This window comes from Ciconia boyciana, chromosome 2 (genome assembly GCF_034638445.1).
Source record: "Ciconia boyciana chromosome 2, ASM3463844v1, whole genome shotgun sequence".
Classification (NCBI taxonomy): domain Eukaryota; kingdom Metazoa; phylum Chordata; class Aves; order Ciconiiformes; family Ciconiidae; genus Ciconia; species Ciconia boyciana.
This window is the reverse complement of record NC_132935.1, coordinates 163,483,288-163,601,181: the sequence shown is the minus strand read 5'-3', so window position 1 is coordinate 163,601,181 and position 117,894 is coordinate 163,483,288. Positions and strand designations below refer to the sequence as shown.

At 46.1% G+C, this 117,894-nt stretch overlaps 2 protein-coding genes across 5 annotated transcripts; one reads left to right on the top strand and one right to left on the bottom strand.

Moving 5' to 3' along the window:
• Window positions 1-18,687: 18,687 nt before the first annotated feature.
• VILL (villin like) lies at window positions 18,688-42,608 on the top strand. Of its 2 annotated transcripts, XM_072851552.1 has the most exons (20): window positions 18,688-18,756; window positions 20,275-20,349; window positions 22,453-22,649; window positions 24,552-24,660; window positions 24,989-25,099; window positions 26,315-26,514; window positions 26,602-26,680; window positions 28,069-28,167; window positions 30,488-30,641; window positions 31,696-31,796; window positions 32,470-32,607; window positions 33,169-33,327; window positions 34,224-34,403; window positions 35,149-35,294; window positions 36,016-36,160; window positions 36,836-37,024; window positions 39,686-39,751; window positions 40,035-40,049; window positions 40,656-40,913; window positions 42,186-42,608. In XM_072851552.1, exons 1-20 carry the CDS (start codon window positions 18,688-18,690, stop codon window positions 42,297-42,299), a joined length of 2,604 nt encoding a protein of 867 aa, XP_072707653.1. In that variant the 3' UTR covers window positions 42,300-42,608. The 2 variants fall into 2 exon arrangements, with proteins under 2 accessions (XP_072707653.1, XP_072707652.1); XM_072851551.1 differs by lacking the exon at window positions 40,035-40,049 and having other exon boundaries at window positions 39,686-39,754.
• Window positions 42,609-45,529: 2,921 nt separating this feature from the next.
• PLCD1 (phospholipase C delta 1) lies at window positions 45,530-102,319 on the bottom strand. 3 transcript variants are annotated; one of them, XM_072854799.1, is made up of 15 exons: window positions 102,014-102,319; window positions 87,800-87,964; window positions 76,499-76,727; window positions 71,432-71,561; window positions 66,826-67,129; window positions 65,500-65,701; window positions 63,566-63,710; window positions 62,359-62,508; window positions 55,033-55,200; window positions 53,074-53,230; window positions 52,643-52,759; window positions 50,594-50,772; window positions 49,926-50,058; window positions 47,459-47,608; window positions 45,530-47,084 (listed from the first exon to the last, which is right to left on the bottom strand). In XM_072854799.1, the coding sequence occupies exons 1-15, from the start codon at window positions 102,045-102,047 to the stop codon at window positions 46,993-46,995; spliced, it is 2,355 nt and encodes a 784-aa protein (XP_072710900.1). In that variant the 5' UTR covers window positions 102,048-102,319; the 3' UTR covers window positions 45,530-46,992. The 3 variants fall into 3 exon arrangements, with proteins under 3 accessions (XP_072710900.1, XP_072710899.1, XP_072710901.1); XM_072854798.1 differs by lacking the exon at window positions 102,014-102,319 and adding an exon at window positions 92,834-93,521; XM_072854800.1 differs by lacking the exon at window positions 102,014-102,319 and adding an exon at window positions 92,834-93,517 and having other exon boundaries at window positions 66,826-67,054.
• Window positions 102,320-117,894: the final 15,575 nt, after the last annotated feature.

Genomic DNA, 117,894 nt, shown 5'->3' with positions numbered 1-117,894 from the left:
GTTCCTGCAGTGATACTGGTTGGGAAACCTTATCCATCTCCCTGGTATCATCCCTGTAACAGCAGCTGATAATCCCTGCTACCATCTTAAGACAGACATGAGACAGGTAACCATCTCGGTCCAAGGCTCCCACAATGCCTTACCCTGAGATTAAGTCTGTAAGTCATCTACATTTGCTTTGCAAAGGGCTGAATCAGGATTTAAGATCTGTAGAAGACTGTAATTTAATAACAGTAATCAGCAGCTGATAGTCTGGATCCTCAGCTCAGCTGGTTGTGGTTTATGTAACAATGAGAAAAACACTCAGGAACAGAAACACAATAGTTTTGTTTTCCTGCATGTCGTTCCCCCATGGTTAGACTCTGTGAAGTCCACCACGTTGCCTTAAAGCTCACCCCATCAGACTCCCCATCTCTTTACCTAAAGGGCCAAGTCCTGCTGAGTCTTCATCGCCACCAAGTACTTCCCTAAAGCTTTTTGGCATCCTGGAAAAGCAGGCTGATTTTCTGAAGTAGCAGCAAATCTAAGCTTTTCTAGCACAAACCTCATTCATCCTAGCAGATAGTCAGCCAATAATCCGAAGAACAACAGGTGCCCAAACTCTGGCATCAGCGTTACCAGTAGGGTTTGATGGTGACCTTGGGGTGATGGGTCTGGAGGACTCGGGTCCTTCTGGAAGTCTCCCCAGATAACACAACGGTCTGAATACATGTGGATCCGAACTGGGGCCCCTGTGCTGCATTCCTCCTCTGTCTGGAAGGCAGCCAGGGCTGCTGTTTGCCCATGCCACGTCATGGTCCCACCTCTGCTATCCTGTTTTCTCAGTGCACCTGCTAATTCTTGGCAGCGGGGCACGACAGCAAACGGAGAGAAGTGCAGCGGTACCCACGCCCGCAGTGCACACAGGCACGGCCAGCCTCCCCCAGAGATTGCCACCTCCCCAGCTGACCTTGTGCCTGGGAGAGTTGCAGATTAACCTCCTGAAAGGTGATGGTAGCTCTTAGCTCTTTTGCTCCGAGGCAGGAGTCGTTCACCAGCGGGAGTCTGGAAGAAACACCCTCCCCAAGGGTTTTCCTCTGCATTCCCCCAAATGTAATTTTGGAAAAGAAAACACGCTGCAGTACGTCACTCTGCAAAGCCTTCAGCAGCAGTCAGAGCTCATGCAGAAAGACCAAGGGAGGTCTGGCACGGAATGGCCATTTCCATCACTGTTGTTATATCCCATCATTATCACCAGTGCAGTTACATTCACTGAGGTATTTCTCCTTGCTAGTAGAGAGTGAGAGTTGTGCCTCCCACCTTCAAGGATGAGTTATAGACATTTTAGGACGTACAAGAGGGGTTGAAGACTGACCAGAAGCCCTGGAAGACTTTGCTGTCATTCTACAAGATGTTATCATCTCTGGCCCTCTCTCCTTTTCTTTTGCAGGGGGGTACTTTTTCCCATAAGCCTGAGGAACATGAGCCACATATCCCCAATTCACAGCCCAGCACAGCTGGCTTAAAATGGCTTTTGCACTAAGATTGCCAAACAATAAGTTGGAGCAACAGGTACAGATTTCTTCTGCCTCATTGTTGTAACCCCTGTGCCATAGAGATTGCTCCTGTCTTAACCTGCTGCAAGCTGTTGGCTCCAGGAAGGCGAACTGCATCGCTACAGCTCTTGCCAAAGCTAGTCCTGCCCGAAATCAGCATTTACCCTTGTGTCCTTGGCTTGCCAAGGCCACTCTTGTCTTCTGAATCCGGAGAAGAGGATTTGGCCCGTCCTACTCCTGCCTGCACGGGATCTGCCGTTCGCACAGCTCCATGCCCAGCGTTGCCCAAGAGCTGTGCTGAAAGGGCTCATTTGCAGGATCAAGGCTTCTCTGTATGCTGAGAGCCACTGACTGACATGAGCTGACCAGAGGAGGATGCAACGACTCCCTACAGCTCAAGGCGATTGTGTCTCCATCGGTGCAGCACAACCTTGCACCGTGGCACTGCAGAGCAGGAGCACTCCTCACCCCGGTGCCCGGGCACCTTCCCCTGTCCCAAGGCATTTCCATTTGCAGCCGTTAACCATTAACCAGCACACTGTTACCTGTCTGTGCTGCCCAGTCAGCTGGTGCTCACAGAGCACTGCCCTGCGAAACTGCATCCACGCGAAGCCCCGACCTCCACGGGTCTGAGCCCGCCCGGCCAAAGAGCAATGCTGTGTTCACTTTCCTGCATCAAAACTCCCCTTGCAGGCAGCTGGGCCAAATCCTGAGGCTGGTGCTCAGTCCTTCACGGCTGCCAGTCGTTCCTGCCTTGCTCATGGCTTAGATGCCATGGCTGGCTGAGATGTAATTCTTAGGAGTTCTTTTGCTTCAGCAAGTTGTAAGCCCCAACAAGTGAGGTCCTTGCATGTATTGTGGTCAATATATATGCATATGTATTGCTTTCTCATCTTTTTCCTCATACCCAGGAGCACAGCAGATGGGGGAGCAGTAAATTATAGCCTAATCCTCCTTTATCAGATTTGTAGGCACCTGCCTATTGGAGGTACTATGTAGATTTTCATTTGGACATGATGATTTTGTAGGGCAGAGAAGTGCCTGCCCAAGGTTGTGCGAGGAATGTGTAGTAAAATGTCACATGCTTTGGTTGTGGGTCAAGGAAAGCTCTCCTGAAATGTTCTCAGAAATTCATGCAATGCTTTGGCTGCTACAAGTCAGGACATTTAACCTCACATAAGTAGTAACGGGTCTTCACACTGGTGTCTTGAGCAGCTTGTGGGGTTTTTTCGCCTCCTTCCCTTGCTTTTCCAAACCATGAGGCCCCTGCTGTGTTATCCCATCTGCAGGGTTTGGCCCTTCCCTCTTCCTCCCAGAGCTCCGTACTCGAAAGCAGGGTGGAAATACCTTTGCAACGTGTCATTTTGCAAATACATCCTTGGCAGAGCCTGTTTCCCCATGCACAATGTTAACCTTGTCCACAGGCATGTGGGATGGCCAAGGCTGAGGCAGCTGTGGGCCATTACACTGCTAAACCTTGCTTTTGCAATTCAGCAGAGTCTTCCTCCCAGTAGTTTCTGAGGTACCCCAGCATCAGCCTGTGACAATGTCTTCAGTGTCTTAGCCTTGCACTGGGACACTGAAAACAGCCTCATCTGCCATCTGTATGCTTGAAAAAAAATTAAACCACAAGGTCTTTGAGCTCTGGGAATACCAAGTCAAGGCTTAGGACCAGAATAGGAGTGCATCAGGTCGCGCACATGAGAAAAGTAGCTGGAACAGGAACATCTCAGATCATGTTTCAGTTATGAAAGTTAGGCTATTCTGTTTTCCACCAGTACTGAGTTAAACTGCTTGGAAATAATGTTTTCTGCTCTATAACCCCATGGCATGACCAGAATTAGCAGGAAGCAAAAGCGCCTACACCTCAGCACTAAATGAGCCCATGTTTTATGACAAACATTTTCTTCTCCCTCGGCATTGACTGTTCTAAACTGTTTTACATATATTTCTACAGATTTGGACTCCTTAAAAGCTCACCACGATTATTTACTACTTTTTCACTGTGGTGATGGAAAGGAGCGGGGACAGGCAGCTCAAACATCACCTGCGCATGAGCCTGATGTGCATTACCAGAGCTGTGGGTATAGGAATGACATCCTTCATCCCAGAGCTCAAATTCATGTAGCCGCAGCCATGGAGACGGGTTGGTTTACATCAGCATATATCAGCACTGAAAAGGACCCAGACACACAGCAGCTATTAATTAAACCCTTGGTGCTGGGGATAATGACTTCATGTGGCAAAAGGGGAAGCGGAGCATGATGGAGTTTGGTGCCGATCCTCTGAGGTCTCCAGGTGTCCTTGCCCCAGCTTCTAATGCCTCCCACCACAGCTGCTGGTGTATGCCTGGGCCAGCAGCGGGATTGGGGTTGATGCCAAAGATAAAAGCAGGTCCTGCCACTGGTCCCCGTCTCCTGTGGGCTGGAGGAAGACACAAAACATGGTTCCTCTGTTCCCTGCAACAGAGGAAGACACTCAGTATGATTTTTCAGAAATTAAAAGAATGAAAAATGAAAGGTGAAGGCTGTTACGGGTTTTATGAGCTGTAGCCTGCTGGCATTAAGGAATAAATTGCTTGCTAAGAGTCAGTTTAACATCTTTAACCATGAAACTAAGATCTCTGACATGTTCTTCTCGGATATGGGCACACCCAGCCTGAATGAGCAGGTTCAACCCACGCCCTGATTTGCAGCTATTTGTGATTAGTGGTATACTGGTCTGTAGCTAATGCCATGGATATTTTGGGTGCTCTTCCCATTACAGGTCCCTTGGGGTCAGTGGACTAGACCTGTGGAAACTGTGTTGGTTTAAACCTACTCTGATACCTGGTTTAGCTGATGAGCTGATCCATATCTATTTTCAAGTTTTGTTTGATTAATCTAAGAAATTAGGGTTAATCTAAGAATAAGGGTTAATCTAAGAAATTAAGGGAATGGCAAGAGAAGCTTAATGTATCGAAAGGGAAGGACTTGGACGGTTCTCAGTCCAGAGAGGTCATGGAGTGTCCATCCTCGGAGATATTCAAAACCCGGCTGGACACTGTCCTGGGTCCCCCGAAGGCAGAGCTGCCTGGTGACGACAGGGTGAGAAGCGGTGCCTCCACCCCTCTCCAGCGAGGGATGTCCCCTCCACCAGCAGCGAGCAGCACCATGCAGATGCCGTGCAGAAGCAGCTGGCACTGAGAGGAGATGGTTTGTCACCCACAGCCAGTGGCATCGGGGCAGCTTTCAGAGGGGGTAGCTGCATATTACAGCCGAGCTTATATTTTTTTCTTAATGATAAGCTATGATATGGCAATGAGTATCCACATACACAGCTTTCTGTTGCAGAAGGTGGCTACAGCAAACACCGCAGGTTCACGGGAGTTTTCTGGTTTATCATTATATTTCTCCTGGGAGGGCAGCCCGGTTGCACGCTCCAATGCTCCATTACGTCCCCGCTTCAGCTGGTAATCCTGACGGCAATCCTCACCCCTGCTCCCCATCGCCCTGGGCTGCACAGACAGCCAGGGCTCCAGCCTGCCAGCACAGGGAGACCCAGCTCGGCCTCGCAGGGAGCGCAGGAGCAGGCTATCTGCCCCGAGCACCTCTCCCCTTGGACCGATTGTGCCAAAATTCGGGACAGTCAGAGCCAGGGACTAGAGCTGGGACTCTTGGGCCCAAGTGTTAACATGGCACTGAGCAGCACCGCGCCTCGCTTTGTCCACCAGAGACAGAGAAAAGGGGAAAAAAACCCAACCCTCCCATGCCCTTTTAAATCTGGACAAAACAGGTTTCTAATTAAAGCAGCACTTAATCATTATTGCTCTGTGAATGCAGGGCTGGCGGATATTTGATGCAAACAGCGAGCTGGTTGAAACTCTCTCACACCGGCTCCCTCTTTGTCCCTCCGTGAGCCTGGGAATGGGTGTGATCTCCAAGTAGGAGTGTCTCTGCAGTTAAGTAGAGGATTGAATTACCGAACACTGCTGTTCCCGAGCTGACAAGGTAGCAGAACAGCAAACAAAAGTGCCTTGAAACTAGCTCGCCAAAGAGGAGAGAAAGTGCTGGGCTCGGCAGAGAAGGGAGACCTGCGAGGACACCGTGCACCTTCCAGCAAGGTAAGCAGCTTCCCTGCACCCCTCAGTTTTATGTCTAAAGGCCAGAAATGTTTGATGACTTTTCTTCTGTGGGATAGTAAGAAACAAACAAAAAAAATTAATAGATTTCCTATTTTTTAAAAAATTGCTCACCTGGTGTAAGCCAGGATGCCTTTACTGAAAGCAATGAGCCCATCCTGAGTAGCACCATTTGGGGTTGGAACAAGCACCTATCTCAGCTCCCCGAGAACCCGGCCAGGCTATGGATCAGCTCCGAGGATACATGCTTTTCGTTTAGCTCTCTGCACAGCCTGGCTTTGATTTCACGCAACAAGCAATTAACGGTGTTTTGTTTTGGCCTGGTTTGTTTTCTGCTTTGCTGCTGTGGGGTTTTGCTTAAAGCTCGCCTGCCTTTGCAACGCGGTTATGGGTCCTGTCAGCGACAAAAAGTCGTTGTAAGTTCTCATCAATAGGTCTTGTTGTCATCTAATCGATAGATCTGCTAATGGCTGAACTGCTGGGCTGTTTTGCTCTCTAAGTACAGGGTGTTTTCTCATCCTGTTCGTTTGAGGTGCAAATTGCACTGAGATAAAATTGAGTTGTAATGGAGTTGATCTGCAGGCTTACTTGCCAGTATTTGTCTTAGGCATGCATATTAAGAACATAAATATTTAACATAAAGGAGAACCAATATGAATTAGCATCTGTGGGAGGTTCGCACTTACTCAAGGCTACCCTAGCACAGATGTAAACAAGTGTTACAACAGCTAAAGCAAACTGGCCCCACAAGAGCAGCACTTAGGCAGTGAATCATCCAGGTGCTCTTTACACACTGCTGCTAAATGAGCAGATTAGAGCCTGCAAAATAGAGATTAGACAATGAGAGAGCATCAGCCTTCCTTTTCGGCAGGGTTTTACCATTCCCTGCTGCGCAGGCTGAGATGCTGGGTGGAAGCAAATGCAAGGACGGGCACTAGCCAGCATGGTACAGATCAGGAAAGCCCTGACCATCTTCCCTCGCCTTCCTCCTAGCAGAGCCAGGTAAGCCTGCCCTCCTCCTCCTCCCTGCTTGAACAGGCTGCCTCCGGGTCCCTTCCCACCGGCGGACACGTAGGTCTCATGACGTTATTTCCTAGGCAGGACTTTGTGGCAACAGTTGTTAAGGGCTCCCAGCTGGGAGCAAAGGTTTCATGCTATGGCCACAGACAGTATCACCCTGGTCTCCTGCCCTTCCCTGTATCTTGAGGCTGTGGTTAGGCTGAGACAATAAATCCCTGCTCTTGCCTGGCCAAGGATGCTGAAGGTCTTCATGGTGTCTCCTGATCTTTTCCATGGAGCTGCACAAGTTTTTCTGGACTTTAAGCATGGAGGTTGTTACCTTTTCTGCTCTGGACCCCCTGGGGAGCTGTGGGACACGTGATGTGCAAAGATGCACCATGGACTCTGTGACTTCAGGCTGGATCTGTCCTGCAGCTTGGTCCTCCAGCACCGCCCATGCTGCGGTTGTTCATCCCAAGGAGGAGACTGGCTCAGACACCTGCCCTGTGCTTGGAAGATGCTGGGGCTCTGCTCTGTGCCAGGCACATCCTGCTGGACCAAAAGCCTTCCGTCAATTTTAAATAATGCTAAATACATGATAGCCCACTTGGAAGCAGAGCCCTGAAATGCCCTGTGCAATGAAGGGGAGCTCGGGGCACAGTGAAAGCCTTTGCACTACCTTTGTGCTACTTGGCCCAGCTCCATTTGAGCCACCCCTGGGGAACGCATGTGCCACCACCCCTCCTCCAGGTCCCTCCTTCGTCACAGGGAATGGGCTCTTTTGCAGCCTTCTGAAATTTGCTCTGGGACTAACACAAATCCACAGGTTGGGCTTTCTATATATGAAATGTCCAACTGCACAAGGAAGGACTCCAATGTGGACACCGCACACACGAAATATCTCTGCTCCAGCTCTTTGTTTTTCACATATATTCTTCAGCTTCTGTTGGCCCCTCAGGTAAACAAATCGTGCAGTCACAAGGGGATACACGCTCCTATGACTCATTAAAACCTCTCTTCTCATGCTCTCCCTTTCCACATAATGCAGCCCTGGACATGGGCCTAATTATGATTTATCCTGGATGATTATACATTTCCACTGTATTTCCACCCATTCTGGGTGTAAAAGGAATGGAAAAAGGGGTGAATATTGTCACTAAGTCTTTGGCATCCTTCAGTCTGAAAAGTCCTCTGAGATGTAATGTTAATTTCCAACATCGGATGATGTGCATTTGCTTCAGTTGCCTTGATTTTCAAGGACCTCTGCTTGAAAAAGAAATCCTACCATTTGTTATCCATCTTAATCTGAGCCTATTCATGCTTATCTGAGGCGGTGCTGGTTAGAGTAACAGTGAAACTTGTTATTACCTTATATCCACGTCAAAGACACGAGACATAGGGGATGCTAAATTGCATGGTTGAGCTCCATCCTGGGCAGTTCCTGTGGAATGAGCTATTCAGAGCAGCCGACCTCTCCCACCTAAAAATGTCCTGTTGCCATGCCCTGGGATGAAAGAATAGGTTTCTGGATGGCCCTTTATTTAAAACTGCTCTTACAAAAACAGCTGAACAGGGTAAGAAACAGGCAGCGCTAGAAATCATATTCTTTTATGGGTGATAGAGACTATCTAGATACCCACCTTCGCTTGGGGAGGGTGCTAGAGCCTTAATTGCTGTACTTTGTTGCTTTCTATGAAATAGCTGTCTGGGTCTGAGCAAATGCTGTCCATCCCAGTCTGTCAGATGCCTGGTGCCCTTCCCTGTGCTCAGACAAAACTCCCGTTGGCAGCTCTGGGTGCAAAAGGCGGTCCCGGATGAATGACTCTTTCTAAAGCTGTTCGCAGTATTTGCAGGGATGTTTTATTCATTTGGCTTTGTGCAGTTGACGTGCTACTCTCTCAAAGCTGGCCTTCATTTCTGCCAAGAGGGGATTGCACACTCTTCCTGTGTGCTGCGGTCCTTCATGGACTGGGTTTCCCGTTTTAAGCCAAGCGAGTGCCAGACGCACAGCCCCATGGGCTGGGGCTTTGCTCCTTGCTGTGCTGTGTTGGCAGAGAGCTGTGCTCAGGCGTGCAGGAGCCCCAGGCTGGGCAGCACAGGGTTTAACTCACAAAATCGTGATGCACCAACAGCATCCGTCATACAGCACAGGGGCAGTTATGCCTGCTTATTGCCCCTCATTCCCAGTAATCCACCCCATCTCCATTTGCCCCGTTGTCTCCCTGGACACCTTTCCTACCACAACAGAGAACAGCCAGCGAAAGCCATCTCGGGAAGGAGACACAACCACGGGGTCTCTCGAGGGTGGGATGGTGCTCCTCAAGGAGCAATCACTTAAAGTGAGGAGATGCAGATGGAGACTGAGTGGCACCCACAACGTCACAGGATGACCAAGAGTGACCTTGCAGCCCACCCTGGGTTGGAAGGGCTGGAGGAAACAGTGATAAACACACCACGTATGTGGTGCTGAACACAAGCCTAGAGGATAACACTAGTATGGGTGACTGCGACCAAAAAGGCGTGTGTTGCTGCTGTTCCCTTGAGAGAAGATCCTGTGAAAGTCTGGCTCCATTTCAAAGACCTTAAAGCTCATATAAGGCAACTCATACCTTGGCTCAGCACCCCGTCCCAGTGGAAGCCTGGGTTGGGTTGGTTGGTACCTACTTGTTTTGACACAATGTAGGTGTGTTCCAGCAGAGGTGTGGCAGCCAACATACACAAAGGGTGAGCTTTCCTTTGCAGCTCGAGAAACAAACCTCCCCCTTGAATAAATCCATTGCATCTCGTTGGGCCAGCGATGGAAATACAGTCACCTACAGAACACCACACTTATGTCCAGGTCATTTCATTTGCAATCCAAAATGTAAACCTGTTTTTTTCCAGAAGTCCTGGGTTTCTCTTCCCAAGTTTGATGTGATGCTTGCAGGTCTGAACTGGAGCAAAACTGGAACAGTCCTTTCCTTTTGATAGTTAATATTAATCCCATTTTCCACTGGAAAGCCAATGCTCTGGGAACCAGTTCTCCAGCTGGTCTGAGTGGACCTAGATGTGCTGGTTTTGGCTGGGATAGAGTTAATTTTCTTCATAGTCACTAGTAGGGGCTATGTTTTGGATTTGTGCTGGAAACAGTGTTGATAACACAGGGATGTTTTGGTTACTGCTGAGCAGTGCTTACACACAGTCAAGGCCTTTTCTGCTCCTCACCCCACCCCACCAGCGAGTAGGCTGGGGGGGCACAAGAAGCTGGGAGGGGACACGGCTGGGACAGCTGACCCCAACTGACCAAAGGGCTATTCCATACCATATGGCGACATGCTCAGCATAGAAAGCTGGGGGAAGGAGAAGGAAGGGGGGATGTTCGAAGTGATGGTGTTTGTCTTCACAATAACTGTTACGCGTGATGGAGCCCTGCTTTCCTGGAGATGGCTGAACACCTCCCTGCCCATGGGAAGCAGTGAATGAATTCCTTGTTTTGCTTCGCTTGTGTGCGCGGCTTTTCCTTTCCCTATTAAACTGTCTTTATCTCAACCCACGAGTTTTCTCACTTTTACCCTTCTGATTCTCTCCCCCATCCCACCAGGGGGGAGTGAGGGAGCGGCTGGGTGGGGCTTAGTTGCCGGCTGGGGTTAAACCACAACACCAGACCAGCACCCCTGTTCCATCACCATCAAACAAAGGTCCTGATAGCAAGGGCTTATTCAACTGCACTAGTGAAACAGTGGACCGGGGAAAACCTGCTCTTTTTCTTGTACTCATACATGTATGCACATATATGCATGTGCACACTCTTCCAATAAATATAAAACTGTTATATGCAGTAGCAAAAATCATAACTCTTAGACTTGTTTTTTGAGAAGGATGGGCCAGGTGGGCACTGGTGCTTGGGTTTAACTGTGGTTGGTTTGTGCTATTTGGCTCGGTTCATGCTGACAGATCTGACAAGCAGGGTCTCGGGGCACAGTGGATGGGACTGAGCCCCCACGCTCCAAGAGAGGTGAAGGGCAGCGTGGCAAGCTGGGCTCTCCTCCCGGGGGTTTGCCCCATAGGCCAAGGGGACAGTAAGTCCCTCCTGACTGAGAGTCACCAGATCTGCCCTAGACCCAACGTCAGGATGGCAGGAACCACCCAGGGAGAGTCCTCCTCAGACTTAAGCACCTAAAACTAAGACATCCGAGTGAGGGTGGATGAATCCCAGCCTCTAACCCCCTCTCCTAGCCTTCCTCCAGGTTCTTTTAACCCTGCATAGGAAGCAGTGGGATTTCCTCAGTTTCAGCTGGGAAAATGCCTTCTTCTGAGGGTTTCTCCTCAATTTCCAGCTGTCACACCCTTCCCATAAGCTTTTGAAGTGCAGGTGCTCCCCAGGGCTCAGGAAGGTCTTGTACCTGTGACCAAACACACACGCTCTCCTCCCTGATGTCTCAGCTCTGGTTTTACTTACCTGCAGTCATTAGGTTAAATAATGCTCCGTTAAAATGCTGATGTGGGAGAGGATCATAACTTTTTTCCTGGAGGTGGTGAGTAATTAGAAGTTAATTCTGATAACGTTTCTAACCTGAACCACTTCTCTGGAAACCAGGAAGAGGAAGTAAAATGGCTTCAGCTTTGTTTTCCTTCTGGGCGCATCTCCTGTGGCATGAAGCCTTGCCTTCGGATGCAGTGCTGGTCCTGAGCCAGTGGTCTCTCCCTTTCACCAGGGGAGAAAGAGCTGAAAGAAAGGAGAGATTTGTTCACCATGAATTGGCAAGCCTCATGCTTGCCTTTCCCTTGGGATGGCTCTGTACCGTTACTGACTCAATAAACTCACAAAGAGGAGGCGGAGGTCGAATGGATACCTCTGAAGCAGGCATGTGCCAAGCTGCATTTTATTATTTGAAAATAACGCACCTGGCATCATACCAGGGGCAATGCTGTTGCAAGGCATTTGCACGCAGAAGGCTTTTAACAGCTTCTTGTGCTACTGGTTTTTTCTCACAGATCCTGAGAGAGAGGTGGGTTTGTGCCGAAAGTTTGTTATCGGTCACTGGGACTGATCTCAGGGGGAAGTTACTGCAGCTCAGACTCTGCTGCTGCTTCTGAAAGCTTTGAGTCTAATCGGGCTGCCCTCACCCTTCAGAGATGCTGCCTGCCTGGGAGAGCCTGCTGCTTTGAAAGACATCCCAGGGAAGCAGGACTCCACGGGAAAACAGTCAGTCAAGAGCTGCGTAGGTGCTCTGACCTTCTCTGTAGGACACCAAGGCAAGGACTGCCAGCCTCCACGTTCAGCCAATTTACTCTCCCTTTTCCAGCGCCAGTCGCTGCTGAGCACTGGGCTCTGCATCCAGCATGATGAATGTGGAAACTCAGACTGCATGACTTGGGAGTTGTGGCTGGTGTTAAGGCTTTCTGATTTAATTGTCAGTACATTGTTCTTACATTGTTGAGAAGTTTGCTGGGACAATACAGCTCTACTGTTCCCAGGAAAAATAGTCAGTTAAAATTTTAGAGGGAGGATTCAGAAATAGCAGCAGTTTGGGAAAAATCTGCTCCTACAAATCAGTTTCCCAAGACCATCTGCTTGAAGATCAGACTGCGGGAAAGCTACCAGCAATGAGATAAATAGAGAGGACAAAGGAGGTCATAAAGAGAGGTGTGGAGAGATGAGCAAGATTTTCTGGACGGAGCGAGGTGTTGAGCTAGAATTTACGGCAGGTGGAAATGAGGCAGCTGCAGGGACTAGTCAAAGTCAGAGGAGATAAATCGTGAGTTGCCTGCCCTACTAAATCAGATGTCCTCTGAGGAATTTGAAGAGACAGATGAGATACAGATTGAGGGCTGTTGCAACTGGAAAGGTGGTTATTTCCCAGTAACCCAGTGTTTCCTTGTGCTCCTTCCTTTTAAGTAAGGAGCAATGGTAGGTTTGGAGAATTAATGCAAAGCCCATCTGCATGTGGCTCACAAGGGGCTGAAAGGTAAAGGCTCACAGCACCAGTGGGTTTCTCGGAAAGACTGTGTGTAAGCTACTAAGTAAGTCAGAGATGCCAGAAATGGTCAGGGGGTGAAGGCACTGGTTATAGGAAGACACACTAAGCTGAAGGTCTGCTTCTTGATAATGCTTGGGACAGTGGTTGGAGATGGAGTAAATCTGCAGGGTTCAAGAGATACAGCAACTGGGTCCTGGGGAGACTGGTCAGCTTTTGTCAGACAGGGCAAACTGGTTATTGCTCACACAGAACCTGAGAAATTACTTGGCTAGGTGGATCCAGGTTTGTGCATCCTTTAAATTTATTGAACAGGGAATTCAAACCTCTCCTGGAGTATAGAGCACTTCCAGTTTGAGAGGCCATCAAGAACATAAAATCATCTCAGTGATTCTCCTCTTCATCCCAGGCCCTTAAGTCTTCACTCACATTAATGCTGAACAGACTTCAGCATCTCAGTCCTCAGCATCCCAGCTCTCGCCCCATGAACAAAGAACAGAAGAGATCAGCTGCCTGTGATGGCAGGTAGCTGCTTGGACGAGACATGATCTGATGATCCCTGGCAGCCATTTGTGGAGAAAGGGAAAACCTGCCCATCTGAACCCAGTGAAGTCTCTTCTTAGCTCCAGAGCCATTGACCCTGAGAAGGCGAGCAAGAAGCTTCTTCACAATCTTAGTTCATCCTGTCCAATGCCCCATCTCAAGTTTTGATCCATCTCTACTTAACAGAAGACTAAAAAAGCCCTTCAACCCCTTTCACGATCCACCCAGATGATTTGGTAGCACAGATCTTTTCTGACCTGTGGAGGTGGCTGGGTGAAGCCCTGAAGCATTAGGATCAATCCATGTTATTGCCTTAACGCCAAACCGACGGGAAGGCACAGCTTGCTCTAAGTGCAGCACCTGAACGGGGGCTTATGGTCACAGGCCCCAGGGAGCCGAGCCCAGGGAGCACACCCTGGCCATTTAGCCATCTCATTTCAAAGACATTAAGTAAAGGCGAGCCTGCCAGCTTCCCTAATAAGCTGTTCCAATATGTAATTGCCCACCATGATCAGAAATAGCATCTTATTTCAAGGCCTTGTTTTACGTAATCTTAGCTGCCAGGCAACAGCTCTTTCCATGAAGGCTGAAGTGCTATCTGTGGTCAGCCTGTGCAGAGCCCTCTCCTTGGCACGCTGGCCACACCGAGCTCCTGAACCTGGACCTCACGGGACCTAGAGGAGGAGGGTGAGCCGAGCTGTACTTCTTCCTCTTTTGTCACCCCCCAAAGCACATATCCCATTCCCTGCCTCATCACCACATCCCAGCACATCCAACACGGGTAATGCGATTCAGCTTCTCTGATTGCAACCCTTCCTGTGATTGTGCAAGAGGACAGGAGCTGTCACCGACACACTCATGTATGGGTATGCATGTCGCAGGTGCTCTCACCTATGCAAACTTTGCCTTCCTGCCAAAAAATTGGAGGAGGATATTATGTGACGGAGTGTGTGACAACATGAGAGAAAAGACAAGCCCCATTGCTGGACCTCCCTACCAATCATTTCCACATGAGATAAAAGCCACTTTTTCTCCTCTTACAACAGGAATAAAAGACAGCTTACATTGGTTGAGTGCTGTACTTCTGGGCAGTTACTCTATAGGGACAGTCACTGTTCAAAGCAATGGTCCCAAGCAGTAGCTGATGAGCCACGCAAGGTAACTCAACATTGAATTTCATTCCTCTCGGCAAAACAAGAGTTAACTGCTGTCCTTTATGCAAACAAAAAAATGGCACCTACTTGGGCCCAGATGCCCAACTATAATGGAGACAATGAAAGCAATTCAACAGCCCTGGTTTACCTCATCTAATGCGAGTCCAAGTATTCCCAATAATTAGGCCTTTCAGCCTGGAAAGGCTGGAGCCACAGCTGCTTCCTATTTTCCTGAAACTGTACAAAGCATTAGTCATTTCACTGGGGTTTTTTATTACCGTGACTACAGCCCAGTAAGTGTGCCGCCAAAACCCAGACAAGCCAAATCAGGCTTAATTCAGAATGTACTTCGGGAGTTTGCAATGATCTCCTATCCCCCTTCTGAGTCCTTATTTTCCGTCCCCACCCAAACAGCCCACATCTGCCTGAAGAAATGTCCTGCTAGGTTTGCTTTCTCAACACTTACCAGGTTGACCAAAATGAAGTAGCGATTGCTGGCACTTCCACCCCAACTGTTACTCATTAACCAATCTTGGGAGTGACCTTGACACTTAATTAGTCATCTAGTCCTTCCTAAAGGCAAAGCTTTTCCCCACACTGTGCTGGTTGGAGTGGGGATGGGGATCATATTTAGCAAGCAGGAGCCTTGCTGCGACATTGGCAGCACGTGAAGGGGAGCGGGTGTAACAGAGACCCATCTGCCCTCATCCACCAGCTTTGTTACCTAGATTGCATTAGGGAAGGCTTCGCTTTTAGCTCTGGAGGCTCCAGGTTGTCCCCACTGTGACATCCAGCCAAGATACCAGCCACTGACATTGCTTTCCAGGTCCTCTGCCCTCACCCAACAACAGCATTTGCTCTTTGCAGTTTAATTTATAGCATCTTAACGAAGTGGTGATGACCCAGCAGAGCAGCTCCAAGCCAGCAGTTGTCTTTGCTACGCAGTGGCCACCTCTCAGCCCTCGCTCATGGTGTGAACTCATCTTCTCTTTCCATGGTTGCTAGAGTCCCTGGAAATGGTGGAAATGGGGTAGCTGGCCCTGGAGGTGGAAATGGGTAGTTGCATGTTACTAATGTGGAGGCGAAGAGGTGAGCTACAGCTACTTTAGTGCCTCTCTTCCCCCTTCACAGGTAAAGCTGTGTCTTTGTACAAGGAAGCAAATGTCCATCCCCATAACCAGGTTTTTTTCTGGTGAATTCCTGCCCCAGAGGCAGTTGATTCATGCTTCTTGCCGATTTGCATTTCACCTAGCACTGGGCAAAACTGGTTTGATTGGGATAGGAACTGACCCAGACACTGCTGTTGAAACCCTACAGTGAACTCAAGCCTCTAAACATCCCTTTTTTTTTTCTTTTTAAGTTAGAAAAGTTTCTGCCCTTCCTGGTTTCAGCACAGATGTGAAGTTTTCACTCCATAAATACTAGATTTTGTGTCTGGGCAGGAGTTGAATTATGGGATCATCTGATTAAAAACCCACATTAAATCATTAATGAAATGAGCTGTCTGATTATGTAAGTCATATTCCTATTATTTCTAACTTGGCCACCAGCTGAAAGAAGCTGGAAAGTCCAAAGAAACAGCCAACCTTGTCTGTGCTTCACACTCCCCCCCAGCTTAATGACTAAGGAGGAAGGGAGGGACAGCATTTCCCAGGAAAGTGGGGACCAGCACTAGTGGGAAGGTGTCAGATGGAGAAAGGAGCCCCAGGAGCGGAGGAGATCCAAGATCCCCATTTTGAGTCAAAGAGGTTTGGGTGGGAATCGGTAGAGCATTGCTGGCTTCCAGAGGGTTTTGTCCAACACGGCTGTCTGTGCTCAGAGGAATCTCAGCGTCCTTTGGGTTAACTTTTCTGACGGGAGAGGTTGGGATGCTGGGAGAAGCAGGGAGCCAGCTGTGCCTCACAGCTGGCCAGCTGCCGGTTTCCTGTGCTGTTAGCAGGCAAGCAAGACGCCTGCTGCCTTCCACAGGGAGCTGTGTCAGTTTTGCTAAAAAACCTCAGCCCCCCGAATTCTCCCTCACATATAAACGTCTTTACTGGCTTTGTTTTCAGGTTGTTCCTATTTTGATGCTGGAAGGAAAAACCCTAAAAAAATTAAAAAGATAGCTGAGGGAAGGAGGCTTCACTTGGGTTTTTCTTTGATAGGGCCCTTTTGAATGCCATATTAAAAGAAAGGAAAGGACTTTTGGTTAAAGATCTGAACTTGGATCATATTTTTGGCTTCAGTTCCTGATAGCCCTGGACTTCACAGTAGGTGAGTCAGGACCCCATTCAGAAAAGTGTCTACCTCGTCTGTAGACACTGAAATATCTTCCTGGATCTGGCTTTTAATCTCTGTGGGTCTCAATCACCTTTCTGGGAATTGAGATGAAAAATGTCTTTTTTAATCCTTGCTGTTTGTCTTCTTGCCTGGAAGCTATCTGGAGGACCTGAGAGGGAGAAGAAGGTTGCTGAATGTGCTCCTGGTAGATACATGAGGCCACAGGGACTCAGTCTTCCGCAGTCCTTCAGATATGTCTGTGTTCAGGAAGGAGTGAGCATGTCTGACTCCTGCTACTGAGTGCTGCCAGACTGTGGGTGCCTGCTCAGTTAGCAGAGAGGTGTTGGGGCTATGCTCAAAACACTCCTGGAGGTCCCTGCATCTCTCTACTGCCTGTGCAAGGACCCAAGGTCTGGCAGCTCTGGACTGTGGGAGATCTGGATGGACCCATGTTCCTGCCTAGAACAGCAATTTTTGTGCTCTTACTTAGAGTGCAAACTCTTCAGGAGAAGGACCATCGCTTCTTATGACTTTATGGTGCCAAGTGTAGCATGTCTCTCCATGCTCTTGTAACACGAGCAACAAACACGCCTTCTGGCAGGGGATCATCTGTCTTTGTTCTTTTCCTCCTTCAGAAGAAGCTTCTTCCATGGCTTTGTGCAATAGCTTCTTTTATTTTTCATCTTATCGTGGCTCAGTTGTTGTGCTGAGTTGAGGCAGCCATGGCACCGTTCCTTCTCGTAGGCGGTTTCCTACAGCTGAGCAGAGGAGCGCAGGAGAGGCCATGGCCTACAATCAGTGCAGCTTTTTCATCCAGAGACAGAGAAGAAAAAGCAGTCAATCAAGTTGCTGTTGTTTTTAACGTAGTACAATTGTTCAGTTTGTCATGAGCAAATGCAAATCAGGGGAGCGCACTGGCGAAGCAAATGAATGCAAAACACAGAAATCAGTGAGACGTGTTTTCTCTCAAAGCTGGGCTTTGATTCGTGAGCAGGATTGACTCATACAGGAATGGCTGATATGGGTCTTGCCCCTGCACAAACACAATCTGTCCCGTGGCTGCTCCATCGGAGCCGAGCTGCCCAGGAGGCACCTGCCATGCCCCACGGGCCAGCCAGCTCTGCTTAGGATATAACCCAGTGTTTTCATATACATTGGTTTTGGGTTTGATTTGCTTCAGGAGGTTGCCCTGTAAACAAGCTGGGTTCAGAAGTTGCTTCTTGAGCAAAACCTCAGCTATCCAAGCAGTAGGAACGGGGAGCATAGCTAAGGGTAGTCCTTTTTTCTTTTCACAGCTGGTATATACGATAGAGGATGGATGGGAGACCTTCACCCATCAGAGGGGCAGCTGGAGATACCAAAAACATCTCAAATGTCCCCAGACACCTTTGTGTGGGCAACTGAAACCTACCTCTTCCCCATTCAGGCAGCAGAGCCTGGGGAGCTGCTCGGCTATGTGTAAAGTAGACATCTGGGTCATCAGTTGGATCACTCCGTATGCTCTGCTGACTGCACTGGCTATGTCTCCATTGACCTTTATGGAGCTGAGGGCCTGGTGCCCTGCCCTGAGATAGCTTGCAAGTGTCTTAATTTAGACCTGAATCTCCTCCTGAAGTGGAAGCTCTTCATTCCTTAGGCTCCCAGTGCCCCAGTACCTGACCTGACCTCCAGTGGCTGCTTCAGGAGGGCATGGGTCTCCTGGAGGTCTACCATTGCCTCTGCCACCCCTTGTGCCATGGTGGGAACAAAGCAGTACTGATGTCAGGTCCAACACCCCGGCGAGTCCTCTCCACCTATTCAAATAGGGGAAAAATAATCCCACACCAGAACAACGGTATCCTACCCAGTCTTTGCTGGGCTGTGATCCCACACTTTGCTTGGACCCCATGAGCATGGATATCCTGGGAATGGGGGTTCATCCCACCTAACTGTTGATAACTAGAGCTGTGCTCTCTTCATAGTCAGCAGAGAGATAGAGACACTTCAAGGTGTGGATTATCTGTGTTAAACCTCCACTGACAGTAAGAGGAACCCAGCTGACTGGCACACTTACTGTTGTATCCAATTATACAGTTATTTTGTTTTTTCTTCTTCCTTTTCCTTCTAGCTCAGACAGCAGGATGACAGACGGTGACACAAATCTCCCAACTATCGAGAGAAAGCTGGGACTGCAGATATGGGGCATAGAGGTACGACAAGAGGCAATGATGGCATATGTCCTCTGCATATGTGTGTGTGTATATCTTTCTAGAAAGAGATATTCTTGAAGTAATCTGGGTAGGAAAAGAGGATGTTACAGATAAGATACAATGGGAAACAGGACACCCAACTTCTCCCTATGCAACTTTCAACATATTATTGCTTTGGTTTCCTGCTCTGTAAAACACGGATAATACTGACTACGAAATACGAATGTGGTGGGACTGAAGCTGTTCCTCCAGCACTGGAGGCTTTCTCACCCCCTTTGGGAACCAATGCAAGGCTGCATTAGCACACCAGAAATGAATTACCTGTTTCACCAAGAATAGGCATTGTGCATAGGTAACCTTAGTCTATACCGACAGCTGCCATGGGGAAGGCATCCATTTTTGCAGCAAAGGCATCCCATGGAGTCTATTTGCACTTCATCCTTATCTTTCTCACTCTGATCAATGGGTTGCTGCAGGGAGAGATACTGCAGCTTGCGAGGCCACCTTCTGCTTGCGGTGGTCTTTGCTTTTGGTTTGGCGCCAGGCTGTGCTCAGTTCTGCCTTTTTCTGGCCCAATTCACCAAGAACATTCCCCTGCAATGAGAGGGATCTTAGAATGAGGTCCAGAGTCCACTCAGGGGAGCAGTGGGAAGGGACTCCAACACGTGTCTCTAAGTGGTGGTGGCCCTCTGCAGGTCCCAGCTATGTTCCAAATATCACAGGGTCTTTGCCTTTCCATTTCTCTCCAAAGCACTGTACTAAGCTTCTTTCCAGAGGATCTGTAATTAGAGACGTGTTGGTTCACAAGGGTCAGGCTGGTATGCTGAGAAACAAGTCAGGCCACCAGAAGAATGTATGTCTCTAATGCCAGGGAACCACAGAGCCAGTTCAAGCCCAGGAACTGCTTGTGTACTGGTGGGTGGCACATCCAGGCACCCACGCTGGGCAGGCATGGCTGGTTAATTACGCACTTGTACCAGATGAAGTGTGCAATTAGAGTCTGGAGGGATGAGGAACACATCAGTGTCCTCAAGTCTGTCTTTTCTCAGCACTGCTAGTTGCTATGAATCCCTGGCAAAGTGGTTATCCTAGCAAAGCTCTGAAAGTTAACCTTGAACTTATGGGTACTGAGTAAAAACCATGCCCCAAAACTAAACTTAGGATGGGATGTGCTCAGTCCCCTGGGAAGTTCCCTACAAAGGCAAGCTCTGGAGCACTTCAGCCTGACGACTAAGCCGTCTTGCTCTAGACCTACAGGATTGCAGAGGGGCAAGGAGAGTGAAAAATACTTGTCAGTCTGGCCAAGCAGCATTAGCATTTGCCCCTTCTTATCCCTTAGTACCTTAGGGATTTCCCCAGAAGTGTCTTTTCCCAGCCTATGAGCACAGCCCTGGTTCTTCCTTCTCCAAACGCTAATTGTCACCTTAGTGTTTTGTGTACCCCAGCTGTCCTGTTTCACACCTGCCAACTTCTGGCTCTGAAGTTCTAGCAATGACCCAAACGCTCATTTTCTTACAGAATATGAAGATGGTTCCTGTACCTGAAAAGGCTTATGGGACTTTTTTTGAAGGGGACTGTTACATAGTTCTGCACGTAAGTAAGGCTAACAAGCATTGGTCTCTTTGGAAGGCAACTGGTTCAACCCTTGTTGTTTAGCTCTGACTTGGATGCTGGGTATCCTCACTGGTGAGAGCAGCACTGTGGGTAAAAGTGGTTGTGCATGTGCGTTCACCATCTAATCATGCACCTGAATTAAATGTGGCTGTTGCAACAACACCGTATGTTTAGTAAATCAGAAGTCCAGAGGAACCATTAACTTAGTAATTCATTAAAATTATTTATCTTCTAATCAACTGAGTCATGTCCAGACAAAGCAAAATGGCCGATACATTCCTGGCAAACTAAATCAAGGCCCACATTTGCATGACTTACTGGAGTCTTTTGGGGATGTGGCCAGCTGGAGGGTCTCATTTTCAGCAGATGATGTGGGTTATGGAGGTGTGCCACCTACTCTGTGTCACGCAAGCAGCAGAGAGGCTCTGCAGCCCTTCTCATGTCCCAATTAGGGCACTTCATCTGTCCCACCCAAATTTTGGTCCAGACCCTACTTGCAACCAGCTGAACCCAGGCTAGCCAGAAGCATGGGGAACTTCTGAGAACCAGCTCTACTCTATGGGCCATGCAAACTGCCTTGTGTTCCCAAAGCTCTGTGGAAGGATGATGTGTTGCACTCAACTCCTAGAATTCCTTCCAAATCTCTTCATCTGCATAGGGCGATCCCGGCCCCATTGTATGAAAAAAAGTCTATGTGGTGTAAACCAGAAGCATTTTCCACTTCCTGGGTCTTAGTGTCCCTCCTGCAAACATCTCCGTCAGTCAAGAGACAGCAAAGCCTCCACTATCCCACAATAAACAAGTGCACATCCACTATACGTCAAGCTGGGAAAGCAGGCTGGGATAGTGACGCAGAATGAGTCTCCTGCTCTAATTCACCATGCACACGCCTTTATGCTACCTTTCGAGTGCTGAATAGATTTGGTAGCAGCTACTCAAAGACATGCTTAGAGCAGAATATGAGTGTCCTTGCAAGGAGCTGCCTATAGATATCAGTATAGATTTTGATGGTCACAGGCTCAGCTTATGTTGCAGTAGCTTCCTCAGGTAGAAGAGCCCTTAATCAGCCCACTACTCTCCTTTGCCCCTGCAGACGGGAAGGTAAAAATTTGCATTCTTTGCATTCTGCATCTTCACTGGAGGCTCTCCAAACAAAGATTGTCTGCAGGACAATGGGACTTTGATCGTCTTCAATAGCAATGTGTTAAATTGAGCGATTTTGCAACAAATTAATTATCTGTGCCTAGAGGAACTGAGCTGTATTTTATTCAAGTTCTTCTACTGTGTTTCGCTGTGGTATCACTGCACAAAGCAAATAAACAGAGTTTAGTGTCAAATCCAGTTTATAAAATGAGCTTTTATTACGTTTCCCAGGTGTCCATGATAGGGTTTAACACAGTAGGTGCTGAAAAATAACTGGCACAACTCAGATAACAATAAGCACACCTGTCCTCAGATCGCTTGCCTCCTCTTTCTAGGCTATTGGGTTTTTCTGTAATAAGATGAATCACAGCATGCACACACAGGCTCAGCTTCATTTGGAGTTATGTCTGTTTTGCAAGTCAGCAGGAATTCAGAGGCAGTTTGTGTTACTATGTAGTGTGATCTGAGAAAGAGAACAGGAAAGAAAGGATAGTATCTCCAGGCAAATAAATAGCAGTGTACATTACATTTAAAAAGGTGATCTATGAGAAGAATCTCCTTTAAGTTTTAATATCAAACTCTACAAAAGTAGGACAGGTTGAATGCATTATTTTTTGTAATTGCACAGGTGCTCAGTTTTGCTTGATAACAAGAGTTATAAAAGAATATCAGACAGAAACATCCCTCAGTTCAATGTGTACATAAAACCCATAAATGCTCTCCTGAATAAGGTCCCTGGCTCCAGGCTGAGCTCCCAGAGAGCATCCTAAGGCTCCGTCCTGTCTCCCTTTGCCCAGGAGAAAGGCAAAACTGGGAAAGGCCCAGGGAAAGGGCTCCATGGCCACTTGGTTTTGCCAGGTCTCCCTGGCCAGTGATGTTATTTGAAACACACTTATGGGCTGTGTCTTCATCCTGACTCATCTTTCCCACCTCTTCCAGACCAAAAGAACCTCTCGCGGCTCCGCTGTGGATTTGCATTACTGGATTGGCAAGGATTCATCTCAGGATGAGCAAGGTGCCGCGGCCCTGTACGTCACCCAGCTGGACAATGCGCTCAGGGGGAACCCCGTGCAGCACCGGGAAGTGCAGGGACATGAGTCCGAGACCTTCCAAAGCTATTTCCGCAATGGCATTATGTGAGTAGCGTAAAATACCCTGCAATGAGGTGGGTCATGGTCCCTGGGGTTCCCTCTGCTTCTCTACATCTCAGAGCCATCAACTTTTCAAAAATCTGAAAAATATGGATCAGCACTGAAGTTGGTCAAAATTCAGAAGACAAATTTCCCATTTTGAAAGAATTATTTATAAGCATTGAGTCTGGAACCGTGTCATTGTGTTCTACTGGTCATTTCCCCAGATATTAGCAGTAATTGCATCTTAACCTCCCTTCTGTTCACCCTAGGGTCTTCCTTCCTCTCCTCCACACACTTTAGATTAATATGCCCACATGCACTTCAGACTAATATCCACCTTGAAGAGAAGTGCTGATTTGTCTCATGCTGGGAGTAATATTCCTGTAGTGGAAGGAAAGTTTGACTCTGAACTTCTGCCATCTAAAAGATACTGTTGAATCCAATCCTGTGGTCTTTGCTCACTTCGGGGTCTTTGGAAGGTGACTCCAATAGCCGTCCTCCAGAAGGACCTTCACTGGCAATAAACAGCCCAAGTGCCTTGCTTTTAAACAGCTGAAGAAAACTCAGATGAAAACCCATCCTTGGTCAATACCCTATATCCCAGTCTGGCTTTTGATACCTCTGTATTGTGCATCTCTACAACCTCTCATGAGTTTCCTCGGGACTTTTGTGAGACAGAAGACTGCTTTTACCCTTGTCTTAAACATGGGTAAGGGACAATGAAGGACTAAAATTCAGACCTTCAAAAACATGTAGGTTTAGAAGTCTGTTTGGAAACCTATCTGCCTCTGAAATCAGTATGAGTTAGACTTTATCTTGATCTAAAGCACATCCCTAAGGTCAATCAGGAAGTCTGAGGCAGAATGAGGAATTAAAGCAGGCTCTTTCCACACCTTGACAGGTGGACTAATCACCAGAGCATCCTTCTGTGGCTATGTTAAACTGGGCCAAACAAGTCTAAAGTACTGTGAATCACTCACATGCCTGACCACATTTGCCAGTCTCTTCCAAGCTATGATAAAATAAAATACGTATATTACCCACATGGCAAAAACTATAAGACTCTCAGCAATTGTCTCTTTTTCCCATAAATGGCAATTACCTTGTGTCAATTATTACTGTAGTATGAACATTGGATCTGTTTTCTAAAATGGTCTAGGATATGTGGAAGTGGGTTAGACTTGCCCAAAAACCATTTAAAAGGCTCTGGGCCTTCCTTGGGGGACTGTGTCCTCTCATGATGTGATTGTGTCTTCCTTGCAAAGTTGCACAGAAAGGAGGGGATGGCATTGTGCAGTGAGGCAATGCAGTGCTAACAGCGGCTATTGCAAAGTGTGTGTTCAAGGATGGAAGAACAAAATTGGTAGATTAAATCTGAGAGAAAGACAGTGTCCTGTACCTGTTTACAATAGCATTTTGTTCTGCTTATGGCAACAATTTCTTATCTAAGCTACTTTTAATAGAATAACTATTTTGATGAAAACAAAATCTTAGCAAAAAGTCTGTTTTCTGTAAAATCTATTTCATTTTTTAATTGAATGTTTATGGAATATTTCAATTCTGAGATTCCACTGCCATAGTTAATGGGATTTTCAGTTTGGTTGTGTTATGTTTCCATTGCCATCCCTGACCTGCCTGTTCACCTACACACCTTCTCCCAAGATGCACAACAGCAACACAACACCCGTAACAGGCAGATGGACACCATGAGGAATCATGGTCTGGCCAGGCACCAGGAACAGTAGAGTGAGGCAACACAGCGTTTGACATTTCATTTTTAGGACTTTGAGATTATATTGGCTCTATATTTTTTAGTTGTCACCAAAAGCTTGAGATGTTCTCAGAGGATAGAGGGGAAGGTATTTTCTAACCAGCTCTAACTCTTTATTCCCTGCTACACAACAGCTACAAGAAGGGAGGAGTGGCTTCAGGATTTAAGCATGTGGAGACCAATATGTACAACATCAAGCGTCTTCTTCATGTCAAGGGGAAGAAACATGTGTCGGCCACAGAGGTAAGAAAAAGAGCCCTCTCTCCTTAGGGATCATTTCTCCTTGCTTCTCCTCCTACACCCATTTTCAACCAGGTTTGCCTGCTGGATAGCTCGTCTCTGCTCAAGGACCCCTACTACAGGATAGTTTTCAAGACCTCACTTGGGAGTTTGTTATTATCATGAGAGAAGCCATTGGGCTCAGTGAATAGCTGAGTGCTAGAAAAATGAGCATGTCATTGCAGACCAGTTGTTACATCCCCAAGGGCAAGCTCTCAGTGGCTGTGACTTGTCTCCTGCAGCTCTTGTTGTCCTCCTCGGTTTGCCAAACACTTTCATTTCCTCATGACAGGTAGCGCTTTCCTGGGACAGTTTCAATAAGGGTGATGTTTTCTTGCTGGACCTTGGGAAAGTGCTGATTCAGTGGAACGGACCCAACTGCAGCATTGCTGAGAAATCCAGGGTGAGTACAGGCAAAAGCCACGTAGTTTACTAGCGGTATTTTTTGATGCCTGGGAAAAAAAAATAGTGAAACAGCGCTCAATGTTTGCACAGTGAAAATCTCAGTAAAACCAGCAGCCCAGAGACGAACAGAGAAAATCATGGTAAATCTTCTACTTGCCCATCTGCTGGTATCAGAGGCCCAGGGAAGTGCTTTGCTCCAGTTCAGACCTGGCCTCAGCTTGGGTTTCACGGGCAGCTGTGGGCACATCACTAGCTCCAGCTCCAGAAGGGCATCCAGCTCCATATGGGGAGGTCCATCTCCATCCCTCTGTGCCCTGTAGTTTGCATGACATAGGACTAAAAAGTCAGCAACACCAGTAGGTTTAGCTGAGTTACTACCCCAGGGGTAGATAAATTTTAATGGTTTTTTTACGGCATCACAGAGAATTCCAGCTTGGTCAGTAAGAGACAAGTAGGAATACATAACTCAGGTGTTGATAGGTCAGATCCATAGCTCTTAAGGCACTTTGCAAAGGGGTCATTATCCTTATTTTACTGATAGAGGAACCGAGATAGAGAGATGTAATAAAGCAAGATATATCGATGGGTCATCAACAAAGCTGGTGGCCAAACTTGTAGCCAGTCATTGTACACAAAGAGGGCTCCCTAACAAAGAGGGGTCCCTTTCAAACCTATTACGGTAAGAGTCATAGAAAAAAATAATTCAGTGGAAAATGGAGATTTCAGCCTAATTAGTTGCTTGGCATTTCACGCTGCTTTTTTCACAGGAAACATCCATGTTTTTTGAATACTTGAAACATTTAAATGTAAAATGTCACCGCGGGGCACTCAGAGTCCTGCAGCTCTGCAGCATCCAGTCTCGTTGTCCTCAGCATGTGTGCATCTCTCTCCCAGACCATCTCACAAGACCATTGGACCTGCTTATGTACAGTCACACATAGGCAACGCCTGTTGTGGCTACCGCGCGCCTGTGCCCTGTGGGAGCAAGCACCAGTAACAACTATAATAAGCAATATTTTCCTGAGAGATAGCTAATAAGCAGGCATTATAGACACATCCCCTTTTTTAACAGCTAAATTTGGAGGGCACTAGAAGTTTCAGAGAGCTGTGGTAATCTGGCTTGGACTATTGGTGCTCAGTCATTGCTCTAGGTCTGAGGCTCGCTGAATTTGTTGTCTGCATCAGGACTTACCCCCTGCTGATCCTTGTGCAGGGTCTCGCGCTGGCTCGCAGCATCAGGGACAGCGAAAGAGGTGGCCGTGCTCAAATCGGCATCATTGACAACGAGAAAGACTCCCCGGACCTCATGCAGATCATGAAAATGGTGCTGGGTGAGAGGCGCGGGGAGCTCCGAGACGCCATCCCGGATGCGAAAGCAGATGAGCTGCAGAAAGCAAATGTCCGGCTCTACCAGTAAGTCCGGGGATGGGCTCCAAACGCTATCCTTTCTCACGGTGAGCACTGTAAAGCCTGACTCTGCTCGGTGACTCTGTCTTTCAGTGTCTATGAGAAGGACAACGACCTGGTGGTACAGGAGATAGCCACGCGGCCCCTGACGCAAGATCTGCTCCAGCACGAGGTGAGAGAAAGCCATCAGGCCTTACAGCAAGAAAAAGATGCTGTGGCTTGCTTTATTTTCAGCTGAGCGTCTGTTTCAATGGGATACCCCGTTTCCTGAAAATTATCAGTCCTTCCATCATTCAGGTTTATCAGGTGTCCTCTGAAAACAGGACAGCTTAGCGCTACTACAACCTTAGTGGCCAGAGGTAGGTGGTGCGTTGAAGCTGCTTTAATGAGAGATGGCAAATTGACTGTCTCAGCCAAGGATGAGATTAGCTTGGCAATCAGAGTCAAGGAGAGCTGCAGGCTAGGAATAAATTCCAGATGGAAATAAGGCTTCTTAATACCTGATGTTCAGGGATAGCCCTCCATCTGCAGAATTCAGAGCAAATAAATACTCTGCTCACAAAATCATGAAGATATGTTTTCCTGCTGTAGCAAGTGGCTGGTCTCAGTGACCCATCCTGGAAGGAGATTCCTTACAGACCCTCTGTCCAAAGGCTTTCAGAAAACAGAGGCTTTCCTAATATCCTTCTGGCTAAAATTTGGCAGAGAATTGCTCATCCTTAATTCTCTGCAGTGCAAACCAGCCTATCCCAAAACAGTGTTGTGCTGCAAGGCTCCAGCTCCTTTATTCACCCTGGTGTCAGCCTTGTTAAATCCGTCTCCTTTTACAGGCGAATGAAGCTTTTGCTTTTCTTGTCAAGCTCAGTTTGAAAAACGAGAAGCCTTTGGTCACACAGTGGGTTGTCAGTTTGGAGCACCAGCTCTCTGCAGCGGAGACAGGCTGCCAGGCAGCCATCTCATCCCCTTTGGGTTCGGGATCCTGCTGCGTTCACAACGATGCAACACTTTTAGCTCCAGATCAGGGACACAAAACAGTCCTGCAGAAGAGGTTTAACTTGAACTTTTCCTGCTCCTTTAGTAGCAGACTTGGCATAAATGAGCACCACCATCAGCAGTGCTGAAGCACAGCAGGCTGAGGATGATATTTCAGCACGCACTTCTCCTGGAGCCCTTTGGAGCTGGTGTTTCTGTTGGTTTAGGAGCATCTCTCATGAGATGGTAGTGGCCAGTTTTGAGCAATGCCTAAGAAAAATACTTATTTTAACTCGTTACAGTTAAAGGGCAGCTGCCTGGGCCAGGTGTGCTCGCAAAGTCAGCATACCCCTGAACCCTGCACTGTAGGGTTGATGGTAGTTGTAGTCCATTTATGAACCACAACAAATCCATCCTCTGTTGCCTCTGCTAATGGTTGCACCAGGGTTAGAGCTCTGCAAAGCAAGGAAATGAGCTAGATCTACATCTAATCTAAATCTTCAAGAAGGATCCAACCTGAGTAGGCTACAAATGAGGACCTTTGCCTGCGCAGAGCTTTTTACGTCTGTTTTTTCTGTTTCACCTCAGGACTGCTACATTTTAGACCAAGGTGGTTTTAAGATTTACGTCTGGAGAGGAAAAGCCTCCAGCCTGGAAGAGAAAAAAGCAGCCTTCACTCGAGCTGTGGTGAGTTGTAATATAGTGCAAACAATGTCGTGGGAGGTTAACTAAGTGCTAATCTAGATCTGACCACTAATTACAATTAAGTGTAGGTCTTGAGGAGCTGGCCTGTGTAATAACAGAGAGAAGTTAAACGTCTAAGGGAGGCGTGATGACGTAAACACAAAATTGTTAGTCACCAAATTGCACTAGAACTAAGACCTGCCACTAAAACTAGGAAGAAATTAATTAAATAAAGGAAAGTATGAAAGAAAATACTTTGTTACACAGTAAATGGTGGACTTCTGGAATTTGTTGATTCAAGAGACGGTGGAGGCAGAGAGTATCAGCAGGGTGGAGATGGGATTAGGCAAATTCATGGTCAACAGGAAACATAAACAGATATTAAAGGGGCTCTTATATCCTCCCTAACATCCATGACCCAATATTGTGGATGCTGGGCAGAGTGAAGGGATCACACCGAAGACAGCCACCAAGCTCATGTGTGCTCACTAAACAGCATCTCTTAATGCCACTGTCCCGGGCAGCACGGACCACTGCTCTGACCCTGAAAGGCATTTCTTGTGTTCCCAACCAAGAGTAACACCTTGGGCAAGTCAGTGGGGAACTTGATTACGTGGGCCCTCTGGAAAGGCCAGACCTTTTACGTAGGTGCTACAGGCCTCAACCACAAGTCCATTACAGGCAACAGGTCCTTTTCACACCACCAGTGGGTCTGGGCCCAGGTTCTGCGTGTGAATTTGAAGATGATACAGGGCTCTTTTGCTGGGTAGAAAGAGATCTGTTATTAACTGCTATTAATTCAGATTGGCCAACCTGAGGCAAGACCAGGGGTCATGTGAAGGTAGAGCACACCAGCATAGTGCCCTGGCACCTATGCCGCTCCTCCAGATGAGCTGCCGTGCAGTTATTTTCTGGCAGAGCATGCCTCAGCACTTCCTTTCAGAAAAAGTTAGCCTCAAGGGAGCCTCAGCAAGTAAGGCACTTGGTAGTTTTTTTACAAGTTGGCATGCTGAAGTGAAGGCTACAAGGGAACTTAGCTTTTAATTCATCTGTTCACTTATGTGAAGACCATAAACGACCTCACCTTCAATAAGATCTTAGGAGTTCAGTATCTAGGAGATATTGAACTTCAGTGGCGTCACCTTTAATAAGGTCTTACCTGGAAACACCCAGCTTCAATACCGATTGCACCTATTGTCTTGGAGAAGAAAAGCTTAGAAAAACTTTGCCTTAAAACTTATCATCTCGCAGTCCTCTATGCTCCTTCCAAAAGCTTAGTTCAGATGCTTTTTAGTAGGCAATCAGCTCTGCAAATTCTGGCCCTGAGCTACACATGTAGAACAAAAGATATCTCTTTCTTTCAGTGTGGCAGGTGGGAGGGATGGGAAGACCATCTGCTCTGCTTTTCCCTGGGGGTAGTGTGTGGCTGCAGTATTTACTGCAGAAGATGAATGCTCAGAAGCCCACAATCAGGCTCCTTCCCTGAACCAAGGCTGTCAGCAGTGTACCTCCAGGTCATCCTGGAGCCTGCTGAGATAAATACAAGAGCAGTTCCCAAAACTGAACAATGACTTTGGCATTGTGGCAGAACACAGATGATTTTCTTCCCTCTTATATTGTATCAAGCACCTCTGTTGAAGTAGTCTTTTAACTCCATAGTAGCTCTATTGCAAAGAAATAACTTGTTTTTAGGGGGGGAAAAAGAAAAAAACCCAGAGATTTGTGAGAGTTTAGTCCCTTCAGAACACACATCATGCTCTGGGGCACTTAGCTGCCACTGTCCCTTCACTACCTTGGCATGTATGCTCTCTATCATGCTACAGGGAGGACAGTCTTCCTGTTTTAGAGAAGGACAAAAAGTTTGAAGAAAAGCAAAGAACTGAACTAAGCTCTTGGGTCACAGGCACACCCCATCACTGCTCTCTTCCCTCCACTCTTAGGTCCATCACCAGAAGCCATCTGTGGAGCTGTCTGAGAGAGAGGAGGAGGCTTTTCATTAGACCCATTGAGTGAGATAGATTGTCTTCAAGACTAAGGTGCCATGTAGAGATTAAGTTTAGGATGTGATCCAGGTGACCAGCCTCTAGTGGTAGGGTTCAGTCCCCTAAACACAGAAATAAACATGGATACTACAGTGAGAGCTTGTAGATACCGCCATTTATAAGTCTGAATGCAAGTCTTGGGGTGAATCCTGCCCTTGGTCATGGCACTGTGTTCAGTGGGGGATGTTCACTCTTTGGGCTGGTTCAGGTCCACATCCCTCTTCTCATGTCTGTAAAAAGCTCAGTGTGTCCCCACTGATGTCCTTTTTCAACCCCACTAGGGTTTTATCCAAGCCAAAGGCTATCCTTCATCCACCAACGTTGAAGTAATCAATGATGGAGCAGAGTCAGCTATGTTTAAACAGCTCTTCCAGAGGTGGACAGAAAAGGATGAAACGCAAGGACTGGGCAAAGTCTACACTACTGGCAAAATTGGTGAGCAAGCACGTTTGTCCTGGATTTGGCTTTCCTACCTGTGCTAAGCAACAGCTGAGGGAACATCATTCACATTAACTGTCTCCTGCCTTCAGTATCTTGAAAACCTAGTGCACATTCTTCTCATGCCTTGTATTTTCCACATTCTTCAGTAGATGCAAAGGATTCAGGAACTGACCAACATTCAGACATTCAGAACTGCTGAGGCTTCTTATATGAACCAAACTGCCACTTATTCCAAATGTAAATGTTGGCAGAAGATCACTCGCATCTGAAAAACTGTATGCAAAATTTCACACTTGCAGAACTGCCTAATTTTCTTTATAAAGGGCTAATGCTGAACCTGATAAGGAAGTGTTGAACAACATTCTGCTTTCATTTACACTGGCATCCACCCAAGACCCTCTTGACGTCAATGGAATTATTCTGTATTTACACCAGGTGTAAATGGTACCTCAATTTATCATGCTGCTGAAGTGAATATTACGATGCATTAACCCCAAAGAGTAAACAATACTGAAGAGAGAGGACTTGTTGATGAATGATGGGATGGTGACAGAGATGCTGAATGTCTCCAGCAGTAATAGCATGAGAGCTGCAAATCTCTTTCCCTTGCAAGTTCTCTCTTTTCTGTCCACCTCTGTCTCTCTCTCCGTGCTGTCCATAAATACTCTCTCTTTATCATGAGCCGGAGAAATGTAGCTATTTTATTTCTGAAAGCAACATTTTAAAAGGAGGGAAATATGTGTAGATTTGGAAAACAATTATGAATTTTCAGTCAGGAGACAACTAATATTTTTACCAGCCAGTCATCACTGGAATGTGCTATATGGCCAGTTGCCAGCCTGTAACAGATCAACACTGGAGTGTGTGAGCTCTTGGATATTCTAAAATCAACATTGGCTTACGGGTGGCAAGACTGGTTTCTTGCAACTGTGGACCCGTTTTTTCTCGCGTGTATAACGATTGTGTGTGTGCGTGAGGGTGATGCAGAGGGTTTGTATGTCATTGTGCATTCACTGGGTTCTTGTTTTTATTCTGCCGGTGCATGCAGCAAAGGTGGAGCAGGTGAAGTTTGACACCACTCAGCTCCACGCCAGACCGGAGCTAGCTGCTGAGCAGAGAATGGTAGATGATGCCTCCGGGGAGATAGAGGTGAGATGATAGTTCCTTTTGCTGACAGAGGATGCAATAATCAGCATGTTTCCAAACATCTCTGCCTTTTCACACACAGCAGCTGTATGGAGCTGTGAAGGTGTGCCCACCTAACTTCCCCAAGGAAGCATGGCTGCAGCCAGAGCAAAGTGCTTGTGAACTCTAACTAATGCAGCAGTTACAGTAGCTCAGGGGCATTTCTCCTCCAACCCATGGCCAGTGGAGCAAAGTAGTCACCAAGATGACTCCTCTCCTGCCATGTGTGTGGGTCATGAGCCTGATACAGTCAACCCCTTTCTCACACTGTCTCCCAGTTAGGTCCATATCAACCAAACTTGTGCAGAGCAGAGGCTCCTCTCCCATTCTTGTGGCTTCCCATGGAAGATGGAGCTGGTTGAGAGAGGGTCTATGGGGCTGAGAAGGACCTGGAGGCTGCTCCCCACCAACTGCTGAAAGTCCGTTACTGGCACATGTATTGTGACAGTCACTGGAGAGACCTGACTGCCAACACGCACTTAATCAAGCTGGGGAAACACAGGCTGGCATCCAGGAGAGAGAGGAAGGGTTATCTTTCCAACTGAAGACCTGAACTTCAGTGGTCTGCTAGCAAAGGGGCTGTGCTGTGTCTTCACATTGACTCCACTGCTGCTCACCAAGATATTTCTTTCACTAGGTGTGGAGGATTGAGGACTTGCAAATGCAGCCAGTGAATCCCAAGACATATGGGCAGTTCTATGGGGGTGATTGCTACCTGGTCCTGTACACCTACCTGAGATCAGGCAGGCCTCACTATGTCCTCTACATGTGGCAGGTAGGTCAAACCAAAGCAGAAGGGATCGTTCTGTGTCTGCTGGAAGCCTGAAAATGAAGGAAGCAATTATTACATGCAAAAATCCCAAGCGTCCAGAAGAACTCACATGCTCTTTGCTTATCAGTTGTCTGTTGCAAATATCCCAAGTTGTGCGTTGTAGGCAGCATGGACACTCTGAGCCCAGTCTGGCGTCAGACTGAGAGCCAGCAATGTCAGACAGAAATAGTGAAGGATTATGGGGCTTACAGTGCTGAGGTCAAACTTCGTAGTCTTTCAGATCGTCCCTTAAAGCCTCAGCTCCTGGAGTCATGTGAGTATATTAATATCTCTGCTTTCCTTTTGAAATTGTATTTTCCTCCCGTGGAATGCAGAGAAAAGCTTTGAAAATGGGATGCTAGAGGCTCCAAAACCAGAATAAAAATGAAATTCAAACATCTTGTAGTTTTAACTCTGATCTCATGATATTGTATGCAGGGCTTGGGATTGGCAAGATGTTACATTGTGCAGAGCTTTATACCCTTCACCTCATCACGTTGCGTGTGGCATCTCTCTCTTCCCCAGGGTCGCCATGCCTCTGCGGACGAAATCACTGCCTGTGCCCTCAATGCCATTGAGCTGGACAAGAAGCATGGGGACGAGGCTGTGCAGGTGCGCGTGACAATGGGCAAGGAGCCCACACACTTCCTGGCGATCTTCAAGGGCAAGCTGGTCATTTACGAGGTAACGTGGCTTTGTGCACGTGGGCAATGGAAGGTGCGAAGACCAACGATGGCTTGGCAGTTGCAATGGAAATAGTCCAGAAAAATGGGCTGATATTCAGGAAAGGAGCCTGCCAGGTCTGCATGGGCTGGCAGATGGAAGTGGTGGAACATTTCTACTACTTCCCAAGTGGTCTGAATACCATCTATGTAAACACAGTCCTGGACTGACCTAGACTCAGCTGCCCACCCCTGAGCTCCAGCATTAATGTGTGATGTTCTTTCCAACTCTATCCCAAAATATTTTGCAGAATTACAATAAGACAATCGTGCTGTAAATTACAGATAGCACAATCCAGAGAGGGTCCTCCAAAATACTCTACAAACAGTTACATGATTTGAATTGTCCCTGCCTGAATTATATCACGTTAACTACTAACCCACTTCACTTGCTGCTTTGGCTGCCGACATCTGTGGTGGAGACATTGCAAATGGCTGGGGAAGAGGAGGATTGCCCTCAGCTCTTGGTGTTGGTCCCACCATACAGCTTCTATGCAGATGTTCAGCTAAGCCAAGCGCAGCTGGAAATCCAAGTCCAGCTGCCTTGCCCAGATTACATGGCAAATGCTTTGCAGACGCTAAGATCTGCTCATATTGAACTTGAGCATCTTGACAGGAGCTGGTCAAGACTCAGAGTAATCAGGGGGAAATGTGGAAGTTATGACATGTGGGTTTTATTCTGACCTGGAACCAGGAGGTATTTGGATTTCCTCACCTGCTCTGTGCAGGACCATGGTCCGTTGTTGCAGCAGCATAGAGGTAGAGAGCCCAAAAGCCTTCTTCCTCAAACCAGTCACACCCTGGATTTGCGTGTCGTCCTCACCTCCCCACACCATCCTTCCCTCTGTTTCCTTGCAGGGTGGCACAAGCCGGTCTCAGAAAAGCACACCCGAGCCGGCAGTCCGCCTCTTCCAGGTGAGGGGCACAGACGAGATGAACACAAAGGCCACGGAGGTGCCGGCCCGGGCCTCCTCGCTCAACTCCAATGATGTCTTCCTGCTGACGACCAGCCAAATCTGCTACCTGTGGTGCGGGAAGGTGAGACCGCAGAGTCCAGGGGAAGCAGCCAAAGGAAGCCTAAATTGCTGATGTGGGGCTTGAGTCTCCTACCTCCACTGAGCTGTGGAGATGTATCCTTGGGTAGGTAGCCCATTAATTTCAATGGAGGAAGGTGCAGCTGGGAGAAGGCTCCATCTGTGGAGGATCAGCAGTAACACAGCCCTCTCTCTACAGAAGTAACCCATCTTGGGGTTCATCTCACCTCATTTTAGATGTTCGTACAGCTTTCAGCTGAATAAAGCACCCCAGGTTCTCCAGCTGTAAGATATTAGCCAGGATTAGAGCATATTCATTTATCCTGTTTTAGTTGTGTTTCAGGATGAGGTGGTAGATCAAACCAAAGCAGAAGGGTTTCCCAGAGAAGTTGCAGATGCCCCATCATTTCAAGTGTTCAAGGTCAAGTTGGATGGGACTTTGAGCAACCTGATCTAGTGAAAGATGTCCCCATGGCAGGGAGGTTGGACTAGATGATCTTTAGAGGTCCATTCCAACCCAAACCATTCTATGATTATATGAGTTTTGCTCTAGATGCCATTGGCTGCATTGAATGTCCCTTCAAGGACTAGAAATGGATTCTGAGTGACCAGCTCAGATGAGACCGTCAAAAACATTCAAGCTGGTCTAAAACTCTCCAGAGGAGAGTAGGACCAAGCCAGTTTTTCCCCACAGATAAGTTTTGCCAGTCTGTCCCTAACTCCACCTCAATCTTATGTCCTGAATACAGGGATGCAGTGGAGATGAGAGGGAGATGGCAAAAATGGTAGCTGATATCGTTTCCAAAGGGGACAAGCACACCATTTTGGAAGGACAAGAGCCAGCAGAGTTCTGGGAAGCCTTGGGAGGCAAAGCACCTTACGCCAGTGAAAAGAGGTAATAGTGACCTGCTTGTTCCTCTGGGCTTGGCCAGGCAACGTTAATCAAGGGATCAAAACTTTGCTGGAAAGTGAGTAAGCACTCTGATACCATGTCCTCACCAAAGGGAGCACCAGGTCAGAATATCACCAAAAGCTTGGTCAGAAACCACGCCGAGATGTCTCTTTCCTAGTTTTTGGGTCAGGCCTTCTGTGAAGTAGGAGCTCCAGATCCAAACGCTGCAGATAAGGGTATGCTACACTCTCCTTTCCCCACAGTAAATCCATCCCATATCTTGTCATAAGGGCTATATGAACCACATGCTCCATTTCCAGCCATTATTAGCTTTATGGGCAGCCCCAGAAGATTCATGAAACTAAACCTGCTTTTGAACAACCTGGATTTCTCCAGCCCTCTGGGCAGGTGACGTATTCTTTTGCAACCAAGTGATCTGATGTGGCTTTCACCTGGCAGCACGCTCATCTCCACAAAGAGAGAAGGGTTCTGCTTTTGCCCTCTTTGGGTGGAGAAAAAGTTACCTTTAAAAATTGTTAAAATGGTCCGAGAATCCCCTGAGACCCAACATCATTGCCTGACTTTCAGGCCCTCAGATGAGCGTTGCCATGTTCCCACCTCTTCCATCAAGGTCATGACAAGTAGTGGCAGGGCCCCGTGGTAAACCACGAGGGACAGGTTTCCATCTCTCTTGCTTTTTCTTTCCCTGCCATGCATGAGGAAGGTTTCAAGAGCAAATCACACACTACCAGCCTCGCCTCTTCGAGTGCTCAAACCAGACGGGTCGATTCATCATGACCGAGGTGGTGGGTTTCTGCCAGGAAGACTTGGATGAAGATGATGTCATGCTGCTAGACACGTGGGAAGAGGTCAGCAATGACTCCCCCTCCCCTTCTCCCCAGATACATTTTCAAACAGGTTATGGTCTAATTTGTTTGAATCCATCATTCAGTGTGAAACTGAGGGCAATATGCCTTCTGTCCCATCTCCAAACCCTTCATGATGCTCGGTCAGACAAGCAGGCATATGGCCAGTCCTCACCCAGGTACAAAACGCATGAGTGAGGAAGTATTGCTAGCCCTGTTTCAGAAAGGAAGAAACAGAGACACTTGGTCCATGCCTTGCTCCAAGGCAAGATGAGCTAGACCTGCTCCAGTCTTTGCCAGCTCATACAAGGGGGTGGCAGCCAGAAACGCTCCCCCTCATTTCCCAGCACCCATGGTGAGGACTTGCTTTAGACTATTGGAAACTGACTCCGAGGGGTTTGCTTTCTGAGGCCATTTGATTTTTTTGGCCGTGCAAGGACTGCGTTTAGCTACCTTGAAGCATGTGAGAGCTGTTTTCTGAAATATTTATGCTTTGGGCCTGTCTCAAAAGCAAAATCCATCTTGGCTGGGAGGAAATCTGGGATCAAAATCCCAGAGGACTATTGGGAAACAACAATTCCTGTCTTATCTCTGTTTCAGTTGGCAGGGGTGAACAAACAGCTGTGTCTGCACAGATCCTAACTACTTACTGATCTTCAACACTTTCTCTCCTTGCAGATTTTCCTTTGGATTGGCAAAGCCTCCAACACGTATGAGAGGAACGAGGCACTTGCCTCAGCTAAGGAGTATCTCAAGACCCATCCAGCAGGGAGAGACTTGGCAACTCCAATAATACTGGTGAAGCAGGGCTATGAACCCCTCAACTTCACAGGATGGTTCAACGCTTGGGACCCCTACAAATGGAGTGTAAGTTGCTGGAAAAGCCCTGTGGTGTGCATACGTGCTCAGCGGTGCTTAAAGGGTGTTACTGAACATATCCTCCATGGTGCCTGGACCGAAACCTTGCTATGCCATGTCCTGAGCTTCACGGCTTCCTGGTGCTACCTGAGCAGCTTCTACTCCTCCACCAGCAAAAAGTACCTATTTGGTGAAACTGAGGCTTTTGCAAATATAAGTAAATGTGCTTGAATTCACAATATTCACATTTTTATTTTTAAAAAGATTAGGTTCCAAATCAGGTTTGTGATTTCAGCCAAAAATGGGTTGGGGCTGCTAGTAGTAAAATCAAGTTCAGAGTGAAAACAGAAGCACCCCACATCATAAAGAAAATTGAAAAAAATGTCAATTTTTCAAAATGCAGCCACAGAGAAAAATTTATGACCCAGCTTTAAGGGCAAACTCTGGTGAAATGAAAGATGCAAGCAGACAGTTCTCATGTTTAGGTTTGCAGACTGCCCATCAGAGCCCAGGAGCTCCTGAGAAGGTCACCCTTGGTCCCTACAAAAAAGCCTTCTTCTCAAAAGGTGATTTACAAATACCAGCTCTGCTATACAGAAATGGAAACCTGCCCCATGAGTTGCCTGGTAAAGAGAGAGGTCCTTTCTCTCCTCTTTCACAAAATCACAGAATCACAGAATCGTATAGGTTGGAAAAGACCTTTAAGATCATCGAGTCCAACCATAAACTTAACACTACCAAGGCCACCACTACACCATGTCCCTAAGCACCTCATCCAAACGTCTTTTAAATACTTCCAGGGATGGCGACTCAACCACTTCCCTGGGCAGCCTGTTCCAATGGTGGACAACCCTTTCAGTGAAGTAAAATTTCCTAATATCCAGTCTAAACCTCCCCTGGCGCAACTTGAGGCCATTTCCTCTCGTCCTATCGCTTGTTACTTGGGAGAAGAGACCGACCCCCACCTCGCTACAACCTGGTTATAGAGAGCGATAAGGTCTCCCCTCAGCCTCCTTTTCTCCAGGCTAAACAACCCCAGACAGGCTTTCTGGGATCAGGCTTTCAAACACACAGGCTTCAAATCATCTCAGGAGTATAATGCAGAGCAGAGTTTTGCTCATGTAGCCAGTGCACGGGGCCCCACCACGTGTCGTCAGGACCCAACCCTGGTTGTGCACAGCATGGTCGGCTGGAAGAAGGAGCAATGCACTAACCCCGTGCAGACCATGGACCCGGCGGTCCAGGCAGCCTCGGGGCTCGGTGCTGCAGCACAGAGTGTATTGGGAATAAAGGACAATCCTGGAGGGGCTTAGGTGGTTAATGGAGCCAGGGTATCGGTTCATAGCAAACAGAAAAGTGGAAGCAATGCTGCCAGGCTTTGCACCTAAATTCCTGCCACCCGATGGCACTGGTGTGCACGGCTGAAGAAAGAAAAAAAGAAAAAAAAAAAAAAGAAAGATGATAGGCAGCTGGGAAAAGCTCAGCTCCCAGGGGGTGTTTTACCAGACCCTTCCCCAGTGAGATTGTCCCTTCTCGCCCCTGTTTTATTCTATAAACATCAGTGTTCAGCCAGTTCACAAGCAATCCCATCTTCTGGTTGCCCAAAGGGCTGTGAGTGAAGTCCCATGCTGGAGCCTGCAGGTGGGACAGCCAGGGCAATGGGGTGAAGGTCCCCAGGGGACTTTACACTGCAGGAAATCTCATACAGAGATATTTTTTTCCTGTAGCTGGGTTTGCATCGTCTTTCTTTGCAACCGGTATGGTGGTGGAAAGCCTGTCTTGACAGCCGGATTTGGACAGAGAAGACAGCAACTCCCAGAGCGCTGACCCTTAAAACACTGTTGATGCTTAGAACAAAGGTCAAAACTTGATTTTTTTCTGAGGAACTGCTGAAAAACAAGGATACAGCTCATAAAATATGTGCCTCTAAAAATATCCCCTGTAGGCAGCTTTAGCAACTACAGACAAGCAATCCAAACTGTTGACATCCCAGAAACATCTGGTGTGTGTGTTCATTGCTCAGTTTTGGGTCTAAATCTGTTTGCTCTGCAGTCCATGTGTTTATGTTGTTTGTTGTTGGGGAACTTTGTTGGATGATTCTGTTAAGAACTGACATCTCCTGGCTGCTTAGGAAAACACAGTCATCAGCTTTGCCAATATATCTATCTATCTAGTATATTCCTTTTTCAGGAAATAAGAGGTAGCTGGTAATACATGGCACTAAATTACAAGAAGTCAGGGATTGAGGCTTTGAAAAATCTGTTGCTTTAGCTAAATGACTCAGGGAAGGGGGAAAAAGGCATATTATTTTATCCCAAATTTTCATGCATTGCAAGATTCATTTAAAATTTAAAAGATTTAAATCCAGCAGTAAATATGATTTCTCTTTATTTGCCTTCTGCTCTCTGAAGTCTTTAAATTTCCTGTTTCACCTTTTATTGTACAACTGCAAAGGCTAAAGTCCATTTGTTTCTTTGTTTTCACGTGAAAGCTCAGATTCTGGCAGAGTCTCCTGATTCCAGGAGCTGGGGTGTGCAGGAGGCACCAGCTGCCACCTCAATGGGCACCACTGGGCTTCAAAATTCATATGATCTCCTGACCCCGTTAGAGAACAGGAGCATGTGCTAATTAAAGGCAGCCTGCGCTTCTCACAACTCTCTTTACCTTTAGGATGGCAAGTCCTATGAGGAGATGAAGAACAGCTTAGGAGACGTGTCGGCTATAGCCGAGATCAAAGTGGTGAGTTGCTTCTCGACCATATGGGTGGGTAATACCTGGGTTTAAACACCGCCGCCTGTTCACACAAAGGAGAGGACATAATGATCAGAGCAGGCATGGGGACCTCAGGCTGTCAGGAACAGAGCTGTGCTCCTCTGTGGAAGGGGAGGGAGACATGATTAATAACCCATAAATATACCCAGATCTCCTGGGCCCTTTCCAGTCCTGTGCAGAGGCATCTGTGGGCAGGAGACAGGCCAGCTGCTTTCTAAACTACACATGTAAATAAAAGTGTGTGCAGCTAAATGAGTGTGCAGTTAAGCATTGTATGAGTAGGTTGCAGTGCTGTGGGCCCTGAGACCCCAGACAAGGGGCCCCTGGTCAAGAAGGGCACAGCCCAAAGGGAGATCCTACAAAACACAGAGGAAACAAGGTCCCAACAGTTCCAAATGTGATTGTCACATGGGATCGGTTCTGCCCTGGACAGGGGCAGGAGGAGGGCTGGAAGAAAGTGTCAGAGGCTTTGAACCAGGAGAGATGACAAGCCAGGGAGGGGTACATAGGTAATTTAGATGTTTTAGATATGGCAGATATCTAATCTCACCTTCTGTCCTCCCACACACACCTTCCCCTGCTATTATCTTGAGAAAAATGAGACTACTGTAAGTATCTTCAGTTATTTCTAAGGGCTCTCATCAGTGTTGTGCTTTTAGCAGTCCTAACATCAAGATGTAACATTGATGGAGGTGCTGGACTAATGTTTTAGTTTGAACTTTCTCCTTGCCGCTTTGGAGCAACAGACCAACAGATAGTCCGTGCCAGAAACACTCTGCCCACCCCAACAGAGAGAAAGATCCTGGGATAACCCCCAAGTTGCTCTGTCAGAGCTTCTTGTCTTGACATGTTTTCCTCCATTTGGCAGGACCTTAACAACATCAGCCTGAACAAGAGAACACTCAGCATGACCAACTTGGCTGGTTCAAGTACGGCAAGTGCTTCCCCAGAGTATAAATCACACTTCAACCACAGTGACAGCAACAGCTACAGCAATAGCAGCAACTACAACAGCAACAGCAGCCCTTCCCTGGTGCCTAACGGCGAAGGAATTTACTCCCGAGAGGTGCTGGTGAACAAGACGGTGGATGAACTTCCAGAAGGCGTGGATCCCACTAAAAAAGAGGTGACAGCATTACTGGTTTGATGCCTTTGTAGCTTAACGTGGAACTTAGTCATTGGCTAAGTGTGCTAGTACTGTAGGCTATTAAGTCCTGCTTCAGGCTCGAGGAGATGCTAGCTGGACACATAGGTCTCATCAAAAAGTGGGAGCTTCATGTGAGAGGAAATTGTGGTAGTTTTACCCTAGTTGAAGGTTGTTTTGTTTTGTTTTGTTTTTTAAGAAAAATGAATTTTAAATAGTTAATTTTCAAACTATTTTTTTCTGGTAGAGTTGTTTAATTCTGACACCCAACTTCTGTCCTTGGAGGGACAGAAACTCAAAAGTATAGCTCCTGCGAGACGAGGTGACGCTGCTGAAAATGAAGCCAGGAGTTGCATTTTGCTCTGTTTGTTTTAATTTGAAACTCCTTCCAGAAGGGATCTCTTTTTTTTGTCAGAAAGCTTGCATTTCAGCAAAGCCCATCCAGGGCAGGAAAGGATGTCACATCTCCAATTTCTGATCAGCCCAAGGAATTTGGCAACATCTGTAGCTGAGTCCAAGCAAGCCAGTGGAGGGGACAACAGGGGGCCGATTCCCTCTACTCTTTACAACCCATGTTTGACCAATATCTTGCCCCAACAGATCTCCTGGCAAAGGCCAACACCCACAGCCAGAAAGCTAATCCACAGCTGGGCCAGCAGCTCTGCCTCATGGCAATGCCCACGTGCTAACGGTTGTATTTCAGCTGGGCTGTACATGAGTGCTTTCTTCTACCCAAAATGTCAGGGAAAACTCAACCTCCATTTCCCACAGGGTTTTTCTCAGTATCACTGATGAGCCTGCTATCTACAAAACTTTCTGTCTTTCCAGCAATGGGAGTGAACATTTCCAGTGGAATATTTAAGGGGAGGAACTAAGCGAGGGGGAGATGCTTTCGCCGTGAATCACTATGTAAGAAACTACCCAAAACTTTGGCCAGCAGAACTTCTCCAACACACGATTAATTGTTCTGGCCTCAGAATGATTAGCAGGGATGAAATTCCAGCCAGAGCTTGCTAACCTCTCAAAACCAGGGCATCTCTTTGGGCTGGTGGGCTGTTATTCCCCTGGTGCTTTGAGAAGCGGGATGAGGAACAGTTGCTGGAACGTTCCATGTCCCACCAGGAGGACAGGCGCTCTTGGCCTGGAGTCATGGGTCAGCACGGGTACAGTGAGGAAGGGATGAAGCCCATGGAGGTGTCCCAGCCTCTGCAAAAGCCAAAGCTGACCTCTCCTTGCTCTCTCCTCCCACTGCAGTACTATCTCTCTGATGCCGATTTCCACGATATCTTTGGGAAGTCCAAGGATGAGTTCTACCAGATGCCCAAATGGAAGCAGCAGAACGAGAAGAAGCAATGTGGACTCTTCTGAGACCGCAGAGGCCATCCAGCATCCAGTGACTCTGGGACCAACCCTCACTCTCTTAGGAGCTGCAGGGAAAAAGTAGAGACATTTGCTCAACAAACCCAACCCAACATCTGAATCAGGCCAAGCTCCAATGCAGTTATTCCAGCAGCCACTGTTAGGGGGATGGCTCCTTTCTGCCTGCAAACCCTGAACCTAAGGAGGCAAAACTTTTTGCAGGAATGACTTTGCAGGATGTTTTTGCCTCTTTTTGCCACTTTATTGCTGATAGCCATGAAGACAAGTGTGTGTCACACAACTGTATTGTAGCATCTTCTTTCCTCTCCCTTTTTGCAAATTGCCATGTGCACAAGGTCATGATCTTCCTTCATTTGTAGAAGATTAAAATTAGGCAAAACAAGGACCACTTGCAGCTGCTATGTAAATTCTGGGTGGGGAGAGGAGGGGGAAGCCCTAGGTGGACAGAGGGGGAGCCTTGAGGTCAGGAAAAAGGTAATGGAGTAGCCAGATGTGTGATGGGGTAGCCCATGGAGTGACACCAGCCAGTTCTGCCCTTTCTCACCTTGCAGAAAAACTGCTTGCCAAAGAACAGCAAGAAACAGTTGTAGACTAACATGCATAGCCCACTGCAGGTAAAACAAATGAGAACTTGGGTTGGAAAAAACCCACCTATTAAGAACATATTTATTAGCTGATCCATTTCAAGAGGATGATGAGACTAAGGGCTAGACACAGCTGTTGATTTTGACTGCCAGACAAGACTCAGACTATTTTTTTCTCGGTCAGACAGCATCTCCAATCTCTCTTGGCCCCCCTGAGCATGACCAGGTGCAGGTGATCGTGAGAGTCCACCTCCCTGCAGACCAGAGGCTTGAGGAAGCCAGGAGGGGTTTGGGTATGACCTGAGGCAGAGTGTGTCCCACTGAAGGTTTTACCAGGGCTCCATCCCTGTGATGTCCATGGGGCTGAGAGTGCCCATTCCACACTGCGAGCTCAGTCTGATTGGGGAGGGCAGGGGGAAATGTGAGTGATCAGTGATTAAGGGATACAGCTGTAAATGAAAGGAAGAAACACATATGTTTATAAACCCAGAAGATGTGGTTTTGCAGCTTTACCCCATTTCCAACCTGATTGGTGATTTCAAATAAACAGCCAGCAGCATCACTGTAAGTGTCCTTGATCAGTGTGTGGGGTAGAATAGCAGTAGAGAAAAGCTCTGCAGGGCCACAGATCCTTCAAACATCTGGTCCTTAATGGGATTTGGGATTTTTTTGAAAAGAAAAGAACAAACTGAGGAGTTGAGGCCCCCTCTGTTCCCCAGCACTGCATAGCCAGGGCCATTTGTCTCCCCATGCCCATGTACCCTGCTCCTGAAGCCCCCTTGTTGCCCATGAACAAGGGTAGTTGGCTGTTCAGCAGTTGGCCTGACTGCCCACCCCTGCTGCAGGGATGTGGGGATGGAGCTGAGGAGCTGCAGGCGGCTGTTGGTTGAGGAGCAAAGAGCTTTCACGCGGCACCCAGGACCACGCAGTAGTGGTGAAGTGTCACCATCTGGCTGGGCTGGAGGCAGGGACCTCCAGGCGATGGGGTCTTCTGGACAGATCTTTGTGTTTAAGAATCGGTAGTTACTTCAAATAAGCAACAACCCCATCATTACCTCCATGCTCCTGCCACTACTTCGTCCCATTTCTGCGTAAGGGTCCAGCCCAAAACCCACTGAACCCCCTGCTCTCCATGCAGAATAAGGTAAGAGTCAAGCAGAGACACAAATCAGCCCAATTACCTGCGTGATTGCTCCTGTTGTGTTCACACTAGATACAGTCAGTGCACATTATCCCTGTTTCAGCCTCTATTGCCACTGCTGGAAGCAACAATATTTGCATCGCCCCGCTGCGGCATGCTCCTGCCAGCTCCCAAATTAACAAATTGCATGTGCTACTCAGTAAAACACAGCTATTCCACCTATCAGCCGTGACTGTAGGTCTAACGAGCATCATGCAATCAAATGGAGAGTGGTGGAGATACAGTCGGATTAGGGAGATTAGGTTGGTTCTTTACAAGTTGCTTTCATTCCTGCTACTGCGATGGGTACCAGCACACATGAACGGAGCGCTCTTGCCAGGACTCAGAAACCAGCATGGGATTTTACAGATAATAGATCCTTCTGATATTTGGGCCTGTTGGAAGCTGCTGCTGCTCTCCTCTTCTCATGGGGAGAGTTGGTTTTACTCTCTGCCTCTGATTTCTAAAGGAAAGCTTCTCACCCACATCCTCCCTTTTGTGCCGCTTGTCGCTTTTGCTGTGGTGTCTGGTGGGCCATGTCCTGTTTCTGCTGCTCTTTTCACCAGAGCTCTTCCCTAGAGTGGGGCTCCTAATCTGCTCAGAGATGAGGTCTCTCGATAATGGCATGGACCATGTCCCCTCCTTTGGGGAGAGAGGAGACCTTGCAGCATTGTCCATCATGCTCTGGCCATCCTACTGCCATCTCAGCTGCTTTCCCACCTGGCTCCAGTAGATTTCCCCCAACTGTACCCACCTAATGAGGGATGTTCTCTCTTCCCATGGAGCTTGCCCACCTTTATTTAAGTGTACAACAGGCAGAAGAAACCTTGGCTTCTCTGTGTAGTCCACGTAAGCCCACTCTGACCCTGGATAGTCTGGTTCTGCCCCCACATCTCTCCCTGCTCCCTGTCCCCCACTTCTCTAGTGCTGGCCACAGCAGGCAGGTGAGAGCCGGTTTGGCTCAATGATCCAACTGAAATCTAATCCTGCAATACCAAAAATGCAAATAATTTGTTCTCAGCCAACTCAGCGGGCTGATCCAACTCACCCCACAAGAGTTGGTGCTGACACAAGGGAGGGGGCAGGAATGCCTCTGGCCATGCCTGCTCTCGGGCCGCAGGGTGGAAGCTCCCGGCGTGGTACAGGGCAGTCCTGGGTATCCTTCGTTCATGCTTTTTATCCCATGGCTCCTTAAAACAAAATGCTCAGAGCATCCTGGGAGCAGGGACCGAACTCAGGCTGTCCCTGAGTTGGAGTCAAAGGTGCTCCAGCTTTGGCCTTCAAATGCGTCTCCTGATACAACATGCCCCATCCCAGAGGAGAGCTGAGAGAGAGCCCGTGTCACTGCAGGGCAGCCCGTTCTGCCTTGGTGGCCTCTGCCACTCTTGAACTCTTTCAACCACTGGTTATTAATTCAATAGGAGCCTTTGAGTTGTGGATATAATTCACATTTAATCTGGCAATGGTTTACAACATCACACAATACTGTAGCGAAGAGGAAAAATCAATGTGTCCAGCAATGGTTACTGCAGCATAACAAACTCCAGGTAGGACTACATGAAACCCAGTTTTGCAGTGGGCCCAAGGATCACTAAATCCAGGCTATTTTGGACACAAAAATAGCTGGGGGAGTGAGTGGACTGGAATTTGTTTAAAAGGACATTAACCTCTTTGGTAGCAGCCCATCCTCTCCACCACCAGGCATGAAAAATCCCAGAAAGACTGACAGCGTTAAGAAATTGCGCATGTCTATCTCAAACTTCATGTGTGTTGCATTCAAGTAAGACAAAGAGGCAAATAGTGACAAGTAATTGGTCTTTTCCAGATTTTTTTTACTTTTAATAGTTTAACATATTGTTAGTAACACAGCTGGCACTTCAAAATATATATTATTTTATTTCAACAATATTCCCTTAACTCTGTAGTTGTACTTGAAGAAAAAAAATTCACCTTTTGCCATAAATACTGGGTTGCTGTTCAAAATGCTCTTCTCTGTTTGTGCTAGCTTACCTCTACAGTGCCACTGGGACCAGGCTAACATTTACAATGGTTTCTACTGCCACTTCCTCTGTGTTAAAAAATGACATTTTTTTCTATAAAAACACAAACAAACAAAGTTTTACTGCATTAAAAAAAAAGCCCTACTGTCAGTTGAGCGTATTTCCACTGTCATCGGCAAAAGACATTCTCTGAGGTCCCTTTGAGTGGGTTTCACTTTGGGTTAGAGGGAAATCTGCCATTCGGCAGCTTCTTTCTCCTTCACAGGATGAGAGCCAGTCTTTGAATGCAAAGCAACCTGGCTGAAAGCCAGGCACACAGGCAGAGTAGTGTTCATGTATTTTTTATTATAATACAAAAGGAAAGTCGAATTATATAACATGGGTCTTTGTAGTGCAGCTTTCTTTTTTTATCTGTTTCAGATAAGAGGAGAATTGTGTTCCCATTTAAGACTTCATATGGTGAAAGATGGCTGACATCTGAAGTTGCAAGAAGTCACCTGACATTTGGCCACTCATTTCAGTGGTGGGGTGGATTTTTTCTTGCACAGATGTTGGGTGTTTTGTCCAGGTGTCTGACCAAACCCAACTCAACAGCTGTACTTTGCTAAAAAGGAGTCCCTATCCTCTCTCTAAAAGCAGAATTAAAAAATCACACTAAATAAAGTGAACTAAAAACACAGCTGGATTGGTCGAACAGGTACAAAAGGATTAATCTCAACAGCAGCATTAGGATGTTTCCACCACACAGAAGGGAGAAGGTCAATGGCTATTTCACATTAGGGGTCCTATGGGGCACCGTGTGCTGCTCCAGAGAAGGCACTGGGGATTTGACAGGACCCTGACATTGGCCGACTTTGCACGCTGAATTCCTTCTAGGTCTGTAACGAGGTTCACTGTGCCCTGAAAGAGCTGAGCTGCTAATCACAGTCCTGGATATCGATGTACACAAAGAGGGTGGAGGAGGAGTACGGGTCTCCGTTCTTGGTCAGAAGATGGATGTGGCGGTAACCTGGAAGCAGAGACACAGATGGAAAGTGGCCTTTAGTCCAGTTGGAAAAACATTTGCTAACATTTGCCAAGACCCTGCAAAAACATCTCCCTGTCTCTGAGTGTTTTGCTCCTGGTACCCCACAGAACAGGTAGGTCTGAGAGGCATGGCTTTGAGCATTGGTAGCATAACGTGCCCAAGGCCACTGGTGACAAGGGGCTCCCTTCCCCAGAGACAGTGTTAACAGCTGCCTAATAAACCATTTATCATCTTGCCCATACCCCAGAGAGATGACCTGTTCTGACCCAAGGTGTGATGGGTCTGGACCTCTCATCTACGACACTGGAGCTTCCCAGAGGGCTCAGTCATGTGGGGAATAGGGAGCAGGGCCTTACCTTGCTTCAGACTAGTGAAGGGAAGGGTGTACTGCCCGATGAAGTCGTTCTTGGTCGACATGTCAAAGTCTTCCACCACAAACCGGACCAGGGCAAGTGCAGGGATCTCTATGTCAAATGTAAACTCTTCATCCCATTTCGGGTTAAAGCCTGGGCAACATAGACAAGGATGGAGGTCAGAGCTGCTCACAAACAAGGAAGGAGGTGAGAGATGCTCACAAGCAAGGATGGAGGTCAGAGATGCTTGCAAATAGATGGAGACTTTGCCTGACTGCCAACCTAATCTGACAAGGACAGCAAAATGTCAGCTCAAGCCTGCTGGTCATGGAGGGTCTGTGGATGATTCGGCAGGAGGCAGGGATCTTTCAGCTGGCCCTGAAGGTGCTGAGATGGGCCTGTGGACAGTGCCATAGCAAAATACCTGTGCTGGGTTGGTGCACTTTATTTGGACTTTCATGGGATTAAATCCACTGGACTGTTCAGATGACACACATCTGCTTCTGACCCCCTTCATCCTTGGGAAAAAAACAGTGTTGCTGATCCCATGGGAGCAGAAATCATGACAGTTAAGGGAAAGTCATCGGCCCTGGGACACTAGGTTTCATTGTACTGACATCTATGGGGGATTTTCAAACCCTCTCAGAGCCATAGTGAGATGCTTAGAGCTGCTGAGCCAGCAGGTTCCCACAGCCTCTCGAACTCCACAGCTGCACCACTGGGGCCTGATCTGTGCCCACAGACCATGCCTCAGTCCCACCAACATCAAACCAGGTGAACTGCTGAAGCATGGTCACATATCTGAAACCTCAGCCCATGAAATGTAGTCCCCTCTCTGCAGCCGTCCCTTTCCAACATTGATGTTTGATTCAGTTTCCATTGGGCAACACTCCCTCCAGCATCCCTCCAGCATCCCTCCAGCCAGCCAAGGGCTGGCCATGGGGCCGGGTGTGCTGAGCAGCCCTGAGGAACAGGCCGGGCAGGTCCCTACACAGCTTTCACTTAAGACATTATAAAAATCATTGTAGGTGACAGAAATGGCCATGAGCTTTAGGAGCCGGGCCAGATTTACTCAAACAGGAAAGAGGAAAAGGGAAACATTGTTAGCAGGGAGGAAAATATGCATTGGCTTTCTAGCACTTGGCTCTTACTCCATGCAGAAAAGCAGTGTGTGTGTGTGTGTGTGTACATGTAGATGTGTGTTTGTCAGCAGGAGGGTGAGGGCCGATTTTTCAGACTCCTACTGCCTCATTACTCCCACAGGAGAGAGGGCTGAACTTCCCATCTGCAGTCTCTGAAGGCCACAGTATTCAGACCCTCACTGCACGGAGGGAAATCACAGCCATGTTTGACTGATGAGAAATGGTCCATGGAGAGGTGAAATGTCTGTGAGATCTCTGAGGTCAGTACTGAGTAAGGCTTGATCCTGGCTCTTTGGAGACGGCGGCTTATGGCTTTCACCCCTCACCTGTAACATTGCTGTGATGTGCATTAATTTAGCACCAGTGCCACTTTGGCCGAGAAGACAAGCAGATGCAGGATCCCTGCCTTGTGAGGAGGCTCTGAGCTACAGGAAATGTTCTCCTTTTGCACAGATTATGTTACATATGAGAAGAGGCTGAGAGAGGTCGAGTTATTCAACCTGGAGAAGGCTAAGGGGGTTATTATTGCCATCCTCCACTACCTCCTTATAGAGAAGATAGAGCCAGGCTCTTCTTACACGTGCACAGCAAAAGCTTGATGCATAATGGGCACAAACTGCAACAGGGGAATTTCTGGTTAAGAATAAGGATATCTTATTTTATCATGAGGTCAGTCAAAGACTGGATCACTTGAGAGAGACCAGAGAGTCTGGGGAATCTCCACCTTTTGAGATATTCAAAATTCATCTAGGCAATACCCTGAGCAACTTGAGTTAACTTTGAGGATGGTCCTGCTTTGGGCAGGGGCTGGAACAGACACCTCCGAAGTCCCTCAGAACCTCAATCTTTCGTGAGTTTGTGACACTTTCAGGATAAAATCAGCCTTACAAGAAGCCTTCTCTGGGAAGATCTTGGTGGGGACCTGTGCATCCCAGGTCAAGTCCAACTGCATGGAGGTAAAGAGTATTTCCAAAGCTCTAGCTCTACAAATTTGGCAGCCAGCCTGAAAACAACTCATATGGCGGATGTTTGTAGGGAATTTCTGTCTCCAAACACCTTAGAGAGAGAAGAGAGGAAAGAATCCCTGAAAGTAATTCTCCATAGGGACATCAGTCCATGGGGCTAGTTCATGCCACCAGCAGTCTACACCCAGGCTCCCTGCACTGAAGTAGGCCAACAGCATCTCATGTATCTGCTTAGTGTGGCAGGCTTGGGTGCACCTGGGCAGGTCTGGCTACAGGGTAGCAGTCTTGGCAAGGAACTCTCTGCTACATGAAACCACAGGGTTACTGCCCCAGGGGAGCACAGTGTGGAAGAAAATCTCTTACCATTGTTTTCAATGACTTTGGTCTGCTTCTTGTTGTTATCCTGTTGGACGCCGTGGATCTCTACCGTTACCTTAGGATCAACGATGGAGTTTTTGCTTTTGTTCACCTTGGGCAGCTGCTGACCAGAGATGATCTGTGGAGGAAACAGAGGAAGACGTCAGGACATGATTAGGAGGGGGGACTCCCTGGCAAACTTCCCTCTCCTTCTCCAGGAGTGCAGGACCTGTTGTGACAAGCTGGTGCTGGTCTTTCAGAGCCAGTGTTGTGACATCCTTCAGAGGAAGTTGCCATGAGCCAAAGCACCTAATGAACGTTGCTCCAGCCCAGCCAGCTGGCTAGGGGGTAGGCAACTTTTCTAACTGTCCCCACAGTGATCAGATGATACTTGGAAACAACAGTGGTGACTGTTGACTGCATGTCTGCCTGTACGTCTCTGTAATGACAGTGAATATTGTCATTAACCTCTCCTATTGCCGAACATTAAACGTATGAGTAAGTCCTTGGAGGATGAGAGCCCATGCAGGACTGAAGCAGAGACCCCAGTGGTGGGAAATGAGTAGGGTTGGGATAACATTGTCCAGGTGGCACTAGGAGAAGGAGAAGGTACAACCTACACACCCCCCCTGAAGGTGGATGCTACTGAGACATTTTACGACTTCTATCCTTACTTTAAGCAGAAGCTTCTTCTTTTTCCCCCATGTTCCTTCTGTGATGGATTTTGGATTGAATTTGGTTCGCTCATCCCGGAGGAATTCCGGCTTTAAGACATACCCAGAAAACCCATTGTCCTGGAACCGACCCTGGTAGACATCCATTTCTGTGCCTGCTGTCTGGAAATTTAGGGCAACTGCAACATAAATAAATAAATTCAGTCACTTTCAGATAAATCAATGGGAGTCTTTTTATACTAATTCTGTTCACATGAAATTGCACTTCATGGATATAAACATTGGCTTTTCCATGCTTCAAAGAGCAATGATAAACTCTGACCCTCACAGTCTGCTACCCCTGAGGATTTCCTGCATTCCGAGATGTTAGAGACAGGAGAAGCCACTACAGCCATCTCAGTTGTCCTCCTGCCTGCCACAGGGTTAAAAAGTGTGCCGCATTGAATTTCTGTCACCTGGTTGGGCAACTGCATCTTTTAGATAAACCTATTCATTTCTATGCTGAAGGAGTTCTCTCCTGCAGTGAAGCCAGCAAGTCCTTCTCAGATTGTTTCTCTGGCTACTTAGCCTCATTATAAAACCTCCTTTCCAGCCCAGATATGCCTATTTCCATTTGCCATCCTGAGGGGCATTGATGCCTCTGTTGGTTAGACTAGAGAGCTGCTCACTGCCTGAACTCATGCAGGAGTACAGAAGCTGTGATCAAATCATCTCTTTATTGTCCCCTGCCCAAAATAGATCAAGCCTCACTGGTGTCCTAATACCAGGCAGATTTCTTGTATTCTTTCCAATTTGCCACTGTCTTTTTCAAGGCATTGATGTCGAATCTGGAAGCAGTCTCAGTGAACAGTCTCACTAATACCACATAGGGAGTGCACATGGACCCCAGCACCTCCTCAGTACCCCATTGATTTCTCAAGGGTGATGCTAACCTCTTTAGCAACTTCTAAGACAGCTCTATGACAGATGGCAATTTATCCTGGTTCTGGGTCCTACATACCCTGTAATACTTGAAGGCCAAGAGTATTTTAAGGCACTCCACTGTTTTTCCACCTGCAAGCAAGACTTTAATAACTGCAGTATAATGGTTTTACTGGGAGCTGCAAGTACTCAGGGCTTCTGAAAAAATCTTATTTTGGGTGCCCAAATACTGAATTCAGGTCAGATAAGGAATGCAGATCTGGCCTTAGTGTACCCAGAGGGACCTGATGTTGCCTCCCAGCGACTCTCCTGAGGCCAGAATCAGTGCTGAGGAGACAGGCCAATGGGTGCTACCTGTGCCCCCCATGGGGGCTGCAGGACCCAGAGAGTTCATATGCTGTCAGGCACATCCAGCCCCTGCAGGGCTACACGGCTGGGGGCCAGGGAGCCCTGCATCTGCAACTTCTCTTGTCTGGCTGGGCCACATAGACACAACCAGGACATCTCCAACATCCAGCATCACCAAGAGAGCCAAGCATGTCATCACCAGCCTGCCCACTTACCACTGCATCAGGTTTCCTGGATAAGAGCTACAACACAATTCACTTAACAGGCTCTGGGACCCTTGTTTTCATCAAATCTCTGAGACATCAATATACCATCAGGGGCCTCAACACCCTGGGAGTAGGTATGATGCACTGCTTTGACTACAGGGAACAGCTGAGGCCACAGTTTGGCCCTTATGGTTATGGACTTGCTGTAGGGCTCAAGAGAACCGAGTTTGATTTCCATCTCTGCTGGAGATTTCAGCATGCTTTTCAGTAAGTGACTGTAGCTCCTGGCTCCTCCTTTGTTAAATGGCAATAACTCTGTTTCCAGTGAAATTGCAGGGATGTGCACATTAATGTGCAGGAAAGGCTCTCCTAACGGTTTTGAGGTAGGCCAGAAAATGATCTATGAGAAGTCATTGAGCATTGCCTGAAAAGCTGATCTCTCCCAGTGACCACTGAGCCTCTCTGCCTGCAAATGGCTTGAGATCACACATCGACCTCAGCTGAAGCCCTGTCACAGCCAGGTCATAGGCAACCCAGCCAGGCTGACCCTCTCCAACCTCCCAGTTGCACTCACCAATCTGGCAGCCGACGTTCCACAAGTCGATGGGGTTGTAGTTGGAAGAATCTGTCCTCCAGCCTGCAGGGTAGATCCGGCTCAGGTGCCTGATGTTGTGATGAATAAAACTGGTTGCTACAGAAAAAAGGAAGAAAATGGCCCTTTCAGTGATGGGGACTACTTTTAACTCTTCTTGATGCTGCTGTATATACTGCTCCTCTGCCTAGCAAGTCTGGCTAAATGTGAACTACCTATATAAAATACCCTTCTTGGTAACAGCCTCTATGATATTAAGTTATTCCCACTGTTTCTCAGTGACATGCATGGCCAAAGAGATCATAACCTGCGTCTTTCAGGATGCCTTTTCTTCATGCTTAACCACCACTACCTGTCCCTTTGTGGGGGACTGGGACAGAGGATGGCCTTTTGCCTGGGCAGAACATACATACCAGACTCCTGAGCTAGTTTCAGAGCTTTGCTCTCTGTGAACGATGACATCTCGTAGAAAGCCCGAGGATGGCTGGGGTCCTCAAAGCCATTGAAATGGACACTCTTGCAGTAGACAACTGTGTCTGACAGCTCCTTGGCCAGCTTCAAGGTGTCACTCTAAAAGCAAGAGAGCAAGAGGTTTGTGGGGAGTTTCTGCAGTCACACTCAAAAGTAATAAACATGTTTTGTAGCCCCTGGGGCTACTCTTCTCCACCATCTTCACATGAAAATTATGCACACTATCAACACTCAGTGGCACCCCTATGCAGAGAAAGGGTGGAGAAGGAGCAGGCTGCCCTTGCCACGTCCCTTGCCCTGCATGGAGAGTGCTAATCCTTCCTCTCAGAGTATCACTGCCTTCTCAGGCCCATCCTGGCCTGTCCAATGATATCACTGACTTCCCAAGTGTTACTACCAAGAATACTTCATTTCATCTGGGCCATCCCTCCTTCTGCATTTATTTGCATGTTATTATGTGAATGAGTATTTCAGCTTGGCTATCACAAGTGATTAGGGCTACAAACACAGGAACAACCCAATCAGCCTGTATTGGTGAGCTAAGAGAGGACTTCACACAACAGATGCTTTGCTGTACCAGCACCCTTGTTGCATGATGTTCTCCATATGGATTCTCTCTTTGTTGGTGGGATACCCTTTCTGCTGCTGTCTGCATGATCAGTTGTATTTCAGCATCAATGGCTGTGTCCAGTTACTAAACTTTACAACAGAGCCTTAGCAATGAGTTTTCCATACTGTCCTGGTCCCAAGCATGCAAACCTGAAAATAAGGGGAAGGGAAGGATGTTTTGGCCTCCAGGGAGCTTGGGCTTTTTTCCCTTGAACTAGTTCTCACAATGCTTTGATGCCTCCCACTCCACAGCCACATTCATTGGTGCAAGGGTGAAGTGAGAGCCACCAGCTTCCATCAGAGGCAAGAAAAGAAAATGACAGACTTCAAAATTATGCACATTATTGACTACAGTTCAGAGAAAGAAATAAGACCCTCAAAGAGTGTGAAAATCAGCAAGGGGAAGCATAAATCAGACCAGATCCAGAAGCAACGTCAATCAGCTTTGCCATCAGTGGAACTGAATGTATTTATATCACCTATGAACCTGGTCCGTAAGAGATATAGCCTTCACAATGACCTGCAGTCTGGAAAAATGAATGTCCTCACATGAGGGAGAAAAACACTGCTGTAAAGGCCAGCCTTTTCCTCCCAGAAATAATCACCCCACTTGCTTTGGTAACCAGCCACCCCTTCCCCATAGATCTGTAGCTCTTCCCTCTCTCCCTCCTCTGGGTCAGAAAAACATGGCCAGTGAGGATGCAGGTATGTCCCAAAATGTGACTAGAAAAGCACCAATTTCTGGTAATAAACAAAGTCATGATGGTCCCATGACAAATAGATTTCTGGAAATCAGACAGAGATAGATTGAACATGTGCCCTTCTACTGCTTCCATAAATGCTACATGGTCTGTCCCAGCTGCAGGGTCCTCCAGCCTCATTTTAAGGAAAGAAGCCAACCTGCATGCTTGGCTGGCTCTGCAAGATCTCTGTTTGTGCTTCGGACAGAAATCATTAAGCTGAGCAAGGACCAGGATCCTTAGCTCCAGTGATTTCAACAATTCACCCTTACATATCCCCAGCTGAGTAGCTGAAAACACACTGAAAGCTGTCTTAGCTGGGAACATATATTAAAGTATATTTCCATTGCTTTTCTTTTTTTTTTTTTTAGGCATGGTACAAAATCCACCTAGAAAGTGGTTTCCCAGCATGAGTCATGGGATAGGCTAACAAGATGGGATATCCTGATGCAGGACTTCAGAGCCTTCTGCAACAGGCAAAGATCTTGTTTATAGCTTTTCTGCCTCTCCCGGTCTGCCCCTTTTTGGGACTCAGTTACTTCTTTTACTTACCTTCCCTTTCTGCTGTATCTCAGTCTTTACAGACTCATCTTCAATTTCAGCTGCTTCATCTTCATCAGAGACATCCTCAGCCTCCAGGTTGTTGTTTCCATTTGTTCCACTGGGATCCTCCTGCCTGCTCAGCTTCTTGCCTTTCACAAGGATCTTCCCTTTCAATTGCTGCACAAGGAAAAGTGGACAAAATAATAGCTAGTGATTAGAAAAGGTTCTGGCCTGCCCTGAAGAAGCAAGGATATAACAGCTCCTCAGCTGCAACCAGGGCCAGGGCCTTTTAGAGTTGCATCAGTCACTGGTTATTACCCGTAGATGCAGGTAAAAATAAGCCTGTTTTGCCACTGAGGCCTTGCCCTGCCTCTGGCCAGCCTCTGAGACCACAAGCCACGAGTTTGAAAACACCAGATAGCCCACTGATTCCCCTTTGATACAGAGCTGTCCATCCCCTCAACTAGACAACTTAAACTGTTGAGCTGTTAGAGGCAATAAAAATAAACTGTTTTTTCAAAACTGAATATGGCTCAGCATCAAGGCCAAGCCTGGAGGCAGGGCTCATGGGAGCTATTCGCAGCACTGTTTCTGCCCCTCTGTGTGGCCCTGTTATTTAATCTACCCCAGTCTCTGCAATGTATGGTTATAAACACACGCACAACTTGGCGAAGCAGTGTGAGATCCAAGCAGTGCAGCCCTCTGCTCCACTGACATTTTAGTGGGGATAGAGCTCCATTAAGTTCTGGACAGGTGCCCTCGTGGGATTTTAATATATAACAGATCTTGCAGGTGAAACCTTAGGGTGTTGACAGCCTAAGGAAGAGTTCACAGAGCCTTCCCAAAGATACCTCCTCTTCTGAAAAGAGCTTCTCCTGCAACTGCTACCATGGTGCAACACTAATCATAACCAGCAGCACGTGCCACCGTAACACAGTTGGCTGCTGAGCTAATCCAAGGAGCACATTTCTTGTGCTGAATCAACTCTCTCCAGCCTCTTTCAAAGTCCACATAAAACCCTCAGGTGAAGGAACACACCAACAGCGCATGGTTGCTTGCGGACCACCACACCACTGATGTATCTCTTGTGCAAGACCTGACTTTGGGACGAAGGCTGAAGCCTGGAGAGGACTGACTCGGAACCCAAACAAGGCAGCAGCGATGTTGGCAGCAGGGAGCAGTACTGAGAAGGGTGACTGCCTGGGTGCAATCTCCAAGTGACCAGATTATTCTACAAAATCAGCTAATTCAGCCCAGGAGCACCTCTAGATCCTGCAGCTTCCAGTGAAGTCAGTGGGAGATTTGCTGCCACATGGATGTGTTCGGTAGTCCTGCCTTTGGAGGGTGCTAGTTATTCCAGAAAAATGCAACCTCAGAATTAGCCAACAAAACCCCTCACTCTGCATAGCATGTCTCCCCACCTCTCAGTGACACCCTGTATTTGCCCTTTCCATAACAGCAAAAGCAATGTTCTCAAATGACAGGACTGTGGAAAACCAAGGATATTTTATAAAGCAACAAAGGCATTTTCAAAGAACACTATTCCCCCTTTGTGGGTGCAAGCAAATTGCATCACGTCTTTTCAGAGACCAGCCCAACTCCTCACCACCCAGCTAAGCTGTGGATGAAGCTTGGTTTGAGCTGAAATTTGACGCTGGCACCTGAGGCAGCAGCCAAGAGCATTTTTCTTCAGCTACCACAAATGATCTGTTTTCATTGGGGCACTTTCCCTCTCACTCAAAACCTACACAAAGGCAGCTGGAAGGAATGTACCAGTTACTGGGAATAAAAGGCCCCAAGGAGCAGTCAGAGCACAGCAGTATCCTCCTCCCCATCCCCAGACCATCCTCCATTCTCCCAGCCCCTCAGCCCTCTTCCAGGCAGAGCTGTGACCTGCTTCAAATCCATGGCTGGGAGTCAGCTCATCTTCAGAGTCTCACTTCGGTCTGCTGCTCGCATGTCTCTAACCACCTTCCTGCCCTCAACATCCAGTTCTTCCCTGTCCTTCCACAATACCCACTGGTAGAAGGTGGAATCCAGCTCTTTGTGAGTTTCTATGCTCCTGTCAATACTTTGAATGGACAAGCCTGGAGGGATTGTACTGGGGACAGCAGGGAGGGGAACAGAGAAGTCTCTCTTGCCCTTCACAGGCCGCAGATAGCATCCTGCTCTATAATATATTAATCTGCCTCTACTTTCTAACATCACATAAGAAACCTTACCATCTCATCTCACAGCTCAACCGTAGAGAACTAGGGATAAGGTATTTGGTGCAGGTTGCTTGATTCTTAATTACCAGTAGGACTACTAGCCCTTTTTAAGCTTGTCCAGTTCAGGACAGGCTGTCCAGCAAGTGAGAGGTGTAATTTCTGGCACAAACCCATCCTGGATGGCTGAATAACATCAGCAGTGAAGGCACAGCAACACGGCCTCCACCTTGTCTCCTCACCACACCCCATACCAGAGCTGCCAGCAGTGGGTCCTCAGTGCTGCCGTTATCCTGTCTAGACTGTGGTTACTCTGGGAAACCTTGGATATGCTGCAGATGCTTCCCATGGGCACAGGGACGCTGCTCAGCCCAGACTGTGTTATACAAGAGTCTGTTATACTCCGTAAGGCAGTTATGGTGGTCTCCTTTTGGCCTTGAAATCTAAGAAGTTGGCTCCCTTCTGGAGTCCTGTTGCATTGCAGAGGTTTAGGATCCCCCTGTGCAGGTGACTTCCACTGTGCCTATGAGGGAGAGCAGTCCATGTGCCACCTAACTCCAGAGGAGATGCATTAGCTTATTGGTCCACAATGAGGGTGAGATTCACCCCAAACAGAGCATCTTCATCTCCATTTCCTGCAGAAGGTACTGTTCTATAGTAGCATGGCACTGAATCAACCCTGCAGAAGCTGCCAGTCCCAAACATTGTCTTCCTTCATTTAATATGGGTGCTAGGAAGCAAAGTCCAAAATTTGAGTGCTTATCTTCTTTAACAACGTTTTAAATAAGCTGATGCAAACAGACACAAACACACACATGCACTTATTCCATCTCTCTTGGTTCCCCTTCATGTGATACTAAGTATTTCTAGCCTGAGGCGAAAGACACTCAGCTCATCAGTTCAGCTCTGTTGAGCAGATCCCTTGTCTTAGGAAGAAGCATTAGCTGAAATACTCAATAAATATTCTCCAAGTAGACCATAAAGCTATTCCAACTGCCTGTGGCAAGCCCAAGGTTGAATACAACCTAAGAAAATTGGAAAGGCTAAAAGGACACTGGACTCTACTGAGAACATATAGTACAGTGCCTGCTGGAACAGATGCAACTCTTTCCCTTCCTCATGTGCCCTGTAAATCACATTGCCTTAGTTTTCCACAAGTGGAGCTCCCCTGCTCTCCCACCTTTTCTACTGCATGCTGAACAAGCTTAGCTCTGAGAGTCTGTGAACTGGGACACGACAACCATCTTAAACGAAAGCACTGCTGATTTTGTCAGAAGGAGCAAAGCTGTAAAGAGCAGAGGATTTTAAAAGATCTGCATACACATGTTTATCCTACCTAAAAGTTTCTTGCCCCTATTAGCAATCTGAAAGCCATGGCAAGGTCTGATGTCTGGTTTTCATCTCAGCGGGAGTGGAAGATTTGTAAAGTAATCCACCTCATCAAACTTTCTGTGCCTTCAACACCTCCTTTAGAGTCAACAGAGAGAACTAAACATTCCCAGGGTGTGATTCTTCTTGTCTATTTAAGACAAACACTGACGAGGAGGTGGACCACACCTCCAGCTCCCCTGGTTGTATTAACTACTTCTCAAAAGGAGCCAAAGTGCTCACGTACAAGGATATACAGGGTCTGAGCACTTCCACCTTACATCCCACTCTCAGGATGAAGATATCCATCTCCCCAGATTTCTGAGAAGCTGTGAGGATTAACATGTTCACATTCATAAGAAGATGTGCAGATCAGATGCACTAATTGATATCACATCTCCATCTGTGTATGTCTTTCAGCCTAATTGTAAACTGAAGTGTTGCAGGGTTTAACAATGAGTGGCACCAGAGGAAGAAGAGAGTCTCCAGAAAAGGGGAAGAAACATATTATCAAAGGAGGTTTTGAGAGATTTGAGGGAAACTCAGCTTAAGAACTTCAGCCAAGAAGATGCACTGCAGACAAGGCTAACCTTGTCTGGGCTAACCTTGGAGAAAGGCATAGCTGTGGAGTTAGGCGTAAGGCAGAGGGACTTGAAGCCTTGAGTGTATGGTGCAAAAGTAACCCTCCCGGGCAGATGGCTCCTGTGGGTCCACTGCTGATTTAGAGACCTGCGACTGAACCTAGTCTGGACTTAGCTGAGCCAAATCTAGAGGTGTTTGCTGCCTTGCTGTGAGCACAGAGTAAGTAGAGCAGGTCAGCCACCCTGCTACTCATATCAGTTGTGCTGAGCCCTGCATTGCCACTGCTATACTGGAAGTGGTTCCTGAGCTGCATGGCTCAAAGTGATGTTGAATGGGAGCACTGAACACAGGAATGGATGTAACAGCTGGTGGGACAGAGGAGGTGCAGGATGGCAGAGGCCTCTGCCACTGCACTGGGGCTCCCAGCTGGGGGGCTCATGGTCCTAAGGGTCACCTACCAAGACAGGTCTGTTAAACCCAAAGCCACTGTTGCTGTAGACAAGGAAGTCCAGCAACAAAGAGTTGGAGGGGTTTCAGATATGCCCAATATGCTGAATAGCTGAATAGTTGCATGCACTGTTGGCAGATGTTTTAGTCTTGTTCCAGAGGTGGGTTTTTGCAGCATTTCTAGCTGGGATGCAGGGACAGGGGGAAGGGGCCCTGGCAGACCCCTGTGCACATCAGGGATGGGGCAGAAGGGCCTGCAACAAGCAATCAGCAGCAGAGGCTGGAGCAGCTCTTCCCTACAGCCCTAGCACTGCCTGGAGCTTTTGTGTGGCTTTTGGCCTCTCATCCTATAGGCCTTTAATTTACTATTGGAACCTAAAGACAGAAGCTTGAGGGAGATATCTAGATGCTCTGTGTGGTCCAGCACTGTTCCTGACTGGAGCCTGCCCTGGGCTGTGGTATGAATTGTTATCGTGAATGCAAACTGTGTTGATCTTCCTTGAATTACTGACACTGCCCTGCTAACGCGATCTGCAGCAATTCTTCACCTGTTTTTATTTACAGACTTTCAGCCCTCTTCCCAGTAACAGATCCCACCCTTTTTCTAATATAAAAAATAGTACGTCATCCTGGTCTTCCCCGTGCCAGCTTCACAAGGAAGTGGAAAATCCAAGAGGTTTCTGGTTTGTTTGTTTTTTTTCCTTAATGTTTCAGCTTCAATTTATTTTCCACCAAAAATATCAGCAGTTCAGCCCTTTGCACTCTCCTAGTTCATATAGCAGGAAGGCAAAGGAAAAGTACCAGAGAGAAAAGGACATGTTTTGCTACATTGGCAATTTTTCTCCCTTTAAACTAAATGGATCAGTCCCTCCAATGGAGCATATCAGCCCAAATCCATTCACTAAAGTAGATCTGGGCCGTTTTGTTCCAGCTGGGGCCATGTGTCCATCTGGGCAATCAGAGCAGGAGGTTAGATGAGCACAGGAATGGGAAAAACATCTTTGGGAAGCTGGGGTCATTCCCTTACACTCACATCACACATTTCTTTCCCTGGTGTTTCTCCTTTCTTTCTTCATATCATTCCTCTGGTCACAAGGCAGTTTTGAAAAGCCATCAGCAGCTTTCCTGATCTTGCACCGGGGATAAATAGCAAGCCAGGAGGTGATACTGAAGACTTTGATTTTTCCAACTCAGTAACAGCCTGCAGAGACCTGTCTCCATGTTGGGTGTATCCTCACCCTGGGAGAGTCACTTCTTAAATGGAGGCACCTTGTCTGTGCCAGTGCAAAGGTCCTGCTGAAGCAGCAGCATTAAAAATTATTATTCATCCTAATTTATTGCGCTGGTCCCTAGGGACCAACCCAGATCAGCTTCCCTCTGTGCTAGGCATTGTATCAAGCGAGGCATGACGCTCCCAAACAAAAGGGGAAAGTCAGAAAGGGAAAAGAGAAAAAGGGAGAGGGAGAACAAATATAGAAGATATTTTGGGTAGATCATTTTCCTCTCCTTTCTCCCCTGCTGACTGCCAGCTTTATCCCACCCACAAACTCCTTCCAGCTCTGGCTAGGCATGCTCATCCAATTTTTGGCAAATGATTTCTTTAGCAAAGAAATGCAATTTAAAGGGGACTGCAGCTATCCACACGGAAGTCTGTTTCTGCAAAGTGCTTAAGAGAAAAGAAAGAAAGAAAACACAAACCCAAAGGGTGGAAACAGATTAATGTTTCATTTTGGCTCCTGTTTTAGAAACAATTTTTTTTTTTCATATCAAGATTCCATTTCCAATTTTTTTTAATTGTCAGCTAATGATTTTATAGTGGCGGTCCACTGTTGAGGGCTGCGTATCTCCTTCTACCTGCAGGATCCGAGCTCAGCTCCCAGCTTCACGGCTGCCCTGATTCATGGGAATCAAAGGGGTATCTCTATGCAGCTTCCTGCCTCCCCTTGTCCTCCATGCACATGTCCATCCCCACCACCCCAGGCCATTCGCAGTGGGAGGACACTTCGTGCTTGATACAGTTTTAGGCTACCTGTACTGGTTTCCCCCTTGAGTTTTGAGGGGCAAGCAATCACAGCTGTCCTTCCAGCCCTCATCAATTCCTAATCAGCAGTCTGGATCTCCACAGCAGAGCACCCAAGGCATTAAAGGAGGAGGGGAACATATGCTACATCCCTCAGCACAGAGCAAAACATCTCAGCTACCATGAAACCAGGCAGTGTCCAGTCTTGCTGGATTAAAAACACAGAGACACCTTGTAATCACTCCTTGTGGTGCTAATTTCCCCTGCATGTGCAGCAACCTAACAGTGCTTCAGAGGATTAGCCTGAAGAAGGTCATATTCAGCTTTGGGTTGTGGGGAGCAGACACAAGACAGACCCTCAGGATTCAGCTCCTCTGGGACAAGCCAGAAAATCAACCTTCTCATAGGATGAAGGACATTCCCTGGCCTTGGTAAATGGACCAGGAATGTCCTCAGTCCTGCAGGGATGTCTCCTTTGAGACCTTAAAAAACAAACAAGGAGCAACAGGGCTTTTTGTGCTTGATGTGCACAGGCTACTTCTAGATATTCCTATTCCTTATTCCTCCACTGCCCACAGACGATCTCTGTTCCTCAGCAAGTGCAGTTCCCACCAGCCGTCAAGCATATTGTCCACTACTTGGCACAAGAAGACAGATCTCTCTCTTGTCCCACCCTTAGAAGGCAGAAAGTGCTAGAGTGGCCTTGCTTACCTCTGGGGAGGGGAACTGGGATTTGTTTCCATCGACTGGGGCAACCAAGAGCATGTCCTGCAGGATCGTCGTCATGTGCTGAGCCATGACCTTCTGCTGGTCAACGCTGCAGTGGTTCTCCAGGGAGATGATGACAGGGTATGGCGAGGTCTAAAACAAGACAGCAACATACGTCATCAGTGAACTCTGCAATTTCACCAGTCTATAGCAATTGATATAAACCGTAGTGCTGTTTTCTCTGGAAATTAGTGTGTCAACAGTAGAGTCTAGTATTCTGCTAAAATGAGCATTTGTTAAAAGTGGACAAATTTAATTGTGTAGTAGCTACTCAGATCTCTGCTGATGCCTTCCAGAGATGATGATCCAAAGGACAGGGCACCAGGCTGGGTCAGGATGCCTCCCACAGACTTGCTGGGGCACTTTGATGAGGCTCCCTCTGTCACCATTCTCCACTTGCACTGTGGATCAGAGCACCTTCCTACCTCAGAGGAAGGACTGGGAAGGGAGGCTTTGAAATCACTGGGTTTGCTCAAATCCTTAGATGACATAAATCCTTCCTCCATTCGTGCATAGGCCTGATCTGGTTCCCTGTGGCCCCCGTAGACATTTTGTGTGCTGAAGGCATTGTCATTGTCACTGCTTTCTATCCCAAAGGAAACTTGATACTAGCTCTCAAGTGCACTGAAGGAAAATAGCAGAAAGCCCAGTGAGTCTGGACAGACCCAAGGTTTTTTAAAGGCTGCTGGCCCAGCATTGCCATACAAGACTCCAGACCTGCTCATTCCTTTTAAAGCAGAGTAGAAGCAGTCCTTCGCATCAGTCCCTCCAAAACACACACACGGGTTCCTCTAAACTAGGAATGGACATTGAGGCATCAAAGCCACACAAATCATGGGCTTGTTTGCGTTTCCCACCAGGTATGCTCAAGATATTGGGCATTTTCATTGCAGTGGGGTCCAGGATGCAGCTGTGCTGGTATAGATTCAAACTCATCCTCAGATAGTGCTCTGCCTGTCCAGAAACTCCCAGGAATGGATCTCTGCAGAAAGCAGAACATGGATGCCCAGACAGAAGGACACATCTTGTACCCATGAGAAATTCTAAGGTGAAGTCTTCATTGTTTATGCTCTCTGCTGGGAGGGCAGAGACCTATTATCAGTCTTGGATTGTGCAATATGACAAATCTTAGGGGGTCCTTTGTCCTTACTTTGAAAGCATAGTTCTTGATGGCCTTAATGACATCGCTGAAGAGGATCTTGGAGGTGAGAGTGTAGCCATGATAAATGATGGGCTCCGAGTTAGGGCCATCCCAGCAATCCAGTTCCACACAGCGGCAGCCTTTGGTGAGAGCTCTGGAAACAAAGAAGGGACCTGGTTGGGTTCTAAACCTCCTGCTCCATCTCAAAATAAGGGTGCATCAGGCACAGGTATTGCCTGGGAAGGCTGATGGGAAGTTTAGGGAGCACGGGAGAAAAGAGGAACTTGGAAAAACAGGAAAGCAGGTGGAGAAAGGATGGGATCATGAGAGCTCAGAGTCAGGAAAGAAAGCTCAAGGTTGAGCAAGGAAAGCATAGTGGGATCAGAGAAAGGAGGTAGTGAAAGTCCAAGGTAAGAATTATCCAAAGAAGAACACATAGTGAGTGCCAGATGAGAAAGGACACTCATGAGTGTGTCCCAAGGCTTTTCCCAAAGATGGTGAACAGAAGAGAAAATCAAGAGTGGCTGCACAGGAAGAAAGATAGTAAGACAGTCAGCCTTAGAAGCCAGCTCATGAAGCCTGGATGATATGACTTCATCTAGATCTGATAAGACATGAGAGATGAATCCTCAGAGCTGTGAGGGAGGGAGCTGTGGGAACTCCACCATAGCTGGGGAGACTGCTGAGGGACACTTTCCAAAACTGAGTCTACAGACTGAATTTCCACTTGAAACTCCCGCCTTTACATATCCATACTTTCATTTTAATTTACTTTCAAATGTAGGTTCCCCCTATACAGACTTATCTGTCTAGGAGGTGATCTTGTCTCTTTTACAGTAATTCCCTATATGTTTCAGATAACACAACTCCTTTAACTCATTGCAATAAGAATCATGGGATTTTTTTTTTTTTACAACCCAAACATAATTCTGTAATTTTAAGATACTGTAAGAGGAATTAAAACAGCTACTGAAAAGCAACTTGTGACAGATTTCACTCTCTACTCTTTTGAGCTTGTGATTCTAGACAGCCATTGTTCCGCAAGAATCAGGTAAGTAATAAAGACAGAATTGCATTCATTGGCTTGCTTATAAGGAAACATTGTCTCACTTGATAAAAGTACAGGTCATAGCAGAAGTAATGTAAGGTGGTTGTGCAAGTTAGTAAAGGCCACTGCAAACATCTAGCCATGAGATGTCAGACAGCAGTCGTTGTTAAAGGCAGAAATAGGCAACATCTAATGTTCTGTCCAGGGACACTGTGTGAGCATCTAAGCTGCTAAAGAGGGACCAGGCATAAATTTCCTGATCATCCACACTGCTTCATTAGCTCACATCCTACATTTTTTTTTGTACCACTCCAACTAGCTCTCTCCAAAATAAACTCCAGCATGGTTCTAGGGATACTCCATGCCAGGAGCTACTCCCAAAAGGCAGTACAGATCATAAACATCATGACAGTATGCAACATTTTGGCTCCTTCCAGTCCCTACACAGTCCTGCAGCTCTGCCCCAGAAATCTTTGCACCCTACAAGTCCCTTGCACAAATGATCTCATGCCATATTCTGAGGCATGCAACAGATGCCCTCAGCATCATGCTTTGAAAACACCATGCTAGAGGGCTGCAATCCAGCCTCCACATGATTGCAGATACTTTAAACTGCTCCCAAATGTAGTAATTATACATCTTACAGTCAGGTGGACACCACCTGGGGCCCAGAAGAGACCCAGGTCAAAGTGCTATGAAAAGGGGAGCATGGCCAACTGGTTTAGAAACAGCTCACCCTGACGAAAACATGGGCCAGTTCACATTACCTGGTCTCGGGGTGGGAGACTGCTTCTTGGTCCTCTTGCTTCTAGCAGTATAGATGCACCCTATGTCTTCTGTAAGAAAGAGGTCAACCCCTCACACACACACACAAACACACACGTACATACATTACCTGATATAGGCTTCTGTGCTGCTTGGACCTGTGAGCTGGTCTTCCATAAGATAGGTATTGTGTGAGGATGACACCAAGTAGTGACTGAGAGGTTGAGTCATGTCCTGGTAAACTTTACGGTGGGAGGAGTTGAATATATTCCCATCATCGGATAGCAGGTACATCAGGAAACCATCTTTGGTCATGGCATTACCCCTCTTGGCTGCCAGATAAAAAGACAGAAACCCTATAAAATCTGACACCACCAGGTTGTGCCATCATCTTCACTATGATGCCTGCTGATCTCCAGAGAATCTCAAAGGCAAAACATGCTCCCTAGGCATTCAGCTAATAGTAAAGATATTGATGCTGTTCAGAAGATGATGACAGATTCATCTGCCTGAAAATGCCTTTAAAACACCATCACAAGCATGGCTTTTTATGACACACTGTCCTTGATAACACCTAAAAAGTGTCAAAGACAGCACTTACCTCACTTGTCTCTAGAGATCTACAGTATAAAAATCTCCATTTGAGTACTTCAAGCTTTCTTCATGCCAACACAGAGAAATTGTCAGATGTCTAAAAATAGGCAGATAAATCCTGTCTAGATTACCCAATGAATACATGATTTGCAAAGAGTAAATGCAAAATAACCCAACTTTGGGGAGAAACTGGGGTTCCCCCATCATGAGGGACTAAGCTAGATCTCAGTCTAATCCCCAAGTCTGACATCTGCAAAGCATTGTCCCTCTCCTGAAGGTATACTAAGACAGTGCAAAAACAGCCTATGATTCTATGTTCGCTTCTTGAATATGTCCTCCAAGGTGCTCCAGACTGGTGATTCACTTAATTTCTGAGCAGAAAGATGGTTCTGTGATTGCTGTCCTAAACAGCTGTCACCTTCCTGGCCCTCTGTTCAGAGATTTCATCACCCAATGGCTTTTCAGGTGCCCACATTAAAAAAGATTTGCCTCCGTTCCTGCTTCTGGAGACCAGAAATATTGCCACATTCTTAACCATGCAAAACCATGGGAAGGCTTGTCATTTGAATAAGCTATCAGAGCCTTCCCCACAGGAATTTCATCACCTTCTAGCCAACTCCATATCCACCCCTCTCCAGCTGCTCAGTGTACCCAAGCTAAAACTGAAGAGAAATATTTCCCAGGCTCTCTTGTGCCCTGCTCTCTAAGAGCTGCTAACGTTCCCCTAGAAGACTGGTGTTTTAGAAGCAGCTGCAAGGAGAAAATTACACACGTGGCTACAGAAGAAAGCAACAGCACAGCACTTCATAGTTCATCAAGAAAGCAAGATTTTGAATGAAACCAGCCAGGGTTTCCAACCTACCTCTTTCATTGGGCTCATATCTCTGAATTAAGGCAGGGGCAGCAACAACAGCATCTTCTTCTTGCTGTGTCTCATAGAGGAACCTCACCAGGTTCTGGCAGGACATGAACCCTTCTGCATCTGAGTACTTTTGGAAGATCTTGTCTATTTCCTTCCTCTCTGTCAGTATCTTGTAAAATTCCTCTATCTCATCATCCTCCAGAGCCTCTGTTTTGGACTTGTCACAGTGCTGTAAACGTAGAGGGGAGAAGGAGTGAAAACCTTCTTTCCTTCTGGCATATGCCAGCCGTAATCTGCACCAGGGCTACACAACGCAGAACACAAAATAATTGGAAACAGTTACTGGCCAGTGAATGAGAAGCACTTTGTCAATGACAATGGTTCTCATTGACAAGGCCAACAGTCATATAACAGTTACAATTATTATTATTTACTCATATTATCAGTGTGCTGAAAAGCAGCAGGCATGGCCTTGAGCTTCACTGCACTATGTACTGTACAAGCCATAAGTTAAAAGGACAGCTTCTGACAATCTAAGTACAAATCAAGGCTCAAGGAGAATGTACCTCTTCATCTCAAGAGGTGGAGGAATATAGGGAAACAATTAACTCAATGAATCTTAAACTATTGATATAGACCGTGGCCTAAAATCCAGTAAGTAAAGTGGAAAGGGCCTTCCCCTTGACCTTAGTGGGTTTGAGCTCAGGCCTCAAGAGACTGTCAAGTCTAGTAGTAGGGCTGGTTGCAAAGATGGCACCAAAACTGACTGTAAAAAAAGTCCTGCTAAACATGGGCATGTTTAGGTATGAAAAAAATCCCTCTTTCCATGGAACTTTTCCATTCTCATTCAAAAACCACCAAGTAACAAAATCTCCACAAAATTTCAAATCAGATATCAGCTTCTCAAGAAGCTGTAATTAAAATTCTTCATGCCCCCATGTTCCTCTGTGGTTTGAACTTCTCTACTAGATAACAGCTCTGAGAGAGCACCACGGTCAAGAACTTGACTGACCATGAAAGATTAGGAATTTAAGATACGCAAGTTAGTGTCTCCATGAAGGACAACAGCTCTTCCAACAAGAAATATTTCCAGTTTATTTAAAATATTCCCAGGTTCAATTTGTTATCAGAAATTACAATTTTTCTGTGCAAAATCCTGATATTAATTTTGTTGTTTGTTTGTTCCCTGCAGAATTCTTCATGGAGAGGTGAACAACGATTTTTCAGTCATCTCTGGGATGTAAACCTCTGCATTAAATAAGGGCTGAGCAAAACAAGCTGCAATGGAAAGCAAGAGCGTATCTCAGAGGAATCACTTATGGCAGGAGCATTATACCACTTCCAAGTGGTTTTCCCTGCAAATTTCAGCAATCAACCCACTTCCAGTTAATGCCTTGTTATTATGATGATTGCCTCTCTCTTAATATCTAAAGCAAGCAAACAGACCCTTAACAGTGGTGTCCTCATCTCATAAAGCCCACTCACATCTTACATTTCAGGTAAGTCTGAAAAAATCTCCTTTTTGGCATGGATGCCAAAACCCCAGCAGGACATGGCTTGCCTTACTTAGTCTTTGGCCTAAAAACTTCTCTTCTTCAGGCCTGAACTTGAAATGGAAAGTGTGCTCCAGGCCATTCAGAGGAGGTTGTGGTGCATTTCATTTCACCTTTGCTATGGACAAGTTGCTATCAGTTACTACGACTTAGCTGACAGATGGTAACTTGTCAAACCAGAGGAATTAAACTGCTTTCCATCTCTGATCTCTTATGACCGACAGAGCTATTGTCCTGGGTTTTATGACCAAAATGCATGTCTCAGTTTAACCAGTCATCATACTAATCTCAACCTAACTCTGCTAATGATCTCAGTGATGGCCACGATGGCTTTGGCAGTGCCCCAAGCAAGATGATAATGAGGGACTTTCATCCACTGCAAATCCTCCACTGGAGTCCTTCACTACCTGTTTATGGTGCACATATAAACCCAAACAAAATTATCATGATGCACAGCATTTCACAAACCGAACCAACAGCAAAAAGTTCAACTTGTCCTGACTTCAGAATCTGCTGGGTAGGAGCTATGGCCTCATTTCAGGGATGGGACAACCTGTGAAATGCTCAGTACTACAGACACCTTCAAATTAAGTTTAAGCAGTCCAGGAACTGTCTTTTCCTTGCTGCCTTCCATGTCTGCATGATCCTGTGCTATGGCTTTGGCAGATCTCACAAGCTAAGCTGATCATGATGCTTAGCAATTGAAAAAGGAATATAAAGAGGGAAACCAACTGGTGGAGACTGCAGGGATGCTGTGAATGACAGACGTTCTTTTCTTTAAGACATAACAGGGGAAATGACATATTACTTCTAGAAAACTGGCATTATAACTGATGCGCCGTGGGAATTTCCTTCATTAGTAGCCATTAAAGGTTGTGATGGAAATAGGACAATAGCATTGGCATCAAAGTCATATTTCAGGACAGATCAGATGCACAGTATAAAAGTGAGCTCATTCTGCTTGGGCTACAAGAGCTCCAAATTAGAAAGAGAATCTCAACTCAAAATACTGTGTTTTACCTCACTTGTACGGATCATGAACCATGAGTCCTGAATGAACCTTGGTCTACTAGAAAAAAGTCAGAACCTTTCTGATGCACCAGAATGAATATTCACGTTGAAATGAAGTGAGCAATTACAGGAGCTTTGCACAGTTTCTGGTTGCATTGCATATGTCTTACTCAGGTGTGTCTAAAACTTAGATGTGGACCCAGAGTTATGTGATGAAAAGCAAGAATAATGTGAGAACATGCCCTCTAGCTCTCTCTTGAATCCTTGATCACCCTTCCTTCCTGTGACTGAATGAAGAAAAACTCACTAGGATAGAAAAGATCACCCTTTTAATATGCTGTAATGTCTCTCAGTCCATCTAAGTTTAAGCAGTATGTAAACTGAAAATGTAATTGCTTTAGGAGCAAGACAGATTCTTCCTGGAGGCAATTCAACCCACAAGAGATCTGAATTAATGTCTGAAGAGCCTCTCTTTCCAGTGGCTATACAGGAAACTTATAACACTTACATGCCTAATGAGGGTACTTCAACTAGCTGCCTGCATTTAAATGGGTTGAATCAGGGTTTAGTAATTACTTGGAGTCCTTAAGCAAAAAGAGAATTGAACTTGATCAAGTTTCCACTCCTTGAGCTCCCTTGTAACTAATGCAATAGCAGAAGAGGTTCATTGAATGAAGAGGAGACTGCGCCTCTAAAAAAAAGGGGTGTCTTTTCAGATGTTTGATGTTTGAAGATGTAGGAAATGATTCATCTGATGTATGTGAGAGGTATCCTTTAGGATGAGGTGAACTGCACCCTGGTCTCCATTATTGGCTTGACCTACACAGACTGCAAAGGAATTGTAGGTGTTGGTGACTACTTCCAATGTAGATGTCTGCACTGGAGACATCTAACTCAATCAGAGGAATCCCAGCCTTATTGCTATTCTTCCAGGGTCTTCTTGAGCAGGGAATAAAGCATGGGATATGCCAGCCACAGCAGGCAGTACATCTGGAAGATTTTGCAAGCTGAAATTCTTTAAGATCTGATGATGATTCTTAAGATCTGCTTCCCCCAGTTCTTGCAGAGTTACCAGAGAGAGAGAGAGACCTCCATAAAGCAAGGATTAGGAAACTTGTACCTCCTCTGGGGGAAGGTCACAGTGAGATCTTGCCAACCTTCCCTGCTATCTGCTTACAGGAAGGAGCAGAAGAACTACTGCCTGGTGCCCAAAACCACCCACATGTTTACTGCTGATCAGAAAAAGCATTTCTGAAACTGCCCACCCATGAATTCAAATCCTGCTTCGGACAGGATGGAAGTTTGGAAATTATCCAGATGTTTTATCTCACCTCAGCAGGAAGGATTCTTTAGAGAGAAACCAAAAGCTTAACAACTGAGAAATTTTCATCCCTTTCTTATCTTCTGATAGGCTCAGCCAGCAAGCTGAATCTTGAGAATTTAGAAGTGTATGTCCCTGACCAGATTAAATATGCCTTGGGCTATTAAATCAGCCAGAGTGGTCCAGGCGTGGGTGCAATGTTATATAACTATCATGAATCTGGGGTTTTTTTCCTAATTTGCACTTTCTTTTTGTTTACAGCTGTCACTTGGCGCCCTCCTCCTCTGAGAAGGTGAGGATCTGGGTTCATAATTGTAACCAAACCAATTTCAGCCAGACTTAGGCATTGCCATGTGGTTGTGGCACACAGAACTCCTGAAATACCTGAGACTCAAAGTGCACTTGAACTTTGCTTGTCCCTTTTTCTCACATTATCCATGTTTGCATCTCATCTCTCTGAATCCTGGCAAAATTGGGCATCAATGGTAAAGAAAGACCTTAACACACCTTCACCAAAAGCATTGTGCTGGCCTAACAGCAGATTCCCACTAATTCAGTTGTTAGTGAGAAACTGCTGAGCACCAAAAACCAAGAGTCCTTCCTTGGTACGAGATAAGATGCTAGGAGTTCACTTTATCTTAGGGCTCCAACCAAAGCTGAAAGCTGTGGGAGACCTTGACCTCAGCCAACAGCAAATACTTTATCTGCTTGCTCTCATTACCTGGAAAATCTTCTTGGCATGATAGTCATCAACTTCAATGTTCACTTCTTTCAGGAAGTTCTTGAGCTCTTTCAAGCTCATCTTGTTGTCTTTGTTTTTATCAGCTTTCCGCAGGCAGGTATGAATCCAGCTGCAGGATGATGTAAGGAAATCTTTCCAGGTCAGTGCCTAGCCTAAATACCACCCTTCTGCTGCCCGTGGCAGGAGAGAAATCTCTTTTAAAGACTCTGAACCACCTCTCCAGCTGCTGTAAATCAGCATGCTACCACTGAACAGCTTACATCATCTCACCTTCTGCTCTGAAAGAGCAAAATGGTGCTTTGGCAGAAGCAAAATGCACTGTAATACAAGCGATCGTGACCCGGGAGAAGTTTTTCACCATCTGGCCAAGGCTGGATCAGCTCTCTTTACCCTGTAGGAGTTTCTGGCCACAGACAGAAACAGTCTGATTTCTCTTTTATGACAGAAAGTGCATTCTGCTCCAGACTGTTAAAAAGGGATAGAGGAAGGATGAAAAGAGCTCCCAAGTGGAGCTTGGTAAACTCATTGTTACAGATTTGATCAATATTCAGTATATCAAGGTGAACGCTGAACAGAAATTCTCCAAAAGAAGCATTAATATTAATTTTTTGACTCACCTTCAGCTTCCGTATTTATTTAGGGATTTCTACCTATATGTCTTAAGAACTTTGTTGTGAGCAGAATCAAACCAAACTTTCTGGGTCTTGGCTTCCCCTTGTGAAATGCACAGGATATATTACTGTATCATACTGTGATAATAGTTCATAAGTGCTTGGTTTGTAATAACTTTAGTATATCTATAGATCTGGAGTAATTACTATAAAAAATGAGCTTCTTAATGTGATGCCAGTTAATTTGAACTGGGTCTCCCATGTTCTTTCAGTCTCTTGGGAAAATAATGTTAGACAGTTGAGATAACTTGCAGCTTTAAACAACAAAAAAACATGCTTTTTGCATCATGGAACTGACTTTCTGTAATTTGCTTTACTGTCAATAAGAAAGGTCATCCAGAAAAATCTCCTATTTTTCAATAGAAAAATGATCAAAGTTAACAATTTGATCTCCACAAATGTAACCTTCCATGTAACCTTCCAGGAAGCATTGCTTCAAACTCATTCTAAAAAAATCTTTAAAAAATGCCCAGTCTGGATGTTAAGCAGAGTAAACCTCAGGATCAGCAAATACCAGCTGAGGCATATAACACCATAACATTTTAACTGGGCCTTTCAAAATAACCCAAAAAAGGGCATTAGCTGACAGCCTTAGGGGCTGTGGACATAACCCTGAAACGGAGTATTCACCACAGCTACCACTGCATTCAAATATTTCTGAACTATGGAGATATGTGTAAACTGTTTGTAAGTATTGTTTGTCTCATAGAAGGTTGAACTTTCTGTCTTTAAAAATCTTGGCAGGTGCTAAGCAATGACCTCACACGGCATCCATCTTAGCCTGGGAATATTAATATTCCCCTTCTTTAAACACAGAAACCAAAATAAAAAGAGGCTACATTTCCCCAGCTCCCAAGGACACTCCAAGGCCCTGAACCAGGGTCTGGCTTGGACTGATTCTTCCCAGAAAACCAAGTTCGAGTCGCGAAGCTCCCACACGCAGAGGATGCTCTGCTGAGAGCACACCACCATCCACCCCAGGGTGGAGAACACCCGCTCCACTAGCTCTGCTCCAAAGAGCGTCTGCTCAGCACGTCAACATGGTGCCAACGGCGGTGCCACCCATTCATACCCAACCCCCGCACCTCGGCTCCCCTTCACAGCCTTCCCTAAAAATAACAGGCAGGAGTAACATGCAACTCTAGCGAGCCAAGAGGAAATCCAGTCTGTCACGGCCAGAGGTGAGCAGCAGGGTTGGATAACACTAACCGTGTGTAGAAACGACTCTTTTTGCTCTAACCACTGCAAAAAAACACCTTTTTTAAAAAGTCTGCAGTGATTTCCGCTGATCATGAGAACCCACAGGTCATGCACATATCCAAAGTTGACTCTGGAAGGCAATATGTGGGCAGTAAATGTGTCTGCAAAAGAGTAAGCCCAGGTCCTGCCTGCGGATGGAGGATGCTTTCCTGTTATATCCCTCCCAGGGAGGCTGAGCAATGTAGGAGGGAAATCAGAGAGCCCACGAAGAGCATAGGCACACAGTGGGCCCTCTAGCTGCAAGGGCAAGCAGCAAAGAGAGAAAAAGGAGACTACAGACAGCCTGGGCCTCTGATTGTTGTTTCAGCAAACAGCAGTGTTCAGTCCCCAAAACACCCAAACTCCTCATGCATCTGGATCCCCTCAGGTTTGAGAGAGCTTAGAGGAGCTGGATGAATTAAGCACTTCAACTTACATTCTTCGCATCTGATACAAACACCGTTTTGCAGCCCTGGTTGTGGGTCTTCCTTTCACCTTACGCGCCTATTTGGGCCTGGGTGGACTAGGAAAAAGCTGTTCCCATTCCTGTATACATCCGGAGAGAGCCTGCTTCCTGCCTCTTGTTTTTAAAGGATCTGCCAGCTTCAGGGCTACCGGCTTTCTATTAGAAACCAGAGAGGGATGACTGAAAACATCTGGCAGATATCCCATGAATGTGCTCAGAACAGAAATGCTGCAAAACTTCTGGTAAGTGATTTCCAACCAGAAGAAAAGCTCATACATAAATCCCAGAATTGAAGCAGACGGTGCCACACTACTCAAATGAAAAGTCCCTTGTATTTTCTGGTCTAATGTCTTCCCTGCACACATACCTGCAATATTTGCTAAATAACCTATGCCCACTTGTTGCAGGGTTGAATCTGAGGCTTAATAAAACAGTACTGTATGTTTAAGAATATCAGAAGTACTCATCAAGCATGTGGGAGTTTTATCTTTGTAGGAATACAGGACTGGAAAGGACACATAAGACACTAAGTCGAGTCCCTTGCTACCACAAGCAATTCCATCATCTTATAAACTGAAAAAACCCCATCTGAAACTAGCAAGGTTTTTGCTTTCAATACTTGTTTTCAAAATCTTGCTCATTCCTTACTTGCTTTGCAAGGTTTTGGAGGCTGAAAAAGATACAGTGCAAGGCAATTCTCCAGTCATGGGGGACAGGCAGGGGACCCAACACTTCTCCTTGTCTACTGTCTCTTCCCCTTCTGTGCTCACAGATGCAGAGAACACTTCTGAGGTTTAAGGAAGATCTGAGTAAGCCCACGCTGCCAAGCAAACCCAGTGAAGACAGACTAAATTTAAAATCCCAGGCTTTAATTAAACATCATCAAATTTCAAATGAGAAATCATGCTGTTCTGTAATTCCAGGTTACGTTAAACGGCCTGAGACAATCCCAGATTGGAAGCCAGCACTGCATGGTAATTACTCTTCCAGAAATACGGCTTGCCTACCCACCCTATTTAGCTTCGATTCTGCTTTCCAAAGACAGAGAGGCACTTTTCCATGCTGGAAATTTACAGCCTTCTTCCCTTGCAAATGTCATTGTTATTTTTCCCCCTTTAGCAATCTTGTCTCTTCTTATGGGGAAATTTTTCAGCAATATATTCAATTATTTGACATGCTCCAGGGACAACTTTCTGTAGCCCAGATTTTCCCCACACACTCTGGGGTGGGGGGAGCCTTCACATTTAAACGGAAAACTGCCAGGGTGCAACATTTCCAACAGCACTGAAGTTTCAAGATTTCAACTTGTCTAGGGACTGCTCCTTACCACCACAGACACACAACTGGCAACACTGCTGAGGAATGACCTTACAGCCTAGAGCTTGAAAAAACATCCAAAAAGACACTCAGTGCAGGAGATAAACACAGCATTCCATGCACATCAGAACTAATGGAGTCTGATTCCTTTAAACAGCACTATGGTTGTGCAAGTGCTTATTAGACTTCAGAGAATCCACAAAAGAGTAAAGCCTGATGAAAGCTCAGCATTCATGTGCCATCTTCTTCATCATCAGTACATTATTACCCAGCAGTAAGCCCACATGGAGTGAAGCCTTGACTAAGGGCAAGACTCCCTGGTGCCTGGTCAGGCTCAAACTCCAGCTTTGTGATCCTACCCAGCTGAGGATTTTGCATCTCCTTTCCTCTCCACAGATGCTTTGATGTTGAACAAGGCATGAAGCTCATGCAGCCTTCTCTCACTGAGAGCGCTATCTGGTTTCCTCTCTGATAGCTGGATGCCTATCTTTGTGAAGCTTAAAGGAACTTAATATTTTATGACTGCTGCAGCTCTGTCAAATCAGGGTGAAATTGGCCAACAGGTTCAGTCTGAGGTCAGGGCCTCAGATACACAAGGACTGCAGAAAATCCATCAAAAATTGGACCCACAGATATTCTCTTTTTATATATGGATGTGAGACCTGTGGTCGCAAAGCAACTTAATGAGTGAAATGCAGCCCTGGGGAAAATTCCCTGTGAATTCAGCAGAGCCAGGATTTCACCCAATAACTAACTCACTCTCCATTTCACAACTAATTCACGCTCCTTTCCTGCTCTGCTACTTTTCCTTTCCAATGTCTGCATTGTCACTAGAGCAATTGCAAATTCTTTCAGGGCAAAACTTCCTCCCATGCTGAAGCAAATAAGCAGTAATTTCACTAAAGTCAGTGGAGGTACCCCAGAGTAAATTTGGCAGTCACAAGAGGAGAATCAGTTCCCTCGCCTTGTATTACTGAGAAACATGATAAACAGTACGGGCTTTTCATGCCTTGCCAAGAAGTGCCTGTCCTGGAGTTTACTGCAATGCAAGTGAAACAGACCCCTGAAGAATACAAAAAATAATTATTATTTTATCTGGAGCTCCCTGAAAGAGGCAATTCTTTGCTTAAGGAGCTATGTGAAGCCTGAATCCACTCTTGCTTGTATCACTGTAAAACAGGGGGAAAAAAGCATTGGAAACCAGGGAGTTTGCCCGGGTGCAAAATCAGTGCGAGAGAAAATTCAGCGCCCAGGGCCAACAGGAAAAAAGGGGGTTAGTCTACTGTCTCCACCCACAGAGAAAGACAAGTGCATCTTTGTGTGTGATTAATCACTTTATAAGGCAAAGGATACTGTTGGAGTTTCTGTTTCTGGTTCATGGAGTTGCTGTGGGCTATGATTTTCCCAAGGCCGGAGATCCAGTGGTTGGCATCGTCCTCTGAACTCGCAATGAGGTCCAGGTTTTTCCGCTGGTCTTTGAAAATGATGGAAAAGCAGCGATACTCTGGGACATCCTTGGCGTATTTTTCCATACCTTCTGTTTTATGGCCTGACCTCACATCCCGAATGTCTTCAATGGAGACTGTGGAAAGAAAGCAGAGCCTGCTGTCAGCAGGGGTTCAGTCAGCCTTATCTCTACTTGGTGAGGGATATTAAGAAATTACTCTTCCTCCTTTTCCTGCAACCTCTGGAGGATTCCCTTCCCTTTCCCCCCTTCCACAAACTTTGCTGCTAAAGAAAGCTCAAATCAAAAGGAGCAGAAAGAGCAAGAAATTAAAAAACAAAAAAACCAACAACAAACTCTTTCCCCATGTTCTTTATTTAACAAAGAAGCAGAATATGCACTAGATGTCATACTGTGATATCATGTTTACGAGATACAAATCACTGCCAAGAATTTGGTTCCAGTCCTTGGAGCATCCCTGATTTGATCTCTGGCCCCATCTGAGAGTGGGGAGAGTGGAGCTGTGCCTCCCTGTGAACATCACCTCACAGGAAAATGAGAGGTGACTTCAGTAACAGGAGGGCAGGGACCAAAATAGCCATTCTTTAGTTTGCAAAAAAGTGAGAAGATGAAATTCAAAATCCCATATATTCTTCTCAGTCACACTAGTGCAAATTAGGGAGGCAAAGACCAAAGCTTCAGAGCAGTTTGGTGTCACCCATACTCCATCCTCACCCCTGTCAAGGGTAGACTTGATCCTCTTTGCTGTAAGAAAGCAAAACACTGCTTTCAAGACCATCCTTCCCCATTTCCATCTCTGCCCTTCAGCTAGTGGAAATGAGCCATGAAGTTGCACCAAGTTTGCAAAATGCATACACAAAGCAATCCAGAAAGAGCGGTGCATTCAAGAGACTATGTTATTAAACAAATGTAAGTAACGGAGACACCCCTACATTGCCCCTGAGAGCATGCAGGTGACCTCAAACTGTGCGGAAATCAGGCAAGCTCCCAGTAGCATGCACAGCCTCTTTTTGTCTTTCATGGAGTTGATGGGCCACTTAATACATCTACAAAGGTCTGAGAGGAAAGGGCAGAAACTGCTTAATCACATTTGACTGCTGAGAAACTTAACACTGAAGAAAGGTTAAATACACACAACAGATGGCAAAAATGTTTGCAAACAGTGTTGGAATCCATAACCGAGAAAGTCTCATTGCATTTTCTTGGGTGGGAGATAGACCAGTTAAAATTTTGCAAATATTTACCAATATCATCTCAGGGCACACACAGAAAAGGCAACACACCTGAGAGATATTCAGCCATCTTCTATAACAAGCATGCCAAAAAATAGATATAATCACAGGAATTTGAAAAAAAAAAAGGCTTAACTTGTCCGTACCTCAAACCGTAAATTATGGGTAAAAATTATTTCCTGTGTCACAGATGTGAGAGATCAATTTTATTTGTGCTTATCTTGAAGGAGCTTTATTGAAAAGCAGTATGTGAGCATAGAGTATCCCCACTGTTTAGCTGAATAGGAGAAACTTGCCTTTAAACACCCATTTTATCCGCTCCTTCATTTAAATTGGTGCAATTTCACCATTAAAGTGCCCAGTTCATTCAAAGTCAACACTGCAGAAAAACACAACTCAGTATCCACCCTGCACGTTTTTAGCATGGCTGCTCTAGGATCATCCAAAATTCATCACATGCTCATTAGAGTTTGAAAACTTTCCTTTTTTCCCAGGGCAGTCATGATAATGCTCAGCTGGTAGGGGGAAAAAAAGAAAAAAAAAACCACCAAAACTTCAGTCGTCAAAAATCAGTGACTTTCCAAAACCAACACTTGACATTTGCTTTAAATTCTCACCACATGTTGGGGTGGTCAAACATCTTCCACAGTACTTTGCTGGTTTGGTTCCTATACAAGAACATACCATGAACACCTTCCTGGAGCTAGCAAAGCTCCTCCCTGACAACTATGAGCAATTATCTTTGTGTGGTCTTTTATTATCACTTTGTAAAGGCCAACAGTTGATCAGTCAGAAGGGAGGAAAGGGTTGGGTTGGGATGGGCAGCTATGGAATTACGTTATCTGGCCAATTTACTGTAGAGTGAAAGTTTATGGTTTTGAGTACTTAAATCATCCTTGAAAAAAAAGGGCTGCAACACCCTTGCAGCTGGGCTGCTAATTGAGAGCCTTGCTGGTGATTTTGCCCATTAACTAGGACATTAGGCAAATGATAGTGATTGTGCCTCAGGCAGAACTACACCCTTAATGTAAAGGATGCTATCATGTTTGGATGGATTCAGTTCAGTCAAAAAGTCTAAAGTTTAGTTAGGCTCCTTTTATAGCCAATGTAAAAAAAAGAAGCTTTTGGAACACAAATGTTCTGTCCTATTTAGACAAAAACCTTAGGGTAAGATAAATCATACCCTTAATCCATGGCTACAGTGGACCCTTAACCAGAAAGGAAGTCTAGGCTGAGCATCTCAGATGCAGACATGTGCCATGCAGATGGTCCGCAAGTAGGTGATTCTCCTCCACTCCCTGGTCTCTTCTGGTTATGGCAGTGCAAGTGGAAGGATCATCCTGTTGTTCCTCATCACCTGCCAACTGCTTGGCTCATAAGAGTTATTGTCCCTTCAGAATGGCTAGCTAGTCTGCCTGTGCAATCAATCCCTAAACTTTGGGTTGGCAACGACCTACTGTTTCCAAGACTAGAAAATCTGATGTTAAATATTGGAAATTTAGAATGGATTCTTTGGAAGCCATTACCTGGCAAAGTAAATCCACTGGAAAAGAGAGCTGTGTGGGAGGAAAAAAAGATTGAAAACCTGTGCCTGGAAGGGCTGCCTTGATCTCTTTGGGGTATGCTGAGAAGAGGATGATAGAGGGCACAGAGCTCCTCAATGCAGAAAAGGTACAAGGAAGGCTGAAGAACAGGATTGGTGTCTACTGTAATCATGCAAGAGACTAGGAGAGAAACTATCAACGCAGGAACTGTTAAAAAGGCAGGGTAAGAGAGAACACTTTTTAAAGCTTTCCATAGCTTGGTCGTGTGTACTGCTTTCATCTATCAATAAAAAAGCTGAAGCCAAAGGAGTCGGCCCAAGCCATCTGCAAATGTTACCTCTTTTCTGGAAAATCTTAACCCAGCATGAGTACATTATCAGCTGCTCCCAGACAGTGAGCATACTGTATTAGCAGTCCCAAACTAACTGTGTGCTCAGCTGGGCTATCTGCAAGGAGAAATCAGAAATAACTGCGGGACAGAGACGTTTCACAGCAGAGGAACACTTACAGCAAATACCCATCAATCACGTATCCCTGCAATCTCCCTGTTCCTTCCCCATCACGCCACAGTGGGGAGGTAACCAGAAGCAGAAGAGAATCTGGAAAGTTTGCATCTACTTCTCCTGAGTGTTTACGTCTGCTGAAGACGTGGTTTGTGTAAAGCCCAAAACATGAAGCACAACACAAGGAAGCTTGTGTCCTTCCTGGCCTCCAGACATCGAGTCAAACAGGTTACATCCTGGTCAGCCTTCCTGACTGCTGCGGATGCCGCTCGGCCAGTGCCACAGCTGAAGGCTCCCCACTGACACGGACATACAGCAGCGTTCCCTGGAGCCGGTGAAATTACTCCTGTCTGAACTAGTCTCAGGGAGATGTTGAGAACTTTCTTTTTAATCCTCTTTTCAATTTTCGTCACTGGATACTGCCCTTGTGCTCCTCCCTTGCTAATTCTCGGCTCCTCGCTCTTCTGTTTCACCAATGGCATTAGCAGGCAGGTATGAGTCAGGCCTGCAGGATGCAGGAGGCCAGTTTTGACAGCCATGATGTTTTCAAGCAACCAACGTGTATCTTTTGGGTGTCTCTTTTGATTTGGATTTCTCTCCTCATGGCTTTCAAGGAGCTTTCTGTTACACTTGCAAGCTCATCTCCTCATGCAGAATAACGAGGAACACCTCTCAAAGGAAAACAAAAGCTGTGATTCACACTGATGTGCCTGTAACTGCACTTAGAGAGTCTGCAAGTACCCAAGTCCAAAACAGTGACCCACAAAACCTTGCTGAGTGGGTGCAGAGCCTCACCTGTGCCTCTGCCTGACCCAAAAGCTCCCCCATGCCCCAGAAATTAGTTTCTTCCTTCAAGTGGCCCCTGCACAAAAGGGTCCCCACCTCCCTCCAGCAGGACCTGGGCTGGCCTGACCACCCTCCACGAGGTGCCCTCAGACACACCCCAGTGCAAGGATTTCAGCCCTACGTGCATGTGGAGAGGGGATGGCCATTTGTGTGAGAACCATTCCTACAGGAAGCAGTAGGGAGAAGGACACAAATTCGATCTCCCCATCACTCTAAAAGCTGTAACCCCAGAGCCTTCAGGCTTCAGGAGTGCATCCGAGTCACATGTATGCACTATAAGCCATTGGGCAGCCAAAAATACAAGTGTTGAGGGGCCAGAAGGACAAGCCTGACAAGGTGCCTAACCATTAGAGCACTTGTCTGAGAGATGAGCCCTGGCCACTGGCCTCTCCATCTCATCTCCAGTCACTGCTCCTAAGGTGAGATGTCCAGACTTTGCTGGGAGTATGGGCAGTAAAACACTTTGGTAATCCTAAAGAATACAGGGAAAGGAGGAAGGGAGGCAGACAGCAATCACCCTTTGCCTTCCTCCTGTTTGACAGGCAGCCCTTTGAGAGGAGATATTTTTTCGAGAGTCTTATAGAAAAGAGAGACAACAAGGAACTGAACCCACATCTCCTGCAAACCACCAGGCATGTGACAAGGACCTGTCCTGGTTTCAGCTGAGATAGAGTTAATTTTCTTTATAGTGGCTGGGGAGTGAGCGAGCGGCTGCGTGGTGCTTAGTTGCCAGCTGGGGCTAAACCACGACAGACCAAAAGGTGCTTCTCCTTCCTTGTGCCTCTGCTGATAAAGAAGGAGAGGAGGGTCAATGTATAGAGACTTGGAGGCACAGCCAAAACAGCTGGCCTTGAGTTACTCATGAGGCGAAGGGGGCAGTTTTTTAACTCTGAGAGAAATACCCCTCAGATCCTTCCCTTTCCTTATCCTACCTCCTTGTCATTAGCAAGTGATACCTGCAATGTGGCATTCAGTCACGTTGAATTACTCCATCCCACTCTAATTATCTCAATAAGTCACTTCTGTTTACTGGCAGGAAATGCAGATGAGAAATCTACTCAGCTGTTAATAGCTTGCACCATATTTGCACACAATACTGCATGTCTACAGAGAGATCAGACCTTCACCAGCTGCAGCTCAGCCAGGCCGGCTTAGCATCTTGTCAAGAACAGATGAAAGCCACTTTCTGACCCCAGGACTGCCCTGCCAGCCAGGACGGATTTCACAACACACGGAGCACATGGGGCAAACTGGCACTGCGTGCTGCTTCTCTCTTTGGTTTTACCCCAGAAAAAGCAGTTTAGTTGCTTTCAGTTTCACCATAGGTGGCTGATGCTAATGGCCAAACGCAGTTGGGATCAAGACCTTTGTAATCAGCAGGAGCTGGAGCACTGTCAACTCCCTGGACTGGGAACACCAAAGGCTATCCATCACCCTCATCGCTAAGGGATGCTTTAATATAATGATTCAAGGGTGGGTTTAGCATGAGCCCTGCTGTGCTGTGCCTTCTTAGCCCTAACCACGTTGCTCTCTCATCTCCCTGTGTGTGAATTACTGCAGGTCCCAGCTGCTGATTCCTCATCTGTTCTCTTCTCTTCTCCCCCTCCACTGACTTGCTCAGCACGTTGTTTTAACTTGAGATCTGCTGCACAGCAGTCTGCCCTCATTGCTGGTGTGTGTCACCAGCTGACAACCAGTGATATAACGCTCATGTAATTTTACAGGTTGTTTGGAAATACCTTTTAATATAAGATCTTTGCCCAATCTTTCTGTCTATCCATCACAGCTTGGGGCGTTGATGTAAATAGAATGATCTCTATTTACATTCCTTCCACACATCACAACCAGGGCCCTGCAAACTATTTCTGTAAGTAGTTCCTACTTCTCCTGCCATTACAGTGCCGCTAAATTTGGATCTAAGGCTCTCAACACTTCTGTCTTTCATTTAACATATGCTATGTAGAATAAGGTCAATATTTGTCAGCACACTGCCTGTGATGAAAATTGTCCCAGCAACACATGCGGTGGCCTGATTCAAAATTAAATCGAAAAAACAGGCAGCTCTGCATTTGAAATGACTTGTTTTATGGGTTGAATGATTTTGATAAAAACTAATGAGACCCACAGACAGACGGTTTTGTTTTCACAGCTGACGGCTGCCTTGCATAACACATTCACATCAGCAAATATTTTTCCAGGGACAAATACATGTCTGACCGTGAAGCAATGATTCCTAAAGAAACTGCGTAACCAGCTCCAGAAGGAAGGTTTCAGCGCAGTCAACTGCCTGCTGTGTGTATACAGGTTGCTGAGAGTTTCTGTTGACTTTAGGCACTTACCAGGAACAATTGAAAGTTTTCACTTCTTGACCTGAGTAAGCACAGAGCAATATCACGTCCTTTCTGTTCTTCTACAAGCAAGTTCAGGGTATTAATTCAGTGAAGACAATCGTTCATTCTTCCACAAAAATGGTTTGGTATGTTCATCGCATGGCATTTTAAGGGTGTTTCTAAATTTCACAGAAACTCAAAAATGAAGGAAAAAGGTTTCTGCTGAACGCTGGTAGTAGGCTATAAACATAAAGCTTTTGTACTATGTTTAAACCATGCAAAAATGTCCTACAATTGGGACAGAAGTCAGAGGAACTGGAACAAACTGTGCATTTTTAATAGTGAGGATAATTAATCATTAGATCAAAATATCAATTTCATTACTTTAAATTATAATACAGTCATCGCTTGCAACATTCAGTTGTGCAACTGAATTTAGCTCACCTCTGTAAATTGCTCCCAAACCTGATTCTTTTAACCAAAATACAGAAAAAAACCCAACAATAGTAGTTTTTAAGTAAAGCTTTTGGCCAGGAATGGAAATATTTCAGCCAAAATTCCTAAACTTCTTTCTTGACTAAACTCCTAAACTTCTTTCTTTCACTGCTCGTGACTCAATGACGCACCCCCAGTGAGTCATCCTTGGTGCAGTGAGTGAAGTTCACTCATGGCTGTCATGGGAAACGTCATCTCCCTGAGCCTCCAACAGAGAAAGAGTGCAGGAGACAGCAAAGCACCAGCTTCTCCGGGGCTCCACTGTAGCACCCCTAAATCTAAGAGACTCATTCAGTCTTTTCCTTCTGACTTTGAATATTCTGTCTCTCCACCAAACACTCAAAAGGATGTTTCACTGAAAAGTTTTCAACCATCCCTACAAATCCTCAAGTTCAGAGAGTTTTTAAAGGGATTGAGTCTGGCTTAAGTGAGCTCACGCTAGGGATTTCAGCTGGTTTAAGAAAAGACTTTCAAAAATCGATTTCACTGAAAGCAGCACATGCCTTTTTGCTCTTTTTTTCACATAGATGAGACCTGATATTTGACTACAGCTAAACAAGACACTGTTACTGCCAGGCTGCTGCTCTTTGAACACAAGCCCCTCTGCCTCCTTTAGCTCCCCTCCCTCCCACCATAGTGATGCTCAGGAGTGAACTGGCTCTGACTGAACTGGCTGTTTACCTGCCCCCTTGCACAAACCTTTTCTTTGCCCCAAAACCGTTAATCCTGCCACTTGAACCCTGTTGTCTTGGCCCCAGGGAGAAAGCTGTTCCATATGTAAAAGCCTCACGGGCCAAAGAAGCATCCACCCTGACTGTGGCTCTACACAACATTCAAGATAACAGAGAGCAGCGGTGTGTTTATGGGCCTGGTATGCAGCTCAGACACAGGAAGTAGCAGGCTATGGTGAAAAATGAATTTTTAAAGGTGCTGTTGTGCAGCCCTTCGTGCCCAGCACTCCTATGTTTCTGTGGGAGCTGACCAGAGAGTAAGCACAGGGCATAACATGTTTGTTGTAAAACTGACCGCTTAAGATGCTTCAAGGGCTTTTGGAAAAAAACTTTTCCCTTGGGCCTAAATGGAAAATACTGAAAAATAATGGATTATGGATAATAAGGAAAAGATGGATTATGTTCTACCTGCGTAGAAATTATAGTGGAATGGCAGCCTATTCCCCCAAAGCCCTGTGGGTAATACAGCTATCAAGACAGCATCCAATCTAAATTTCCAGTTGTTTAAAATAAAGACAACAGAGGAAGGTACTTGTTTTACCCCATGTATCCGATCCAAGCAACATCTGTGCCTGTGACAACCCTGATATGTTGGGTTTTTTTAACTTGAAGCATCTGAGATTCTTCTGTCTAACCTTGGCAGTCCCCAGTTTTATCTACTAGATACCACCATACAATGGTTTACAACTAGCTTTTCAGCATGATTATAAGAACAGTAACAGGAATAACAGGAAACTGTCCAAACAAAACCATAACCCTTACCCTACACAGACTTTGCTCCTCTGAGGTTCCTCCATCTGCTTGCTCTCAGCAATGCTGCAGATAAGATTAGACCTGCTGCTAAAAACTCCCAGTTTCCATTCTGCTCATTCTTTTTCCTTTCTAAAAAAGGCAGCTTATCTGCAGTTTTAGAAAGGCTTTGTACTGGAGGGCAAAGTTACTGTCTGTTAACAAGGAAGGGTGACCCTCTGGAGAGACTCGCCTTGAAGTCCCTGATTTTGCGTATCAAATCATGACCCTGCACTCTTCCTCTGCTTTTTGACTGCTTACACACACCAGACCAAATGAGAAGGCAGCCGTAGTGATAGAGCCCGCCAGAGAAAACAACACTAACCAGGGGTAATCATCTCTATACCTAAACCCAAAGCAGCCTGGTGAAGTTAAAAGCTCAAGAAAGAAACTCAAATCCAGTGATCACTCTAAAAACTCTGGAATGGAAGGTCTCAGAGGACCAACAGAGGAGAAAGGCATGGGAAAATGGATGTCCTTGGGGTTATGGCTTGGGACTGGGCAGGTGTCAGTCCAGCACTCATCTCTCTTGTTTAATTCCAGGTTCAGGTGCATCCAGAGCCGCTGTTGAAAGAAGCCCTGAGGTGGCTCTCCACCCTTCCCAAAAGCTTGCACCACAACTGCAGGCACAGCTTCACATCCTCCCAGGAGCATATGGGACACAGCCTGCCTTGGCACGCTTGGTAGGTCAACCTGGCACCAGGCACGTTCCCACAGCCAGCCAGGTGTACAGGTGCAAAGCCAGCCTGGCCGGAGCTGTGCCAGAGCTTGCTTTTTCAGAGCAGCAAGGACAAGCTCTGACTCAACTGCTTTGTCTCCCTTCCTGCTATCCCGATGACAAAAAAAGGAATCTTTCTCTGGGGGAAGGTGCACATGCATGGCAGCATTATGGAGCATACGTGCAGGTGTGAGTTGGTAGGCAATATTACTCCATCTTCACTTTGCACTGAGGACACTCCCCGGGCACAGCAAGTTCTCCTTCCTGCAGTGTCACTGCCTCTATCTCCAGCAGTGTAGCAACATTTGTTGTGCCCAGTTAGCAAAGTGTATCTTGAGTGCTGTAAATCCACACCCATGCAGACACACTCCCAGCCTGTGCCCCACACCCAGTTCAAAGGATCTGATCTCACTGCAGGGCTCTTATTGCAGCTCAGTGTATTAAGAAGTTACAGTTACGCCAGCTCTCCATGCCACTGCCCCAGCAATGGAGGCAATGGGTTCAACCAGTTCTCCAAGCAGACCTCAAGGTCTCTGGAGCCACAGCACAAGGACCCCCTCCCATTTACTTCAGAGGACCACGTGGGGTCAGGACTGTTACTGGAGTTGCTCTCAGCCCCCATAATTTGCAAACTGCTGGCTCAGAGCACAGGAAAGCAAGCTCTGAAAGTCATTCTTCTCAACTCATGCCCTTGTTTGTTTTATAGCAAGACATTATCTGGGACTTTGCTTTTACATGGGACAGAGCCCAACAGAGCAAGCATTCCTAGGGAGCAAATGTTCACTAAGGCTTCTGCATTTGTTGTTGTTATCACGGGTTATTGCACTGGTACCTAAACAGCCCAGCTGAGCTCAGGACCTTGCCATGCTGGGCGTGCAAACACACAGTAAGGGACAGCCTCTAATCCAAAGCCTTTTATAGCTAGATAGAGGAGAAGAAAGGAAATGTGTGGGGAAGGATGCACAAAGAGATTAAATAAGGTGCCCAAGGTCATGTGAGAAGAGTGTGGCCGTCAGAACCAAACCTATTTTGCCCTGCTACCTTACTCCTCCTACTGAAGATCTTATCACTGCTTGTGGGAGGGGAGTAATTTGGAAGACCCAACCTTAATTTAGTTAATTGCACTTGTTACCAAAAAAATTGTGTAAATAACATGGGCAGCGTGTTCTACATTTCAGCATGCCATAAAATATATTCCACATTATTAACTTACCTCCTGGCTTTACAAGACTGTGATGATTAGTGACAGAGAAATATGTCAGAAAAATACCAAATGAGAAGAAAAAACAGATATAAACACATACACACTCTGCTTGATCCCACTTTGACTGCACAATTGGGCTTCTGGTCCCAATTACAGCCCCAAGCTGGGTGATGCTGGCACAGAATGGTTTTCCCTGTGTCCATACAATGGTGAACTTCGTATCTGGACTTTTTACAATGGGGCAGATTCTGAGTTTCCAAGATAAGGATAAGAGCAGGTTTTCCTTCCCAGAGAGATCTCCTGCCAGCCCTTGAATCTCCACATCTCTGTGGTTCCCTTGTGAGGCTTAAATTCCAGCCTTCCCAGGGGCTGCAGGCAGAAAAGAGGTGTCCTGGCAGAGCTCAGACCAACAGCCCAAGCGCGCCATACCACACCGCAGATGCTCAAGCCATGTCTCACACCAAGCATTAGGCCTCTAGCACCTGAGTAACCTGAACTCTTGCTTTGGGGAAGAAATGAGCCAGGCAGGGCTGCTGAGCCCAGCGTGGCCCACCCACAACAATTTTAAGTGGTAGCTCATGAACTTGGGAAATGTGGCCATTCCTGACTCGGCAGATTCTTCCCAGCTGTCTCCAGAGCTGACAGCATCACTCAGTTTGTGTGTTACAGGAGGTGTGAAGGATCTGGTCTCATTGCACCAAGCCCTACCTCCACACCACAAGCATGATGGTCCTGGTTCACCCAAAGCACCTCTGCCCACAGTGTCCCACGCCTGTGATGAAGCAAACCTTACTTACAGATCTGTGACTCTGGAGACCTCAGCATCTTCTTCGATTCCTGCCATATGGTTTTGCAGTCCTCCTGGAGCTTATAAAACCGCTCTTTTCTCCAAGAGCCTGACTTCACTTTTAGCAGCTGGCTGCCTTTCAGGAGGAACTTCAGATCCTTGTCATCTTTCAGGCCTGCGGAGAAACAGTAGTGGTGATGTTGTAAGAGTCAACTCAAGAAATGATGGACATAGGGTCTTCCCTTCCATAGGACACTAATCACAGACATAGACAGACGACTGCAGTACAGCCAGGTCTGGGGAGGACAGCAGAGCAGAGAGACCCAGAAATCTGTCATGCCACACTTCATGCTCACAAAAGAGGCTGGAGACCTGTAGATTTCTTAGATTGCGTTCCAAGACTTCTGTACTATAATTCTCAGGTAGTTTACAAACATAAAATATCTTCTTCCCAGCAAATATAGTCTAATGTTAGGATGCAAAAACAACAACAAAACCAACAACATAACAGTAAAAGCAGAGGAAAGAACATTGTATAACTTGTAATTGGAGTACTGTCAGGAACTTTCAAGTGATTTCAGATCTATTCTGTGACAAATTTCCTTTGTGGAAACAGGAATACACAAAGATATCTCTCTTCCTTCCCTGGTAAGCAGTCCCATCCTATCCACATGGGAATTTTGAAGATCAGTGTCATGAAGCTTAGGACATACACAGATAAGTTTGGTGACAGGCAGCATCACATCAATAAGGTAGCAATAAGGTAGCAACCATGCTCTCCTCATTACCCAGCTAGTATCCGAGAGGATCTTTATCTTTCTTACCCTACTAGGCCACCACAATGCCAAGTAGTAATAACCAGACCTTCTGGTTCCAGGAACTTCAGATTTCACATCTTAGGCTAGATTCAGGAAGGCACTTAGACATCTAGAGAGGCAACAGGCATCTACTGAGACTTCGAAAACATAGATTTGGCATTCTACATGGTTTTGAATGTCTCAGCAGTATATGACTTCCACATACCTAAATACCTTGGAGAATCTGTCCCTCAAACTAACCATTAATTACAGATCTGGAGCGTGTGGGCTGGGGAGGGTGAGAGCATGAAACATGAGAAATACATCCTGGGCTTTCTGTAATAGGCACCTTGCATCTCTCTGACATTGCATGAAAGGCTGGTTCAAAGCTGGTGAAACAGCATTTAACTCTGTAGTACTGACCAAGCATATCCCAACGCAGGGGGATTTTTGCTAACCTTATCTTGACAAGGAGATAACCACTTGGCCACTTGCAGCCACCTGACACTTACATCATGGGAAATTTCCCGATGCTACGTAAACATAACGTGGGGTCTCACAAAGGAAAAATCCAAGTTAACTGATTTATGCAATAACATTTATATTGCAGCATGGCATTCCCCTGGGACATTATATTGCAGTGTGGCATTCCCGTGTGACATTCCCCTGTGACATTGTTCTCTGGAAGACACAGCTGCTTTGAATTGTTGTTTTTTAAACAGGGCAAGGCAATAAACTACCAAGCATCACTTCAGGCCTGCTTGAAAAACAAAACCCAGCATGAGATCCAAGTGGCCAAAACCTCAGACTCCTGACAACTCATACAGGAACCTGAAGTGCCAGGTGCTGCAGACCACCAAGGTGGGTCGCGGTGGCAGCAGCAAAAAGCAGCACCATGTATTTGTAGCTGGGATACGTTGGCCTAAAGGGAGCATTTTAGATTGCCAAAGAAAGCCTGAGATCTCAGTCAGAGACAAATTAGGGGTGTCCAGTTTCCACTCAGTGAGCTGCTCACACCACTTTACTGGTTTTGCAGATGCCAAGGAGCATGCCTGGAGCTGAGCCTGGCTGAGGCATCCAGAGCTGAAAGCACCCCAGTGGGAGCTGGAGATCCTGAAAAGGTGGCTGTGGCCTCTCTCTTTCCTCTGCATTTAATTAGCTATCTCATTAATTAAGTGTCTTCCTGTGCTACAGCATCCCCTGGGCCTCTCAGCTCATGTCTGGTCTGGAGGTTCCCAAGAGGAGAATTTGAATGATTCCTCCTCTGGAAACCTCAGAAAGAAACTCATGGAGAGAAGAAAAAAAGCCATCTCCTGCAAAGCACGGAAGGGTGAAAGATTGACCCCAGCTATGGGATGTGGGACACCGTCCTGGGTTTGCTGAGTTTCAAGCATACCCAGGGGCTGGCAAGAGGCCAAACCATCCAGAGGAAGGACAGACACCACAACAGCTTCACAGGTCCTTGGTCTCCAGAGTTGTGATGTTGAGGCTTCCTCTCCGAGGCAAAGGTCTTCCAAGCGCAGAGAAGATACCACAGACTTCGGCCTCACTAATACCGCTGTGGTACCCCTCGAGGTTCCCGGAGAGGAAACAAACTTCTTCCTTCTCTCTATTCACTCACAACATTTCTGTTCTGGCTCCCAGCCTCACTCCCTCTCTTTCTTCAGATCCCAACCATGCGAGGCATTGTTACAGGACTAGGAGGAGGACATGCCATCCTCGGGTGACATGAGGAGGAAAGCAGGAAAACCATCAATTCTTTTGGATGCCTATGTGCATAAGCGTGTAATGAGAAGTCCCTGTTAACTGTGGCATGTTTTGTTACACAGACACTGTATGCAGCGTACGTGAAGTGTCACGCTACCTGGACATCCCAAAGAGCTGCACCAATGTAATACAGGCAAATCTGGATGGGCACAGGCAGTGGTCAAGGGCAGATTCCTCTCCTCCAGGTTTGATCCACATGTCAGACACAAGCTGGAGCTCAGAGCCCTTCATCCTGCTCACCGGCACAGCCCAGTCAGTGCATTAGTGTGGGTCAAAACTCCCTTCCCCTTCAGAGGATCTAACTATGGGTTGGGAGCAGCCCTCCCACTCATCCTTGACCACTGTGCCTGAGGACCAGGCCAGGTGAAATGACTCCACAAAGGAGGCCACTGCACTTTGCAAGAGCAGGAGGGAAAGAGGAAGAGGGACGGTGCATGGTGAAAGCATGGCAAACATCAAAGATGGCAGGGAGCGTGAGTCAGAGGGCAGTGACAGAAGCCAGGGAGGGGATGGAGACAAGCTTGCCTCTAGGAGACAGTGGGTTTGGCCAGGAAAGGGCAAGAGGGCTAACCATGGGTGTCTAACAGCTCCATCATTCCTTTGATGTGGAAGGCCTTTCAGAGAGAGAGCAGTCACCCAGAGTTGACCTCTGCCGGTGGTGGCCCCAGGTACTGACTGGACCACTCAACGGTGGGCCCAGAGGAAGGAGGGGCATCCCCTTAACCGGGTGGGCACAGCCTGTTTCAGGCCTGCTCTGTGTCTGTCTAGCAGCAGTTCAAGCTCAGACAGCTAAACTGACCAGGAAAGAGGGCCAGTGTTTTGGGCCCTGCCTCCTATGCCCAGTCCAAGCACTGCCACAGACTCTTTAAATGACCTTGGGTGAGTCACTTAGCGTCTCTATTCCTATCTACAAAGCACCAGCATTTTGTTAGGCCAGAGATGGAGCAGAAAACGCTCTGATCTGCTGATAGAGGAACCACAAATGCACTCCTGATGTGCCAGTGGGACATTACTCTCAGTTGGTTATTTGAACTGCTTTCCAGAAAAATACACCTTTTCGCAGCAGAAACCTCATTTCGGGTTTTATGCCTGAACCAGCTCCTGAGGATTTCTGCATAACAACCCCATGGAGCTGAGGAGGTTGGCGGTCCAGAGCTCCATCTCACAGCAATGGAAACTTGTATGAAAGAAACCAGAGTCATCATACCCATACATCATTTAAAAATTAAAAAACCTGTGCAGCAGGACAAGGATATTGGTTTCCAACTATACAACAACACTAGGCATGAGAAGCACAATCACCACACTGAAACAGATGTCCAAATCCTGTCTAAAACATGTGGCAGGACCATGTCTTGCTTAGCATCCTCTGTGAAATACCAAATACATACCTGGCATGCAAAATTGCAGGTGGGCTTCAAGGGTCAGGCCCCCCTCCTCACAAAATATCAATCAATCACACACTGTCTAAACAGAATATATTTAGTGTGCAGTAAAGTTCAGAGTGAAAATCATGTTTGGCAAAGGCAGGAGTGCCTCAAGCACACAGAGCACTGCAATAACCACAAAGTTAATATACTGCACTATGAAGCTTTAGACACTAAGACATCAAAAATGTTAACCATTGTATTATCCATCTCAGGTTTACAGCAAGCAGGAAACACAATAAAATAATATCTGTCACGGTAGAAGCCAGGCTTTGAGTTCACTAAGGAGATAGTTAGAATGATGTCTATAGAAGACAGTGATAATCCATATTTTTGCATTGCTCACTCGCAAATCTGCTGATATAAACACGTTAATTACAACTGCTATGAAACAAGCCTCCTCTTGCCTGTTCTCCCTCTTCCACCTGGTTTAAAACCAGACATAACTCAGGTTTGCCTGTTTAAAAGGGCAGAAAGCCTTTCTGATAAAATCCAAAGAACTCGGGTGGGTAAATGGTGAGTTTCCATTTCCGCCTGCCCTCTGTAGCCACAGAAATCAAGGGACTCGCATCCACTTGGGCTGTCTCTCCAGAGAGCAGGAACCAGCAATGAGTTCATAGCCAGACACAGGAGTTATGAAACTCCCTGAGTTTCCTCTTTCTTTTCATCTGGTGAATGCAGACCTCTGAGTGGTTCCTCGGGCTCTAGTAGCAACTGGCAATACACCACTGAGAAGTCCTAAAATCAGGCAGGAAAAGGGCACTGCCTTCCCCAAACACCCTCGAGCAGCGACAGTTCAGAAAGCCAGCAAGAGATTTGGAAACCGACCCTTTGCCAAAGAGGTCCCACTTTCTTTGATGCCTCAAATGAAGCGGTTTACACATCTGGCGGGTGGTTACAGGCAAAGGAAAGGAAAAGAAACCTCGGGAGTTTAAAAATAACCTTGGAGTTGCCTTTAGGGTGGAGCACTGCCTCTGCACGGGGAAAAGAGGCAGAAACGAAGCGGCTGCCAGCGTGTGGAAGTGCCGAGGGTCTGGCCAACTTGTCCCTTACCCAGCCTGATGCCGTTCAACGTGGCCACTCTACGGCTCTGCTCCCGTAGGACGTTTTCCTGGGACACGCTGCGCTTGGGCTGCCTTCGGAAGCACTGCATGATCCAGCGTGGGGCTCAGGGAGAGGCGTCGAGCGTCGGGAAGGATGGGGGGCCACGCCACCCCTGTGGGGATCCCTGCTCATCCAGGAGCCTCCGGTGTGCGCGGTGTCAAACGGGGCTCCAAGGAGGGAGCTGAGGCAGCGGGAGAGTGCAGGCAGAGGAAGGCAGGGGAGGGCAGAGACCAGCTGGGGGTGGAACCGTGGGAAGTCTCTCCTCCTGCTTTGCTCACCAGCACACACTGGATGCAAAATTATACCGAGGCGCCTGCCAGCAGCTGCCCAGGTAGAAGGAACAAGTTTTCCTACAGTCATATGCTAGTGGGTTTTTATGCATCAATTCCAGGGGCTGGAGGAGTCCCAAATATTGTTTGTGGCTCCTAATTAGTGCCTAGGGCTTGTCAGCTTAGCCTGCCCACAAATGTCTGGATCAGAGAGAGCTTGGCTCCACCCTTTCTCTTCTGCTCAGAGCTGCTCCGTGCTGTTCTTGCTGACATGCAGTGAAGAGGAAGCTAAAAACACCTTTTAGCCAGGGCAAATGTAGCCCAAAAGCAGCTCAGAAACTGTGTTTTAATGCTTTTTTTTTCCCACCTAGAGAAGAGCATTTTCCTAAGACTCTGTAGAGTGCCTTCTCTGCCACTGATTTCCTGTATGACTTGGGTTAGTCACTTACCCTGTGTTTCTGCATAGCTCTGGGTTTATTTTGGTAATTCAAATTTATCCTGCAATTGGGTACAGGGATAAGCCCCCATCAGTGGTTAAACAAGTCACTGATTACACAGAATCAGAGAAAAAATCAGGTTGAAATGGACCTCTGGAGATCTCTAGTTCAACCACCCACTCAAAGTCAGGTCACCTTCAAAGGCAGATCAGGTTGCTCACAGCCTTGTCCAGGTGAGTTTTGGATATCTAAGGACAGAGACTCCACAGCCAACCTAGATCCCTGTTCAAGAGCTTAGATGTTCTTGGTGAAGAATTTGTTCGTTATGACCACTATAAATTTCCTTTGCTGAAACTCGTGACCATTGCCCATTGTCCTGGCAATGGCTGGGACTAAAATCCATCTCTTCCCTAGCCATGACCCCTTCTGCAGTGAAATACAGCAGCTATACTTATTAAGCTGTTCCATCCTAGGTGAGTTTACAGACCTTGTTACAGACTACATTTTTTTTGTCATTGCCTTTGCTAGCTGCTGCCCTGCCAGGCAAGCCAAGGGTGAAGATACTGCAGGGAGATGGAGTCAAGCTGGGGTGAATGTCCCTTACTGCAGAACCAGCATATGCATGAGAAACTTGACAGCGAACCACGTGTCACCGTTTCTGCTGGAGACCTAATCGAAGGCTCTCCATCACCAGCCCCTCATCATACTCAGCACAGGTTTTAGAAACATATTATCTATTTCTGGTGTCTGGCAACCAGCCATCTTCCCCTTCTTTCTCTGCATTTTGAAGGAAGCCCTACCAACACTCACAGATAAGCACAGAGGACTGGGTTATTTGACCAGCACAAGGACAGGATCAGAGTCATTAATTGCTGCCATATGCCATATGTAAGAAACTCTCCGGGGACAAGGCAGAGCCATTGCATGGCCTTGAACAGCAGTACAACTAATAATGCCTTATTTACACACAGCAAATACAAATCACAGACAGTGAAGGGGAAGAAAGACATTTCGTGGATGGGTCGTTGCCGAACACGTTAGCCAGGCAGTCAGTAGGTGTTTGAGGAAACACCTCCAGCCTTTTCTGAGCCCCCTGCACATACAGGGGCTGGATGTTGGAGCCGTAATCTCTGTAGTGCTCCCCTGGGAGCTGGGAGCTTTGCTTTTGCCCTGGCTAGGAGGTGGGCACCATGACGTAATGGCTAGATGACATTTATTAGCTAGCAGTCTCTGAGCACTTCCCGTATTTCACATTGTACTGGAGAGGACTGATCTAATTAAAGGAGTAGGGAAGAGAGTGGGCTCCCATACTTGCCTTAGCAAAACAATTCGCTTCTGTGCACCAGCTCTCCCATCTAGCAGCAGCCAGAGTCCCACAGGGATCGATTTGGGAGCACACAGAGCTCCCCTGCTTCATTTTCTCATGAATTCCTAATAAGCAGTGCCAGTGACAGCACTACTCGGAGCTTTCCAGGCCCTCAGAGAACATTTTACTGTACTTATCCCTGAAGTTTGCACACACACAAAGCACAGGATCAGCATTCACTGAGTTTAGATACTTCTCCAGAACAGCAATGTGCAAGTTTTGCTGTTGCGAGGGCTTCAGAGCTGTAAGGCACTTAAAATCAGCTTGTTTTTAAAATGAAGATGAGATCATCGGGCCAGAAATGCCCTGCTTTGGGAAACAACAGATCTGAATGTATTGTGGTCTTGAGGTCATTTAAAGACAATGTCACATCTCATAGACGAAGCCTGACGGATAAGTGTGACACTGTGGGTTACATGGCATTCCTTATTGATGTTACATGATGCTGCGTCACGCTCCGGCACTGGAGGAAGTGATTCCTGCAAATGGCTTAAGGACAAATTCTCCAACCCTTATTCACCACAGGTAACACCTGACTGGGTCCAAAGCCTGCGAACACTCAAGCATGCAATTTTACCCATATGACCAATCCCACTGAAATCAATGGCGCTAGTCACATGAGTGAAGTTATTCATGTCCCCGTGCCAAGGACCGGGGCTGTGCTAATCATCCTATCGATTCCAGCTGGATTACTCACAGAGCAAATGGAAATTGATGCGAATGAGGATGTCAGAATGTGGTCCCAAAGTTAGCAAAGTGCTTTAATATCCAGGAAACAGGCACTTGAGATGATAGAAAGGCTGTAGACTGGTAGGAAACAGGCTATGTGAGAAAACTATTAATGCACAGGCTGCTCTTCAGTCAATATTCCAAAATGAATTAATCTCCGTCACATCCTTACACAAAGGCTGTGGAGTCAGGAGTTGGACTTGATGATCTTTGTGGGTCTCTTCCAACTCAGGAGATTCTATGATTCTATGAAAGGAGCTAAGGAAGCTCTATTACCACTTCACAGAGGAAGAAGCAGGTTGGTCTTGAGCTCTTTGGGGCTGGACCTGGTCTCCCGCCACCGCCATGTTTGGGCAACACCAAAAGTGGTGCAGCGCTAATACTGATCACAGTCTCTTTACACCACACTGACACAAATGACATGACAGAAGTCAGCTGCCGATTTGCCCAGACTTGTGATAATTTAGGACTGGAATGAGAATACCTGTGTTGGTAATGACCTCACCACTTCCCCGTTGCGTAATGCACATGATGTAAATTACTCTGTCATGACTAGTAATGCTTATGGCAGTTACATAACACATAACACGTGTCATTTTAAGAGGAGATTTTCCCACTAAAGAGGCCAAAGGTTGTGTCTTGCTCTGCATTTGTTACCAAGAAATAAAATTTAGGTCTATTTTACATGATGCCATTCTTTGCAGAAACACTGTAATTTCACCTTCCCTCCCAGGCTCCCTCACAGTGAAATTCAATATAATCATTTTAATAAGAGTAATAGCACAATCAAAGTATCACTGCTCATTAATGAACTACAATGTCTATCCCTACATATTCCTAGTCCTCAGCAAGCATGAGACAATTCAATCCAGGTGAACGCAGAACCAATGAGAGTTTGGAAAAGCTGTAGTTCAGCTGGTCCGTAGTAATGAGCCAACCTTCCATCACTTGTTAGGGTGATGGAGCACTCAGAAACTGAAGTTCCTGATGGTAAATAAAGTTTGAGGGTTACTTTTGCACACCTAGTATGAGGAGTATTGTCAGTGCAGCGGCTGCTTGGAAATGAGCACAACCATCTGCAGCGCTGGGCAGTGGCTGCTGTTCAGAAAAGCAGAAAACCTGTCAAGTGATGAGGATTTAGTTGGTTTATCTAGTGCTTTTGCAAATCACTGTTGTTACCTGTGAAGTGCCTCTGCAGAGGCCCCTTTTGTCATCTGCTATCACCCCATGGTTATATCCAACCTGGCTTTTATATCAGCTCTTTAGTAGCCCTGCACCTGGGGTCAGTGTGCTCCCAGCAATGCCAAGCTGTCTTTCAGCTGAGACCCTGCTGAGAGGACACGACAGCAAGGGTCCTTCCATGTCTGCAGGGTCCCACCTGCCCTGCCTTTCTCTCTGGAGTCCATTCTTTGCTTCATTCATGCCCTCTCACATCCCACTCGTAGAAACCTCTCTCATTCCTCCTTCCTTGCTACCTCCAGGACACCACTCGCTGGTCTCAGCTTTATTCTCCCCAGTCACACCTCACATCCTCCGAGGACCAGGCCTTGCTGTTGGCACAGCAGAGCTTGAGAACAGCCAGTTTATCACCACCAACAAAAAATGCCAATGGCTCCTCTACACCAGCGCTCCCCTTCTTGCTCCCTCCAGGAGAGTGGGGACCAGGGAGTGGGTGCTGAGACCATAAGCATTGGTGCATCTCTGGCCAAAGATGCTGCTGCTTGTTGACAACGGGTGCATCTCCGGTGCATGTGGTATGTACCAAGTTCCACCTTGTGGTGACACTGAGAATGGGCTTCTCCACAAAGCCGTGGCAGCATCTGCAAACCTCCTCATCTTCCTTACATTGGCTTTTCTTGCCCACTCTATTTCCCTTCCAGGGCTCTTGAAAGGTCCTGCTGAGCCAGGGGAGGGTGATCTTAAAGTTTCATATAGAAGGACTTCTCCCCAAGTATCATGTTGTGGGTGTCCTTCAAATCACTGCCTAAAACCTCCCTCCCCTGGCATGCTGGCAAGAAGCTGTACAATGGCAGGTTTCTGATGCACTGAGATCAGCGCTGTCACCTGCCCAATACTTCTCAGCCCCACTTTCTCTCTGTATCCTTTGGCTGTCTCGCCTTGTCTGCAAGGTCTCTGGGAGGAGAATGGTCCCTTCTCCAGCTCTGTTCTGATCAGTCCACGCAGCCCAGCCATCTTTCCCCAAAACAGGCTGGCTATATCCAGACTGCCTACTGGGAAGGACTGCAGGCCCATGCCATCACCCAGATCATGCTATGTGCTAGCTTGCTATGGATCAAAACCATGCTGGGGAATGTGCTGGCAGTTAAACAGTGCAGAGCCCTGGCCCTGGTTTGTATAGATGAAGCCAGGCTGCCTGCTCAGACACTTCACAGACAGTTCAAACTGTGACCTTTGTTTGTGAAAATCTTCATAAATCTTTCTGCCAGTCTGGGTCGCTTGAAGGGAGCTTGGATCCGTGTACGGCACTGGCTGTGACCCATCAAAAGCTACTGCCCTGCGCTCTTGATGAAATCCAGGTAAAACACCTAACTAAAGTTCATTGCACTCGGGAACTCTAAACCAGGCTGAAGGTTTGGTTCGGTCGTTCCACTGGTCCCTCCATCACGGTGCACATAGAGATTTGGCTGCAGGTTGAGAGGCGCTAAAACAAACGCTGGCTTGCAGTAAATTACAGCTTTTCCAGTAGTTGGTGTGAAAAGGGTGGGAAGAAAGTAATTGAAAAGAAGGATATCAACTTGATGGATAGGACCAGCACCAACAGCCAGGAGCACCCACGCATCTTAGTTGCCTAACTCCTAAGTCATGTTTCTGGGCACATGCTGATGAAGATGTTCTCTTCACAAAACCAAAGTCAGTTGTAGGTGGGTCCTAGCTTTGTTTTTTTGAGGCCACTTAACAGCTTTTCTTGACATTTTCTTCAGAAGCTGAAATTTCTTCCACAGACGAAATGCAGGTCACTCGCACTGTTCTGCAGCAGGGCAAAATCTGTGCAATCATTAAATTGCACAACTGAATTATGCAAAACTAGGGAAAAAATCCTTTTTTTTCCCACTGATTTATCTGGCATTTCAGCACTCTGTAACTTTAGCCAAAAACAGCCAACAAGACTTGTTGTGTGGTATCTCAACACAGGCCTTTAAAAGGTACCCATACAAGGGGCAGCCCAAGGTGTGAGAATTTCCCCACACACATTGTCTAAACTGGGTCATTTAAGGTGTGGAAGTATCTCAGTTTAGAAGAAACTGTGGCAAAATCTTCTCCACCTGCATAAAGAAAAAGAGAAACCTCCATGTTTGACCAAGGTCTGCAGCCTTCCATTCTGGTGGGATTGACTAAGGACCGAGACCCTCCACCCACAGTAAGGACCTAGGACAGGCATGGGCTTGGGGTTGGTCTCGCAGTATTTAGATATCTGAACAAGGGAGAAGACAGGGTACAATTCACCTGTCTAGATCCCCATAAGCCTCAAATTTCTTGCAGACATCTACATTTAGCCAGCTGAATCCCACCCTGGATGATCAAATCACCAAGTATTTGTCTGCAGCTTTTCTTCATAAATTCCTGTTTATATATTTCCATCTCCCTGTAAAGGAAACTATACTTTGCTCCCAAATCATCGACACCTTTGGCTTCCAGAGTTGCCTATCCAGTCAGCTGAGTTTCCGGATCTTGCCATCTCTTCCCCATACACCTCTCCCTCTTGCTTTTCCTTGTAGTTGGCTGTATCCTTTCATCTCTGCTACCTGCAGCAGTTTTCCAAGCAACTGCATTGCCTTCTTCCTCCTCTTTTATTTCCTCATTAAAATCTATTTTTCCCCAAGCATCTTTTTGCCCCGACTCATCTGCTTTTGGGCCTGATGTTGGGGCTTTGCACACCGGCAACAATCTCAAAACCAACTGCAGGCTTTCGTTTTGCTAAAAGACATTGCTCAGATTGGAAATTTAGCAGCTTTTGTGTCAAAATAAAAAAACACACAATATGATCTTTACTCATCCTGTCTGAAAAAGGGACAAGTTGCATGTTTAATGTAGTGAGAAGTGTCAGCATTGCAAATTGTCCTGCACTACTAGAAACACTATGGCTCAGAAAACTCCCATGTAACACATCAAGCACAACCTGCATCAAATGGGGTGTGCTAGGAGCATTTTGTTGGTAGGAAAGGAGATCAAAGTCACCGGCTGCTTCAAAGCAGATCCCAGCTGATCCCAAGTAGCATTACCTCCACCCACAGAGGCTGAAGCCCAGAAGGAGCCTCCTCAGTGCTCCCAGCTAAGAAGGGCAGGTGGAGATGATTCATTTGGAGATTTAAATCTAGAATTAATCCTCAGGACTAGGTGACAGAATAAACAAGGAAATGGCCTGTTTTGTAGGATTTTACTGACCCTTCCCTGCTGATTCTCACCCTGGGCTGTGGCAGAGGCCATTCCCATAACGGGGCTGTGGCATTCCCTGCACAATGTACGCAGTGTCTTGGATGAAAAAGTCAATGTATAAGAAGAAGGCATAGTACAAATTAGCTATTCTATAATCTGTGCGAGCACAAGGGCTCCCAGTTCAGAAACAAACCAACTTCATGAGGTAAGAGGAAGATTATTAATAGCTCACAGAGTCTAGGAGATTCATTGTGTACTAAATGTAAGTGACCCTTTATGAAATAAGCAACAAGAAGCCCATCCAGCTGAATTAAATGCATTCAAAATAAAAGGCACAGATCATTAAATCACAGCAGCTACTCTGGCTCTGTGGACAAGGGAGCATGCTCAGTTTTCTTCTCAGGACTCAGATCTCCATCCAAATGCAGAGTAAACAAAACTATACAAACTTTTCAGAAACTCTCATCTACAGTAATACCCGCTTCTGCTACTGGAAGATATCTCAAGTGTCTCCTACAGACTGTCAGGTATTTTACTGAGACTGAACCATGTGCCTGTGGTTAATTCTGACATGGTAAATACAGCTGTTGTTGTATCTATGTTGGAAAAAAAAAAGAGAAATTGAAAGAAAGAAACTGAGTTTTAACATACAGCCATAGACAAAACATATCTATAAACCATAGTATCTGAGAAATTTCTGACAAACTACATAGCACAAGTCTGATCCTGCTAACAAACCAACATGTGAGCAACTTTTCTTGTCTAAGTAGTCTGGCATTCAGAGCGACTTTGGCACTTGTGTATGTTATGTGTCAAGGAATTTCAGTAAATACCTTTTTAAAAGCTTGGCTCATTCAACACTTGTGTATTTTTTTGCTTGAGACAAGAAAATAGATTAACAAACAGCCACTTAATTCTTCTTGGTTCCTAACCCCAGAAGACTAAATAATATTCACTGAAAAATGACCCACAGGCCAGAATAGGAAATATTTTAATAGTTCCAGATGTATTTCTTAGCTTTCTTTCCCCAGTGGTTGTATAATGAATGAGATACCTACAAAAACTATAGCATTAACCTCTGTTTCACCTTCCTGTCAGACCTCTAGCATCTGGGAAAATCAGAGGGAAGATTTCTTGAGCCTGGGGGAATCTTTTCACATTTCTTCTGGTAATGCTAAACTGATTGTGTTTATGGTCAATCACTTATTGCTCTATTAGTTTATTTTTGCTCATAGCTCATCTATAGTAAGCAAGCACCTACCATGAAATAAAATAAGCACTGTAGACTTTTCCCATTTCTGTGGGATCACAATATCCCGTTTCAATCTATAGCTATCACAGCCCTGAGTTGTTTCTGCTCATCAGAGTAAGTGAAATACAATGAAGAGGTCACAAAGCAATATATTAAAGTAAGCCGAGGGAATAAGGGATATTTCATTACCCTGTCTATCAGACAAGCCTCCCAGTCTTGGTACCAATTGAATCTTCTTAAATCTCACTTGCTGGAAGGGCAGAGAGGATTTCTTCTTTTTTAGAAACATTACTTATTTTGTACTTAACATTTCTAGAGTCTTGAGGGCAGACCCTGACCTGAGGTGATTTATCCTGGCTCTGCTGTCTTCACCAGAGCCCAGAGAGTTTACTCAGTTGAGCATCTGTCCCACTCTCAGTTTCACCACAAAGGGGAGGAGATTTGGATCAACTTTTCTGGACTTGCAGACACTTATCCAGACAAAACACCCTTTCTACCAACACAGCTAACCCCATTAACAGAGAAAAATCTGTCATCTCTCTCTGTAACACCAATTAAATGCTGCATTACTTCCAAATGAGAGAATGGGGAGGCAAAGGAGGGGGGAGAGGAGAGGAATAAAAATAAAGCTCTTGGACAAGATAAGAGAACTGAAATGCAAGAACATTTCTACAGACTTACTGTTGCAAGCGAAGAAAGTGCCATTCGATTCCATTGCTGCAAAACAAGCCGATATGCAGCAGCAGAAAGGGCTCCGGGAAACAGCTGTGCCCAGATGTTAGCGCTGGCCCGGGGTGGAAGCCAGACCCGCAAGGCTCCCCCTGCTCCCTGCTCCAGTAATCCCCAACGTCAGCTCCCTTCAGAGAGGCCTGCTCCTTCCCTTCGGCTGGAAATGCGTCTTCACTATGACTCCTCATTTATTTCTCTCCCGCATCCGCACGCCACTGCCTGCCCAGCGCATCGACTGAGGCCAAGCGCCTGAGCCCCAGCACCGCGCTGGCCCTGGCTCCTCCCCACTGAAATCTGGCGTCTTCACCGCTGGCCCAGCCTCCTGCTTTTGCTACCGCTGCAGCTTGACAACGATGCCTCTTTTCCTGTTGCTGGCACATTTTCACGCTCTGCTCCTTTCTGGCAAGGCTTCCAGAAGACACTCGAGTGTTGCAAATCTGACCTCCGTGGTCCCCAAATCAACGAAAGGGCCTTAAACAGATGCCAGTGATTGGAGTCTAGGTCTGAAGGGCTTTTAGATAGTGGTAGGGGCATATTTCTTTTCACAGGGAAAAAAAAAAAACAGGTCAGAAATTGCCAATGTAGAAATAGAGGCTGTAACCACAAACGCTTGCAGAGGCATGAGCTTAAAGCAGAAGAAAAGTTACAAGCTTTGCATCTGAAACAGTGAGACAGAAAGCAGAAAAAAATGCACCGTCCTGAGGCTTGTACTGAGTGGAACTGATTTCTTGCATTCTGTTCCCTCCTCTTGGATTAGATTTTTTTTAAGGGTAGGAAGACGATGCTGGCAGACAGGGAGGGGGAAAAAAAGGGAATCCCGTGTGGGAAAACAAAGTTTCCCTCTACTTGAATGTTTGGGGGAGGTTTTCAGTATTGTTATGTTGTTGTTTATTTCCATTTCTGGTTACTTAGGTTATCTTGATGCAAACAATTAATGGAGTTGTCGGTAGATTCAAAGCCCTTGCTTCTCAGCAGCTGTAAACCTGGAAGCTCCACTGACAGAAGGGGAAAGTCCCTCTTTGATGGTGACAGATCTGGGAGGCACACGGTGAAAAATACTTTGGGACTAGGACTGTTTGTCCCTCCCTGCCAGGAACTGGGCTGCTCCTTTGAGAGCCCAGATGTTGCTCTCAGATAGTTTTACAGTCCACAAATATAGGGCTGCTGCCACCACCCAAGGAAAATTGCCCTAATATAGCAAAACTCCTCTGTGCTAGTACAAAACTACCAAAACCAAAGAAGTGGAGAAAATAAAGAGCAGAGATTTCACCCCATCACTCCTCAAAAGCCCACCCTTCTATCTCACGGCCACCAGCATGGCATGGGGGGGCTCATCTCCTGCTAGACACTTTCCAAAGGACCCAGGAAGGAGCACCCCTTTTGCAAACCCACAGACAAGGAGACATTGACTCGGACAGGGGCAAACTGTTTGGCAGCAAGGTCGGCTGCTGGCAGGCAGGACAGCAGCTGGAGGCACCCAAGAGATTCCTTGTACAGCCTTAAAAGCCTCAAGGCAGGGGGATTTCCGGAGGACACCACCAAAACCCTTTCAGCTGATGGGGAAGAGTACTGGAGGGAGTGTAGAAGAGGCTGGTGGATGAGTCAGCCAGACTGTAAACTCCGGTAAAGCTGAGGTGACAAGGATATTATGGTTTTCACAAGGGAGGAAAAGTAGAGAAGGGCAGTTTGAAAGTGGTGACGGGAAATGGCATTATAGTAACTCCTTCGCTCTTCTCTATATCACACCCCATTGCGTCCTCACGCTGCCTAACATAAGCCCCTCACTTAGAAACATACCGGCCAGCATCCCTATGCCCTCTGTGGCCAAGAGGGGAGATGTAAGACCGTTACGTTAGTCCCAGAAACGATGAAGACCATATTCTGGATAGAGCCCCTTTACAGGACCACAGGGCACAATGGCACCAAGACGTGACCATAGCTCCCCTGCACCGCTGTGAGCGCCACCATGATTGCACTGACTGCCTCAGGCTGGACAAAGCATTGCCAAGCGAGCGAGACTGAGTTTCTCTGCCATCATCCCTTGAAATCTGAAGATGATCCCCTGCATTTACCCCTTCATGACAGCCCACTGTATCTTCTTGTGCTTCCTTCTTGCCGTGCTGCATTCTCCATGATGACAGCAAGTGGTAGCAGAAACGGTGCCTGTCAGGAGGATTCACAAAACCTTGCCCAACTTTTCACTTTTCCCCATTACACTTACTCTCCCTGCTTCTGTACACGTCCAGAAGCATCACCATTTTGGCTACATTGAGTGCTTTGGCACCTTTCTGCCACCCTAAGCTAAGTCACCACTATTCCTAAATCTTGATGGGCTTGACATTGTATGTGTGCTCAGAGCAAGCCTGGCACTTGCAGACAGCCTTGCATTCCTTGCATTCGTCAGAAAGTACAGCAGTCACCATCAGAGCCAGTGATACCCTGCAGCAAACACCCAGAAGCTGAGGTCGCACAGCACAGGTCTCATCAGAGCCTTTTTTCAGAAGGCAACAGTCCTTTTAGCTATATTTCCGCATGCACACCATATGTGCTTGAATTCCCTTTCCTTTGCATTGCTGAAACCAATATATGTCCAGAATAACAATGAAACCAAAGTGACGTGAGGAGCTACTGGGCTCCTGTGAGCTGCAGAAATCCTACTAACAAACAATATTCTAAGAATAATATAGCAGTTTAGGAATGTCATATGAATCAAGTCTCTGATCCCCATTTTGGATCATTGCACTTATTGTATTCCTTCCCGCTTTGGATTTTGGCAGATCCAGAAGGTGCAATGTGCGAAGGGGGATTGCCCTCTGCCTAGTTAAACCAGCATCACAGCTGAGTGGCAAGTTTAAAACTGGTTGACAGAACTGCAAACAGTCAGTGTTCATCTGGAAGCCCTAAGAAAGCAATTCATTTTATAACAAAAGGTGTAGTTAAGATACACTGCAGCCGACTGTTGCTGTATCTTTGCTTGTTTTTGAAAAGCTGTCTGAATTTCTGACTGCTTCTTCCCTGTGCTGAATACAGCTCCTAAGCTCTATCCACCAACTTGCTCACATCCAGTTTTGTGGCTCTTGATCTTCGAGATCAAACCAGGATTTGAAGGGGAGAGTTCAGTATGATTAAAATTAAACAGCACTGCTTTGGGCATGTTGTCTCTACTCACAGCAGCAATGCTGTTGCTAAGGGTCAAAGTTAAATACATACAATTTATTCTGAGCAGGTCAGTCCCAGCATCCATAAGGCGGCATTTCGATACCTTTTTTAGGCACTGTAGGTTTGTCTTCTCTGCTTTAAAAATTATCTCTTACAGTGAGATAACAACAGGACTGTAAAATCTTTTATTTTATTGCAAGGTAACTGAGCAAGGTGATTGCATACTCTCTGCCCATGCTGACTTAGCTCTATTTATTCGTTGATAAAATTGCCTCCTCCAGGATTTTACAGCAGGCGAGTTAACATGCACTGATTGTTTCGCAGGAGGAACACACCTTTTGTAGCAATGAAGACAAAACCTAACAGAAAAACCTGCTTTCCTGAATTCCACAAATATATTATAGATTACAAGGAGGGCTGGATTTATTCCCTCTGGATTCCTGTGGGCACCACCCACAAGCAGTGACTTCACCGCTGAGCCCAGCTTGGTGTCTCCCAGCTTTCTGCACACTGCAGGTTATTACATTTAATGGCTCCCTGAGACTTAGGAAGCCGCTTTATTTCCCTGCTTTTGTTCTCATGGATTTTAATCCCCCAAATCACCCTGCAGGGCTGAAGAGGAATGTGAGGAATTCCCTGTGGCATCTCAGCCACGTGTCTCTCCACCTTTCCAGTGTTCCTCGGAGTCAGGATCCTGGCTGCCCACAACTATACCTGGACCTAAGCTCCTCCTCACTACCTTCCCAAAAGGAAGGCAAGGTTGGGGTGAAAAAGTAGAATACCAATAAAAATTAAAATGATAGGATAACAGCATGTAAATCAAGGAGAGGAGCAGGCAGTTGTTGTAGGGCTTCTTGGCCTCGATGCACAGGGTTTGTTCTCCTTGTTTGCAGGCGTAGGAGCTATAGGATGGGACTGATATGCAGAATAATGCATTAAAGGGAATATTTAGAAATGCCAGTGCAGGAGGGAGAGAATAGGAAAGGCCCCAAAGTCTACATCGCAAAATTTTCTCAGGTGTCGAAAGAAACCTAGACATGGCAATGACTCAAGAAATAAGCAGCCTGTTATTTTTTGTTCCTTTCTCCTCAGTCTTTCCCCTCCAAGGGAAATTCTCCCTTGAGGTTCTCGTACCCAGAAGGGAGGGACGGCACAGCTCCTCCATCCTGCTCCCAGCCCTCCCCTCCCCTCAGCTGCAGGAGAGGGCTCTCAGGGCTGGAGGAGGGACCAGGATTCCCATTTCTCAGTCACACCGGAGAGGGGTGCAGGGAGGATGCATTTCTTGAGCAGGAATCTCTGAACAGGAAGAGGCCAGAGGCGCTGTGAGATCCTCCTTGGGGCTTCTCTCTGGACTATGGATTTGCTGCACAGACATGCCTGTGGCAGCAGGAGCTAAGGAGCTGCTGCTCCCAAGTTGCTCTCAGGGTGGGGAGATGAGGCTCCTGGGAGGAGAGAGGAAGAGAGGACATATCGCAATACATGCATCATCCTCCCGGACTATCACAAAAGGTCTTTTCTCAGTCCTGAGCTTCAGGCTCATGCCAGTGACAACTCTGGTACCCCCAAATCGTGATTAAAGGAGGCACAAAGGCCTCACAAAGCCCATTTTGCTCCACAGCCCCTTTAATTTGGCTCAGCCACAGCCCAGACTTGGGCTTAAAGACCTCCAAGCAAAGACAGCAAGAACTGAGCCACACTCAGCTCTTTGCTGTGGCTGTTTAAGACAGGCCCTTTCATTGCACCAATTCAGCTTCCAGCCAAAGAGACTCAATCACCAAAGCGCACACCATCAGACAAAGGCAATTACATTTCAAATGAATAGAAAACCCCAAAATCTGTTTTGTGCACCCTGCTTTTTTCTTGTCTGTACCATCATTTTCTGAGCTCATCAAGAAGCAGAGTCAGGACATTTCTAGGCCTGGAGACAGGCTGTGGGATTGGCGCAGCCTTCCCAAAGCAAAGCTGACACTTTTCTAAAGAGCGCAAGGTCAGCACCATGATATTTTACCAAGCGACAAGTTCTAAAGCCAGGACACACCTCAATGAACCCACTTGCTCTCGAGCCATATAAGTGAGCTTGAAAGGAATTAAATGTCAGGCTGGGTGAGAAGCCTGCCTCCATCTGTAGCCCACCTTCTAACATGTGTCTACACAGCTTGCCAAAATCATCAGCTGAACTAGAGTTGGGCAAAGTCAAGAAGAGCTCCCTTTTCTCGCAGACTTTTGCATTCTCCTCCTTTGTGCACACACAGCCCATCCCAGGCAGCAAAGAGCATTTGCAGTGTTCAAAGCCAAAAATGTTCACAGGGTTCGATTCAACAGCGAACCCTAAATCACAGCAAACCCAAAGCAAAGCAGTTTACCTGTCTCCACTCCGAAAGCATGACTCAAGTGTTGGTCTAATTGTACACAGTGGAAGGAGTAGCTTTTCATCTCAGAGGAATGCTACACCACCCGATCACCAAGTATTTCCTATGCAGAAGAGGCTTCCTGTCTCCCTCTGCCTTTCAGACTCTCTCACACACCCTCCTCATCACACAGAAATGTTCCCAACCGCCTCTCCCAAAGATAACAGCAAGGTGCTTTGTTTGCTTTGCAAAAACGACTCGGGATTTCTGCTGCTGTGACACAGCAGGAGCACGAGAAGCATTTGAGAGTTATATGGCCAGCGGGGAGCTTTGGTAGCCACGTGTTATTTTTTTGTCAGCAGGAGAATTACTCAAACCAGCACAAAAGAAAATGTCATATTAAATAGAGTTCCTGTCAATGCAGAAGCGGGACTGGAATTTTTCAGATACTTCTGTTATGGTCTGGATGTTCATTGAACTGTTTTTTCATGTCTTTTCCCAGTCCGTTTACTGTTTTAGATGGGGTGTCTTACCATCCTCAGGTCATCTGGTCTCTCTACATTGAACTGTCATGTAAATAAGTCAATAATAGATGGACAGCAAAATGTAAATGCCTTTTACATTTTGGGAACTGCTCAGGGGTCTTATTAAGTAATATATACATCAGTTTGGAAGGCCAGCTCCAGTAACCCTGATGACTCACCTTTTGTAAAGGTATCATTACTCTTGTTATCAGTACTGTCTTTCATTAGGTGGACATAGTTCTTGTTGATTAACAGGTTGCGCTCCCTGCCTATGCAAGATCTGGGATTCAAAGGACTGATCCTGCCACTGAGTCTGCGCCGTCCAACATTTAGCTATCGGCAAATTTTCCCAACACTGCCAGGTTCCTGGCAGCTGCTGGACCTTCACCTGCAAGAAACATGTTGCAGTGTGGGGAAGACCAGCCCTATGGCTTGGCAAGAACTGGTAGAGCTCAGCACCTTTGGAAATCAGGTTCCCTTAGGAGATAAATTGGAAAAAGCTCAGGAGTGGGATTTACGACTCTGCAAGAACAGTGAGATTATTGGGTTTGTGGACAACTCACTGGACAAAGGAATTCACTGTAGTTTATAAACTAGACTGGAATGGAATTAACACAACACAGTATCATAAAGTTCAGAGAACGGGTAGGACAGCCAGATGCCTTTTTTATCACCACGGACAGCTGTGCCAAAATATCTTCAGACTGAATGATGTTGAAGTATACATCTGCATTTAAACCATTTATTGCAACAGTTACTCCCATTCAGGAGAGTAGTACATGGCCACAGGAAAAAGAAGCGACAGATCCTGGGATGTGTAAAGCTAAACCTGCTGCTAGCATAATCCCATACAAGTTCCATTAAAATTAATGAGGTATTTCTACTTGAGCAGAAGATAAATTTGACTTATTAACAGAAATACGCCTGCCTGACTCTGTACATCTTAAGTATTTGGAGGGGTTTTCCCTCCTCTTAGTACGAGTAATCAAGAGCAGCTCTAACCACCAAATAGAGCAGTAAAACAATCAAAAGTGTCATCTATTGGTCACAATTAAAGACTTAAAGAGTTACCAGCTCAACAAGTCTCACATAGATTTCAGACTGAAAAATTATATGAAAATAGAGGAAAAAGCAAGATTATGCATAAGATTTGGGAATAAAAGACCTAGGTTTCTCTAGTTATTCCAAAAAGTTCATTATAACTCTAGGAATTTCAGTATAAAGGAGACACTTAAATAATTTGACCTCTGTCCAATAGTGCTAAGTATGATTTAGACATCTCACTAACTTATTCTTCAGACTAATTTTAATTTGTGTTGAAAGTTTTATTTCATATTTGTTTACCTAATTTCTGTCACTACAAGAGAGATTTATGAGTGTCTGAGGGTCATTTTTGTGCATTTCTGTGCTTTAACAAATTTAGGTTTAAGTGAGCCCTCTAATGTTGAATTCCCTGACTTTAAATATTTTGATTCTGGGATAATGAAAATGTCTTTACCAGAGAGCTGTACAGAAAAGTACATTTAGTCTTAAACACTTATTAGCAAGATTTTTTTGGGGGGAAGGGACCCCAGAGACTTATTTTAAAGCTATGAAAAGCTCATCTAGTAACAGTGAATGAGAAGCTCAAAAAAAATGTCGCACACACATTCCATCAACTTCTCGGTTCAGTGCATCAGTAAACAGCACAGATCAGCCACACAATACTAGACAACTACATATGATTTATAACTGTGTGAATTTTTTAGTAAATCTGACCATTAATATGAAGTTAGTGTTGCGTGAATGAGAAACAATAACCTAACTGGGGAACCTAGTAAGGTGCTAGACTTACTGGTATGAAAACATTACTTGGAGAGATTGTCACTGTTAGGAAAGAAGAACAGTGGGAGACTGGTCCCAGGGTCCTGCCACTTTTATCCATTAATGGCTCCTTCAGATAAATCCCAGATTACAACGGAGCTGAGACACTGAGCTTCACAACCACTAACGTCCAGGTTAGCAAGCACTTTTCTAACCTTAAAAGACCACAGTCATGAGGCCAAGTCATGTGCTGCCAGGAATGCTTGACACACGTCTCTTCTTTCTGGCACCGTTGCCCCTTTACAGCCAATAGCACTGGGGTATGCAAGTTAAGTATGGAGGAGGGCTGATGATTAATGTCATAATGGTTCCTTTTAATATACTTCATCTGTCAGCTTAGTTCTCTGTAACTGGGATAATCACAATAATTAGATGCAATTGTTCATATCATTACCTAATTGCAACTGTTTTCAGTGTAGCCAATTCATGTGAATTTTAAATGCACAGAAAATATGGAAAGTCTGAATTACACCTACATTTTAGAAAATCCTATTATGTATAAGATTGCCCCACAAGTTTAAACCACACATGACAATCTTGTGATTCCAGAGTGTGCAACACAGGTAATCAGTGATGTTACAAGTAAGGCATTTTTATTTCTGATCTCAAAGAGTTAAAACTACAATTCACACAAGCTCAGTGACATCAGACTTCCCTCCACTCCCATCTGAACAATTCATGCAGAGTACGAAAATGTTCTTGAATTGCTAACATCACCAGAGCAGATGTTCATGCAGAAAGTATGCAAGGAATTCCTGTGTCTCCCAGGATGGCCAGCATTTTTGGTGTTAATTTATAATCAATCAGCCATGCTCTTTGAAAAGCCAGACATGAGACGAAGATAAAAACACATACTGAAATCATTTAGGACCTAAAAAAAAAGGTCAGACAAGGTGACAATTTATTACTAGATTAATTTTTAGATTAACATATTTCCTAAATGAATAAAAGGATGAACTTGTAAAATCTCATAAAATGTATTCAGAAAGAGTATTCAAAACCTCTAATATAGCTTCTTTTAGTATCTAGTTTCATTTCATAACATCAAAGTTAGGAGCACAGTTCAATAAACTGTCACTAAAGAGAGGGCAGCCTTTGAAAAGAATGAAGAGGACCAAATTAAGATGCTAAAGTATCTCAAAATAGACAGAGTAAATGCCCTTCAGAGAGGTAGTGTTCTAAGTCTGAGATCATATGCTATGTCTTTATTACAAAGGGAATAATGAACCTGTGCTTTAAGTGCAACGTAGAACTCAAGTTTATATATAAAGGTGCAACTGCTACTTCCAAAATCATGCATTTATACTCCTGATAGAATCAAATGCAGCCACATTCCTCTGGCCAGTGGTGTTATTTGGATTTTTGAAAAGCAAACACCATGGGGATAACAGGGTGCAGAAAGAACCATAAAAGTTGCCCATTGAGGAAGTATTTTATTGTTTTTTGGTGCCTTCTCATCAGTTCTGCAAGCCTGGTGCAGCCAAAGCAAAAAGGTTAAATGACTCATTTCCTTCCTGTTTCTGCTGCAGGGCACCTAAGCCAGCAAAGCCTTTACACAGACGTGCACCCCTTTTGATTGTAGGAGACCTGGTTCGTGCAACTCCATGCAGACGTGCCTGTGGGAACAATACCCGGAAACTAAAACACAGAGCTATCCGATTGCTATTAATATGTACTAGTGGGATCCCAGCTATGAGCTCGTGGGCTGCACAAGAACCAGAGAAGAAAAACCTGAAGCTGTGATCCGGGCCTTGACTTTGAGATTGTGGCACCTTAGGCCCCTCCCTAAGATCCCCAGGGCTTCCTCATCCACCTAGTCCAAATTACGCCGTCAGCTACCCCTGTGCTCACCATGTGATCCTTTAAACCTGAAAACTTCATCCTCCCCACTCTCTCTGTCCACTTGCTTGCTGGAGCAGAAGGTGATAATCCTCACCGACATTTATTTTTCTACAGAAATCATGCTCGCAGCTGACACACTCCTGCTTATATCAGTAGTGCATCTCCTTTAGATGAAAGGTAAAATGGGCTGCTCTGCTAAAACAGAAGACAAGCCACCAAACCAGCTTTGGCTGCTTATTGAAGAGTTTCACTTAAAAGTGTTGCAACTGTGTGGGGTCTCAGCATAAGAACATGATAGTTGGACACCTGGGTACGATCATGGGCCATGATCTCACTGGTTTATGCCTTATATTCTTCAACCCCAATGGGGATGCAGACCTGATGCTTTTACTTCCAAGGTGCCAGCTGCAGCCCGGGTTAAAATGAGCTTTTGTAGTGCTTTGTTCACTTTCTAATGCATCAGGGATAATCCTGGGCTGCACTTTGGAGATGCAGGAGTGTGTACTTTTAAAGCCAAGTGCAATTAAAAAAATAATTTACCCTTTCTGCTGCATATGAAAAATATGGTGAAGCCCCCAAAATGCAAGCATTTCTTCTTGCATTAGGAAACTTGCATTAGGTCACCATTCACACTGAATGGATTCCATGCTAACCTGTAGCACTGAGGGTCAGGCCATACTTCGATTGTTAATCTGCCACTGATAGTCTCTGGGTGCTCCCATGGGGGAAAAGTGCTGCTCCCTGAACTTAACAACTTTGAAAACAGTACTTGGCTGCCTAAACACAGAAGTCTTCATGTCATTTCAAGTGCTGTGTGATGTCCCAGCTGGCCTTCTGCTTCTGCTGCTGCTCCAGAAGGCTGTCAGTCCCCAACAGATCCTGCATCAATGTCTGCCAGTCCCTGGCAAATGCATTATGTATCCTTGGGCATCTTACATGACAGGTGCCTGAATGTAGGCAACTGTAGGCACCACTGTCCTAAGAGCAAAACCTTCCCTTGGGAGACCTTTCCTTGCTCAGAACCCTAAGGAAGCTCCTGTGTTACAAATAAGCCCTGAAATGTTAAAAGATCATGTAACTACCCCTAGAATAGCCTGCCTAGAGATATGTTATAATACAAACACAAGTAATAAGCTTAATAGAAGAGTTATGAGGTGCGGTTTACAGCAGGGCATAGTGGGGAGAAAAAGTCATTCTGGGACCTCCCCACTAGGGCAATTCCTTGTCCTTGTCTTAGTGCCTTAGGTGAAGGCCAGTTAGATGGCAATAAATGAAGGTAAATGGAAACAACATATCCCTTGCTTCATTATTTCCTGGGCACAGTAAAGGGTACTACTGAATGTGTCCTGCTAGCCTAGGCAGAAAAGAAGATGCTGATTTTGTAGGCAGGTACCAGTTCATCTGGCTGGTGAACGGAGCTGCCTCCTCGCTTTCTTTGATCCACTGCAGGGCTCACATGGAAAAGCATATGCAAGCCTGCTGGTTTGGCTGAGCCAGCCTTATCTTTCCCTACCGGCAAAAATGAAATAATACACTGGGAAAGCAAGGTGATAACACAGCCGTACATTTTTCTGATGACAGACTCTGCATGCCCTCAGGACACCACCACCTCTCGCACTCTCCCATCCCAGTGGGACGGATTTTCTTTCTTTCATACCGAGTTTCCCTGACCGTACTCCTACAGACACTATTTCCGGTGAGATTCCTCCCAGTCTGCAGGAACTAGGGCACAGTTTGGAGCTAACCTGGGTGGCAAGAATGGAAAACGAGGCCAGGCTGTCCTTAGGAAATCCAAGCCACTTCCTTTGCATTTCTGCCACCAGGGCCAGGTTGCAGCAGCCGTGACCCCTCTGTTTCTCTGGAAGATGGCAGTCAGAGACCCCCCTCCAACAGCACAGCCTATGTCTTCTCCTTGCACTCCAACTCTTCGCAACAGATGACATTGTGTTGCCTGTGATCAATTTACTTATGTCCCATCCTACCCTTGCAAGGGCTTTGGAGGTAGCCCTAGCACTCCGTATTCCTGTTGTCCCAAAGTGAACAGTTTCCTTGAGATGATCTTTTGGGACTAAAGCAAGATGTTCTTGTTCAGCTATGCAGCCCTAACTCAGCTGGCCTTCTGGGTCATTTGTCTGTGCCCAAGTTCCTGAGGATAAAGGGATAAAAATACATTTAAACCCACCCAATTCGCCACCCTGAAACAACATAGCCAGGAAAGATACTGTTTGGAGCTTGGCCTAAATTAGCAGTTTTCAGGGAAGTGAAAATAACTCAATGCTAAGGTAAAATTTAAAAAGCATTTCCTCTGAGGTTCATCTTAGAAATTTCCTTCTCACCTGGCCTGACATTCCTATAAGCTTCATCCTCAGTGCTCTCAAGCGGCTTCTAGCCCTCAGCGTGCTGACAAAGAGGGAACACTAGATTCAACAATTTACACTAAATGTAAGCTGTCTGAATCTGGGCCTATCAGGATCACCATCTGCTTCAAACACATTTTTGCTTGTGCTCTTATTAAAGCAGAACCAAGAGCTGGGGACAAATCCAGATGAAAAATCCTAAATGTAGGGGTGTTTGGATTCCTTTTTCCTTCTGAATTAGGTGGCAGTTCCTCATTGCACTGCACCATACAGGAGGCGTGTTGTGGGTCTTTTCCATCTTCTGCTCCAAAGATTCAGACCTCACCCCATCCTCTACCAGGCGAAGGCCTTGCTCAGCACATCTTCACATTACAGACATCTAGAGCACAGACAGGCATGGAAGAATGATTTGCATTTTTCCCTTTAACTAATTCACCCAATGCACAAACCAGGAGACCAGGGGAATATCTGCAAATACATTGTGTCTGAAAGTTTGCTGACAGGAGGCTGAGAAAAAAATTACCAGATAAAAGTAAGAAAAAAGGTGTTTAATTTCTTGTGCAAAAGATTTCAAGACAAGGAGGGAAAGCCTGGTAAAGTACTGAGGCACTGCAACAGCATGAGACAGGCCCAAGCCATTTCTAACAGCCACGGCTTGGCTGAATGAGCCCAGCCAGATAAGTCACAAGGGGGTAAGAAGTAAGCAGCAGGGTGACCTCAGGCAGGAGCTCCCAAGGGTAGGGAGAAAAATAGAAGGAACAGACCCAAAGTTTTTTCTCTTTCAAGGTTTCTTTGCATCTATAGAAATCCTGGGTGCTGTGTAAGAAGAACTTCCAAAAGAAACTGAAACCCAGAAGGGAATCAAGGGAAGAGAGAACCATATTTCCTCCTGAAAAGAGTCAATCAGTAGGTTATTCTCAGCAGTGTAAATTAGCTCTTGTGGTGTTATGCCATGCCATGCCACACTAGATTGCTTCCAGGACACAAGAGGCTCACACCAAGCTAGTCCATGTATATTTATGCAAACCTGGAATCCGCAGTGTAGGTATGAGGAACAGAAATATCCTCAGTGATGTCACTGAAGGGTGGAAGAACACTATTAAGCATCAATCTGTTTTGTTACTGCAAAGTCTTTAAGATCTGGAGAGATGAAGTCTGTGGTCCACCACCATGTAGATCATGGGCCAAGAAACGGAGTCATTTACCAAAAACAGCACTGAGATGAGCCTTTATGACCACAGAAAAAAAATCTGGAGTGTGAAAATGCTAACCTTATTCTTTAATTTGGGGAGCAAAGGCATATCCAGAAGCAGAAGCCAAATATTGGGTTGTGAATCTAGCCAGAGGCTGCTTTCCTCGTTAGCTTTCATAGACTCTTTACAAATAATTAACGGACCCCCAGCTAGTCATGGAGCACAGAATGAAAACCACTAATTTTAACAAAATACATTACTGGGCAAACTGTTTTGGGCTACATGTAATAGCTTTTGACAAAAGGAGGTCAGACTGTAGTCCAATAACCCTCTCTGACCCAGGGACCTGGGAACATGTTGGTGAACATGGAGTATGAGCCCCTTGTTCTGCTCTGCTTGAGAGTCCCAGTGTCACACCAGCACTGCACCCTCCAGCTGGATTTCTGCATGGAGGCGTAGCCCTTTTCCAGCTTAATTAGAGAGTGATGTATCTGCCCAGACACTGTTGGAAAGGAATGACTGGCTCCTTTGTGTATGCATTTTCCACATGCTTCTCCTACGTTGGGTGTGTCTGGTTTGTAAGATCCCATGCGGCTTGAGTGAAATTACAGCGTAAGTATTTCAGCAGAAGCACAGCAATACCAACTGACATGTTTTAGTGAGGGACAGACTCGCAGATACAGGAGAGAGGCGTGGGAAACAAAGACAAGCTTAAAGTCAGCAAGTGTAAACTGGAAGCAAGTGAAAGGGCTGGCTCACATCAGGAGACAGCCACAAAATAACACCACACGATGTTAAGAGAGAACATAACAAAGAATATCCAGGTGGAACTGCCCATTACAGGTTATTTCAAACTGTCTCCAAGAGAACTGGAGATGATCTAAGTACACCCAGCAAGGCAGGATCTGTAAGAAATGGATAGTCTTTACACTAACTAGGACATTTGAAGAAAAAAACAACTTTGGCAGAACAAGGAAGCAGTGAAAAGCCAGCTTTCACAAACCAAGCTGTTTGGCATTTTTCACCTGAAACTGAAAGGTTATTTCTCCATTTCTCATGTCTGCAAATTTTACTTGGGTTTCAAAGTCAGGCTGTGGATCCTGGTTTTAGTTCATCTTCAAGATACACATGGTAACACGCAAAGGAGACCCGCATTCCAGTGATACCTGTTTGGCTGCATCTGCAATAATTACGGGATAATACACAGCTTTGCCAGTGTAGTGAATAAACACACTTTACCTAATACACTGGTAAGAGAATATGCTAGATTGCGATGGAAGTATTTTTACCTGCTCAGTTGCCTGATCAGAAGATTTAATACAATGTTTATTTTGAAAGGCTTTCCTGAATACATGGAAGCGTTAATAAGACCACTGGAGGGCAGCAACGTCAAAGTGAATCATTCATCAGTGCACTTTTGGGAATTGTTTCATGAAAACCCAAACCCAAGAAGAAGACCTTAGCAAAGAAATAGAAATAAGTAGAAGTAATTTTCTGCTACCCAGATGCAAATATATAAAACAGTGTAATTATTCCGGCCCAAAAGACAGTACTGCAATATCATTTCCCTTACTTTCCTGCGTCTAAAGAATGCCACCTGAAGTCTGCGTGACTTGTTCCGTTTTCAGAAAATGCTAAAAACATCCAAAATATTTGGAGTCTTGATGCATTCTGAACCCTATGGATTTGTGGGGTTTTTAAAATCAATATATAACCCAAGACTATTTTGTATATCTTTTTGTATACATATAATTTTAATATTTACATTTGAGATATGTACAGTTAAATATTTCCAAATTAATCCATATTGTTGCATTAATATAATGGGGGTGGCACATTCAGCAGAATTTTTAATTTTAATTTTTATTTTTAAGAGTGTCCTAAATTTCATAATTTCAAAGAAACCTGTCAAATATCAAGTGAGTGGAATCAGTTTAGTGAGTCCTCCCTCTGTAAGGAAATTCAGTGACATTAGTTAAGATTTTGGGGTCACTGTGAAGATAAATGTATCAACTTTTTTGCAAGCTGTTTTGATTTAGTGAAAGGACGCTATTATTAGTCCAATAGCTACACATTTAAGGAATACATGTTGACAATAATTTAAGATTATAGTTAGTCAAACACAGCTGTCCATTGCTTTAAAATAAATAAAGAAATATACTGGCTGACTTACAGACCCAGGTCATAACATCCATCTATACTTTTGATAAAATATGAGCAAGGTAAATAAAACTGCTCATAAAAATATGAGCAAGGTAAATATGGAGCTTGCTATTTTTCTAAAAAGTGTAAGACAGTTCCACTCTGCAATGTAGCTATGTACACATCACCTCTTACTCAGTACTTGAGCTCCCTGATTGCATTCAAATCACATCTGGCCATTTTATATACAAATATGTTCTGTTACTGTCAGTCATAGAAAGCTAACAAGCAGAAAGAAGGAGCTAGGCTTGCCTTATCCATAGTGTCGTTTGGTACCTGGATGCCTGAACAAACCATGTCCTTGACTATAAGGTGATTTTGTTAGGTTACAATAGGAAGGACCTT

Coding starts and splice junctions, on each gene's coding strand:
- VILL (XM_072851552.1), top strand. CDS start 18,688: ATGACAGACGGTGACACAAATCTCCCAACTATCGAGAGAAAGCTGGGA. Junction 26,681..28,068: donor AAGATCTGCTCCAGCACGAG/GTGAGAGAAAGC, acceptor GTTTCACCTCAG/GACTGCTACATTTTAGACCA. Junction 28,168..30,487: donor CAGCCTTCACTCGAGCTGTG/GTGAGTTGTAAT, acceptor CAACCCCACTAG/GGTTTTATCCAAGCCAAAGG.
- PLCD1 (XM_072854798.1), bottom strand. CDS start 92,933: ATGCAGTGCTTCCGAAGGCAGCCCAAGCGCAGCGTGTCCCAGGAAAAC. Junction 63,711..65,499: donor AGCACAGAAGCCTATATCAG/GTAATGTATGTA, acceptor CTTTGTTTCCAG/AGCTCTCACCAAAGGCTGCC. Junction 53,231..55,032: donor AGATACAGCAGAAAGGGAAG/GTAAGTAAAAGA, acceptor TCTTGCTTTTAG/AGTGACACCTTGAAGCTGGC.